General features: G+C 41.3%; 2 protein-coding genes, 1 long non-coding RNA gene and 1 other non-coding gene across 6 annotated transcripts; 2 read left to right on the top strand and 2 right to left on the bottom strand.

Annotated features, from left to right (window-relative positions):
* Positions 1 to 53,319: 53,319 nt before the first annotated feature.
* Positions 53,320 to 58,383, bottom strand: LOC129734705 (uncharacterized). Its single transcript, XR_008730214.1, has 3 exons — positions 57,584 to 58,383; positions 56,543 to 56,626; positions 53,320 to 54,084 (listed from the first exon to the last, which is right to left on the bottom strand). It is a non-coding gene; the product is annotated as an uncharacterized LOC129734705 (long non-coding RNA).
* A 9,077-nt stretch (positions 58,384 to 67,460) lies between these two features.
* SUB1 (SUB1 regulator of transcription) lies at positions 67,461 to 79,930 on the bottom strand. Its single transcript, XM_055698944.1, has 5 exons — positions 79,779 to 79,930; positions 77,768 to 77,840; positions 76,049 to 76,168; positions 70,229 to 70,337; positions 67,461 to 67,795 (listed from the first exon to the last, which is right to left on the bottom strand). The coding sequence occupies exons 2-5, from the start codon at positions 77,837 to 77,839 to the stop codon at positions 67,716 to 67,718; spliced, it is 381 nt and encodes a 126-aa protein (XP_055554919.1). The 5' UTR covers position 77,840; positions 79,779 to 79,930; the 3' UTR covers positions 67,461 to 67,715.
* Positions 79,931 to 87,409: 7,479 nt separating this feature from the next.
* Positions 87,410 to 134,156, top strand: ZFR (zinc finger RNA binding protein). 3 transcript variants are annotated; one of them, XM_055698894.1, is made up of 20 exons: positions 87,410 to 87,527; positions 87,812 to 87,896; positions 100,022 to 100,304; positions 101,949 to 102,093; positions 102,903 to 103,121; positions 104,379 to 104,626; positions 105,578 to 105,769; positions 110,421 to 110,709; positions 111,642 to 111,835; positions 116,363 to 116,482; positions 117,462 to 117,607; positions 117,976 to 118,138; positions 119,781 to 119,986; positions 120,221 to 120,371; positions 121,832 to 121,973; positions 126,915 to 127,012; positions 127,833 to 127,928; positions 130,766 to 130,877; positions 130,988 to 131,085; positions 131,814 to 134,156. In XM_055698894.1, the coding sequence occupies exons 1-20, from the start codon at positions 87,491 to 87,493 to the stop codon at positions 131,991 to 131,993; spliced, it is 3,204 nt and encodes a 1,067-aa protein (XP_055554869.1). In that variant the 5' UTR covers positions 87,410 to 87,490; the 3' UTR covers positions 131,994 to 134,156. The 3 variants fall into 3 exon arrangements, with proteins under 3 accessions (XP_055554869.1, XP_055554867.1, XP_055554870.1); XM_055698892.1 differs by having other exon boundaries at positions 110,421 to 110,721; XM_055698895.1 differs by lacking the exons at positions 126,915 to 127,012; positions 130,766 to 130,877; positions 130,988 to 131,085; positions 131,814 to 134,156 and having other exon boundaries at positions 110,421 to 110,721.
* LOC114015283 (small nucleolar RNA SNORA66) lies at positions 97,296 to 97,432 on the top strand. Its single transcript, XR_003559124.1, has one exon. It is a non-coding gene; the product is annotated as a small nucleolar RNA SNORA66 (small nucleolar RNA).
* Positions 134,157 to 144,179: the final 10,023 nt, after the last annotated feature.

The following is a 144,179-nucleotide window of genomic DNA, read 5'->3' as shown; positions in this document are numbered from 1 at the left end:
CAACTGTACTATTCATAATTTGGCAATAACTACCAGTCAGCAATATCAGAGTGTCTTCAACAATGACAGTAAATAGTAGTCAGTTGCTTACAGCCCAAAATTTAAATCAGGTATTTATTAATCAACTGAAGTAGACTAATCATAAAGTCAATTATCATTACTACTAACATGCTTAACTCCAAAGTAAATGTAATTATGAAATTTTGCCAAAGGGCTACACAACATTTCAAGTAAAATTCAATTCCGTTACAGCAAATGAAGATGCAACTTCATATTCAGATCTCTTAGACTAAAGAAAGAACTCAAATGCCTAATTATATATGATGGTAATGATATGGAGAAATAATGTGAAATGGGGATAATGGACATGGATTGTGATTGTATGTGTCTGCTTAAGGAATGTGGGTATGGTGACTAGTCATGGGTGCGGTGACAACCACAGTTTTGAGGAGACGCCTGCCCCTCTTCCTCTAACAAAGGGGAGACGCCTGCCCTTCTTCCTCTAACAAAGGGGCTATTTAAAAGAGAATAAGAAAAGATGAGAGACATTCAAATGCTATCTAGAGGGAGGGAGTGCTAAGTCTCCTTGCTGGAAAAGATTGGGTGGTCACAATCACCTGAAGAAGATCGGGTGGTCACAAGGACATGAATCACCTGAAGAAGATCGGATGGTCACAAGAACATGAATCACCTACAAACCTGCAAGACCACCACATTCCAGGAAACGGACTGATAAGCTAATTAACATACGAAGCGGGGTTTAGGTAACGAATATGTATAACGTTACATAACGTTATTCAATTAATAACGTTAATTGAATATTCATTTGTTCATTGTATAAATGTGAGATGGTTCGTCACTTCGGGTATGCACGCTTGTGGAGGAGCGATCCCCCGTGCATCTGCGCGCAATAAACATACCTACTTTATAACTTTCGAGTTATAGAGTCTAATTCCGCACGTCAGTAATTGCTTAAAATCTCTACATTACACCACATTAAACAACTAACAATAGCTTTTGAGGCTCCTTCAAGGAAGAATTTTTCTAGGGCTAACACTAGGATTAAAAATTATGTCATATAACAATAACTGCTCAAGGCTTCAGAATATTCCTGTTTACCAGTGTAGCTGAACATTTTTACATTATGAAAGTTAGATTGCAATAACTCCGTCCAAAGAGGTCATCACAATAACATTCGAAATGATGCAGATACAGTATTGCTTGCACTGGGTTTGCTGCACACACAAACTGGGGTTTTTTTGGACAAAGGTTGGAATTTTAATTTTTTCTGTATTCTGAAAAGCTTGGTGTTTTGCCTATCAAGGGCATGTATGTATTTCCATTGAAAGTCAGTGGATTCCTCATGGAATCTGAAGCAAAAAGTGTTGATTTCTCTGCTTTCTCTAGCACTGAGCCAGATGGGCGCACTCCATCCACAAACCAGCTCTCCGAGTGGTCTGTTGGGGGCTGGTCAGAAGAAGAGTAGTCTTCTCTCTTGGAGAAGGAAAGGCTCCTGGTCACTCTGATCTTCAGAAAAGCTGATTCTTTCCCAGAATTGCTGGCAATTTAAGGGACTGTTTGGACAAGCACATTTTTTAACTGTGCAGTTTGTTCCCTGCTCCACAGCCTGCCTGAGAAGAAACTTTGGGTTTCATTCATGTCTGATTGCTCAAGCCAAGCTCAAGTTTTGACTATGTCCCATTTCTGATATTCCAGCTTTTTTTGAAATTTGAAGGTTAACAAAATGGATCATGACAGAGAACCTGCTGATGAAGCTGCTGTCCAGAAGCAGACATCTTTTCCTTACATTCGAGTTCTTCACACATAGGATGACTGTATCCTTCTTGGTAAACAAGCCTCATGTTCATTTTCAAGTATAACTATAATTAGTATACCCTAAATAGTCATCTGAAAATTCTGCTTGAAAGGTCTAACAGCCTAGAAAATTCTGAGCATATGATGTAAATGAGTATGGTTTCTGACTTGCAGCATCTTCTCTCAAGAAAGACTATCTTGATACATTTTTTTGCATTACTAACTGAATAAGAACTCCCAAGGAGCAGAAATTTCACATAGAGAAAATAAACACATTTAATTCACATAGCTGTAAAAAATTCACATAGCTGTAAAAAAAAGTTAGCTATGCATTCATTTGGAGTTTCAAGCTTTCTTGCAATAAATAACTGTGATTTGCATTGGTTTAGAGAAACTGTTCACTCTGAAGAAAGTTTCTGTTTCTGAATGAGAAGAATCTCTCAGTGTGTGCATGGCTGATTAAAAAACTGATTATTTTTTTTAGGAAATATTCTATGTATATTAGCTTCTTTCAAGTTCTTAGGAAACATCACGAACAATAAACATGGCACCAGAGTTGCTGATTTCTAAGTAAGGAAAGATTCTCAAATACTAAGTTTCAGTATTTCAGCAATAACAATACATTCCTGATTGCAGCCTTCCCAAGAGAGCCATAAATATTTTTTGTCAGTATGCAGTTCTACCATTTGCAACATGATGTGACATTCATGGCAGTATCAAAAGTTCAAATCATAATATCCTGCCAGGAAGCTTTAAAGCAGCTGTCAGACTGCACTAAGGTATCTGTTTGGTATCAAATATAACATCAATAGTTTCTCTGTTGACTACTATCTACTAACCTGGTATTCTGGATGACACACTGGAAGATACAACATACAGAACATAATTGTAGCCATAGAAAAGAAAGAAACAAACACCAGTTTTTGTTGGTTGGTTGTTCAAGTTATTTTCTGGTTAAAGTAAGCAAGGACATGCCTGCATGCATCAATTGGTGGGGAGAGGACACAGCCACAACACTGAAGCCCAGCAAGGAGATCATAATATTGATTCCCAGTGTTCTGCATATGCCTGCACAACTGTGACTAGAAAGCAGCATGTAATCCTGGCAGAAATGCTTTGCAGGTTGAGTTCCACATTTAAAACAAAAATATTCTGAGAACATTTATGCATGTGATGCTACAGCAGTATTCATGAGTTGGCTTCTATACAAGGTATCAGGTTACCCTGTGAACACAGAACCCTCTTTTTCATATATAACCCCAAAATATTACAAGGCTGATATATTAACTAATTACCATCAGCTGTAAATCACTGTGTGATTTATGCCATAAAACTTACTGAGTCATAGGTACCACTCCTCCATTCAAATCAAATACCAGTTAGACCTGAACTTGAGTTTAAATGTTTGATTCCAGTTTTTTTTCAATTGTTCCCAGAGTTACTATTTTCTAAACACGGAATTTCAAAGAAATCAGTAAAGTATATTGTGGAAGGAGATCAGAAATGTATGACCAAGTTTGAAAGTGAGATGGAATAATTTTAATTAAAATCATGCTTTTCTATCATTGTTTCCCAGAGGACAAACTGAAAGGACATAAAATTAATCCTCTTTGCCAAAATTAAGCAATGAAACTTCCTAGGGAAATCTTCAGTGCAAGAATACCCAAGCAAAAAGCCGAGTGTATTTGCAGTTCTCTAACCATATAGGAAGCTGTTACATAAAGTTTTATGAGCCTTTTTTGAGACGTTACAATAAGTTTTTGTTAAGTATATTGGAGATAATCTGAACTGATGCTAGCATGCATTTTGTAGAAATACAGCAGATACTTTTCCCCTGTTTATACATAAAAATAATTCATTCTTCCTGTATAAATGAGACTGTGACCCTTTTCAGCACTGTGTATATTTTTTTCAGCATCTAATATGGGCAAATAGCCTCTTCATGGAAAGACTGACTTCCATGTTGTGAAGGAAAAGTATAGAAGCTCTTGAAACTCATAAAGTCGGATACTTGATCAAGTTTCTGCACTCTTGGTGGAACAAATAGGAGTTCCTGCAGCTCTTACCGCTCCCTCCTCCCAAGTCTGTTCTAAATTCCCACTAAATTCTGTCCTCGACAAGATGTGAAACAGCTTAAAATCCCCCCTCTCCGTTTGTGATCTCTCAGAAAGTTAGAAGTTCATGAGTTCATTTTTCCTCAATGTTATAAATATGCCAGAAGAAAAAAAAAAGAAAAGGGGGGGTGGGGGGTGGAGAAAGTGAATACAAAGCTTTCTGACACTTTCAGGCCAAAACCAAACAAACAAAAATGAAAACAAAGAGAGCACAGACATGTTCATTACTGAGATTGAGGCCTCTCAGCCTGCCAAACCACTGGCTATTTAAAGACCTTCTACACTTCATTTCTGTATTCTTCCCTGGTTGACCTTCCCCAGGCCATGGCTAGATAGGGAAAAAATAGTCAAGTGCAAGGAAAAGATCCTTTAATTATCTATTGCCCTCTGCAAATGGGGTCACCAAAGCAATGAATTTACTTCAGCATCCACCAGTAAAGTTTTCTGGTGACAAGTCAAGCCATAACCACACACCAGGCTCCCTCCTCCCTTCTTTGAGTTTCTAGCCCCAGCCACATCTCTCCCACAGGGACAGCAACCTCCAAGAGTGCTATCCCAGAAGAGTCAACCCTGAGTCACCCTCCAGCCTGCAGGTCCCTGGGCCAGGCTTGGCATTGGGTACAGGGAATAATAACAGACAAGGAGGCAAGTTCACACTGGCCATGCCTATGATAGACAATGATCTGGCAAAGTGAAGGAGCTGAAGATGAGGATCTAAATTTGTACATAAATAAATTTTAAAGGTAGCAATTTGACTCTTTCCCCTTTTCAAGAATTCAAGCACCTCATGCTGTTAAGTTTGAGGCCAGAAGTCTGCTATACCTGGATGATATCACAGATGGCTCAGAGTAATGCCTTTTGGGATCACTTTAAAGCAAAACAATTTCAATTTGCAGTTCACATTTGAATGTAGAAATAAATTCTGGTTTACAGATCAAACATCATGACCATTTTGTATTCTCAGCCCTAGCTTTGTCCCTACTGGGTTTACAGTTGGACCTAATGATCTTAAGGGTCTTTTCTAACCTAAATGACCCTATGATTCCATGATTCTGTTGGCACTGTAAACCCTCCAGGGCATCTTTACTTAGGACTAGCTCCAGTCTGGTTCCAGGGACAAAATGCCTACTTGTGCCTGCAGCTCACCTGAGGCTCTTGCAGCTTAGTACCACCTAAGAGGACCCCAGTCCATACACACTAAGACTGCTCCATGATGCAAACCGAAGCACAGTAAGTGGGGACAAACAGGAAATTTTCTTCAAAATCACTCTCCTGGTCCACACAACATGCCTAAAGATCAGGATCATCCTCTCCCAACAAGTACACCCACTGTCCTTCTGGGGCAGCTGTTCCTGGAGGGCTCTCTCACCTTCTAACCTCTCTCCTGATCCACACAAGTACCAGTAATATAGCAGGGGGAGACTGACTGGCCCCAAGGGACCTCACTAACGTTTTTCTGTTCCTCATGGAGTTTGATTCTCTCATCCCACTGGGAAATCAAACCCCAAGGTCTGATTATGCAGAAAAATATTCTCAATCTGTTTTTCTCTATGCACAAGGGAGAGGTGGGGATCTGCATGGGGTAGGCAATTGGTTTATGACGTATTGGTTAATCTCCTCCACTTAGTGTTGAGTATTTTCTACGTGAAGTAGGGAGGAAAGCAGCACTTCTCTTTGCTTCTGAAGCCAGCATCTTCCAGCAAGCAGCAGACACTTCCAGTACATCAGTTTGGAGGTTCTCTATACAAAAAATAAATTCATGGCAATGATTTACACCACTTTCACACTTCCTTCATTCATTTTAGTAATTTCATTAGATATCGGTGTCCCATACTCTTGGTCACCACTATCTGCAGGCAGAGTGGGATGAGAGCAAGACCCCGTGATGCCACAGCAGGTCCAGAGGGGAAGGAAGGGCCAAGGACTGCAGCGTTACAGAAATACACTTTTTATATACCACTGTGCCCAAACCACATCATCCTTTAAAAGAGAGTGACTTTCTAGGGGGAAGGATGGGGCAGGAACTGCAGCATTACACAATTATACTTTTTATATATCCACAGTGCCCAAACCACACCATCCATTTTAAAAGTGTGACTTTCTAGGAGGAAGGTAAACAAAGGTATGGTCTTTAAAGGAAGCTAATTTACTTCACAAACATTTTCAAGCCTTAAAAGAAGACTGCCCTATGGCCTTTGGGCAGCAGTCTGACTACTGCAAATCAGCAAAACAGCTAAAATGCATTTCACTGAAAGTAAACAAAACCACAAACCTAAGCATTCAAAATAAATTTTGAGAGCATAAAATAAACCTTTGCCAACAATCCAGTATCTATTTCAATGACAGTCTTGGGCTGCTATTATTATAAAGAGAAACGTTTCACAGTATATGGTGATATAATCCAAACACTGCAATAAGCTTTGCTTTAATTAGGAACTCTAAGCCTCTCCATCCTGAAGGGGGAAAAAAAAGGTCATATTACGCTTCAACAGAGAAGAGGAGCAGAGAAAGAGTTCCTGGCCCAGGGAATTTGCTCTTTTTTTACCATGGGGTGTGCAGACTATATGGATAACCATCCTTTCCTTCCGAAATACCTCAGTAACTTCAACGGAAATTCCAAGTAAAAAGATTTTCTTTCTCCAGGGACAATCCTGATTAACATTTCCTTATGCATGATCTTTGATGTTTCTGTGTGATTCCTAGAAACCTCCCAGCTATTACTCACCTCCAGGAGCAACACATCTGCCTTAACCATCAAGCTTGAAAACATCTAAACCCTGTTCCTGCAGTCACGCCTCTTTTCCCTGTTGTCCTATTCTTGCAACCACAGGTGCTGCACTGATGGACCCCAACAGACTAAGCCTCTGCAGATGGCATGACAGAGCTCCACAATGAAAAAGGGGGACAACTTTAATTCTCTTGAAGTGGGAAACATGAAATTCACTGTGACTCATACTGCTCCTTTGTCATCAAATCCAGCTGTTACAAACTGCTCTGGAGCAAATGACCAAAGTGTTGGCAAAAGCAGTCCCTGCACCCAGTTACAATTACCCATGGAGCTATACACAATATCCCTTCAAATTTCCATTTCTTTCCCAGCCTGTTCAGACCCACCATAAGCCTGAGAAACATGTTTACCCATTCCTCTTCACTCCCAAGGAAATCCAGGGTGGTGGGGATTACCTCCACACAAACCTTTGAGGTTCAAAATGAGGAAAGGTACAACAGCAAAGCACATTCCACCATACATTCCTGTTGGAGCTTAAAACAATTGCTTTGCAGTATTACTAAATGCCCTTATTGAATCTGCAAGAGTGGTAGAAATACAGAAAAAGCAACGAACGCTCCACTTCCCCTCTCCACTGCCCTTGGATCAGGCCAACATGTCTTCAGCAGGCCCATATAATTTCCTTGTGTTAGGTTCCTCAGAGATGGATTCAGTCTATCCGCTTTCCTTCATTGCCCCACAGCAAGGTTTTCTTGCCTGTTATACAAAATCCTGTGAAATACACATTCACATTTGCACAATATATGCAGGGGAAAAAAAGGCCCACAAGATGCCTCACTGCAAGGTTTCAGTGATGACTTTTCCATAACAACATGCTGGCCAGCCATTCTGCATCTTGTGGTTTCATTCACAGGTGCCCAGAGTAGGTCCAGATCTTCAAAATCTGTTCTGGTATTTTAGTCCACATGCCCAGCCATGCTTAAGGCTTCCCTCAAAGTTCCATCTTCTGTGGTGCTGGTCACTCCACCACCAGGAAACACACAGCTGCATAATGTACAGACCCTGGGACAAGCAAGGCAGCTTCTAGGCTTTTTTTCCTCCATGCTCTTACTTTTAGGTGTTTGATGAGGTATGAGGAGATAGAGGGAAAGGTGAGCATCTCATTGAAGGTGATGGATTACTGCTCGGGTGGGGGAAAGTTTAGTTTTGTTGAGTTTTTTCAACATGATCAGCACTGGTGGCAACTGAAGGAAGGACTGAGAGGCAAGATGTCATTTGAACAAACAGTAAAAGGCTTAGGTACAAAGAAGTGATAGCATTTCATGGAGCTGTCAGAATGGTACGGCAAAGCAGAACTGTGAGTTAAACATCTGTGGGTTCTTTCTCAGGCTGGTCACTATTGAAAGCAATAAACAAGGTTCGATCAATACCCAAAAATAACTTCACAGTGTTTTGTCACCACATTTTCAAACTGGAGGAATCTCTGCACTAGCCGATTAGACAAAGAGAGACCTTGCCTTTCTTCCAACCCGGTATAAAAAAATAAATCATAATTATGAGAGGCAAAGATTTTTAACTAATAACATCTACATGCAAGTTTATCCCTTTGCTTCTCTGAGGGACTTCACAGTGATTTTACGATGCTGCTAAAGAGAAACTTTGGCTTGTATTGGTTTGGAAACAGAAAATCTTTGCATGTCATAGTCATTAACTAGCCTAGTGAAGAACTACTTAATGTTAACCCTCACCTACATGGATTGGAAACAATTATCCCTTGATACTAAGAGCTTTTTCATTCAATACCAAAAAAAGGTTATTTTTCACACTGGACCACACTAAAAAAAAAAAAACCAAGACAAACATGTTTTCCAAACCAGTCTAAATGCAAAAATGAACATTTACCCTAAAAGCAATTTGTTTAAACTGATGCAACATCATTTCTCATAATATATTTGGATCTGTGTCAGCAATTGTTGGAGAAAAAGAGCAAGTTTTGTTACTCAGAGCACTTAAGGGCTGCTGTGGCAAGTTTGCACCATCCCGTTGCTGCACTTGGAGAGAGCATTGTGTCATTGGTATGAGGTGCAGTTGTGACTTTGGAAGGCTGAGCATGCAGAATTGGGCTTGGCTACAGTCCTTGCTGCCCCCACCACAGCACAGATGTACACCCTTTTCCCCTTGTAGTAAATGCTTGAGCTGCTGCCAGCAGCAGGGAGTTTCCCTCTTCAAGGGTAATCGTTCAGTGTCTCTCTGGTCTAGTTAAGAGAGTGAGCAAGGAGTCCAAGGTTTAAATATCTCCGTGTGAGAGATTAACACTACAAGAGCTTGGTTTGCAGAAATAGCAGTTTCAAACAGCAATTTTAAGTAACAAGTCAAGGTGCAGGATGAGGAAAGAGCTGCTACTCACGTCTTTCCAAAAAGTGCTTATTCATATCCTCAGGCAAAACTGCCCAGACCACATCTCTTGGGTATTTTAAAATGAACATTTTTTTCTCCACCAAATGATAGTGATAAAAGTTTCCTATGATTTAAATATGTAATAAAAACATGACACACATGATTTCTGGTAAGAAGTTGTGTTTTGCTTTCCAGCTCAAACCACAGGATCTCATTCGGAGCTAAGGACGCCACTGGGTGGCAGGTGTCACCGACCAGGGCTGGTAGGATAAGAGGCCTTGGGGTCACTCCTGGGGGGAGCACATGAGCACTCAGTGCTGGGGCTGCAACCATCAGCAGGGCTGTAGAAGCTCTACAGAATGGTCTGTTGAACCAAGGTTGTGAGTTTATTTCCAGCCAGGGTCAAGAAAGGACTTTAGCTTAGATTACAGGATTTCTTTAGCCTGTACAGGAGGGATTCTTGGCCTTCTGGGAAGAACGTTTGAGTTGGGGGACAGACCAGGAGGGAGGAGGCTGGGTTGTGGTAAACTGCAGAGATGTTGAGGGAGATGTTCCTGAGCCAGAAGGGAAATTAATTGTGTTAGAAGAGTGAGGGTGAAGGACAGAGCAAGCTGGTGAGGGGGAAGTGCTCACATGTGCAGCAAAAGGAAGGACAACCAGCACAAGGAAACGCTGCCCTCTCTTTGGATTTCACACCCTGACTTATGCAGCTCCCACCAAAAGTGAGGTAGCTACAGCAAATAAAACGTAATGAATACATCTCACTGCAGAGGTATTTCAGCTTCCCTAACTGAGATGAACTGCTTACTCTGGTTTTCCCTTTTAATTTGACATTGTTTCCCAGCTCACAACTGCTCATGAACTTGCAGAAACTTTGCCTGGAAACCGCAGGGAAAAGCAGAAGAGTCTTGGCAAGGAATGGCACAGTTACAAAGGATCTTCCCCAAGCTCCCTGCGCAGAGCTGTGCTCCTCCGAATGCACTGCCCGTGCTGCAGCGAGCGGAGCAGTGACCTTTCTTTGGCAGCCTGGAGCAGAAGAGCTTGTTGGGTTCGTTCACAGAGGGTTTGGGGGTGCAAGGGAGGAGGGTTATTTCAGTCTGTTGATCATTGCTGAGAAAATCTTTCAGTAAATGAGAGTCGTGGGCTGACCTTGGCTGGATGCCGGGTGTCCACCAAAGCCATTCTGTCAGTCCCCTCCTCAGCTGGACGGGGCAGAGAAAATGTACCAAAAGGCTCGTGGGCTGAAATAAGGACAGGGAGAGATTGCTCACCGATTACCACCATGAGCAAAACAGACCAGCTTGGAGAAATTAGTTTGATTTATTACCAGAGTAGGATAACGAGAAATGGAATCAAATTTTAAAACACTTTCCCCCACCCCTCCATTCTTCCAATGCTCATCTTCACTCCCCATTTCTCTACCTCCTCCCCCTGAGCAGCGCAGGGGGACAGGGACAGGTCAGTTCATCACACATTGTCCCCGCCGCTGCTGCCCCTCAGGGCCGGGGCTCCTCGCCCCCTGCCCGGCCCGGCCCGGCCGCCGCGGGGGCACCGGCCCTGCCCCAGCCCGGCCCGGCCCGGGCTCCTCTCCCCGCGGGGCCACGGGCCCTGCCCGGAGCTGCCCCGGCGCCGCTGCCCGCGGGTCACAGCCCCCTGCGGGCACCCCCTGCCCCGGGGGGGGCCCTGCCCGGGCTGCGGGGGGGGAGCTGCTCCCCCGGGGGCTCCGCGGGCTGGGGGCACGGCCCGCCCCGCCGGGGGCCGCCCCGCGGGCTGGGGGAGCCGCTGCTGCGGCGCCTGGAGCCCCCCGGCCTCCCCCTGGGGCCGCGGGGCTGCTGGGCTCGCTCGCACGTAAATACACGATCTGAAATACACGGTCCCTGCGGCTGCCACCGGCACCGACGGGCTCGGCCTTGCCCAGCACCGGGCCCAGCTCGGAGCCGGCTGGCACGGGCTGCACCGGGCACGGGGGCAGCTTCTGGAAGCTTCTCACAGAGGCCGCCCCTGTGCCCCCCGCCACCAAAACCTTGCCCTGCAAACACAACACAGTGAGAAATCATTATTTGTTTGCTATTGGACCAGATTGCATCCAGATTCTTCCTCTGTTGGAGTGCAGTTGTGCTTTATTCCACTTGTGTAACAATCCTGGCCGTATCAGAGGGGTGGGTTTGCATTTTGTATAACTGCCTGATAAGGGGTAGGACAGGACCCCTCAGCACTCCCCCATGCAGCGCATGTAGCTTGTACCACAGGGTTTTTCCAAAGGGGTGGGTTTGTGGGAAAGGGAAATGTTGCATTTTTCACAATACTTAATACACTGTGACTCAAAGACCATTGGCGTCTCATCTTGGCTTCATTCAGCCCGTAATTACTTTCTTGCCCCTTTCTCTAACAGTCATGGGTGGGCAACACCATTCACCACTTTGTACAAAGCAGATGGCTCTGAGATATGGCTCATACTCAGGCTATGGCTGGAATTTCTCAAGTTAGAATTGAACAAAAAAGGTCGCAAAAGCAAAGCTAAGGGTTGGAGGTTTGTGGGTCGGTTTGGGGTGGGGGTTCTTTGTTTGGGTTTGGGTTTTGGTGGGTTTTTTTCCTGGGATTTCTCCATGTGGGTCCTTTCTGCTGCTGTCGCACAGTTAAGAAAAACAATCATCCCCACAGTCCCTGAAGCTGCTGCAGTTGGCTCTTTAAGGCAGCTGCCAGGGCCCTGAGGGCACCAGTAAGCCTTCCTGACCCTAGACAACCTCCCACGGGACCTCCCAGACACCCACAGCGCCCTAAGAGAAGTCAGGGGGTGGAAACTAGGATGGCATCCATTTCCCCAGTGTCATCCTGTTTAGGAGGACCAAAAAGCAAGAGCTGCCCGCTGTGGGCTTGGCACCCAGGGGAACAGGGACATGATGCATGGGTAATGGAGCTAAGGATGGCCTGGAGGCACATCAGCCATAAGACACAACTGATAGGTAAAGTGCCTGGAGGGCACCTGTACACACACATTCTTATTTTCCAGGTTCTTCATGGCTCCTGCTAGTAGCTCCCTACAGAAAGTGTATGCAGGGGATGAGTGGGAACCAGGGGGAAAGTAACTGAAATAAACTACAGAAAAGATTTTAAGATAACGTAAAAGCACAGCAAACAGCACTTTTCTGATGATTACAAACCCAACACATAACAGAAATCCTGCCTTTGCTTCTCACTCCAGCAACTGATCTTACTGTTTTAGAGGCAGTTTGTTAAAATCTCATGTCACAGGAGGGCCATGATCTGGCCAGTAGCCTGACCCTGGGAAAGCTCCGTCTCAGGTCTGAAGATCATAGAGATTAAAATGATGCCCTGATGAAAAGCGGTGTTAGAATGCTCATCAGCAACACACTCCACAGTGTCATGAATGTGACTGTACCTACTTGCGGGGACCAGTGCAGGATTTAACCATGGCTGGAAGTGTCACCTGTTGAGTTTGTGAGCTGTTGCTGTTACTCTGTTATTGATGTAGTAACAGCTAAGCAGAGATGTAAAGCTGAAAAAAGAATAGGGAGCAGTTAACCTCCCTCAGACAGATGGACAAAACAAAATTTTCGTCCTTATAGCACCACAGGGGAAAAAAACCCACATTTTTTGCAATGTCATTGTCTCTTTTTAAATCTTTACAACTCTTTTAGAAAACACCTGTAGTCAGACCACTGAAATTACTCAGCAAAGACTGGAAACGGCAACCTGTCAGTGAGTTCTCAGGCTGTAACATCAGGTCACTTGGGATCTTAGACCTGCTGAATCTTCTGAGGAAAATTTATCTTCTTCATTTTTCAATCCAAAGCGACAGCCTTTAGCAAAAGCTGTGTATCTGGGGAAGCCAGGCTGGAAGCCTTTTCATGTGCTGCTGCTGGGAGCAAAGATGGAAGGGCGGTAGCTCAGCTGGTGGTGCCATCTAGCTGCTGCGTGGCCTTCGAGTGATGCTGGCTGTGGAAGTGGACCTGTCAGCGCGCCTGGACCTTCCTAAAACAACTTCTGGTTATTATTCCTTCCACTGGAGAACAGGTTTATTTTCACTCGAGGCATGAGATAAAAGCCTAGTGTTTCTGCACAAGTTGTGTTTTATTATACTTTCAATCCATTCTTGTTTTATTCATCCTGCTTCTCTCCTTCCTTCTGATTTTAATCAGTTCTGATTTTACTCAGATGCTGCTGCGACTGCCTCTAATTCTCTTTCCACAAGTACTGGAAATGTCCCCCCAGTCCCTTCTCACTAGCTGCATGCCATCAGCCAGTTTCCCCCTCGCTTTGACCTTCCTGGTAATAAATACAACTGCTCAAAACAGACAGGGGCTCATGTGTGGTAGTTTCCAGCACTGGAAGAAAAGTCAATGGCCAGGCCCATTTCTCAGGCAATCCAGGTAGCCCTGGGTTTCACTGACAGCACAGCTGTACCCATTGCCTTTGTTCCCTCTCAGATGTCCCAATAAACTGACAATAAGGAAGGCATTATCTACCCAATTTTTGGTATTTCTCTGCCACTGTTCAAAAAGAGTATGTGGAATAACTTAGGCAAAAAGAAAAATCTTCATGCAGATGAGGACTGTTACTCACGAAGTGTTCTAAACGGGGTTTCATTTTGAAAGTGTTCACCTCCCAGCAGACTCCATAAGCCACAGAAGACCTCCTGGACGCTCACATTGTCCAAGGATCCAGGCTCTAAAACCATCTAACACCTGTGCAAACAGAGCTAGTATTACATGGGCAGCGTGCCCTGCCATAACATCCACCAAGCTGGGCTTCATGCAAAGGACACATCTTTCCAAGGGGATCCAATGCAGTGTGTGCAGTGATGACAGTGTACCTACATGGTGAAAAAGTAGTATAAAGTGATCTCCGGTCTCACAACAGCAGCAGAAGATGCCCAAGTTTCTGCCACGGTTCATTTGTCCTGAGGTACTCTGAGCTTCCAGCCGTCTGGCCATGGGGACAGATACTGCATTCTGATTCATACCTGGCAGATGTGAAATATCTGTAACTCAGTTGGAGCTCATTAGCCACTTATGAGTCCTCTGCCTTTTCCAGGAATTGCTCTATGCCTGCAGAATACAGTCCGTGCATCTGCCATGATGTGTGAAATGCAGCCAAAAAGCCAGGGACTGGTCTTGGCACTCAGGAAAGGATCCACTGAGAGGGGACGGATGGGCTATCCCTGGAAAATCAGATGCTACACAGCACCCGCAGCCAGCTGCTCTAATTTTGTGTGGAGGTTGCCAGTGTCTATGCATTCATTCCTCCAGAACACAACAAGGGAGAGGTGGCAGCGGCGATGTGATAAAAGAAGGAAATAGATGGTTGAGTTAATGGTAGTGACAAACCGACTCAGGCTAGCTGGAAACCAGGACGATGCAGGATAAGCTGTTGCTAACACATTGGTGAGAAAACTGAAACCCACATTTATTTGAGGAGGATGAATGCATGCAAATGCAGACAAGGAGAACTCAGAGAGGAGCTCTCTAAACCGTGCTGACTGAAGCCCCTCTGTGCTAGGAAATGTCTTTACATTACTGAGTGCTCAGCTTAACCCATTTCTTCAGTATTGATCCTAGTAATTTCCTTGTGGCCAGAACACAACCCCCCGAAAGGCATTCAGCCCTGCCTTGAGCATGCACCACTGGTTTGTTTGCGGTATAGGTGACGAAGCAAGGTGTTGGGCTGCAACTAGGGGTAGGAGCAGTGGTTTGGCCTTTCACATTGCAGTAAAAGCTTGATCCCTTGCACTGTAAGACCCTATTTTCAGCCGCTTACAACATGGCTAAACTATAACCATTTGGAATGAAATTTTCCATGCCAGGTATCTGCCTCAGGCTGAAGTTTTTGGAAAATGTCCACAAACTCAGCCGTTTCCAATAATGAGGGTAAGGAAAAATTCATTGTTTTGTCCAAGTTAAAGAGCAATCGTGACCTTTTCTTTGAAAAGCTCTGGCACCCCTCTTCCTTGGAGCAGGAACTTCTTAGAGGGTTGCCTTTCATGACAGACATCCCTTTTGCCCTCCTGAAAATCCGCCCAAATTTGGCTACGTTATACACCTTTGGAATGCTGAATTAGCACATGTTCAGTGGATAACTGAGAGATTCCTTTCATTTTAGCAATTGAACCCCTGAAGTTTTCAGCCTCCCTGAGCAGGTTTCAACCTCAGGTCAAGCAGACTTCCCTTGCAGTTTCAGCTGCAGCCTTCCACAGACTACAACAGGGCCAGGGACTCAAAGGAGAGCCAGGAGTCCATCTCTTTTGTGCTCTCAGTGATATTGATTGGTGTGAGACAACATGGAGGAGAAAAATTCCTGGACTCAAACACAGAAAGGACAAGAGCCAGATGTGTGGGTGGTGTTGAGGGAGGGGAAGACTCAGGAATCCTCCTGAAAAGACAAGCAGAAGGATGGGATGGGGGGTGGCACATGGATGTGGAACAGCAGCATGGGGTAGAGGGCAGGGCAGTGGTGGGAGACAGAGGGATGTGGTGGCTGTGAAGAATGAGTGAAATGAAACAGGAGAGAGGAAGAGACCAGAGAATTCTTTTCTCACCTGAGAACTTGGCTCTCTGGAATAAGCTGCAGAGCCCAGGGTCAGTATTTTGCCTGCCACATCTAATGTGTGAAATGCACAACCTCAGCCCAGACACCAAAATGATATGTATCCTTTACATTAATCTTCACAGCTATTCAGTAAAAAGGGACTCATTTCCTTTGCCTCTGAATGATGCTGTAAAAATGAACTATATCTGAGAGCTTGGCTATAAAGACAGAGTGCCATGGGGAAAAGTACATTAGAAAATCGATAATTTCATTTAGGGCAGAGTTTGGGACATAATAAAAAGGTATTTTGCAGCAAAGAACAAAGTTGAAATTCCACAGCTAACTTTAATTCCAGCATTTCCTTAGCTGTTTGCTGTTAAGATGTCAAAGTCAGGTGTTATGCTTGTAATGTTATCTTTTTTAATAATTTTCTTGGCAATACTGGCATTGTCCATAGGCACTGACTGCAGAACATGAACAAGCATGGACAGCAATTCAAGTTGCAATCTGGAGTTGGGATTGGTTATTTAGACATGAAAAATCTGGGGCAGAATTTGTTCAGAAAAGTAAGCAAGAATAGTCTGTAACTTCAGCAAGGCTGGTTTGAACTGAAGAAAATAGCCGGAATATGGAAGACTAGATGATCCTGTTAAACTCTCTTTCTCTATATAGCATTTTCTTCAAACATTTTTTCAGGGATACTTAGAAAGGTATGTAAAAGAAGCATATCTATCATCATACCATTACATTTAAATTCACTTAATGAGAGTTTGCATTTGCACCAGAAAATGTCTAGGCTCCTGCAAATTAAAAAAACTTCAAAAAATCTAGCAGTTTTGGAAAAGAACTTCTGACCCATCAACACACATGTGCTGACACAAGGAGGTATTACAGACCTCAGCGTGTATTTGCCTGAACTTCTGGGCTGTACTTGCTAAACACTTATGGCTCTGCCATGAGCACCCACAGTTTCCTAAGGCAGGGAATGGGGATGCTAAGCACGACCCCACGCCTCAAACTTGTGGAGACTGGGCTAATGGCAAGAACTTGTTAATGTAAGAATGCGGATAGCACAGTTAATGTTTGATACTACAGAAACGATTTTATAACAAAGGAACACTTGGTGTTGCAGTGTTGTAGCAGTCACGTGAAGGGGACTTTCTCAGTGTTTGACTGTCCATGGGATGTTTGTGTGTCCTACCTCAGTGACTGGGCACAAAACTCCTACCTTGAAGAGTGACCTCCATCAAGCCCTGCTACCTCCTGCAGCCTCCCATGCAAGAAGAATACTCTCAGCCACTTGCTGCTTCTGAAAAAAGTCCTTCTATTTTTCTTCGGTTCTCCTGCAGTGGCTACCTACACTACTAGCCTCATTGATGGCCCAGATCCAGACCCACTCCCTCTGAAGGCCATTGCTTTCTGCCCTTACAAACTTCCCTTGAGGGAGTAAGCACCTCTGTGAAGCCACTGGGCACTGTTTGAAGAGTCTGGCTTGGCATCTTGAATCTCTTGCCAAGACCTATAGGCTGACTCAGAAGTTCCTGTGCAGCCATTCTGCACACTTTTGTCAATCAGGGTTTCTTTGAAAATGTCCAGCATCATTAGCATACATTAAAGACTGCTTTGCATATGCTAATAGTTCCCAGATGGTAAATGTTGCTCTCCATTGAGTGTGTCCAAAACAAGAGAAGAAGACTTTGAGCTCTGAAAGTTACTGAGCAGCTTGACATGCATCCCTTACCAGCCCTGACACCAGAGAGACTATCAGCATGTCAGCAAACTGGGTAAGCCAGAGGGAGAAAGGGCAATTTGTCAAAATACTGATTCAGAGATGCTCAGAAATACACAGACCTGCCCCCAGCCATACTGGCACAAGGTCAGAGCCAGCCTGGAAGGCTGTTGTGTTCTTACCGGGCTGAAGAAACAACACCTTTTTTCTTACATTTATTTTTGGGTTATTTTTGACTGCTTGGAAGGTGCTCAAATATTATGTGATGGGAACTACACAAGCACTGAGGCTGAATAGGGGACACATTTTTTCTTGTGGGAGACATGTCTCATATATGCAAGAGTGACAGTAATTACTAGGCAATTTTTACCTTAAACCATCACCACCAAAGCAGCCTTTGTAACTTATTTCCCAAGAGGTCTCTGGATGTGGGAGGCTTTCATGGTTACTTATTTGCATGCTGTTGGGAAAAGGACATTAATCATGCTGAATTTATCCTATCCATCAGCCTTTGGGCAACCATATGCGCTTCTCCTTAACCAGTGGACTAAATACAGAGGGGCAAAATTTTTTTTCTTACTGTCCTAATTCTTCCAGAGTCAGTAAAATTTTTCAAAGCATCAGAAGCTCAGAAGTGCAGGAAACTGCTCACACCACAGTCTGGAGTGTGGGTTCAGCTTGAGTGAATATTCAGATGCTTCTCCAAAGCTTATCTGGCCTAGCCAAAACCTCCTGAATTTACAAAATTGGGCTGGGCATTTTATGAGAACAGGATGTCTTACAAGATTTTTAGTATTTCCTCTGCTGACTAGAAAATACCATGAGATCAGCTTGGAAACCAGAATAATTTATTTTGATTAAAAATGGATCATAATGTTTCCAGATCCTGAAAAGATTCAGAATGAATTGGCTTGTAGAAATCAATTGAAAGTCGAGGAGAATGAGTGCTTTTATTTTGCTCTCCTTAATCCAGTCTGCTCTTCTCCAATGGCATCCAAAGCAACAGAACCCTTGGCAGCCATGTTTCCCCTTTCAAACCCAACCCTTCCCTTTGCACCAACATGGCCTTTGCTGCTGCAGCACCTTCTCTTGAAATAAGTTACTAACAACTTGGAAGTTCTAAGCCAGAAATTATTCTCAAAAAGGTCAGGCAGATCAAATGACTTGCACATCAGCTCAAAGCTCCTCCATCAAAAATGAGATGAAAACACTGGTGTGCCTGATCTTCATTCCAGTCCTGCACCCCAGGTTTCAAAGGCCACCCTTTGGTTTTAGGCTGAGGATGGAAAGTCAGATATCTTGAAGGGGTTTCCTACAGGGCTGATGGTCTGTCTCCTCTTTCGAACACGTATGTCAGGTCTTTAGCATTTGCACTGGTTAGGGTGGACTTTTTGCTGTGTTCACAACTGAGCTGGCTTTATTTCTGCAGCAGAAGTTGAAGAAATTGAAATGCCATTTCCCAGCAAAGCCTGGATGAAGCTTTGATGAGATATGTGGCTGGGCTGACACTGTTTTGCTGAAGAGTCGGAACAGCAGCTGTATCACACCACTCGTTACAGCTTCACCTGGCACACACCACCCAGTCTCCTGGGGAATATTTCAACAGCGAATGTTACTTGCAGTTCTTACAAACTTTCCCCAGAAGAGCCTGTTTTCCTGTTGTTGCCTGTAAGAAGGAACATAGGCACTCTGGTGATTGCAAACACATGAAATGTAGATGCCAGGTGTGGTGGAGATCAACCTTGCTGTGACCCACAGGATGGGGCCAGGAAATCTGCAGTGGATGTTCATACCTGCTTTGTCTTCCTATTTTCAGTTTGCTTTCATTATTTGTTTCTCCCCTGGTGAGTGGTTGACTTTGATGACTGAGTTGTCCTTTTAATGACCTAGGACACGGTCAGTACCTAACAGTCATCTGCTTTGTATGTAGACTGTCCCATTCCCCCACCAGTGCCAAGGGGGGTTAACAAAGGTGATCAGAATGGGGCTGCTTTTGTTCCCATATTGCCAGCTGGGTGTGATGCAAGGAAAAACATGGATGCATGTGCATACAGCCTTTTCTAGGAGGCAGTAGCAACAGCTTTAGAGCTTTGTTCACACTCCAAGGAAAGCTAATGTCAGCTTTGCAGAATAAAACCCAGTGGCTGTGACTACTTCAGAGAAAGGCGAGATCTGGCCAGGCCTGGACTGCACCCCCACATCACAGATGCAGAAGCAGCAGCACTGCCGTAATGAGAAGCAGCAGCCATTGACCCCACAGAACAAGTTAATGTGCAAATCCTGCTCCAAACTACAGCCTTTTATTTTAAAAATCTGCTCAATTTCAAAACTTGCAGAGATTAAAGAATTTGAGAGGGAAAATCTCCCAGTAGTAAACAGGTGGTGGTGTTCAGCCTGGAGAAGACAAGGCTCCGCGGAGACCTTATAGTGGCCTTCTGGTACCTAAAGGAGGCTTATAAGAAAGATGGGGACAACATTTTTAGTAGGGCCTGTAGTGATAGGGCAAAGGGTAATAGTTTTAAAGAAGGTAGATTTAGACTAGATATCAGGAAGAAATCCTTTACTGTGAGGGTGGTGAGACGGTGGAACAGGCTGCCCAGAGCAGCTGTGGATGCCCCATCCCTGGCAGTGGTCAAGGCCAGGCTGGATGGGGCTTTGAGCAGCCTGGGTTGGTGGAAGGTGTCCCTGCCCATGGCAGGGGTGTTGGAACTAGATGGTCTTTAAGGTCCCTTCCAACCCAAACCGTTCTGTGATTCTATGAAATAGATCAGAGAGTAAATTCACTGACCCCTTTAATGCACACAGGAGAGAAGAACTGTACAATAGCATGTAGGACATCTGCAATCCTTCTGTCAGTGGTTTCATCTATACTGCCTGGCTTCCTAACAGTGATGTGTTGAAGCCCAAGAACTGGTACAACACCAAGCCCTTAAGAAAACACTTTGGTGGGCAGTGGTGTTTGGCGTAGTGACTTAAGGTGAATAAGTTGCTGTGAGTTTAATTCCACTCCCACATATTTAAGTCTTCCTTTTCAGGACATTAGAGCTAGCTAGTGATACACATATACATACATCTATATTTGCATGACTATATAAATAAAATGGGGATTCTTCTGGCAATAAATGTCTGAAAACAACAAGGGAAGCTCCCTTTAGCCAATGAAAGAAACATGTCTCCCAGCGCAAATCCAAGACCAATGAGGCTAACTCATTTGTTGGATATATGAACTAGAACAATGGCATCATGCTGACCTAATTTAGACACTGCTGAGATCAGGAATGAGATGCTGTGCCACCTGCAACCCCAGAAAGATGATGGAAGCATCTAGCAAAATATCTGGAGAATGAGTCAGTGAAAATTAAAAAAAAGATCTTTCCTTTGATTTGGTAAAATTACCAAACCGATATATAGGCCCTATTAAACAGAAGGCTTGGGAAACTTCACTGCAGTCTAGCTGCCTCGCATTCAGATGGAAGTGTGCATTTGAGAGAGGGCTGTTCAAACTAGCGGAGATTCAGTGACTTAAAATAGGTATTAAATCAGCTTCAACTGCCAATGGAAATAAAGATTTAGTGATGAACGCAGCTATCCACCAAAGCAATCCTATTTGTGAAGTGGATTCTGTATTCCTGGAAAGGCAAATCAAAATTGACTTTTCTTTAAAAATATCCTCTAACTCAGGAACACCTAGTCAAACCCGTTATTAATACAGGGAACTTTAAACAGATTAAACTAAATTATCTCTAGAAGACCAGACTTTGTGGTCTTACAAATCTGCAACAAAAATGCAGCAACAGAGAAGTTGGTCTTGGATTCAAGTTGCTTAATTAGCCCCTGATACTTGAAGCTGAAGCAATATCTTTGAATCTCAGAGAGATTACACTGCCGCCTAGGTGTTAAGAAGCCATGTAGATGGATACTGAGGATTTATTCAAATTCCTGTCTGCTGTCACACCCTGGTATGGCTCAAGCTGTTAGAGAGATGCAACATTCCCTGTACATGATGATGTCAGGGCACAGCAAATAATTGCTGACCACAATAGAGCCTCGGGTCAGATACATCTAGGCACACTGGAGTCTCAGTAAAAGAGCTGCACTCTTTCCATTCTGAAAGTTGAGATACGAGTGCTTTAAATATGTATGTCTATCCTGCAATAGTTCCTTTCAAAGGCAAAGAACTGCCTCCTGCAAAAGAAATCCAGGCAGGGAAAAGGCAAAGCTTCACCAAGGAAAGACAACTCAAAAGGCAGAACTTTATAAGAGGGTATTTTCTAGTTTCCCACTCTGTCAGTCCCTGAAGACCTCTTCCCGCAAAGCACAAAGTCCCTCTGTCAGCTGGGACTGCACAGAACACCCCAGCAGTAAGTGGAGTTCAGAGGGCACAGGGCAGCTATCACAAGGCAGCTAGGATTTCTCCTTAACAAAACTACAGTGGAATAAAAAACCATAAAATACCCAGAAAAATACAGGGAAATCTCAAACAGAGGGCAAGGGAAGAAAAAATTTACCCCGTGGAAGGCTGTACCTGTGTCACCCTCCCTGCCAGATATCTGTCCTACGTCCTCCCCTCCTGCACACAACATGGTTCACGTTTCTGCTTCTCCTGGTCAGAAAACCTTGGCAACAAACTCATTGAACAGTTTAAGGATCCAGGTGAAGTTTTGGGAAATGGTGTTTTTTGTGCCCTCAAATGGTACACAAACCTCATGGGTTTTGTGGTAATGTTTAACTGGGACCTTTTCACTGTGAGCTGATTGTTAACATGGATTTCACACCACTGAAAGAATGTGCGAAGTCTACAAAGAAAGACTTTGTCTGCTTTGTTTAACAAATGACATTATTTCCCTTTTGCCTAGCAACCCATAACAGGGCCAGAGGATTTGTAACAGCGAACTAGAGTGAGCTAGCTGGACAGAACATTTCAAACTAGCAAACAGAACTCATGTTTTCACTGCACTTTAAGGCTTAGACAAGAACTTGTAAAATGATAAAAAAGAATGGCTTTCTTAATCCAATAACTGTAAAAGAACTTCATAAACTCAGATGCTTACCAATTCATTCAAACTGTAAGAAAATACAGCTTTCAACAACATATCAAAATATGTTTTTTGAAAGACTAATTGCTTTCTATATATTTCCATGCAGACAGTAAGACAGTCACTTTACCATGCCCTTAATTTCCACAGTGAGAACTGATATAATGATGTAATAATGTTACTGTAAACATTGAAATCCATAAATCTCACGCATTTTCTCACACTTCTTCATAGTCATCATAATTCTGTCTATGTCTCTGATATGCTGAAACCGAAAGAATATCTGCATTTTAAAACTTCCTTATTTTATGCCTTGAAGTTATTAGGCTTGCTTACAGCCAGGCCATATGAGTCAGGCGGTGTCATTCATGCAGAGGGTACAGTGGGATGAAAGCTGGCTGGATGAAAGAGGCTGGTAAAGGATCAAAACTGTCAGCTTGACCAGCGTCTGGCTTGACCAGATCTCATACATGCAGTAGAGGTGGGGAGAGGAAGGGGGGACATTGCTATAGTATATGCAGATTTGTTTGTCAACCCAGAATGACCTGACAAGACGGTAATGCACTGATGAGACAAGAAAGCATGTAAGGGAACAGCAAGAGCTGGATGCTTTGCAGGGGACAGCAAGCCAGAGCCAAGGGTGACAACAAGGCCACTAGGGAGGTTACAACAGCCCCATCCCCCAAGTCCATGAATGGCAGCCAGCAGCCCATGGATTGCCAGACAGGTCCATAGTGATGAGGCAGAGCTGAGGTCAAGCTCAGAAGGCAAGTCAGTGTGTTGGGGTGAGGATGAGCAAGGTGCAGGGCTGGGCATTGGCATTGCCACAGCACAGCTCATTAGGGTACCAAGGGTAAGGGCCTGAGCTTGAATGCGGCTGCCAGGCAAAGCAGAGGAGACCCCAGCCAGGCTTTTCATGGCTCCTTCATACTGACTTTTTTTCTCAGCAGTCTGATCCTAGGTTGCTCATTTGCGTCAGGTGAGAGCTGGCCATGAGCCCAGGCAGCCCAAGCCCCAGGAGATGGGAGACAAGGCTGTAGAGTCCCTTGTTGCACACTGGGCATGGATAACACATGACTTGATGCCTTTCCAGCTTCTTCCTGGGGCAGAAGGGGCAGAGGAGGATTTGTGATGTTCATACACATTTCTTCGGGTCACTACATTTAAAGACTTCAGAAGAACCTCCTGTCAGTAAGGTTTAAAACACCCAGGTGTACATGGCACTTGATGGCCTCACAGATGTCACTGCCAGCAGATGCTGCGACACGTGAAATGTAGCTCAGCTCAAGGCAAGACCAGGCAAGTACACAGAAGAGAAATCCATTGAGGGTTACTAAATACACAGAAAACACAACCAGCTGAAGAAACTCCCAAGCTGAAAACAGAGGTTAGGAGGCTGCTCCAGGGAATCATCCTATTTGCTTTTCCTGGCTTTGCTCTTCCCTGTCTATCACGTACAGCCGCTGCTAGAGACAGGATATTGAGCTGGAGAAGACCTTGGTCCAACTTGGGACAGCTGCTTTGATGAACTTCCTAATCACACAGAAGGATCAGTTTCATTCCTTATGGATTAGGAGTGATTCAGGCTCTCCACACATAGAGAGATGAACCTCAGCAAAAGGCTCAGCTGAGACTCATCTTCCTCCATTCATTATATAAAGGCCATTCCCTCAGAGTCCTAGTGCTATGTAGGATGAATCTGGGTCCTAATATTTCCAACCTTACTGCAAAAAAAAGACAATAAAAAAATTGTCGAAGTTCTTATCTCTTTGAGAATTACACATGGAAGTTTAAATACCTTCTTTTCTCAAATAAATGCAGAACTGGACACCTAATTTGAGTCTTCCTGTAAATTACATAGTATTGTAAAAAGCTCATCTGAGAAAACATCTAATGGTAATCTTGATAAGATCAATTCCTAGATATATAAATAAGTTATTATTTGTGCAGACAAATGTTCTGTTTTCTTGAACAACTCATCTGATTAGATAAGATTTTTTTTTGCAGAGTTTTTTGTATGCTGTAGACATACATTACATTATGTCCTATATATTACAGGTAAGTTCTAAACAGGCACAGCCTTGTGAATAACCACAGAATCCCTTTTATGTATTACTAAAAGTACTGCTTCTTTAATTGCTCTGCCTGAAAAGGCAGGTACTTCACTTACACCTGCCCAATTAAACAAATGTCATTGGGGAAAGGCAAAACAAAACCCCAAATAATTAAATATCTCTCTACAAATGGCCTAGCACAGCATATCCCAGCTGGAGCTGTCTGCACCCAGTCAGCCAGAAGGTACCAGAAGGTGTCTGCAAAGCAGCTAGGAAAACAACAGCACGAGCATGCACTCACAGCCACGCACAGGCAAAGGAACAAAATTAAGGGAAATACAAACAGTAAATGAACATTCAAAGCTTGGCCCAACTTTCATTTGATTGTAAGTGAAAGCCATTATTGCAACACAGCACAAGATGGCCTTGAATTTTGTAGCCCAAAATCTGGGATAGTTCTGTGGGCTTTTAAGTATTACATAAAATTTAAAACAAAAAATGTCAGGGTGTTCAAGTTCTCTTTTAAAAGCTGGGATTTAGAACTTAGGTTAAAGTCTAGGCAATTAGTGCAACCCCAGGTATTTGATCATTAAGCAACACATTCAATTTTTTTGTGATAGGTAATGATGCATCTATATACAGGGATGTGGAGTATGCACACACATGCAAGGCAGCAGTGAACATTTCTGTCCCCCACATCACACGGATTCTGTGATTTTTTTAACGGCAGTATTTGTTTTTCCTTATTTCCATTGTTTAATTGAAACAAAAACAACCTGCAGCCTCACTCACAAAAATCATAAATCTCCCAGTTCAGTAGTCTGTTCAGTCGAATTGTGTTCTAGCTCTTGGGCAGTATGAGAATTCAGGCAGTTCAGGAAGTGTTTATACAGATAAGATTTGCAGAGAGATGGGGGGGTGGGTGGGGAATGTATGATTCACGTGGGATTTTAGTTATTCTGGAGCTCAGGGGGACAATGAGCATGGCAGGGATTGCAACAAGGCCTGTGGTTGTGATAGCACCTTGCAACCTTGGTCCTCTTTTAAGGGCTTTCTCCTGCTTGAGATACCAGGGAGCCACAGTGAGTAACAGGCTGGGAAGTTTGGTCTGATGTGCATGTCCAAATTCTGGGTGGAGAGGCTCATGGCAGGGCTCTTCACCTGCAGGCACATCAACAGTGGCACTGTAGCAAGCATCAGATCAAGAATGATGAACAGGCAGCTTGAGGAGTTGTGAGCACCCTTCACATTGCCTGGAAAGCTTGTGATGGAAGAGTTAAAGAAATGCATAGCATGTTGTTGCGTGGCTTGCAAACAAAAGCCAAGGTAAAAAAAAAAAGCAATAACTTATCCCTCAGAAGTCATCAATTTCCCCTATTCTCACACCAAGTGCTGCAGAGTCAGGAATCTGTGTCTGCAGCCAGTACCAGGAAATCCTGACTTCTGGGGTCTAAAGCTCAAAGGGATCATTAACTGCAGCAGAATAGCACATAGGCAGGAGCACGACTGAGAATGAGACACGCAGGAACCTCGTGGACAGAAAGGACAATAAATGAAAAAGGGCATCAAGCTAATTCCTCTGCTGCTTTCACACTGGGAAAGTGAGCCATGGCTTCAGGGGGCAATGGGCAGAGAGAAATGTGAAATAACACGTCAGGGTGCCGAGAGCTTGAATTCTGGGGCATCGGTTTTATGTGGTTATATGCAGCAGAGAAAAGAGGGCTCTTTCTAAGCTGTTAAAATAATAACGGAAAACCTGAAATTAAAGGTTTTTAACTAATTAAAGGAATATTCCACCAAAGGTTTTAAATGAATTTGCTCTGGGAAGCTTTTTGAAGTTGCTGAATCCAATGTAAGAGCACAGGATTACAGTGATGGGCTGCCTTCCTACTTGCACACAATGAGCAAGTAATTCAATTAAATGCAAGTAACACAGGAAGTTTCCTTACCCAGCCAGGGGACACGTTGTGATCCTGAAAAGGAAGGTGCTGAAGGAGCACAAAAATTGCATAAATTCCTGATTTCATGGTCTCTGTAAAAGTTGTTAAGACCTAGGTAAACAAACTTATTTTCCCAGTAGTATGAATGCAGTGGGAAGTGAAAGGATTAGTTTGATTTAACTTGTGACAGAACACTTATAAACCATGCTAAGGCTTTAGGCCGTGCAGATGGGGTGTTTTTCAAAGCATAGCTCTTGTAGACATGTTGCCTTGGCTGTTCGAAACTGAAAATTTTTAAGGACATTTCAGGATATCTGGTTGAAATGCCTGCCTGGAGGTCTGCAGCTGTCACACAAGTAAGGCTGCCCAACGCCTTTCAAGAGCGAAGGCTGAAGTCATTGTTGGTTGAATTACATAGATTAACAGAGGGGATGTGGAGATGAAATAAGAGTACCAAAGGACAGCATAGTCACTAGAAAGTCCTGTCCTCTTGATCTGTGTAACGAAACAGCACAAATGTAAAAGGAACGTTTCTGCTATTCAGACTTAGCAAATCTCTACTCAGATACAAAAGGATGTAAAAGTCCATCCACGTCTTCAGACCAAGCAGCTATCAGACGCAGTCCAGAAGAGATAACTGCAGTACAGTAAGTCTGGAAGCAAAAATTCACAACAGGAAATCCATGTTTAAAATACAGGTGCTGTATCTGATTGACATGGGACATAGATTGAGTTATTATATAGACAAAATCCTGAACTCAATGTACAGATGCAGACAAGAGCTGTTTTTGAGCTGATACCAAACATACTAGACTTCTACATTTGAAGAGACAGGTTTTTAACTGATCAATTTGAAATACGCTTTTTGGGGTGAATCCATATTATTGCTTTCCCAGATCTGTCTTACTGTAGTTGGCTCCTTTATTTATACAGATAAAGTGAAACTGCTGGTCATCCAGGACACTCTCCCAAGGTCCAACATGAGCTCCCAGCTTGCTTCAGATCCACCTGTGTCTTTGAGGTGACAGCTTGCAGAGCTGTCCAGACACAGGCAGGCCCCCTTTGACATGGTGAGAAAAAAAGGGTGATAAAAAGCCAGGCTCTTAGTCAGACAGTTTATAGTAGATGCTCATCTTCTCTAGACTGTCTACAGAGGCAAGGGCAAATGCACAACATCTGTTTAGAATACATGCATATATGCATTCTGCATATGTCCCAGGAGCAAAGCAGAATGTTGGTGGTTGCACTCTACCACCAGATTTTCCGGGCTTTGCCTTGCCTTGTGGAGGAACAGATGCACTGGGAATTAGCAGGCATGATTCCCCTTCTGCTTCATGCTGCTCCTCTCTGCTACCTGTGTGCAATAGGATACCCAAACTCTGCCCTTGTCTTCCCCAATTTCTCCTCTTTCAGTTCAAGCTGGCATCTTCCTTCCAACCTCTCCTAGGTAGGTAGGTCCTGACAAAGGTAGGAGTCAGCTCCTTGCTCCTCAGCTGAATTGCAGATATGTTCAATGTATGAATCACCTAGAGTCATGTTTCCTCTGCTACTTTCTGTTTGAAAAGTCTCCAATTCAAAGCAATGAGCATTACAAGATGCTACCAGACACGCATTACCTACACTTGAGGTCCCACAATCTGTCACCTGCTGTGGCAGAGTCACTGAAGCCTTACTGCTTATTCTGACTACTTTCCTCTATGTCCAACTTAGAGCTGTTGGGATTTTTTTTGTTTGTTTGTTTTGCTCTGTTTGCAGAGCAGCCAGCATAGCTGTGCTTCCTTACCCTACCTGCAGAACAGGAAATCATCCTGTTTCTCACTGCAGAAGGGACAGAGGTCAGTGCTTGTCTAGTGCTTAGAGAGGCTGAAGAGGATCACCAGCAATGCCACAGCTCTTCCGTGGTGCTCTGAATAAACCCAGAGTCTGGCAGCTGAGCCCAGCAGAACAGCTCATGTCATTTGTGTGTTAAAGAGCCTTCAGCCTGATTATCCAGTCAGCAACGTGCAACTCCTACCGCATCGCCCAGCAAACAACTGTGTTTGTTGGCACGCTTGCCTGTTTATTTAGGTGTGTGACAGGCTTCCATTGTTATTTGGATCAAACCTGCCTCATTATGTTCATTCCAAGCACTGCTTGCGTGCTCTTTTGTAGACATCTCCTAGACATGCAAGGCACCAAGGGGATTAATAACATTTATCTAAATGTTTTCCCAGAGGTCGGTGCGAGAAAGAAATATTGGCATTGACCTCACGGACTTGGGATACAGATAAGAGACATTCAGAATGTGGAGGGACTTCAGATTTGATGCAGCTGAGGGAGAATATTATGCTTCACAGGATTTCAAGATGGTTTTCCTTTCTGGACACTCTGTGTTACTCCCTCTAATGCAAGACCTCAGGGGAGAACTGTCAGTTGCAGCTGACAAAGAAGGGTGGCTGAGCACTGCAGAAAAACAGCTTACTTGCAATGAGTCTCTTCAGAGTATCACCTTCCCATCATCTCTGATTTGTAGACTGTGCAGTTCTGCTTCTCTTTAACCTGTCATCTGCAACACCCTGGGTAATAATAGTGACACAGCTTTCTTACTTTAGGAATTCAGTGTTCAAAAGCCTGCAGCAGCTATAGTAGGAACAGCCACAACAGATCTTAATTATCTTGAACCAAAAAATGACATCTCTTAGTGCTCACTAGTAAGAACCTGTGTTGGCACTCTTAATAACATCAAGTCTTTAATAAAAAAGTAAACTAACCTTGGAGTCTAGAGCTGAAAAGGAGGAAGATGTATGTGCAAGACTTCAGCCAGGCTTCCAGCACCATCAGGACCTTCCACGAGCTGCTGTATTCCAGGACAAATCTTTTAAAAGGGCAGTTACATTTACTGGAGATTGGATCCTGACACATGGACACATTTCAGGCTAGTGGGGCCCTCAAACATCAGCCCTTTTATTGCCATTATTCCCAAATGGCGAAGGGAGCCAGGCTTCCTCACCCTGAGCCCTACAAAGCACAGTGCTCACAGAACTGAGATGCCTCTGACCGATCCCATGAAGCCTACCTTTGGGGAGCTCCTGAGGGCAAGGCCTGGGTTTTGCACAGCTGAGTAGCTGGCTCAAGAAGTGATCTGGTGATGGGGACATAGGAAGACTTGCTGGCTCCCTGCCTCTTGCAGCAGAGGACTGCTGCTGCGCAGCAGCCCTGTACCAGCATAGCTGCCTACCCGGTGGCCAAGCCATCACTCATGTAGAACCACTTGTGGCTTCAGAGCCATGGAACTGGCACAGTGTGTGCCACAGAGACCATTTCCAAGCAGTGACTCAGTTGCAGCCAAACTCCCTTTTCCTGACCTGCTTCCCCTTTTCCCACTGCCCCTTAAAGCCACATTTCCCTCCTGCATTGGAAGTACTGGAAAGAGATTTCTTCCCACTCCTGATGTCTGTCTTCTTCACTGCCTTTCACCATGCCATTGCGGTCCTTGACACCCTCTTGTGCATCCCATTCTCTCTCAAATACACCAGTGTTAAATCAGGCACAGCATTCAGTATATGTGCAGATAGAAATGCATAGCTTTGATATGTAGCCCTATGTTACAGTTCATAACATACCTGTACCCAACTGCAGTTTGTCTCCTTGACATCTCAGCAGCATCTGCCCAAGGTTGTTGTTCTTGGCTCCTTGTTCTGAATTTGTTCATTTTCCAGCTGGGAAGATATACCCTTGTCCTTTCCAACCTGGCAGGTCTTCAAGACTTAACTACCCACGTTCTTAAGCAACCTGATCTAATTAGATGTGTTTAAAGTGGAGGTTGGACTAGACGGCCTGCAGAGGTGCCTTCAAACCTAAATCATTCTATGACTGTGGTGCCTGAAACAAAGATCCAAGATGAATAGGATTATGTCAAGGTAGATGATCAAGGATGAGGTTAAAAATGCAGTAGAGGAGTGTGAGCCCTTCCCTGAGGCCAGGAAGCCCAGGAAGGCAAAACTGGGAGAATTGGGAGCTGGGTGGTCTAACCACCAGAGAGAGGCTTAGCAGGTTGTTTGGTGCCAAGAAGGGTGAGGGCAGTCTGGATGGACCTGGCGGCCCTGGTGGAGCCCCTCAGTACCTGGCTGGAAGTTGAAAAAGCAATCTTGAGCATTTGAAGAAATCACCTGAGCATGAATAGAGGCAGGACATGGGAAAAGGAATACAAAAAATTATCTTTAGTAAATGCACTTAACATCAGCAGGTTGGGTTATAAATATAACACTGCACTTATAAAGAGCTGGGACTTCTCTCCTTTTGCTGGATGGATGCAAAACAGTTCACTCCATAGAGAAGGAAGAAGATAATATACAATAAACAGCAGAGTCTACCCTCTCAACACAGGAGAAAATTAGACAGGCAGGGGTAAGGATTTAAATACAGATGACTTAAGTCTTTCACAATTAGAGCAGCACTGGCTAAAGGTAGTTGCTTACTTTCCTTACTGTCTAAATACATTCCCAGATCTTCTATCATCCACTATAATAGAGAAAGAAATATTACTTACATTATATGGTCAGGTAAGGTTCATGCTATTTTTGGAAGAAGACAGGGTGCAGAACCCATGAGTGACTTCATTAAGAAAATAAAGTTTTACAAAAGAATTTACCAACACATGAGCAACGACTGGAGGAGTGCAGAGTTACACTCCCAGGGCCAGTTGGACATGGGACATAGAGAGATTTTATGTGGAGGCTTTTTGTTTTGTTTCTAGCAAGAAGTAATTCCATGAGTGGAAATCATGTTATGACCCTTTGCATAAGCCTTTAAAGCCACTTGTTAGTGTTGGACACCAAATAGGATTTTGGCAAAGAAGTGACAAAGGAAGACACTTAACAGTCAGTAAAAAACACTGCAAGAACAGAATAAAACATATACACCTTGTGACAATTATTATCCAGAAATAGCTTATTTCATCTTTGAGGGATGGCATGCTAGTGAGGTCCTTCAGTCTGCTGTCAGTGGAGACAGGGGATGGAGATCCACATGACAGCAAAGACACAAGGGTTATTGATGTGTTAGAAACCACAGAAGCACATGAGAATGGTCATGTAGGAATTAGGCTTCTCCCCCCAAAAGGGTGGCAGGATAAACAGCCCAACTGGAGTGCATCTAAACCAACGCAAGCAGCATGGGCAACAAACAGCAGGAGCTGGAAGCCATTGTGCAGCAGGAAAACTACAAGATAGCTGTATCACGGAAACATGGTGGGATGACTTCCATAGCTGGAGTGCTGCAATGGATGGCTATAGACTGTTCAGAAGGGACAGGCAAGAAAGAAGAGGCAGTGGGGTAGCCCCATGCATTAGGGAGTGTTTTGATTGTCTAGAGCTTAGTCATGGTGATGACAGCATTGAGTGTTTGTGGCTAAAAATCAGGGGGAAGGCCAACAAGGTGGATACCATGGTGGGAGTCTATTATAGACCACCCAACCAGGATGACGAAGCAGACAAAATATTCTATAAGCAGCTGGGAGAAGTCTCACAGTCGCTAGCCTTTTTTCTCATGGGGAACTTCAACTTACCACGTGTGCTGGAAATACAATACTGCAGAGAGGAAAGAGTCCAGGAAGTTCCTGCAGTGTGTGGAAGAGAACTTCCTGACACAGATGGTGGCAGAGCCAGCTAGGGAAGGCGCTTTGCTGGACCTGCCTTTTGTGAACAGAGGACTTGTGGTGCTGTGGTGGCTGGAGGCTCTCTTGGACATAGCAATCATTACATGACCGTCTTGATTCTCAGAGAAGAAAGAAGTGGGGTCAACAGAACCGCTACCTCGGACTTCCAGAGGGCAGACTTTGGCCTGTTCAGGAGACTGGTTGACAGAGTCCCTTGGGAGGCAGTCTCAAAGGGCAAAGGAGTCGAGGAAGGCTGGATGGTCTTCAAGAAAGAAATCTTAAAGGCTCAGGCCATCCCCATGTGCCAAAGGATAAGCTGATGGGGAAGAAGACCAGTCTGGCTGAACAGAGAGCTTTGGCTGGAGCTCAGGAAAAAAAGGAGAGTTTACCACCTTTGGAAGAAAGGGCAAGCCATTCAGGAGGACAAGGATGCCGTGAGGCTCTGCAGGGAGAAAAGGAGAAGGGCCAAAGCCCAGCTATAAATTAATCTGGCTACTGCCATAAAGGACAATAAAAAATATTTCTGTAAATACATTAGCAACAAAAGGAGGGTTAAGGACAATCTCCATCCTTTATTGGATGCAAGGGGAAACAGAGTAACAAAAGAGGAGGAAAAGGCTGAGGAACTAAATGCCTTCTTTGCCTCAGTCTTCAGTAGCAAGACCAGTTGTCCTCCAGGTACCCAGCCCCCTGAGCTGGAAGATGGGGACAGGGAGCACAGTGAAGCCCCTGTAACCCGAGGGAAAATGCTCAGTGACATGTTACACCACTTAGACACACACGAGTCTACGCTGCCAGATGGGATGCCCCCAGGGGTGCTGAGGGAGCTGGTGGAAGTGCTCACCAAGCCGCTTGCGATCATTTAGCAACGGTCCTGGCTAACTGCTGAGGTCCACCTTGACTGGAAGTCGCAGATGTGATGCCCATTTACAACTAGGGACAGAAGGAAGATCTGGGCAACTACAGGCCCGTCATTCTGACCTCGGTGCCAGGGAAGGTTATGGAGCAGATCATCCTGAGGGCCATCACGCAGCATGTACAGGACAGACAGGGGATCAGGCCCAGCCAGCATGGGGTTATGAAAGGCAGGTCCGGATTGACCAACCTGATCTCCTTCTACAAGAAGATGACCTGCCTAGCGGATGAGTGAAAGGCTGTGGATGTTGTCTACCTTGACTTTTGCAAAGCCTTTGACACCATTTGCCACAGCATTCTCCTTGAGAAACTGGCTGCTCATGGCTTGGACAGACCTGCTTTACACTGGGTAAAAAGTTGGCTGGATGGCCAAGCCCAAAGAGAGTAGTAAACGGAGCTACATCCAGCTGGTGCCTGGTCACAGGTGGTGTTCCCCCGGGCTCAGTGTTGGGGCCAGTCCTGTTTCGTATCTTTGTCAACAGTGTGGACAAGGGGATCGAGTGCCAACTCACCAAGTTCACAGGTAACCCCCAGCTGGGGGGAGCGTTGATCTGCGGGAGGGCAGGAGGCTCTGCAGGGGCGTCTGGGCAGGCTGGAGCGATGGGCCCAGGCCAGTTGTGTGAGGGTCAACCAGGCTCAGTGCCGGGTCCTGCCCGTGGGTCACACCAGCCCCCGCAGCGCTGCGGGCTGGGGGCAGGGGGCTGGGAACTGCCTGGGGGGAAAGGGCCTGGGGGGGCTGGTCGGCAGCCGGCTGGGCATGAGCCCCCCGTGTGCCCAGGTGGCCAAGGAGGCCAGCAGCATCCTGGCTGGTGCCGGGAACGGCGTGGCCAGCAGGGCCAGGGCAGTGCTGTCCCCCTGCACTGGGCACTGGCGAGGCCGCCCCTCGACTCCTGTGTTCAGGTTGGGCCCCTCACTGCCAGGGGGACGCAGAGGGGCTGCAGCGTGTCCAGAGACGGGCAGGGGGCTGGTGCCGGGGCTGGGGCACAAGGCTGGTGGGGAGCGGCTGGGGGAACTGGGGGGGGTCAGCCTGGAGAGGAGGAGGCTCGGGGGCACCTTGTGGCTCCCTGCAGCTGCCTGACAGGAGGGTGTAGGCAGGGGGGGTCGGTCTCTTCTCCCAGGTGACAAGTGACAGGGCAAGAGGAGACGGCCTCAAGTTGCACCAGGGGAGGTTTAGATTGGGTATTAGGAAAAAATTATTCACCAAAAGGGTTGTCAAGCATTAGAACAGGCTGCTCATGGAAGTGGAGGTGATGTCACCATCAAGGAGGTATTGAAATACCTGGAGGCACCTATGGACATTGTTTAGTGGTGGACTCGGCAGTCCTGGGTCAACAGCTGGACTTGATGATCTTTCCCAACCAAAACAATTTAATGATTCTATGATTCTAAGCAACAGTCCCAAGCAGCAACCATCTGCACTGACAGCTATATTAATTCATTTGCTCTTAGATTGAGACATGGGCATCAGAATTTTAACTTTGTTTCAGGTTACTTTCCAAAATCAACTTTCACCAAACTCTTGCTGAAATGAGCAGACACAGAGCCAGGATTGCACATTCAGGGTTGCTCCTTTTGAAGTTAATGGGAGATCTGTCATTAGCTGAAATGGTATTTTTCACACACAGATGATGTCTGGTGAAACTTAGGAATGGTATTTGAAACTCAGTGACTCTTAAAGTGGTTGATTTATTATATCATTAATTTACATTGTTCATGCTTTTGAGATCTAGCTGTGACAGCTGACAAATCTGTTTTGCTTCCCCCTTTGCATCCACATTTAGATACCTACTTGTACAGGTTACTCTAGTGTAATCACCTTATATATTAACTCTGACAGTGTTATGCCTCAAATTCATTCCTGGACCTCTACTTTCCCAGAAAAGGCATACAATGGACTAGCTTCTTCAGTTATTTTCTTATATCAAGATGCATAAACTGGAAATGGGGGTCTGAAATCAGGTGCCTCTTTGCTGTAGGACATGGACTTGGTCATCATCAAAGCCAGCCTGGTTGAAGTCCAGCTGGCACACCTTCCTACAGGTCTCACCTATTACAGTACTTGATTATCTACACTCCATGGTTAGTCCTCCGGGTTGTACAGTCCTTGTACCTTGCCTGCTAACATGCCATTAGCCTTTCCAGGAGTTGTTTCAGGGAGCATAAAGCAAGAATATTTCTGCCCACCCCAAAGCCCTGGCACAAAGCATCCCAGCCCTTCCAAATCATTGCATGCTGCACACAGGGAACCAGGATAAGGCATAGTGTAGTAGCTTGTGGCCCAGTGTTTCCATTGCTTTCATAGGCTTAGAAGGAACTGAAGCTTCATTAAAAGCTCCTGACTGAGCTTCTTATTTCTTTGTTCCTTTCCTCCAGGGTTCACGCATTTCAATTCATTCTAGTCACAATGTATGAGGGACTGCGGTGAGAAGGGGCATGGAAGTGACGTGCATTCCTCCTACCCCAAAACTCCAGCCACCTCAAAACATACTGAATTCTTTACAATAGAAATTGCATTCATCATAACCCAGGAAAAATCCCTTTGCAGCTGCAATTTCCCCTCCTGGCAACGGTGTTAAAAGCCTCTTCTCCAGCTGCGGCTCTACTTCTTATGTTTCCCCTTCTCTGAACAATATTATAGGTCTATCTCCAGTCGTCTCTGGGGTAATCACCCTAGGCCCCTAGGCTGCTCAGGCAGGGTGGATGCACAATGCATGGTGAGAACAACTGGTTGGTTGTCCTGCTCCAGACTGCAGTGATCATGCACAGGTCTGAATGATGGGGATGTTCCTGCACAGCCCTAACCTGCTCATTGCTTTACTCAAGTTCCTTTCCCTCACTCTCAAATAAACAACCCATCTTGCTTTGAATTTTGCCCTTTGCCCCTATCTTTGCTCATTTTACACTTTTTAATTTTGGCCTTGGTCAGCAACTCCACTCTGCTTTTACCATCTTTCAACATCATTCAACCAAGTAAGGTCCCAATGACTCATTTTGAATCTTTTGTCTGTAAGTTTCACCTACTATTGTTACCTTGGTTTAAACCTAGGTTGGGTTGGTTATGTGCTTTTCCTCAGGTCCAGCAGTTTCTCTCATTGCTGCCTGGTGCGTTACCCTCCATGGATTCTCCACCCACAAAGATTTAGACAGATACATAGAAACATGATTTAGTGTTGGCAATAGTCCTGGTCTAAGCAGGAGGCTGGACTAGACCTTTGGGTTACAGGACCTCCGCAGATCATTCCCCACCACCGTTTCTATGATTCCTGCACAACGCAGCATCTGTAAGGATGCTTTCTGTCTGCCACTCTGCATTTGGGACCTCTGAACTATAACATCATATAGTCTTTGAACTATAGCTTTGTATAGCCCTTCTGCCATCTTTGGGTATTTGCTCATGCTGAGAACAAGACCTGCACGGGTACTAAAATAACTTAAGATTTAAATGATAGAAGAAGTTCTATAAAAACCGCTAGCTCCACCAGTCTAATCAATATGACACGCCTCTGGACTCAGCTGCTCCTTACACTGACAACCTGTCTACCAGGGAACAGACTTAACAATGCTCTTCCACCACTAGATCACGCAATTCAAAACTTCCAATGGTCTGTGTCCTTTCCTGCCATCACATAGTTGGGGTTTTTTTGTTGGTTCCAGGCTAGAGACTTGGTGGAATGCATTCTTGCAAAGCCTAATCTTAAAACCATTGAGATTTTTATGAAGTATTGGATCAGTCCTGCATCCTAATTCCAGAACTGGGCAGATGTCAGAAAGCAAAGAGTACTCTAAGAGAACATATTGGAATGTCATAAGGAGCAATAATGAGTAAAATTTGTTTTCATAGTGAAACATTTAATATGCATGACATAAACTGCACAATTACTTACATTCTTAAAATGAAATGGATAAATGTTTCCAGCAGACATCATCTTCTAACAATTCTTTCAAGTTGATGCCAAAGGAAGGAAAAAAAAAAAAAGCTAGTAAAATTTCTGTACAGAACATACCAATATTGTCTCCAAAGCTATCAGACATGTTTTCCATGAAAATTAAAGTCAGGTTAAAAGAGAGGCATCCAAAACATATTTTTTCTAAGGGTGGGGATAAGTAAGTGAATCACGTAAGACCACTGTTTTACGTAAGATATTACCTTTCCATTAGAGAAGGGCTGTGAACAAGAGCTTCCAAACCATATTTGTCTGTATTTGCAATTCCAATTTAGCTTAGGCTAGGTTCAGATCTGATCAGATGTCCCATAAGATGTGACCTCAAATGGCTGAATGCTTGCAGAGGAGTGTAAAAGCCAGAATGGTGTATCCTGTTAGTGTAGCTGGCAATGCAGAGATCTGCCCACATTTAGACAAGGTGCTTACCTCCCAGGTTTACAGACCAAATACAAAAAAGCTGACCATCTGCATTCCAGTTGTATTTATATTGCTGGTCCCATCCTTCTTGCATACATAGCACTTCAAGCAATCAATCCCAAACACTTTCTAGTATGTAATTTCTTTCCAGGTTCCTTTTCTGTCTCTTCAGCCACGACCTCTGCACATTTTTCCATGTAGCTTTAGAAAATTTGGTCCCATCTTTCTGCTTTAAAAGGCTTATTCTAACTTAACAGTGAAATAGTCTGCTGTTATTGCCCCACCCCTGCAACTGCCTGCTCCTCTGTCTAACTACACACAAAATTTTATCAGTTCTTGTTTGTCTGTAAAATGCCTGGCATGTGGCAGATGCTGACACAAATTAATAGTATTGTTTGGTTTGCAGGCTGGGATGATATCTAGGTTTTACAGTTAGCTATTGCCCACTATTACTGCACCTATTTCTGAGCAGCAACAGTGATTTCAGGCAGCACCTTGGCAATATCTCAAATGCCTGGACCAGAAGCCTTCAAAATGTGGGATGCGATTGTCAAAGTGGTAAGTGCAGGTAGGTCATGACTGAGCAGCAGTCAGAAGCCATGATTAAAACAGACCATCTAATGAGCCAGCTGCCATGGATACACACACAACTATGCAAAACCAGGCAGTGAGGTGCAATCTCACAACCTGGGAAGATCTTGGGAAGCTGGAGACTGCAGGGCTTGCTGCAGATTCAGCTCTTAAATTTGGGTATACAAAGTGTTCCCAGGTTCTTTGTTCTGCTCACTTTTCATAGTTTTTCAAGACTTCTGCTGGAAGCTGATGATGTTGTTGCTTACCTCAGCAGTTGCTTTTCCTCCCCTGACTGCTATATTACTTTGTGTATCTTTTCAGGGATGCTTCCTCTCCTTTTCTGTCTCTTCCACTTACATAGCCTTGATTTTCTCAGTCTTCCCATCCTCCTTTTGAGATATCCCCTTTTGAGATATTCCCATCTTCCATTTGAGACATCAGCCATGGTTGCTACCTATTGATCATAGCAGTAACAGGTTGCTTGCCTACACTTCCAACTGAACACAAGTAAATATCATGGAATTAAAACAACTCCATCCACTGGCCTTTTCCATATGGAAGACCTGGGCACTGAAATGGCTGCAGTTTCAGTTGCTTAGTTCTACATTTCTTCCCTTGACAGAGCACCTCTCATGGGTAGAGGCAGGTTTACTGCTTGCCATTGTGGTCAGGTGTAAGTGATCTGGACAGGCATAGCAAAATACCTGGTTCTGCCACACACAAATGAATACTGAAGTCATCTGCATGTGTCATACATGGGGCTTGTATCATACCTCAAATCCTATTTAGGAGCACTTAGTAAGTTCAGCATTGCTGAGGTCAATAACTAGAAGGACATGTTGCCCGTGATATGACATCATAGTAAAAGAGCATTATCTCATGCTATAAACAGTTGGGCCAGACAATCCACCAGCCTTATTAGTATAATTCTCAATGTGACTACCAACATGCCAAAAATGTTGGAGGAGTGAAGTGTCTGTAATTTTCCTTTAGCCTTCCTTACTGTAAAAATGCCACATAACATTACTGCAGTGTTTTCTGTTGCAGAAATTACTCATTATACAACTAAACTGCCATGTAAGTAACTGCCTGCGACAATGCTGAGCCACTCTGGTTTTTACTGCATGTCAACCAGTCTACCTACAAATGGTTACAGCTATAACATCTCCCTGACCTACACTGTTCATGAAGACCAGCGGTCTGCACTGCTGCAGTACACTGCTGAGTACTAACTGCTCACAGAAAGCCCAGCAAAATGTCTAGAATCAAATAGTAATTGACAGTCTCTCTGAACTCTGGATTACTACTTCATCATTAAAAGATTCTGAGATTATTTCACAAAAGACATACAAAAAAGCTAAGAACTTTGTTCTTCGGCACTTACGGTCAACCTCTGTGTCTTTTTTTGGATCCTTAACTCTTCTTCCCTGCATGTTTTCTCCTTTATGCAGTCGAAAATTCTTCAGACAGGGACTATCTTTTATTTCACATTAGAAATGTGCCTACTATGCCCTCAGCCCACCATCTAGCTTGAGGCCCCTAGACATAAAGAAATAAAAATGTTATTACTAAAAATAATAGAATAATGAGTTTTCCTTAGAAACCTCATTAATACTCTATGCCCCACTGTGTTCTGTTTTTGTCCCCTCCTTTTGACCGATGACTGGGCATATGAAAGAAGATGCTTGATTCAGGGTTACCCTGCAGAGACTGGTTTGCTATTCTAACCAAGTTCTGGGAATAATAGTGCATTTTTCATCTTGGAGAAACAAGATACAATAATAAAGAATATTAATCAAATATTATATCGTGTTCTTATCTTTGGTGAGACTGAAACCATTTTCCACACAAAAGGAAAATAAATAGTTAATAAAGAAAGCTTTTTTTGTAAAGGAACACAAGCTGAAAAACATCCTATAAAGTTACAAAGTAAAATGCAGTGTGTTTTTATAATGACCCATGAAATGTTTATAAATGTTGTTTATTTTCAGTACCATGGACCACTGAACATGCAATAGATGGCAATGCAGTATCTGATTCATTTTTATGGATATTTTTCTCACAAAACTTGGTTGCATATTCATCCAAGCATGCCACAAGCCAATTCTTCTATGTTTGTCATAGTAACTGCAGCCAAATGCCATCTCAGCTAAAGCAAAGTGTCCTATGAAGACTGGAATGTATCACTCAACTCAAAAAAATAACAGATTGTAATGCCAGTGTGTTCACTGTTTTTGAAAGGAAAAGCATCATGTTTTAAAGCATTCAATACATGCAGGAAGCATACTTCAGGATGCCTCTCCTGGTGTTTTTTGTTTCCTTTACTGCACTGCAGACAGCCCCATGTTGTTATTTCCCCTTTTTTCATATCCTAAGTGTAGTTTCCCTGCTCTAGATACATTCCAGCACAATGGAAAAAATATTTTGTCCTATGCTAGGTATAGTAATGTCCTCTGAAATGCCCTCTCTTGCTGGAGAAAATGAGCCTGTGCCTGCCGGCCAGCACGGAGACCCATCTTCCAGCAGTCACACGCAGGTGACAGAGTGCTGCTTGGTTCAAAGACCATTCATCCAGGAGGAAAACTGGTGTTATCAGTGGGAAGGTAGCCTGCAGAACAACACAGCAAGCACAGAGGAGCCCTCATCTCCCTCCACAGCCAGAGAGAAATCAGCAGGTCATAACATTATAACGCCCTGGTTATACAGCTCAGTCTTCTCGGCCAGGCCTCATTCGAGTACATGTCACTACATGCAAAAGTATATAAATACAAACATAAATCAGAAATTCTTGCTAGTATGACTCCGACTTCCAGTCAGGCTGAGCCCCAACACTGCCCAAATAACCAGATACTTTGGCTCTTATTTTTAAGGACATTTAAAAGCCCAACTCCAGCTCTAACGTGCTTTATCTTTTGATACACTAAGCAGTTCGTGCAGATTATTGAGCAACCTTAGACATTTCTAGACAGGCTAGTTTATTTATTATTTGATCTCCCAAACAACAAAAGCAGAACAATTCTCCAAGGTTTTACAGCACATTATAGTGAACATATAAAGCTAAGTTAAGATGTTAACTGCTACACAAAATTAAGGGCAATAGACCATCGTCTCCTAAATCTCAGCTTTGCCTTCTTGTATTTGTATACCAGCCCTTTGGCACAGGCTGCAGGGAAAGCTGTCTTGCTTTGCACAAGGCATTTCTGTCATACTTTGTTAATAAGGTCTTAACAGTTCACTAAATTCTGTGGAGTTCCCAAATTCCGTCCTTTTATTTGTTCTTTGCTGCATGACAGAGGTACACAGAGTGAAGGTATTCAGCAGCATGCTTAACTTCAGCCTGCTCTGCACCTGGATTGTCCTGGAGTGCCAGAGTTCAGCCTTGGCTAAACCCCTACTGGGATGGTGGGAGTGACCATTAACATGAAGTGGCAGAAAACTGAAGTGGAAATACCATTACAAAGTGAACAGTAATTATTAGTTGGACTGGTAAAAAGATTTATCAAAATATCTAAGGAGCTGTAGACCTTGCATTGGCCACAAAAATGAGTAGCAAGTGTTCTGCCATGAGATTGCTATCTAATTGTCTTTCAGGGGACATGGTGGCTTTCCCTGGGTGTATCCTCAAAGCTGACCTGAGTTACAGGGCACTCAAAGTCTGGCTCTGACCTCCTTCACACAAGTTCAAGTTGGCCATTGAGCTGCATGAGCTGTGCTGGTAGCCCTCCAGCATCACCACCCACAGGATCTTGAGAAATTAATGAAGGGCAAAGGCATCTTGCTCAGGTGATGATCAGTTGCACTGCAGCAAACAATTACACTGCAGCGGAACTGGGTGAGGCATTCACCACAGGTTGGTTTTCACTGCGGCTTTAACTACTTTAGCTGGCAAGTTATAGGACAGTGATACAACCTTCACAGGGTGGTGAGCACTGCATTAATCTAAAATTACAGGCAGCTGTAATTATAACCAGGTATACGTGAGTTGCACTAGTGCGATATCTCAGTTCCAGTAAAACTCACAGTCTCTGTTAACAGAGTTTGGACAGAACAAGGGAACCATCTGTAAGGCTCCCACCTTTGGTTGTAGCTAATCTTCCACCCACAACCCATGCAGTACTCCGAATTCAGGACTTAGCTCTCTCGGTTTTCCCCCTTCACATCAGTAATAAACACATTGTATATGGCATCTACTGCTATCTTGCTATTTGGCAGGAACTCTTGAAATAAAATAGAAAATAAAGACTCCAGCAGTACAGAACAATATACTTTTTGGCAGGTTCTTCGTAATCAGCAGGTCTGGGCCTGCAGACAGTGAGCTCTCCGTGGCCAGTGGACATCTCAAAGGGTTGGAGCACACACCTGGAGGAGCCCCAGCCTGCACACTGCATTAGAAGACAGATTAAATCAGTCATCACTTGGAAATAACAACAGTGGAGAAGTGGCTGAAGACACAGGTGCAGAGTGAGAGATGACACGAGCTTTCACTGCAATCATAAATCTGGGGGAGAAGCTGATGCCTCACCCCGCTCCTAAAAATTATTTTCCCTGATGTGACTGAAGCCAGGTTGCATCTCCGCTTTCCGAGAACCCTTCAGCTGCCTACAGACAGGGTATGTGGTTGGAACTGCCTGGTACACTAAAAGAGAGGGCAGGGGGAAGATTTGTGGAGCTGTAGATTTCCAGTTTCTTGCATTTTTAAATTCTCCTCTCAAATACCTTTCCTTCATCTCTGTTTCATCTGCACTCCCTCCTTCCTCCTCCTCACTGAAGGCAGGAGGCACTGAAGAAGGAACAGCAGAAGGAGATGGTGGGAGAGCTGTTGAACTGCCTGACCTTTCCTACAGGAAAGTGTCCCACCAAAAAGATGTTTCACCAACTTCTCTAGCTTCTTCTTTAAAATGAATTTAAGAGTTGGAGGACCCTTCTCCCCACACTATCATTCAGCAGGAAAGGGAATGGAAAGGAAAGCAAGCTGAACAGTGCACTGAACACTATCTCAACTGTGAAATTTATTTGCATGGTTTAGAGGTGTCGGGGCATTTCAAGGACACCAGTCCCTGCATCTCTGCACACTCTGGGATCACAGCCACCACCACAGAGCAGCCCTTCCCGGACAGAGCACAATGTCACTGCTGCATCAACGGCAGCTGGAGCTCAGCCTTGTTATTCCCCCTCTTATACTCACACCTGCATTGGTACAGGTTGTGTTCCTGCTGAATTTCAAGCACAGACATTCCCAAGTCTGTTAGTTAAGGCAGAAAAGATCCCAGCTTCCTTCAGAAACAAATTCATTGATCTTGATGAGCCCACAGGACCCTGTCAGGCATGGCACCACAGAAACAGCTATGGTGGAACAGGTATGTGATAGACACTGTAACTTAAAGGTGAATTAAAATGTTGCTGAGGACATCATAACAGTATAACAAAACCTCTGCCATGTGCCAGTACACCTGCAAGGGTGTCTGCAGACTTATGACAGTTGTTGGCAATGGTTTCACCGTGCCTCTGCAGCTGGCAGGCTGGTGGGCTACCACTAGCCAGGCTTGCCATGCACGCATTGCTAATCTGACCTAATAGATCTCCCTCTCTCCAGGCAGGTATGGTAGTCGATGCAGGAGTGAGTAGAGGAGGATGCTCTGAAGCACATCTTATCTTTTTGGTTCCTTGGTCATTGAGACTGAAGATCTGAGTAGAGCATCTAGGTTTTGGCCACAAACTTCAGGTCTCACACCAGTGCAGAGCTGAGATGTGACTAAGACACGCTCTTGCATGTCAGAGTTCAAAAGTGCATCAGTGTTCCCTGGGCTGGACATAACCCGAGAGTCTGATTTCCGAGAAAGAGAACCAGGAAAGACGCTGAAGCCTGGGCTCAGGAATAAAAGGAAGAAGTTTGGTAATTAAACTTGTCTGGGTTTTTTTGCATGGGAATGTAATGCAATTCCAGTGCATTAGCTCTAGTTCTGTCTACAGAGCAGCACTACAGACTGAGAGCCAAGCATATGCTCTCAGCAACAGTGATGTGAGTCTGAAGTAAGTTTAGCAACTACGTTGTTCTGACAACTCAGGTTACTTAGTATTTCAATTACAGTAACTGTGGTCTAATGATGATTCTCCTGTCTCCACAGTGTTGGCATGTATACGGGAACAATGTACATTTTGTTGCAGATTCATATATGTAGGTAGCTCATACGCTGAGCTTGAAAGTTAGAACAAGCAGAGTGTCAAGAGGTCAGAGAACTATAGTCTCTTAGAAATACCTATTACAGAGGTAGAATAAAACTGTGTTCAGAAGGCATTTTGGTAGAGTATGAAAGGCATTACAAAGAAAAAGAAGCTTTCAGGACCTTCTGTCCCTCATCAGCAAGGAGTTACTGTTACTTTCTAGCACTAGTATTCTCTAAGCAATGAGACATGTGCCACATAGCTAATTAACTCCCCATCACAAACAGGCACAATACAGCCATTATTTCAGAAAGCTTAAAATCTTGTCATATAAACATGAACCAAAGAAAGGTGTTTGCACGGATTTAGCTTCTGATTAGGTCCAAAATAAAAATCCATCTTGAGTCTTATCAGCTGGGAAAAAAGCTGACATAGTCTGGACACAGTTAAAAGTTCAGTGTAACCTTGGCTAAAGAAAGCTGAAAGCCGCTAGAGCAGTGTTTCAGACAGCCTTGCACCCTTACAGACACTTTTCCAAAGAGCCTATTACTGTGCCCAAAGTAGCACTGAAGTCCAGAGAAAATAAAATCATAACCCATGTGACACACCATCAGTCACTGACTCCTGAATATTCATGTAGCCCATAGAGATTACATTAAAAACTGCTGCAACTGAGAAAACAAGTCCTTGTTTCAAGACCGTTTGACCAGAATAGCTGATCAGACACTGGCTTTGGCCTTTCCCCCTGGAACTGTAGCAGATTTTTGGTTTCTTTGTTTATGTAAAACAATAGGCTGAAATAGGACCTGTTTTCAAAGTAAGTAACATAATGCTCTTTACCGGAATATGAACAAACAGCTCTGAGCACTGAGGAACTGTTGTAGCAATGCCGTGTTTGAGTCATTTAGGTGGTGAGGGATCAAGTACAAGTGGTGGGATTTAAGTCAGTATTCAATGCAGCAGTACTGTATGCTAAGTCTGCTGATTTATTTGAAGGAATAATATTGTGAGCATCAACACAAAATCAAGCAATTGGAGACTCATTCTTAAGTGAAGTGAAAAGCAGCTCTGATCCCAGCAATTTTTACTTTGGAAAAAATTAAGAAAAATAATTGCCTTTCTTTGCAGAGCAATAAGTAGAAGGATAAATCACTTTCACTGGGGTACAAACTCTAGACGTTTATAAAAAGCTGCCAAAGACTATTCCTGATTTCTGTTTGCAAGCAAAAAAGCAAAACTCATTATATGCAAGTCAGTCACTCTACCAAATGTAATAGCAAATGAGGGTTGTAATATCCAAACCAGGCTGGATGCTGGTCTCCCAGCAAGCACCAGAGGGATTTGGACAAAAACTTTGCTTAAGGTCCTGTGATAAGGAAGCCGATTACCATTCTAGCCTCTGAGAAATATCTCATTAACCTAGGACCATCCTTTCAAAACAGGGTAGATGGTGTTATGTGGCTAGTATTACACCAAAGTAATCTGCCTGAAAGAACAGTTGTTTTCTTTTTCATCCCCACTTGAGTCCACAAGCAAGTTCCCACACATCTAAGGTGTGCCGGAGGTCAGTTACCAACTGTGTGGAAGAGAGAACAAAAGAAAGCACACTATTATTTCCCTGGCTTTTCCTATTGCACAAGCAAAAATACATGATAAAAAGATTGTGAAATGTCCAGGTGCACATTTTTGCAGTGACAACAGAAATTCAGTCAGATATAAACAGCCAAAAGACTTTACTTTCCAGGTTACTGCGTTCCTTCAAAGGTTTTTATTCCTTTAGCTATTCAAAATATACTATGACAAAGTTCAGATTTTAACCCTCCTTCACGTTCCTTAAACCAGCTGAACTTCAGAATGTGGTATCATGATCAGATAAAGCCGAACTATGCCTACACCATTACCAAAAGGGGTGACATCACTCTCCACCCCATCTCCAGCTCCACATTCCTGCTCTTTCCTCCCCTGGGTTCAGCCTCCACAGTTATATAGACAGGCAGATACAGACCGACATAATCTTAATACTACCCATCTCACTCCCTACAATTAAAAATATATCAGCTGAAGCTGATCTTAACCCATCACCCTTTTCTTGTCTATATGCAGGATTTCCAGGTCACCTATGCAGCCTGGGAGCCTACTATTGATCCTGCAACTGCTCAGGGACCAGCACTCCCAAACAGGCAGAGGCAAGGTCAGAAAACACAGAAAAGGTGAAGAAAATGAGTGAGAATATGTGTCACACCAGATGCGGTGAGCTAAGAAAAGGAAAGAATGAGAGATCAAGATACAAATGAAAGATAGTGCAAGAGACAGCGAGAACAGGTGAGGGCAGGAACCCAGCGATAACAGGAAATCATTTGCCAGAAGCAAGGGACAGAGCGCCATGCACAGCATGTACAGAAATGCAGTTTGCTGAATGCACAAGAAACAGAAGTGAAGAAAAGCAGCCAGCAAAGCTCCTTAGAACAGAGGTAAGGAAGAGTCAGGGAAAGCTGGTTGCAGCAGATGTATTTTACCAGTCAAAAAAAGGAACAAGAACATGCTATACATTGCTCAGCTTGAGTAATGCACTTTATACCTATTAAATTCATTTATAGACAGAGAATTATACTCTGTCTGAGCTCCCTCAAAAGTATACATTGACAGACACTGAGCATATCTTAGTGCTTAAATTTTCGGTTGTGTCATGACAGGGAGATGCTACTGCTCCTGGGTATCTTACCAGTAAAGATTATGGCCTGACAAAGTCAGTAAGATTGAAGTCAACAGGATTTTCGCCTTTTAATACTCTTCAGTGTTTAAACCTTTGCATTTTAAGACTGGTGGTCAAGGTCAACTAACCAAAAAATGTAAGAATACAAATAAAATGGTGCTGGAAGAAGAGGTTTTACCTTTAGTTTTATTGATTTCAGGGAAGAAGAGAAAATGATTTGAATTATTAAGAGCTAATTAAAATACTACCATTTAGACTAAATTCTTCCTCTTTTTCCCATTAAATTCAAGTCCACCATTTAGGGAAACTAACTTTATAGCTAAGAAAGCAGTTCTTTTACCCAGCAGACTTAAGAGTCAAAGATGATGTACGTCCCGTGGGAAACAGAGGCAGCAGGACTGTTGTTAGAAGGGCCGAAAAGGTCAAAAAGAGATCTTAACTGTATCTGGGAAGAAAGATTTTTTTGTAAGTTTATTACCCCTTTGGGCAGCCTTGTCTGTACCCTGTCATGATTGTGCTATGTGATATTGTTATGAAAGGTCACATACTGTATGTTAAGTAACGCATAAATCTGGAAGAGGAGAATTGATTGTGTCGTTGTCATACTAGGTCTGCATTTCCTGAAGGAACATCAATTATTTTTAAAGATGTCACAAGGCCTCTTTATAACTTTTATTAATGCAATTACTTATTCCTGAATCAGAAATCATACAAAATACGTTATTTACTTCTAACCACAGAATTATTCTTTGCCTTACTTTCAGCTTGGATACGCTTACGGTTAGGTGTTAGTTTCTGATGCCAGGAAACTTCCAGCCTGGATCAGCCTGTTGAACTCTTATTCAACCTCTTGTCTCAAATACCAGCTGCTTCAAACACTGCTCTGATGGAGCAATACAGGACACCTTGCTCCAAGGAAAGCTGCCTTCCAGCCGCTATCCCTTATGCATTGGCCTGTGCCCTGCAGAATTATGACTCTGCTGTCATGCTTGGATACAAACACCACCAACCGACTGCGTATCCTTGTGATGGATCTCCCATTCTGAGCACACTTGGATTTTGCTCCACGAGGGGAAGCTGCCCTTTCTCTTCTTTTTCTTCTTACAACCTCTCCATTACACCTTACAAAAAAGCTTGCTGCCAGTTAACACTTACTGTAAACCACCAGGTCAGAGAGCATCCTTCTCCCGCAGATTTTTCAGTCAAATCAAAGTCATACTTACAAAGCCTGGAAGAGAGTTTTGACCCTCCCAACTTCACACAAGCAACCCTACAGCACTGGGTGCATTTGGGGTGAGGGGCAGGTGCACACTGGATACGCCCTGGGGTCTGTCCCCACCAGAGGTGCCCACATGACCTGTCACTCTCCCAAAAGTAGAGGGCTTTGGCCACTGCCCTGCAGCAGCTTTATTTCATCTCTACATCATGACCGCGTAATATTTCTGTGTCCACCACTTCAATGAAGCAAGAAATACGGGGACTTTTATGATACATGTGGAAACACAGCATAGATTAAGTTGTCCCAAGGGGCCATGGCAATTTCCCACCCATTACACCCCAAAAGGCATTCTTCCTTTCCTTTCCTCCACCAGAAAATATTTCTTTCTTCATTGTTTTCCTGGCTACATCAGTAAATTGCACTAACAGCAATGTAAATGTAGTCTGTAGGATTACAAGCTGCACCGCACCACAACAATCATAATGAGTTAGAGACAGAACTTTATACTTAAATCCTTGGTTTCTACTGTGGCACTCAAGGACCCAGCTTATTTAATTAGGTACCCTGCGTAATTAAAGAAAGGAAGCAATTGCTCTATACTCAACATTAAAAATGGACACAAAAGATCCACCTGGATCAGAATATTACACAGCTAATAAACTTACTGAGAAAACATCTAAGAAAAATAACACAAATCAGTGATTCAATTCCACAGAATTTGTGGATCAGCTCAGCACAGGAAGCAGGCTGAAATGAGTCAAAGACATGCTCGGACAAATGAAAAGAGATTTAATCTGAAACTTTAAGCTAACCCACAAAAAGAAAAATATGCATCTAAACATTATTCCACCTATGTGTTTAGGACAGATTTTTAAGCTTATTTGATAGTATTGGTTTAAGAATGAACTAAGACATTGCTCTCTAGCTACAGTAGGTTTATATGCAATCAGTCATATGTTGCTTAAGTTGCAGATCTTCCAAAAATAAGGAAAATATTATTAAAAGCTGAAAGAAAATATTTTAGAATTATATTTCAATAAACTAAGAAGAGATAACCAGTGCCAAATTAATCTCTGTTGGCATCACACGGACCACAAGAGAATTGTATTTGGAAAGTTTTGTATTGGCTTTGCCAGCCATGTATCTACATCTTACAAAACTAGAACCTAATGCAAGGAGCTACATTTCTGGTTCTGTCTACTGTCCTGCAAGTTCATCTGCTTTCACAGCTATTCAAAAGGGAACTTTGCACTTCAGTTCTGTCACTGCATAGGTTTGACCTGCCACTTGTCAGAAGAACAGCAATGGCGCTGGTGACAGGGCTGGGGCACAAGTCTTATGAGGAGCAGCTGAGGGCACTGGGGTGGTTTAGCCTGGAGAGGAGGAGGCTCAAGGGGGGACCTTATCACTCTGTGCAGCTGCCTGACAGGAGGGTGTAGCAAGGTGGGTGTTGGTCTCTTTTGCTAGGTAAAACCAGATAGGACAAGAGGAAATGGCTTCAAGTTGCACCAGGGAAGGTTTGGATTGGATATTGGGAAAAATTTCTTCTCCAAAAGGGTGATCAAGTGTTTGAACAGACTGCCCATGGAAGTTGTTGAGTCAGCATCCCTGAAGGTGTTCAAAAGATGCTTAGGGACATTGTTTAGTGGTGGACTTGGCAGCGTTAGATTTGTGGCTGAACTCCATCTTAACGGTCTTTCTCAACCTAAATGATTCTGTGACTCTTAGGCATGAGTACCTTGCCTCTCTCCTTTCTTAATGAGCGAAGATATGAGAGAAGATCTGTAACAGCCTTGATTCTGTTGTAAAACTGCCCTTGGGTCAGACCAAGGGTCCATTTAGACCAGTATTACATATCTAGCAGTGATAAAGGAGACACTGTTTAGGGCATGGCCTCATAAGTGCACTACTTTCTGCTGCCCGTTCGCCCATCCTTTCCCCAGCATCCAGAACCAAGGATGCTGGTGAGTACGTTCCTCCTTGTTTTTTCCAGATTCCCTTTATTTACTTGCCTTTGTCACATCCTTTTAAACCTGTCTCCACCACCCCCTGTGGCAGTAACTCCCAAAGTGCTTTTCTTGTCTTAAAACTCTCTCCAACTGGCTTCACTAGTTCTTGTATTGTAGGACTTAGAGAACAGCAATCCTCTGCCTCATTTATCCATCACCATATGGATTTCCTAAATTTAATCATAAACCTTCTCAGCCATCTCCTCACAGACTGGGGAGTCCCAGTCTTTGTTGGGGCATCACACAGGTGCAGCATCACCATGCATCCATCTAGATGTCCAACAGCATCTGCCTTTGAATTAATCTAGTAAACTCCTTGGTTTGTGGCAAAAAGAAATAGGCAGGAATTGCCATTCAGGATGAAACCCAGACAGAGAGTAGATAGGCACATGGTTTGAAAGGTAAACATTTAAGACCTCATTGAGTCTTTGAAATTTTTTTTCTAATAGCATACCAAAAAAAATTCATCGCTCCTAACTATGGACTTGCACCGAATGTACCAACATTGAAAGAATTTGTATGCTCTTAGGCACAGGCAAGATGGATTTTAGCTAAAGCAGGTTAGAGCATCTTCCATAAACTCTGGGAAAGCTGTAATCACAAAACAGCCAGTGGGAATGGCCATCCCCAGCAGATCCTTCAGGATGAGATTACCTGCCCAGAGCAGAGTTATGCTGTCAAAGACGATGATGCTCAGATAGTAGCCTTGCCCTGGGAGCAATCAAATTTTAATGAAGATTTCTCAGTCATCACCTTGTTGCATTAGGCCTTTGCAGCTGGGCCTAACAAGGCATTCAGAACATCCAGGCTCCACTAGGTAATGCAATCAGTGTAAAATGTAATGTATAAAGGTCCTCTAATTGAAATTACTGGTTAGAAATTGTCAGTGAGATTCAAATACATAGTATAGGTATTGCAAAGTAATGAAGTCCACAGCATTTCTGAAATAAGTCACAAATGTCCTGACAGGATCTGTGGCAAGGAATAATCTTGTTTAGCTAAATGACAAACCTTAACAGCATTCTCCTCATCACCCAGCTTTTCTAGCATAAAATATTATTTTGTAAAGCAAAAAAACCAGCTGATATTTTTTTTCCCCCTCCAGATTTCTGGCCAAAGTGTCTAAACCAATTGCACTCATATTTCAGAGAGCACCAGCCTCCCAGGCAGAACACTCACTCATCTGCCAGGTTCTAGCCTGAAAGACATTTGGGGGCCAGGGAAACAATACCAAATGCAAATTCCACTGGGGGTTATAACAGAAGCACTGACAGCACAACATAAGCGTAAATCTGTCTTCCTGGATGCTCCTCCAGAAGACCAGCTTGCTCTCTCAGTTTCTGGTTTGGGATCAGGGACTGCTGAGATGTGCTGTTTCCAGCTATTCCTTGTGTTGCACTCGGTGTAAACTCCTCGCCAGGACTCGGGGCCCCATTCCTGCAAGCCGATGCATGTGAGCCTGCACAAACTCCCATTATCTCCAAGAGGGCTTTGCGTGGGTGTAAGGGTTTGCCTGAACAGATTGGTTTGCAAAATCGAAGCCTAAGAGACTGCACTTAAGTGGATTTTCATCTCTGTCTCCTCTCCTCCCTACAGCTGGGACGTAGTTACCTCTCCCCCAAGACATCCCTCCTCTTCAGCTCAATCAGTCAAGGTTCATATCCCAAATTTCTCTGCACTGAAGCCCAGACTTTCATGCTCCCCATCTTTTTTACTCAGAAGGCAATATGCTTCATTCAGCAGTTTTTTCTTTTCCTCGTTACCAGCCACCTCTCTGCCCCCACTGGAAGCTCAGCCTGGTCCCCAGAAGCCCAGGTTAGGATCAGCCTCAGCTCACCACAACCCTCACTCACAAATGAAGGCAGGCCTGGGTCGCAGCTGACGTTTTCACTAACTAGAACAGAGCCATGATATCTGATTCTCCAGTCAATGATTTGAGTCTTTGGGGAGGTACATTCATGGTCAAATTCTACTCTAGAATAAACTTCTTACAGATTTGTCTCCAAACGTAAAAAAACTTGTTTGTACTCAGCTCTGTAAAATGCATTTCTAAAGAAAAAGTATTTACAGTATAGCCAGGAAAACTGTCCTTTTGAGCCTGGTATAATAGCCTTCACTTTGAAAAATTTATTTCCAGCCAAACTTGCGAAACTACTGACACTTTGACACTGAGGATCCTTGACTCTCCATGGTTTCTGAGCCTGGCTTTCATTCCCTTTGCTGCTGTGATGGCAAGAGTCAGGGTGGTTTGTTGTCCTGATTCATAAAACTGTTTCTGGAATCTAAACACTTAGTAGAAATCTGTATTTGTTAAGTCTTTTTTAAGGGTCTTGTCCGGCCCCAGCTCTGTGACCTACTTCTCTGTGACTCAGTGTTTCACAGAAAAGATGTGGTTAGAATGGACCTCTGGAGATCTTCTAGTCCAATCCCCCTCCTCAAAGGGGGCAAATAGAGTAGGTTAGCCAGAGTGATGCCCAGCTAGGATTTTTAATATTTCCAAGGATGAAGACTCCAAAAACTCTCTAGAGAACCTATTCCAGTGTTGGATAAAAAAATGTTCATATGTTTAAATAAAATTTCCACTACTTCAAGTTTGTGCTCATTGCCTCTTGTCCTTTCTCCAAGAGGAGTACAGCTCTGTCTTTTTTTAGTCCCCTTCATCAGGGATTATTAGGCATCAATAATCCTACCTCAAGCCTTCTCTCTTCCAGGCTGAGCAAACCCAGACCTCTCAGCCCCTCCTCACAGCATGGATGCTCCTGCCCCTTCATCATCTTTGTGGCCCTTCACTGGACTCACTTCAGTAAGTCCATCGTTCATACCGGGGGGCCCAGAACTGCATCCAGCACTCCAGCTGAGATTTACCAGCGCCAAGCAAAGGGGAAGAACCACTTCCCTTGACTATTTGCCATCACAAGTAAAGCCTCTTGTCATCAGGAGCAAAGCCACATTTGCCTGAGCAGATCAAACCCTCCCTCTGATCTCAGTGCCTCACTTGTTCTCACAGAGACCCTGAAAACTCAGGTGACCAGTCCTGCTGTACAGTTGGTTGCCAGCATATTTACGAGTCTGGGGCACTCAAGAAGTATTTACTAGTTAATCCCAGATGTTGCTTCAATCCAAAGAAACTACCTCGGCATAACAAATTCACCAGGTGTGCACAGCAAATCCAGAACTCCATGGAGGGGAAGGCAGGCACTTTCCACTCCATCCACTATTACTCGCATTCCTGAACCTGCGTTTTTTTGTTTCACAGACATTGCCCAATTGTGCTTTAGAATGAGGCTTAACTTTATCTGTTGGGGGGTTTTTGTTTGGTTTTTTGTGTTTTTTTATGGTGCATTTATCAGATTGGCAATTTTAGAAGATATTGATGATGCACTTCCTTATGTTTAGGAAACTGGCAAGACAGATACGATGTTGTCTGAGACCTCACACTGGACGTGAGGTCTCCCTTTATCTCCCTAAACTCTATGCAAGCTGGAAAGCAGGAAACACCCTACAGTTACAGGGTTTTAAATGTGAGGAGGACCTGCTTTATTTTTGCACCTTTCACTGTAACAAAATAGACATCTCTTTTCAGCTTAAAGTGGTGGTCAGTAAAGGTATTTGGCCAGTTACCCCCAGCAATTACCACTGCTGAAACTCCTGACTGCACAGAATATTTGCTTGACGAAGTGCATCTTTGACATAATCCTGAATAACTTAACAGACAGTGAAAGTCTGCTTCTCCATTCCCCTCTCATAGTAAAAAAAACTTTAGCAGTAGATTTATTAAAGAAACAAGCCTTCCCTCTTCTATCATAGGAAATACCCACCTGACTTCCCCATTGTGTTTTATAACCAACCTTTTCCCCGAGGCTTTCTGTAACCATACATGTGAGAGGTGCATCGACTTAAGTGGACTGTCGCAGGGCTTTTTCAACAAATCCAGACAGAACAACCCTTTTGCTCTTTTCCCCTGTCTTCAATCCTGCAAAACCCAAGAACCCCTAGAACTTCAGTAAACCAGTTATCACTAACAAAACAGATGTATGTTGAAGCCCTGCAAACGGTATTCACCCCGACAGACACCCCACCTGGGGCACCCCAGTTGCCTTCTGCCCACCTGCTCCCCCCAGCAGCCAGTTCACAGCACCTATCACAAAAAATTGAGTTGCTTAGTTATACTGTACCTTGGTTCTATATAATGTCTCCCTGCACCCCAGGGAATGGTACATGCATCGTAAGTCAGTGGCTGAGGCATTTTCAAATTGATGGGATTTAAAGCTCAGAGGAGGAGTGTGTCCAATCCTCCCAGCTTTTGAAAAATGCTGAAGGGGTTCTACCTGCAGACCCATAGGGGTAGGAATTAGATGTATCTTGTCATACATATTCGGATCTATTTCTCTTCATCTTTTCTCCTAAAAAACCTAAAAAACTAAAAAAAGGTATTGCAATTTACTACAGCTTAACAAAATTGACAGATTCTGAATTTCTCCATCATTTAATTGGTCAAGGTAGAACAAACTGTAATGCACACGTCGCCATTTTTCAGCACTAATTTCTTTTTCTTCTCCCTTCCCCACCCAAAACAACATAAATTATATGGAAAAATCTGTTGTGGGGGTTTTGGGGAGTTTTTTTCTTGTTGTTTTTTGGTTGTTGGTTTGTTGGATTTTTTTAATAATTAATTCTGGACTAAGACCAGGTTTCTAAGTGGAAGCAAATTTTTATGTCCAAGCTATAACCTCTGAAAAACAACTTATAATAAGAATGCTGACACATTTTTAAATGGAGTGACATGAATGGCGCCAATATAATGTAGTCAAAACATGTGGGAAATAAAGTATTTTGTTACAGAAGGATATAAAATTCCCAACTCAGAATAAAGTATATGCCTGGTATTTACTGGATTCTACCAAACATAACAATTTTGCAAAACATACATGGGCTTCAGGGAGTATAGGATTCAATCAGAATTCAAAACCTCTTCATCTTGAATGCATTTGAGACAAAGGGATGCACAAGACACAGGGGCTAACTTCTTTCCTTCCTCCAGAAACTCAAGAGGGATTCACCCCGAGTGAATAATGGTTACAGATGAAATAGGAGTTCAGCAGAAGATCTGCCTAGCAGAAGCATTCAAAAGCCCACATAAAATCCAAAACGTTATAAACTTATGAACTGTGTAGTAACTATGCAGCATAGGAACCATAACAATATACCAAAAAGGAAAAGAATGGGAGTTTATACATCCTTTGCAAGTCAGCAGAGGTAGTTTCAGTGCTGACATGAAGCAGAGCCTGAGATGAGCTATTATCATGTTATCTTTTATTAGTTGTTAAGCACTGTATTCAGATCTTCACCAGAGAGCCCTTGTCCTAACAGATTTACAGTTGCAGGCCCTCTGCCATTTGTTCCAGCCAACACTTAAGTCCTCTCAAACTCCTAATGTCAAGATGGATAAAAAGATCTGCCAACACAAATCCAATGACTGCAGGAAAAAAAAAAAAAAAAACACCATGAAGAAATACTACAAGGCTAGAAATACAGAAAGAGTTAACTGCACTTTTACAAATCACTTACTGTGGGAAATATAGAAAGAGCAAATGTTTAAGAGTGACATGAATGGGAAAAGATGGATTAGCGAAAAAAATGGATTTGTCCTCTCCTGAGGACAAGAAAACTGGCACAGACTGCAGAAAACACTTGCAGGACTCTACCCAGCATCTTTGATCAGGCAGAAGCAGGAAGAAATAGCCATGAAAAGCAAAAGGAGTAAGATGGGATGGAAATTGAGTCTTGTACGGGACAGGTAGATACTGTGTCACCTGGGCAAAGAAAGCAAATAGAAATTAGGAAAACCTAAGGACTCATGTTTGTTAAAAAAATGTTGCCCCTCTGCCCTTCTTCCCTCCTCCCCTCAGCTGCACAGTCTCACCCATGGTGCTGACACAGGCACGCATCTGATGAGAGAGGGATCATCGTCTCCGCTGAAGAAAACTACTTGCTTGCTCCCGCTGGGTTATTTTTCTGCCAAATTAGCCACTTGAAGAGCAATGGAGAGAGGAGTAGGGCTGTATCTTTTCTGCGTTAGTGAGCCACTACATTTGGTTTAGCCAGCTTGCCCTGCTAAATGCAAGCCCCAGTGTGCACACAAAAGCCCTTCAGCATTGCTGAGTGAAAAAGCATTTTTGCTGGCAGGGAGCTGCCTCCCTCATCTCTCTGATGGATCCATGCTTGAATGTAGGCACAACTGAACTTCAAAAGCCTTATTAAATCTCACTTTGGTTTTAGCTGTTTTACCAAGTATCAATGCTTTTTTCATGGGGTGCAAAACATGGGAAATTATTAGGAAAATTCATCCTGGTAGGTTGCTAGCAAGATGCGTTTCACTGAGCGTTGCACAAATACAAAAGCCTGTGGCCCCTCAGTACTAGTCACCAAGTCTCACGCTGCCAGAGATCAACTTCAGATCAGCACATTTTAAGCAGAAATGGCCAACCGGTCGCTCAGCTGTTAATATTTAAAATAATGCTGACATCTAGCGGCTTGTACACTCACACATGTCTGTGCAGGTCTTAAAGCTACTTGTGTCCAGCATCATTTCTTACCTTTTGGAGGCAAGAGGCTCCAGCTGCAAGTGTCATGTTCCTCGCAGCTGTGCACTATTCCAACAAAAAAAATGCATCCCAGTTCTGCAAAGATCATAAATTAAATCAAAAAATGATAGGCAAAAAAACCAAAAAGGACAGGAAGAAAATATTGTTCCCCTTTTGTAGATGGAAATTGCCATGGGATGAAAGAAATTAGAAGCCAGATGATTAAAAGATGATGGGGTCAAGACAGAAGCCAACTACAGCTGAAGAAAACTAAAGAAGAGTCCAGACTTCCCCAGAAATATCAGGTGCTTGAAAATTGTCAGATTTGGTGAGCTGGAGTGAGGCACATCAAACACTAACCCTACCCCACCTCACCCTCAGCGCACAGCTGCTGGCTGGCTCTGCCCTAGAGCACTGCTGCTCCTGGTCTAGGTTGAAGTGTCTTAAGTGACCCACATACAAAGAGAACACACCAAAAGGAGGAAGCCAAACCTTGAGAGACTCTAAAGATAGCCAAAGAGGAGCCTGACACCTGGCGAGGGCAAAGATTAACAGTGTCTTGTCCTGTCCATCTGTACAGTGAGCTTTTTGTTGAGAGACCTATAAGCTATGAATCAAATAAAGTAATACAAAGGTGAACTTTTTTATATTAAAGTTCTGCGAAGACACTTGAGTGGATCTCATTTTGGCCCTGGACAGCAGCTCTGCTCACTTTAACTGCCAGAAAACTGGAAAAATCTAAATAGATACCTCTCCAACAAATGAACATCACTGCCCATACACCCCTCCTACACTGCATTTGCCTTCTGATGTATTAAAAAGCAAGAACAGACCACTCACTTGTGCAGTGCATTTATATTTTCCAGTACAACTTAAATATCAGGCCCTTGAAGATGAGACTGGAAAGTTTTGTATACATTCACATGCTGACTAAACTGTAAGATGGCTCTCTCTCTTCAGAGTTATGGAAAGCTGGTCTGAAATTTTCTCAAAATGTTGGGTATTAGAAGAACCTTTGATGATAGAAGAACATAGGCTGATCCTACACCTTACCTGGTGCAGGAGTAAGGCAGATAATCCAGAGATGAGCAAGTCAGCCTTCCTCATGCTGGAAATTGAGTTGTCCCATTTTCTAGTCACAGGAGGCACATGTTCATCTGGAAACAAGTTATTGGACCAGAAATGCATTTCATACAGCTGCTCTTGCATTATTTTTTTCCACCAAGAAGAAAGAGTCCAAAGAGACTATTGCTAGCACTTTGCAACAGTACCTTGCCTCATTTCAAAACAGACTTTAGTGGAGGAAGGTTATTCTCCTTTTTTCAGGTGCTGGAGATAACAGGTAACAAAGCTGACTGCCAGGTCTCACAGGTGCCATCAATGCTGCTGGCAGTATCGCAGGAGGTATGCCCACGGGCACTGAGAACCTGATAGGGGTAGAAGATAGTTTAGAGAGAATTACAAAAGGTAGGACCGTAGCAAGATGGCTGATCATTTGAGGAAACTTGTATGTAGTAGAAAGATGAATTTACACTTCATGCCACAACCATATTCAGTCTATGCAGAAGAACAGGTATGAGTGGGGCCCACATCTTCAGAGGACAAGCCAAGAAGTCCACATGTAGTAATCCGTCTTCACAAATTTTGCAAATTTTCATATCTTTTACAGCAGTAAATGCTCAGTGTAGTCTGAAATAGCAAAGTCCTGAGGCAACAGAGGGACTATGTGGCTCATGTGAACTGTGCTATCATTGCTCTGCTTTCCTACAGGCTGAAACAAAATTCTTAGCAAGAGTAAACACATTATTCTAAATATCTTGAACAGTGAACATTGTCTTGTTTTAATGTATTGCTCAAAGTGGTCATACCAAGGCAAAAATATATCTGCAAAACACTGGCCAATTAAGCTATCAAATGGAATCTACACAGGCATGCCTTTTTTGAAGACAACTGTTCTCTAATATCCCTAGTCCCATCATTAACACAGTAACAGGGTGTTACTTAACACAATGTTTTAATTGCAACTCTCATTAATTTGAAAATGATGACTCAACTCCCTGTCCCACCAAAGTCAAAGTAAAGACTGAAGGTTCACGTATCACGAAGCGGAGGAAAGCACTCCAACAGATGTTTCATGTCCAAGTGCTGCAAGGCCGTGGCACTACTGGCAGCCAGCAGCACAGAGCACTCAAGCATGCTTTATCGACAACTGTTCGCCATCATAACCCAATACTCGCTCTGAGGTGACTTGACTCTTTTCATAAAAGGGAGGAGGTCGACCTCTGAAAGACCAGGACAGCATCTAGGAGGTTTAGAAAGGAGGGAAGGATTCTAAACCAATAATGCAGTGATATTACAGGCCACACACATGCAGACTCCCGGTTCTTCTACACAAATGAGCTTTCTACTCTACAACATCCAAGACATCCACATACATAGGCTGAGATGTAGTACCTGCTGCAGGTGATTTAAGAGAAGTCATTGTTATGAGGTTAACAAAAAGGTTTTGATTAATGACTAAATGATGATCAAATGATCATTAATTGATGACTGAATGGAAATTAAATTGTGAATAAGCAAAAATTGAATAATAAACAGTGATTTGACAATGATCTAAATTATTATTTAGATGGCAATCAAACACTCTGCTACTTACTACACTTGTAATAATTAAGCTATAGCTGGAGATATAGATATGTATGTCACCAGCATACAACATAGATTCAGGCTGAATGTAAGATGCCACTTACCTTGCTGTAGGTATCAGATACTGGGTGAAGAGTCTTTCAGTCTTGAGGACCAGCTCTGAGAGGTGTCCCGGCTCGAGTGGGAGCTCACTGCAGTGCCGCCCGCTGCTGTGCTGCAGAGCTCAATGGGCTGGTGGTGGAGGCTACAGGCATTTATATGTGAAGCGATAGACTGGTAGTCAAACCCCCCTTGGTGTTTCTGCAGCTGCAGCAGTTTTAGTTTTGTCTTGTCCCAGCTCAGGCTGGAGCCGTTATCTCCTGATAAGATGTACCCTAGACTCTTCGGTCCCTGAGATGATGCGGCCTCGTGTGGTTCCTATGGTTTGCACAGCAGGGCTGTAATCAACAAGGCCTGCTTGTTGGTGATGCTTGAACCGAAGCACGGCTCAGTGGGCATCCAACGCAGTACCATTTACATACTTAACACTACACACATACGCCGCATTAACCTATACTGAATTACTGCTTAAGAATTGTTGCCAGCACAGAACTTGCATTTAGCAGCCACTTACACAGATATTTGTCTGAGTATTTGTTAGAGAAAATGTAAGTTATTAAATAGTAATTATTGAGGTTTACCCAGAAGAAAAAAAAAATCTCACTTCTCTGAAATACTACTCACACTGTTGAAGATTTACCAACAGGTTGTCAAACTGTTTTATAAGAAGGTTTTCGATTCAGATCTTGTATACTTTCAACATGAAAAGCAGTGATGCGAGTTATTTTATTCCACTTCTTTACACCTCCCATACATGTTGCATTCAAAAGATCCATGACGAAAAAAGATCTGCTTGGCAACATTATTACCTTACCTTGCACCAGGACTCACATCCTAAATGCTGTACCCACTTACGATGCCTACAAACGTACACTAGCAAACAACTCAAGCAGAAACGTAGCCAGATGCAAAACAGAACTGAAAACTATCCAAACTATGTATCAATTGCAGAACTATTAAATTTCTTGACTATGCACTAATCTCAATCCTCCTGAACACAAACCCACACAAAACAATGTTTAATTAATAAAGCTAAATATCCATCCAAGGCTGACTTTGACAACAACCAAACACTCTAAAAAAAGTCAGTTGTGCCCTTCACTAATACGGCAGACTGCTAATACCAAGACTTTGAGGCAATTCTGACCTCAAGGAGATCCATCTCATTGCCCAGTGCACCCAGCAGCAGCCTCCCTGCCCAAGAACTCCCACACAGCAAGCGAGCAGGTCTCTTCCTTCAGGCGAGGATGCAACCTCCATCTGTGGAAGGCTCCAATGTTCTCACAAACCTTCACAGAAATTTACCTATTTAGTTAAGATAAATGCTTCAAAGTATTAAAAGCACAAATAAAAGCATAAAAGCACTTTAAAACTATGTATTAGTATAGAATCAATCAGCTTCAAAAATGTTGTGGTGCTAAATATCCTGTTTATCTAGGCAGGTCTCTGAAAAAAATAAATCATTGCTACAACTTTTTTCAGAAATATTGCATTAAAAAAACAGCACATCTGATGAACTTATGTTTGAACACAAATAGTTCCAAATTTAAGCTTAGCATTTTTTAACCATTTTGGGTTTAGTTTTTGCTTTCGAAATGAGGAAAACACCGTTTCTGGAACGTGTCCTGAAAAAGTTCAGAAAATAACTTGTTTCTTTAGTTGCACATTTCCCTCTCCTCACCTCTTCACAAGGCATATAACAAGCTTGCAATTTTATAGTCCTGACAGACACTTCTATCTCTTTTCAACAGTTGCTCAGACTACAGAACAGTCTCAACCAGGTAACAATCTGGGACTCTTAACAAAACCTAGTAAGAAAAGCATCCAAGCATGACCTTTGCAAGTTCACTTTCAAAAGCTGCAACTGGAGCATGTTAAAAATAAGATTTGCCAAACTCCTTAATGATCACGGGAAAAAACATTTCCATTTCCTGCAAAACAGTGCCGCAAAATTAAAATACCAATGTTATAGTTGAAATTGAAGTAGCTAAATTCCGAAATAAATTCACTAAGTATTTATTAAGGCAGGAAAGCAAAAACAGCGTGCTGGGCGGCCGGGGAATCACAGCTCCATCCAGGCTTGCGAATTCCAACAAGTAACACAGCCCTTTTATTCTCAGCTTCAAGGCCAGTTTTAAGCAGTTATGCTCTCAGTACCATAGCAAGCAGCTGTACATTACAAACTAAACTATTTTTACACTAAAATCTAGACAAAGTTGTCATAGTAACATGAGATTATGGTTTAACATTGGCCTTAAGAAGGTACATCTCGCAACCTCATGGTTAACTCTTTTCTCGCCAGACAGAACGTTCTCAAATCTGTCGCAGCAAGATCATTTCTTTTGTTAAAAGCCCATTTGATCAGCAAATCACCCTTAGTTACTTATTACACCAAGGCACGAACAAATTTATAGGACAAGTGGGCAAAATACCTAAATAACTTATTTACAGTAAGTTGTCCCCAAAACCCAAAATGTTTGTTCCCAAATAGATAAGCCACAAACAATTTCCACCAGTTACTGCGAACTGGTTTGGTAGATGAATGGCACGTTACTACATAGTAATGTAATAGATGCCGTGTGAAAATGAGAAAAAGATAGGGACTTTCCCCACACAGTCTCAGAGAAGTGACTCACAGTAAATCAGGGCAACTAGCTCTACTACTGAAACAAGACTACACAACATATGGTGACAAATCTCTTAAAAAAAAAAAGGGGGGGGGGGGATAAAGAAGTAGGGTATATGTAGGGACAAGCATTCTGCAAATTAATATTGTTGAAGCTTTCTTTGAACACACAGAAGGGCAGACAGTACATTGTAAATGCTACTCATGTCCTACGTGACACTTCAGGAACTTGTCAGGCTACCCAAGAAACTTTTTCTTTCTATGAACCAAACCCCTGCAATTACAAATACCCTTCCTTATGGCAAGCAGGTACCCAGATGATAACTCCATTCACTTTTACCCAAGGATCTGTTGCCCTGTGGTATTTTCCAAGCTGTTAATGATCACTTCAGGGGGAAAAGCATTTGTCCAGTACTTTTCACTACAGACAGTAATCCAAGCTAGTCTGAAGAAAATTACTTCATTTGGGAAGTATGCATGCTGGCAAAGAGTAATCCAGCTATTGTAAGTAAACTTTTTCACAATGCTAAAAAAAAACCCACCCCAAAATAAAGACATAAGACCATTAATTGGCCTGTGTTAGCAATAACAGCTCTACCTGCTAACTATCATTAGGATCCAATTGTTAAGCTATTCTTTGTTTTGTGGTAATACGAGTGTAGCCAGAGATGCTTGTGTTCCAGGAGATGGAAGGATGCTTCCAGTCAGAATACAAATAAAAGAGGAAATACAAAGGGAGCTGCAAATCTTGGTAAGGATGGCAAACAGAAAGCAGAGGAAACAGCAGAGCTCTGCAGAGCCATTTCATGTTGGGATAGCTAGCAAAAACCTTTAGAGATCACATAAACTCAACACCACAGACAAGACTCCAAAGTTTTATTGCTATGTACTACTAACTTTCTGTTTCAAGTAGTTAGTTGTTAGGATCATATCAATATCAAGTTTGTTCTCATCATACGATGTCATCCACCTCTCCCTCAGATATACTGTGTGATGATATTTCAGTAAATAGAACAACTTAGGTCTTTCTTTTCCTAAGAAGAATGGGCTTTATTTTCCAACAGTCTGAAAATTATTCTGACCCATTAGCCTATTAGCGAAAGCATGAAATAGTTTTTTGATTTTAATTTCTGCCCAAGTGAACTGGTAACTAACAATAGTCTACTAGGTGTGCTGGCCAAGGAGGCATAAATGTTTTTATTATTTAGCCTTATTAAATACACCTAGAGATTTCCAAGAACACTCTGTTCACCCCATCAACTCGTTTTACAGCAATTTCTATTCACCTTTAGGATTGACAGCCCACCCTCTTTCAAAGGGTAACTATGTTTTTAGAAAGTTGAGTGCTCAACCCAACCTCAGTCCTAACGTCATTCGCCATCCCATCAATGAGCATACGGATTCATTGAAAGTGAAGAGGAAGTACAATGAAAACCAAATTAAGCAGATGTTACAAAAAAAAAAAAAAAGTAGTATTTTTGTTAAATGAAGTGCAATACCAAGGGGAACAGCTGTCAGCAAGTTCTCAGCCTTCAAGTTATACATACCCCCATGACTAATGGCATGTCCCTCTGCTCACAAGACCACAAGATTTAAGCTTCCCTGATAAACAGTCACTAAGCCAAGGACCGTCTCTTCCCGTTCTTCAGCAGGTGTTTTTACACCTTTGCATAACAATACTGAGGGCAGGGAACACACAGGCTTGGTTCACAGCAGGAAAAACATTGTCTATCAGATTGCTCTACAATGCATAGCCACCGGAGCCACAGCCAAAGATGAATCCGATCAGTAAGTGGGTGGCACTAAATGAGAATCGGTAGGACACGATGACCCACCACCAACCCCAAACTCCACCTCTTCCTTTCAGCCACAGTCATCTCTCTTTCTGTGCCTATAAACTGATAATCAAAATTACTTGAAGAATTACCTGTTAGGTTCATAGCTACAATCAACCAGTTAATCCACTCCCTAAAAATCAGTTCACACCAAGCAAATACCCTTCTTAAAGAAGCCTACGCTGACCTAACTGACCAGTGATAATAAATAAATGGTGAGAAGCTTTTTTCTGTCTAATCTATGGTTACGTTTATTGTCAGATCAAAAAGAAACTCCGCTGAAAAAGAGAATCTGCCGTTTTCTTAACAGTTGCAACTTATCAGGCACTTCCCTTCCATTTGATGTTTGAAAGTGTGTTTATATCTGCTGCTTCCATTGTTTATATGACACCTGTTCTTCTGCCATAGTGAAAAACTTCCATCCCTCAAGGCTACACAATCAGGCTCCCACCCAAAAACATGGACCAAGAATAAGATGGCTAAGTTTTCAGATTTCCAAATGACAAGTTGCAACAACCAGCAGTTCCTATAACCATTTAAGAAAAAGCAAGTTTTAGTGCAGCTAAATTTCTATTAAAAATAACACTATGTCAACAGAAGTCTTCATTTATTTCCAAGTCTTCAGATTGTTATTACACGTATGCCATTTAAACTATTTTTTATTTGAACATTAAGGTAATTACAGTTGGAGGGCTCAAATTTCCAGTGGCCTCTGTAGTAGATACCACCAGAGCAAAACATGAAACATTCCACATTGTTAACAATATGACATTTGAGTTACCAGAATTACAATCACCAATTTTTTTGCTAACATAAGAAGTTTGATCACATAAGAAGTACGCAACTGGGGTGATTCCTTTAGCAGAAATATCAAACTGAGTACTGCATGTGTTTAATTTCAATATGAACATCTCCACATAAGAGCAACATCATACATGACAGTTGATTTATCACACATATGGTACTTTGGCTGCTCTAACTGTGACTTATTTTTCCTCCTAAGCTCCATAGTAGGTTTCATTTATGAAACATATTGCTAATGTGCCCTGCATAAACATCAAGAATTAAATGTATCTTTCTTCTGCCACTTCAACAGGGAAGGGAGCAGTGGTTTTATCTCATACAACATAGCCTTTTCATTCATGCACCATTTTTGTCCATTGACACTTCTACATGTACCCTAACTACCATTTTGTCTGCAAGAAAATAATCTTTATTCAAAAAAAAAACCCTGAATTTTCTTCTCAAATTAGAAAGACTACAGTCATAGACAATTACATATGACAAAATCACTACCACCTATTTATTTCAAAGTTACCACTGAATGTGTCAAATTTTTGTCAAGTAACAAGCACATCAGTCATCTGAGGTGTAATGAACTGGCTCACAATTCAGCTCATCCCATTCTGGAGTTCATGTGTTTAACTGACTAGTTTTAGTTACCTTTTTTATAGGACACTCATGCAGATGTTGAGATTGGGTCAGGTAAAATATACGATACTTTATTACACACAGAAATACGAGTGGCAGGTGGAAAGCCATTTTTAAAACACAGACCTAGTGAAATCAAACTGTCCCAAGTTTATCAAGTAAAATAGGATAAACAGCTCCAGTAATTATCACCACAAATTCAGCAAGGGAGTCATCTATATAGGAACTTGACTAGTTCTTGATTAACAAATATTAATTTCTTTGGACACCGCTACCATCAGTTTCAACGAGAACTAACCACTGTATTAAAACTTCTTCACTTACGCCCCCTATAAATGAATGAATTTAACCCTCCACCTTCCTGAATACAATTATATTGTCCTCTGATACACAATTGCCATCCAATGACCTACTACCACAGTAATCTAAGCGAGGACAATGTTTCCGCTAATACAGTCACGCACTTTAGCCACATGAAAGTTTTGAGGTAAAATGGGTGACATCTGGTTGCAAACTTTCAGATTTAAAAGAAAAAAATAATCATATGTACATACTGCAAATAAAGAACACCTAGAACCTGTCAATGGTGATCTGAAGCAATTTATTTCATTCACTCATCTGTGAAATTTTAGCAGATATTTCACATTTATACTATTTGGTCCAGATATCCATACATGTCTTTAAGAGTCACTCAAAATACAATGTTGTGCCCAGAAAAGCATCTGCTACCACAAAACATCTCTTCATCCTTTATTCACCCTCAGGCAGTGCTACACAAAAACAGATCTTAACTTTATTTGTGATACATCAACAGTGGGTAAGTCAGGAGATATCTGACATAATATTTAAAGTTTGATGCAGTCACTATTCCTCACCCTTCAATAACTGTTTGTATTGAATTACTATAAATTCTGCAACACAGAAACAGTGTATGGCACTTCCATGCTTGTCTGCAATATAAACAAAACAGGATTTACTGTTTGTTCAGTTTATCTATACAAAATTTAAAGACATTGTTTAACATCAAATGGCAGAATTACAGCCAAACCAATTAAGCTGTATATTCACTACATAGTCATGAAATGTCAATTCTCATGATTTTTTTCATCTTCTTCCTTCAATTAACTGAAATAAGTCAGAAAATTAACTTCTCCAGTTCTGCTCTTCACTGTAGTTACTATGTGTCAGCTAATGTGTCAGCTAACCTTGATCCTTTGCCATTAATTTCCACACTACTATGCCTCTTATGTCTCCGAGTTCTCCTCAAACATCGTATTCCCCCTTCTTCATTCCATTGTTTTGTGTCATCTACAAAGAAGCCCTTCAACTGGAGCAGCATCTAGTCTAATAGAGCTTCCACTGGACAGCTTTTCTTAACAGAATAGTACAACGGTTGACAAGTGAAGTTTGCTGGAGACATGATCCACTATGTACCAGTGCTCCACTGTAGGCACCAAGTACCTTCTGTACACAAGATAAAACAGCTGTGCACATGTAAGCCACACAAAACAGGCCAAGTTAAGTGATTTGGGCAGGCAGTGTGGACAGGCCAGAAGCACGACAGCCAGACACTTCAGCTGAAGCAATTTTAATCCTGTTTGACTGTTTAACCTGTGTTACAGCCTAATTGAAGCATCGTTTACGCAATACTCTCCAACAAACAAAAGCCCTACAAAGACACGTTAACTGTTCTTTTCTATAGAATAACTAGTTAGTATGTGTTCGAGAATGAATTTAATGCAAAGCTTGAAAAAGGTACCTAACTAATAACCACATCTGGAGCTTTTAAATACTTACTCTGAGGTATGTCTATTACTGTAAAAGTTTATGCATTGCATTCTAAAGTCTAGGGTCCAAGAAAAAAAGGCTAACTGTATTTTCTAAGTCAAGCAAGCTATAGAAAACTGGGAAGAAATAGCATGTGGTTTGTGTGCAAGTGTTATTATTTAGCATAACACTTCATGCAAGTAATGCAAAAAAAAAATCTATATACTCAGGACTGTTTACATCTGAATAAATAGGGTAAATTAGCAAATACAGTATTCAAAATTATCTACAAAAATGTGTTTTACCAAGTATTCACTGTTTGTATCAAGTCTTAAAGCAGAAAGCTGTCAGGGAAATACCAAAGAGTATGAAATAAAAGAAAAAATTAAATGCAGACATTCTCAGAAATCTCCTCAGAAAACAAATTCATTTTAACCGATAACTAAACTGAAACTAAACCAGAAGACTAAAGCTATTAAGTGGCCTTATCAGCAAACATCTTTGATCAAAAGGCCATAAACAAGTATGCTTTACATATTATTTGATTTGTTTATTTTACAACATGAGGTCAAAGCAACACATCTCCTTTTAGTAAAGTATACACAAATAGCCTCACTCAGAATACACTTTTAATGCACATAAAAAAAGTATTCATCTTACAAATCGTTTTGCAATCCAAATATACAATAGCTTGGAAAACAATATTTTAGAAAACTAAAGCCAATGTAAAAAGACTGCTTAGAACAATGAAAATGATAGAAGTTTCTGTATGGCTTTGTCTTTACAGTTTTCTTACTGCATCATCAATATCAGAAATCTGTTCCTTCAGCTGGTTCCACTGTTCTGGATTTAAAGAAATACCTGAAATGCATTAAAAACAAACACTTAAGACAAAAAGAAAATTTTGGCGCAGGATCTTACATAATTTTATTAAGACTGGTTTCATACACAAAGTCTATGTCAAAACTATCAATGCTTGAGATACTTCCACAACCATCTTTGTTACAAAGTGAAAGTACTTATTTGGAACACTTCAGTTTAACTTTTACGCTTTAGCTGATCTCTGGACAAGTTTAAATTACAAAGACAATTAGTATGGTGTAACAAATCCAATCACAAGTATTAAGCTAAACATGGAAAGTAAAATAGACCTCTGGCCTTGACAGAAGGCAGCTCAGAAGCCCTGGGTGAGAAGAAGAAAATATATTTGTATTCCTGTTGGCTTCTAAGCGCCACACCTCTGGACTGAACTTGTATGCACTTTTAAAGTACCATAATCCTGGGGTTTTTTTCCTCCCATTTTTTAAAGCACTATATATAACACATACTGTAAGCAGCATTTTGGAAACTATTCCACTCCCTCACACTCACAAACCAACACGGAAATTATTTTTTCACTTCAAGTTCACTGCAGTTTCTAGTGACATTCAATCAATAATCATTCAGTGCCCCACAACCTATGTCCTCAGTTCTAAATCTGCTTCCTCAGGCTTGAGTCCAGGCACATGTTTCCTTTGTGCCTTAGCCTCTTCATTCTTCCCCTACAACCTCTATGACAGGCCTATGCAAGTACAGACCCACAGGCCTACCTCTCATACTCTCTTCCCACCAGATGGTTCTCCCATTTACTGCCATTCTCCCCCATCACTGATCAGCTTTCCTTCATTGCTTTCTCCCTGTAGGTGAAGCCGGACTTGTAAACAAGTGAAACACTGAATTTCATTTTTGGGGCTCATCGCCCTTTTCTTCTTCTACCATCACTGTCTTACCAGGGCACCACAACATCTCTGAGCAGCAAGCAATCTGCATGGAGCTACTCTAAGCAGCTTTCCACCAGTCTTTCAAGGGCAAGATTTTATTTTAAACAATTAAGTCAGGTGTGGTAACCATTATTAGGGGACCAAATGTCAAGATGTCCCTGAACCACAAACCAGATTAAGTGCACCCAGTTCAGTCCTTCTCTTTGAAACAATCTGACACAATTTAAGCTGTTGGGGCTGGGCAGGAAGGGTCTGGGTTTTATTGGACTGCTTATACCATTTTTAGGACAGCTGGATAAGCAGCTCTTAAGTGCCTCAACAGAACATTAATCTCACATACTGTATCAGATTATTATTAATTTTATCCTAATAAAATTCAGACCCTCTTGCCACATTGGTAAACACTTCTACCTACATCATGTAATTTTTGTCACTTAGCCTACCCATCAAATCTCATTCTAGTTTGCCACTCAAACTTTTATGCCCCTTGTAGACTTCTACCTCAAAACACAGCAGGTTAAAGTCCTTCAAAGTCAGAGTAATTTTTTAGTTACATAGCAACAACAAATCCAAAATAAGTTTTCCTGTACAGTACCAGTACACCTGTTCATACAAACCTATTCTCAGTGGTTATTTAAAAAATGTTGAAAATGCTCCTCAAGCTTTCCAAGCATGCATTCACTGAATTCCCCCCAGACACACCAGAATAAGGTAACAAACTTTGTATAGATTGTACATTAAACATCTTCAATTTCCAGGTAGAATGTTTCATAGTTGCTTACTTCCTTGGCACAATATGAAAACCAATTAAAAGAAGACTTTTCTAACAGAAGCAACATGACTTCTAGAAGAGCGCTACTACTGCAGCTATCCTTGCATCCTCATCTTGCAGATGGTAAACTTCTGGAAATGGTTCCATGAAGGCATGCCACAAAAAGCAAGGATGGGAGTAGCAATTAAAAGTACAGTGGCTTATGCTGTGTTGTAAATTAGAAATACCAAAACTTGGAACATGAGGTATTTTCACCTCAACTAAAATACTGACATATTTTTCCAAAATTAGTCACATTAAATGTTTTAATGATTTTAAGCTAAATTTTGATAGCAATTCAATGACATAATTGTTCTAAAGAAATTAACATCTTATCACAAATAAGTACGTTAAATCTTTTCAGCTTTTTTTAAAAATCCAGCTGTAATAGAAGAAATAAATTGTGTTGATTAAGTTGGGGGCGGGGGACAGGGAGCTCGGCTATAACTGCCATACCCAATCTGCTTGTATTTGATGCCTCCATAAATCATGGAGGACCCATTTGGGAAAATAGACTCAGGCCAATGAACCCACTTTGCTTTTGTTTATAATCTACACATAAAACTAACCATTTGTTAAAATATAAACTATAGAAAAGTAGAAATACTACTTTAAAAATACCATGTAGCAAGAAAGTATACAAATTTGATACGCAAAATCCATTTTGATCCAGCAAACCGCAGACAATGTTTTAATACAAAGTAACATGAAGCAGAACAATACCTTTTCTGCCAGGCTTCATTTCACCTTCTTGATCCATCCAATATTCTCTAATATCAATTAAGACTTTCCCTTTAAAGTCACGGACACTGACATACCTCATTTTGCCAATCTGTCAAAACACATATAAGGGTCTTTTAGGTATTTTACATATTACAACATTCACTTTTCCCAGCAGTATCAGATTTGGACATGTGACATAGCACACTGCAGCTTATTTTAGACACCAGAGACACAACTAGTTCAAAAGCTTAATCCAGAGTAGTCAGTAGGCTGGTAAGCAATGACTTAAAACAGGTTGAGCATTCAATGCTCAACAGAAAAGTAGCTCTCCTAGAATAAAAGTACCTATATTCTTAACATGCTTATTTTTTACAAAAGCCACTGATTCGCTATTTTCCAAAAATATTTTGCCTCTATTATAACCATCTTTGTTCACAGCAGTTGTAAACAAACAGGGAAGAGGGAGCTCTACTCACAAATTTTAGTCCATTCCATATGTACAGAAAGCAAACTACACATTCACATGAGATAACCACAATTTCTAAAGGGGTTTTTGTTTCGTGTTTGTTTGGGTTTCTTCCTTCTTTTCTTAAACACAGTATACACAGATGGAAATGAAACTCAGCCACCAACTGTCCCGTGCCCATTCCCAAGTCCTTATGGTGCTTCACTGGAACTATGGTTAAAAGGTTATTTCAATGTACCAGGTATTCCAAAAAAACCATTCAAATGCTTTAAGTTTACCAGCATGTAGCATAGTATGAAATGACGTTGAAATTCCCTAATTTCTGCACTACAGTGGCTTAACTGAATTATGAGGGCACTTTTTTTTTTTTTTTTTTGGGGGGGGGGGGGGGGGGCGCGAGAAGGGGACCAGGGGGGTGCAGTCACACGTGACAGCTATGCCTTACACTGCATATAGGGTCTACATTTAGGCTACACATTTAGGCTCATTAAAGGTCTTTCCAAATTTAATAAAAAATTATTTGTTTACATAAATTCAAAGTATAATGTGAACTTGAGAATCAGAAATTAAATAATAAAACCACAGTAAAATACAATTCATGTGAGAAATTCTTAGAATACTACATGCACCTTCTGGATACACTTTATGAAGAAAGAATACATTCTGAAGTAAACCATTTTAAAATAGAATATTCCTTCCTGAAAAAACATTAACTTTAGTTCTCAATTTCCTTAATTTATGCATCTCACACTTCGATACAAATTTAACAAGGGCCCAAACACATCTTACTAGCACTAAGACTGACCAGAAAAGCTGAACAACTCTCCAATCAACTAAAATCATTAACAGAGGTTTAAGTCATAAGCTACTATTGCACAAAATAGATATAAACAAAAATGCTTTATGTTTGCTTAAAGCAATTTTTCTTCTTATGCAGATCATGATAAATTAACTCTAAAATTGATTTTAAAACAATTTGGACATCTTTAGATTCCCTAAGCCTGAAGCAGTTTCTCTACTTCAAAGTATCCTTTAAAATGAACAAGGCATTACAGTTTATAACATAGTATTTTTTGATTGACTTATTAAATAGTTTCACAGTACTACAAATATAACATCCAAAAATAAGTTATGATGTCATAGTAGCTTAGTTCTTTCAGACCAGACTTGGTACCATGCCCAACTCCATCAGCGCTGCTGACAAAGAATATCCTAAGTAGCCTGCACAAACAACGTTTCTTGGGTTTACCCTTTAACACTTCAGTGACTTTTAAGGTCACCATTAAGAACAGCTTCAAGCAGTAGCTTCTGCAACACCTTTATTTTTCCAGGGCTATCAAAGAATATTAGTGCATTGCCAAGTAATTCCAGATTTGCTTTAAGAAAAAAAACCTGATACAATATAGCAGATTACAGCTGCAAATATAGTAAAAGGGGTTAGGATTTGAATTTTAAGACAAGACTTTGTCTTAATTCAACTACAGTAAGACAAAGGGCAATAATGCAAAGCTCACATTTACTCAATCAGTTAAGTCTCACCTTAAATGGAAACAGCTCCATATGAAAATGCTAAAATTAAGTCTTACATGACTGTCTAGATTTCAGCTGAGTGTTCCCATCAAATTTGAACATTTAGTTGAACTGTATGCAAAAGCTGCTACTGCTAAAAGCTTTAACTAGGCTTCTGAAGAACAGTTTCAATTAACATCTAAGTTAAAAACTTCAACTAAAAACTTGATTTAACTATTTAAGTAAACCAATGTTTCTTGATGCACAGTTACCTGCAATTCTGGCACAGAGTCATTTCTATACAATTCTTTTTTCTTGCAGCAGCTGACAGTCCTAGAATAATTTCACTGATCTAAGCATCTCTGTATCTCTATAACCACAGCAGTGTCCAAGGGTTGTATTGATTTATAGCTGTGTAGTTACCGCAGTTCAATCTCCATAGACAAATTCATATGCTTTTTATTAAATATTACAGCTCCTTAGATTACACTATTCTATTGAATTACATAAATCAGAAGACATGAAGGGCATTATTTCCATGTTTCCGTTCCTTAGAATAAAATGCACTGTACTGTGTCTTGGTTCCTTTCACACTATGCAGCTGACTTCCTCTATGAGTTTCAGCAATCACTTCTTCACAGTTACTCCTATTTCCAGTTCAGCTTGTGTTGCGACGGAGGGAAGACACAGTCACTCAATATGAGTGATCAGTAGACTTTGTTTATTGTCCCTTACAGTCACCTTTTATGCCTTGTTATAATTAGCTCATACATATTACAAAAGTTAAGCTCATTATTGGTTAGTTGCCTAAATACCAAGCCCGCCCCTAGTTTCTCTTCTGTAGTTATCTGTTCCCACCTGCAACATTCTTTTCCCACCGCGATCTTCCTGTTATTGTGTAACAAGAACAGCCAAAGACAGTGTATTTTTGCTTTACTTCACATAAGCTGAGAGCGATGTGCATTTTTGTCCAGCCAGCTGGACTATGTCTATGTGACCCTTTTCAGCTAGCCAGTTATCCACAGGCTTGATTAAACTGTGTACAACTGTGGAAGTAGAAACAGCAAAAAAGCATCCTTTCTTAGCTGATAACTGCATATACAGCATTAGAAGGAGCACAATAAAGACTCCTGTCAACAGCAAGATCTGCAACGCAACAAATCCATTGTGAAATGCATCGGTGACCACCTAGGTTTCAGAATTAATGTGCTAAACCAATCACCTTTCTAGAGCATCATAAATTTATATATTTATCTACTTTTAGGAGCCTATGATAAAGACATTATACTGGGAAACCAAAGCACTTATTTCTCACAAGTCAAAAAAAGCAAACACAACCCCAACTTCATAATAACAAAAAGGACAAGCAGGACAACACAGAGAGGGGCAACTTTCGAAGTAACAATTTCAGTGAAATGCCTGATCACACAAAGTGGTTCTACTCTGGGTAGTCATTAATACTGCATCCTGAGAGCATGAACACACCTTACCCAAAGCAAGCGTAGGTAGATGACAGGATCTGTCAAATTAACCAAAGCACACGATATAGAGCTCATGTTGGCTTGAAGCCATGGACAGGAATCTAATGTATCAACACCAAACCCTTCCACATTAACATGAATACTGCTTGTCTTTAAGGCCCCTAGTAACACATGCCAAATGGGAGGAGGATAAATTTCCACACCCCAACTGCACCCAAGTCCTGTAACAAATTCCAAGGTATACTAGGCTACCTATAAAAACTAAAAAGGCCAAGACATGTAAATAAAAAAAAATACACTTGATCTCTGATACTGAATTAATTCCCTTGTACTTACACTTGTACTATTCTTCATAATCAGTTTCAAGAGTATCATTATACCAACACTAGTCTCAAACAAAAATAATGAAATGTACATCTCCACGGAAATGCTGAATCTTCTGAATACAGCCATCACAATGAGCTCTATATTAAGGAAAGCTGTATACTTTAAAGAATGCAGCCTGAGAACGTAGAACAACAAGTTGCAAAGTTCTGCATTATTTGCTGCCACTCCCACACACAGTATGGACACCACAGAACTTCTGATTATCCTGTGAATGCTTTACAGCCTGATTTCCATCTATTGAAGCCACACTGGGAAGTTATACTGCAAAGTCACTTGCACATCACAGATCATTTTACTGCAGCGGGAGAGCAGAAAGGAGAGTTTCAAGTATAAACACACAACCTGAAAAATCAACATGCAACTAGAGCTTCCAGCATGCTCTCCTGGGGAGGGGGTAGAGAGAGGGCAAGTATCCTCAGACCTACAGTGGTATTTCTACATTGAAACAGTTGCATCTTCCTTAACCCACACAAACTGATGTAGCATGAAAAAGCTCACAATGTTTCACACAACACAATAAGCCACCTAAAAGAAATACTGTTGTTAACTAAAAGGCAGGCAGAGACTAAGTAACACTGACATTTTAGGTCAAGGTGATACTCAAATATTTTTTCTGGTTTATATTCAACACTGGAAGAATCTTGTTCTTAGACTAGTGTAAGAGTCCTCCTCTATTGCCTATTTTAGTAACTTGTTATTATCTTAGGTCAAAAAGATTGAAAGAAACAGATCACACAAATAGTTCTGCTTTTATTTGAAAAGGTTTGGGGTTTTTTTGCATCAAGAGAGCAGTAAAAATTTTAACAGCTTTGTCCAAGGCTGGAATTTTTGAACTTATTATACATACAGCATAAAGCTTATACATAATTTTTTTGAGCTCTAACTGCAATTCACCTCTTAAGATACAGAAGACACTATCTCCTTTTTCCAACATGGTTCAAAGCATGCCCCAGCAGAACTAGAAGTTTAATTTTCCTTCAATGGGGAAGTACAGGCATTGCCTTCAACAGAAGCTCTCACTCCCAACTATACACAAAGAGGAAAGCGAGAACTGATACATTAAAAATAACTGCCCTGTATTACAATATCAGTTAAGCAGGTCATCTCTCTAGAAAAGTTGGTTGGGTTTTTTGCCATATTACTTCACACAACTACAGCCCCACACCATTTCTTTTCCCTTATTCAGTGTTGAGGCCATCTTATTAGCCACTTCTCCCATACCCTTTCAGTAACTTAAGAATCAGAGTCTCTAAGAATTTAATTTCCAGGCACATTTAATAAGCCTTGATCCACACCCCTAAAATACATAATTCTGAGCTACATATATTCTCGCACAGCTTTCAGCACACTGCTACCACCTGAGCTAACCCCAGAAGCTACAATACCTTGAATTCACAAATGCATCTTGTCACTGAAAAATGTACATTCATCCCATCTTAAAAACAAGGACAATGTCAAGAATTATAACCTTTCTCATTCTTCAGTGAGAAAAATCTGCAACATAAAACAAAGGAACAAGCAAAACCTATTCCAAGACGCTGTCTTACAATACAGGAGCCTAGCTGCCCTTGACCTAATTAAATACAAATGAAGAGTCCATATTTTGGTTTCCAAGAACCTTTTTTTCAAGAGCCCTGATTAAAAAACATTTCCATGGAGAGACAGTCCTGATCTAATATTTACAGTATACTCATGGTAAATACCTCATTTACCAACAAAATGACTACCCAGAGTTACCAAGGGCAAAGACATCAGCATTAAAACTACTGCTACAGCTCAGATTCTTTTACTCTGCTGAAACCTGACAATGCTTTTTCTGAGCATCTCATCTGCATGCTAGCATTGTAATTCCCTTTGTCCAAGGCTTCAGCAGACGAAGTGCTACGCTGCCAAGATATTCAGACCACCTCATAAAATTTATACTGAGTATGATGTAACATGTTACCTTAACCGGGCTCTAAGAGTTAACAGTTTTACCTGAAACATATTCTCATCTCTATTACTGCTTTGCTTAGAAGACGCTGCACCTTTTGAACTTTCACCAGTCTTTTGTTTCTTTACAGGCTTTTCGGGAGTCACTTGCTTTTTCCGCTTCGCCTTGGAGCAAAAATATAAAAAGAAGAGCATGAACCACAACTTGTTCTGTAAGTTACAGAGAAGTTTACGTTAGAGGTCACAAACTACTGCTATGCAATGCGTGTGATCACCTTCCTGCTGTGAAGCCAAGAATCCAATACTGTATATTTAGACTGAATAGAAAAAAAAAAGAAGTATCTTCAAATAAGCCTAATTCTGTTCCCAGTGAAGTTCACCATAATACTTTGGCTTCAAAGAGAATTACATTAGACCAGCATACATTTCAAAAATCCTATTCTTTCTGCACAGTAATACTTTTGGTTCAGTAGTTTTAATAAAAAAATTGGACTCTGATAGAAGTTTCACCTTCCTTTCTACTGAGTGCAAGAAAAAAATGCAGGACAGCTTACAACTCTTCTAAAAAAGAAAAAAAAATCAGATGAGCTAATGAAGGATCTAGAAATTACCTCCATCAGGGTAATCGGATCACCTGCAGATGCTACAAAATTATCATTCCTACTAATGGTTATATAGTGACCATGCCCAGCCTAGGGGAAGGAGGGGAGGAAAGTGTAATACAAAGATACCAAAATTAGTCTCACCTGCTACAGTTGTATTTGATAACCTCTTTTAAAGACAGACAGTTACAACACACATGGAAGGTTATAATAGAAAAAAACAGAACCCACGTTATTGCCCACTGAAGTACTGTTAGACTATGTCTATTCAGGAATACACTTCTCTATCAAAAAATCACCTGACCTTTTCTCTTCTTTCAAGATCTGACAGAATGCTTAATTTGCAAAGTGCAACCACATCATGTTTGAACCAATTCAGTAAAGACTGAGTCTCTACACATACTACATTAGAAGACCTGACATCTGTGTTACCACCTAGGATTTCTTAAAAAGATAAACTCACTCAGTTTTTTTCTGGGTTGTTTTTTTTTTTCATAAGAACTGATGTATCTATACAAACTTATAAATTAAGTAACTATTAAAAATAAAGAGAACACTCAATTTATACATTTAAAACAGTCAACATATGTTAAAATTAACCAACTCAAAGACATTCAGGTTGGCTCAACTTTTAAGTGAGAAACTAGCAGATGGTATTACAGTAAACGTTAAGAACCTGAAACAGAGAAAAAGAACATGAAACAAGATAAGCAAGCAGTACATGGAGAACAAGGCAAGTCAATGTTTTTCTTTTGGATAAGTAATCCAGATACCAAAAGGAGGGAGAAGGGGCTATCCCCAAAATTAGTCCAAATTCTTGCCACCAGAGCAGCTTACACAGAAGCCTCCTATCACTTGCCCACAAAGCCGCAAAGAATTCTAGGAAGCTTGTGGTTAGATACATCATATGGAAAACTCTGGAGAGAACAAAATGCAACTTAAGGCAGAAACATTTTATCCACCAAACCCTATCTCAGGTGGTGGTTTTTGTTGTTGTAGTTGTTGGGGAGTGTGGGGTGGGTGGGAGAACAGGTGTTTTGGGTTGTCTGATAAATTACATGGAATGACATGCAGGTTGTGACATAATGCTCACCTAATTCCCTAACCCCAGTCTGAAACGTAAGAGTTAATACAGTAGTAATAAACTGCATGTAAGGTTCACCTTTTTGTCAACTTCACTATCTGAATCACTTGCAGATGAGCTTGAAGACACAAGTTCCTTTGACTTAGGCATTCTAGGAAGAGAAAAATAATGTGAGAACACTATACAAGGAATACATCCCACTACAGCTGAAAAGCCATCTTCAAAACTGTTTGCAAAGTCTCTTCTTGTTCAGACTCCTCCCCTAAAGACCTTCCTGCCTTTTCATACAAGCTTTAATACATATTGTAGATAAGATCTCAATCACTCTTACCTCTTCTACCTCTTCCCCTTTTTGTCACGACTGCATTAAATGCAATGTTTTATTTTCTGCAGTTTACAAAGGGACAATTTTTCACCAGTTTCATGTAACCCTAGATATGGCAGAAACCATGATGTAAAAAATACAACACAATACTGTCCTCCAGTTGAATTCTTCATATTACAGTCACAAATATAAACTATTAAGGCCCTAGCATTACCTGTACTCCTACATGGGCATTTTGACCAGTTAGATTTGCAAGTAACACACTAAATAATCGTCACAGATGAAGCTGAAGTTCCCATCGATAACCCAAAAGTCTGCAAAACACCACAGTTACAGTGATATACGGTATTGCATTCAACACTTCCACTGCAGCTTCAACACATCAGTCACTAGAGCCTATTCATTTGCCAGACAAGTGGACATTCAGCTTTCTTTGAATGCAATGCTGCCAGGTGCGCTTCTACATCTCTCTGGTATGCAAATGTGGTTAGATAAGGCAGTTGCACATCTTGCCTGCCACTAGCAATTCTAACAAATAAACAGCTCATTTCTTCTTTTAGAATAAAAATAAGCATCCCAGAGAGAAAGTGTATAAAATAAACTACAGCTAGGAAAGGCTAAGAAAAGATTAAAGAAGCATATCTCGGGGGGGGAGGGGGGGGGGGTGGTGTAAGAATAGCAGTGGTCTTAAACTGGTAGTGAAAAAAAAAATATTTGCAAATGAAAAAACGGGAGCCCGAATAATGCTAGTGGATCAACGTGGTTCCAAAGTAGGATAAGTTCTGTCGTAATAGCTTGGAGCACAACGATGAAACGTGTAACACTAAAAATGAAACAGGGTGTGGGGAAGCACACAGAAGCCACGCTGCAGGATGGAGGCAGAGGACAGCCGGTATGGGACAACATAAAAATAAGCACAAAGACAACATGAAATCGTGGAGCCGAACAAGAAAAGACTGATGCGCGGGCATCAGCAGGGCATAACCTCAGGGTCCTCATCAGAATGAGGGAGTGACATGGAGGAAGGTGGAGGCGGAAACTGGAGCAAAAAGAAACGTGGGGTGGTAGGTGCCCCTCGGGAGGGGACTGGCAGGCAGAGGGCGAGGAGACACCAAAGCACCAGCGAGAGCGAGGGCGGAAGGAGACGGGCCAAGGGTGGACAAGAAAAAGATAAAGGAGAAAGACAGGCCAGCACGAGCTAGGAACACGAGGTAGGCGGATCCCAGCCGCCATTTTCCTCCCCTATTCCCCTTTTCCACAGCTCGTGTTACCCCCCCTGGGAAAGGAGCGAGGGCCCGCAGGCGGGAGCGCGATCAAGGACGCCCAGCGCCGGCCGGGGCAGGGTGGCACAGGCGGGCTGCAGGGCACCGCCGCCGGCGGCCACAAAAAGCAGTGCAGAAAAAAAAAAAAAGGGTCGGGGGTCGTCAGCGGGCAGGATCAGATCCCGGCGCAGGGGGGAACGGAGCCAGGCGGTCCTCCGCCGCCATTTTCTCCCTCACTCAAATCCTCTTTGCCCCCCCAACATGGCAGCTTCTCCTCGACAGCGGCTCCTCCTCCCGCCCCAGGCCCGCTCCACAGCGGGGCAACCCTCCCGCAGGCAACAGCGGGCACTCGAGGAAAAGGGGAAGCCTCGCCACACAGCTGCCCACAGTGCCTCCGCGCCGGCCGGGCAGCGCCAAGGCCCCAGCAGTCGGCGACAGGGGCGGGGGACGGAGAAAATGGCGGCGGCCCCTACGGGGCGCGAGGGGGGACCCCAACACTCACGTCCTACTCCGCGCGCCGCTCCTCACTACCACGAGAGAAACGGAAGTGATGTGCCGCGGAATCCCCGCCCCGCACCACGTGGGAGGGGCGGGGGGGACACACAGGACGGTGTTTAAAGGGGACGCGTCCGTTGCTGCCTCGTTCCCGCTTCTCCCGCCCCAGCGGGGGGCTGCGGGGCCGGTTCCTGCGCCCGCCGCCTCACACCAACCGAGCGGGCAGAAACGCGCCCTGGGAAGGGGAACCTGTGGGGCTGGTGGCAGGGCCTTGCCCGCCCGCCGCTCGGCCTGCAGCAGGCACCCCTCGGCGCTGCGGCCCCGCGGAGGGGAGGCGCCGCCGGGGCCGGGCCTTTGCCAGCCGCCTGGCCGCAGCTGAGGCCCTGCGGGAGAGGGGCGGGAGGAAAGCACTTAATGCTTAAAAAGAACCTTTTAAAAAAGAAAAAAACAAACCCAAACCAAAACAAACAAAAAACCCCACAAAAACAAATAAAAAAAAAAAAAACAACTCAAAGGCTGTTTTCCTTTGCACGCTGCGAGGGTTCCTCGATGTCGTTCAGAGCCGCCCGGGCAGCAGCCGTGCCCGAGGAAGCGCCGTCCGGCGGTGTCGCTGCGGCAGCTTTGCATATCGAAACCGCAGCCGCGGGGGGCACCGAGGCGCTGTTGAGGAAAGCGCTGGTTCCCCTTTCGCTCGTCGGGCGGCTCGGGCTGCGCCTGCCCCCCGCAGGGCTTTGGGGCGGGGGGCAGGTCAGCGTGAGGGCGCCCATCTTGCCGGTCACCCTGGGGGCTAACGCAGGTGTGGAGCGGCGTGGGCTGAAGGCTGAAACAACCTCGGTTCCTATTTTAAACACCTTTCTAAAAGCCATCTAAGAAAAAAACCCCAAACACAAAAAAACAACCAACAAACCCTTTGAAAATGGAATTCGACAATCTTGTCTATTTCTGTAACGGTTACCCCAGTACACACTGTACCCTCTGCACCGTGCTGGTGCCTTCCGTGCCCTTCCTCGAGACTTCGGAGAGGGGCTGTAGGCCTAGCTGATCTGAAAATGTATGCAACAGCTTCTGAGATAAACGAAAGTGCACCTCATTGGACGGGAGGTGGGGAAAGGGTCCTCTGCCCTCAACACTGTGAAAGAAGACTCTGGCAGCCTTTGCAAGCTGCCGTGGGCCAGGCATGTTGTCGGGCCATGAGCGGTTTCATGTTGTGTCTTCCTCTCTTGCCTATTTGAGCCTGTACTTCATTTCAGTTTATGATGAGATTAACATTGAAGTATCATCATAGTCAATACAACTTCACACAAAGCTACCATAGCCTGTTTCGTTTGTTTATCACTCTTTGCACCTATCGGTCATCTAGCTGTGCTGTAAGCATAGCAGGATGCTACTGCTCCAGAGCACCCATTATCACTTCAGTTTACGCCTTTTCTCATTGTTACTACCTCTAGACCTGTGCTTTTTCTACCATGACAACTCCAGCTTTTTGTAAAAAGCACAAGCAAACTATCAGAAATAGGTACTGGACTCAGTCCTGATCCTGGTTTTCCAGTAAAGGTGGAGTGGAGCGGTGGCTGATTAGCCTCTGTAGTTTCAAGAACACACACCTATGAATAAAGTGTTTACAAATCAAAATTCTTGGGCTTTTTTGAATTCCAAAGATCCACATGCCACAAGGAGAAACATCATGCCTCAGGAAGGGATAATCCGCAAAAGTCAGTATTAGCAGCTGGAAGTCCTAATCAGTGTTTCTGAAAAAATACTGACAGGAGGTGGGCAAAGAGATTTTTTAAGGGATCCATGAGGTAGTCCTTACAGCCCTCACCATGAAATGAGGTCAACTGGCTCTTAGTATGAACCAGTTTTTCACTTTTCAATACAGTAGCAGGAAACCAGGAAGTACCAGAAATTAGAAGTGCACTCTTTTAACTAATTATTGGAAATTGGCTGTTTTGTAATGTTATGTATCTTGCAAAATGGAAAGGAAGAATATACAGTTCTTAGTGCATGCCTGACCTTTGCAAAATTAAACCATAGTTGTTTATATAGAATCAAAGCGCAGTAAATCACATGCGTGCAAATATAGTGATTATTGCCACTGTGCAAATACCAGGCTTTTCAAGCCATATAATTGTGGAACATGAACAGATGATCATATAATACTTAATGCTTAACTACAACAACAACAACAAAAGAAAATACTTATTGCACACAAGTTAGTCTCCACATGTGGAGTATTAAGTTGGAAAAACGTAGCCTTTTTTTTCAAAGCTTTTACTAACTTTTCAAATTAGAATAGTAATGGCAGTTCAGGCCTCTGTAATCTGTCTGGTTTGCTTTCTTACAGGTCAACACCTGGTGCACAAAGGTACTTACTAAGGTTTTAGGAACATCACATTCAAAACAATTCTTTATGCATTTTTAATTAAGTCCTTCAGCCTTGAAATAAATCAAAATGACTAAAAGAAAGAGATTTTTCGTTGGATTTCTCCCACCTGCAGCATTTCCTCCAAAGCAAGCACCAAGTTTATTTTTTGAGCTGAATTCCAAAACAAGTCAGTGAAGGAAAGGGAGTATTTGTTACAACTGGAGATTCCGTGTTCAGTTTTTCAGTAATGCTAAGTTCCTTCAAGAATTATTCTGGTCATTGGGTATGGTGGCTGTTTGAGCTTTTTAGTAAATTGCCCTTACTGTATTTTATTCTACTTAAAAAGAAGAAAGAAGCTACCAAGAAAAAATGTTGGCTTTAGAGAAGTGGGAAAGGAGCCTTAATTTTTCCAAGGCAAATTTCTTCTGTTACCTTCTGAGTGAGTCATGTATCCCCCCAAGGGTTATAGTTCACTTTCTGAGCTCTTAAAATAGATTTTTGTAATGGGTTTTCTCCCTCATCAAACGCTTTCCTTCTGTAGTTGCGTTAAAAGGGTTTACATTCTTCTAGTTACTGCCTGATTGTCCCATTTCATATCACAGTCTTTGGCTGGGAAGAATGTTGAAGCATTAGCTTTTTCTTTAGAGAGAAATTTTAGCATGCAGATTTGAATGGGAATGCTGAAAAATACAAGCTCATGCTTCTGATCGCATAGCAACTAGTAACTGCAATGGTTGACTCTACAAATACTAAAGCTGGTAGAAAATAAATTTTGGGGCAAGGACAGAAAGGGACTGCTCTTTAAAGTTGCAGTATTCAGTATGTAGTAGTAGTTTAAAAGGTGGATGAAGAAATTGGCTGAGGAAGGGAAGGCTAGCCTATAATACAGACACTGATTTTATTAAAGTGTCAGGAAAGAAAGGCTAAGTGTTACCTCCACGCAGTATTTTTGCTTATATACTGCAACTGGTTCATTTGTCATGTGTGTATGATGTGTAATTTGAGTTTGCAATAACACTTGCATAATTTTGTATTATGCTTATGTTTGAGTGATAGGATTTTAATGTTGCAATTCTAAATACTGATAACTTCCATTTGTGCTTTAATAATTTTATTTATGTTATGAACACGTCTGATGTTATGGTCACTGTTCGATGTCTAAACCTTGTTATTAAAAGTAATATTTTTTTTGCTTTAATCACTTAAAACCTTGGTGAAAAACATAGGGTCTTTGTCTCCACTACTTAGAACATGTAATTTCACTTTAAAGTAAGAAGGTTGATGAACTAACTGATGAAGGTCTTGTCTCTGTAGCTATATGAAATAATTTCCAGGTGAGAATATAGCACTGGACTTCTTATACTGATAGTAAACCACTTCCTATCTAGGGCTTTTACAAAGACAGCAGTAAGCATTAGATGACCTTTTCATGAAATAAATGCACAGCTTCTGTTAACATGGTCTGTACTCTGCTGTGTCGGAAAGCTTTAACCTGCTGCTGCATCTTCTGTGCCCACTGCAGGTATTGCAAAAGCCAGCTGAGAGACTGATTTCCAATAAACTGGAAGGTAAGAAATCTTACCTCCATCTGGTACCACCACCAAAAAAAAAAAATTAGTGTTTGCAGAGAAGGTACAAAAGATCTAGAGTTTTCCCCACTGCATTTCAACTACGGTTTTGCGAACCTATGGTAGCAGCAGAGACATGTGTCTTAGGTGTTAAGGTAAAATAGTAGGATTGATGACACTGCATGTTATATAGTGCTTTCTTCTTCTCACTGTATTTTGGAGATCTTTCATATAGTTGAAATGAAGGTCAAAGATTTGTTTTTCCGAAGGCTAGCTTACCATTTTTGCTGCTGTGATATTTTCAGAGGCGCTGAACTTTTCACAAATAGAGTAGCTGTACTGTTTAATTCCAGATCAAAGTTTTGTTTTCCAGTATATGTTTTAATTCTGGAAATTCTTGGCTGTTCTTCTGTAATCTTAATAGGAACAGATATGAAGAAGTTTCTTTTTCCTATTAAAAAAAACCCACTTTTGAATGCTTCACTAAACCTTTTATGTCTTTCTCCCTCTGCCACATGATTTGCACTTTATCACTCCATTTATTTCTTCCAGTTAAGGTTACAGAAATCAGCAAAGTTCAGAATGCCCCAAAGGATCTAATCTGAATTTATTAGTGTTTCATTTTGAATCAGATCTGATATATATGTCTTACAGAGATGCAATCTTGTTTCATAACCCACTGAGGTTTTTTAAATATAGACTATGAATCTGATCCTGCGAGCTAGTAGTAACCTAAATACATGTTATGTAATGGTACGCAAAGTTACCAGGAAGCATCAGGTTCTTATGAGGAAGCTGCTGAGGGAAAAACTTTTATAATAACACTGGGTTTTTTTCCCTGACAGAATGGTAAACCTTATTGACGTTCATTTTTTGGGGTTTTTTTGTGTGTCACACTTAGTAAGTGTGACTCCTCATAAAGTATATTGTAATCTTTTTGAAGTGATATATGCACTGAAGATTCAATATGCAAAATTCACCCAGAAAAGTAATCTGAAACTTCTGCTGAAATTGCCGCTGAATTGGGCTGCAAAACGGGAACTTATGTTCAGGCATATGCAGGGCTGAAATCACAAGATATAGGGTGGTATCTTTGAATTAGAACTAATATAAATTACTTGGATAAAAGAAGTTATGAAGCCTAAGACAGAAATCTGTATTTTGAATAAGAAAGTTTTTGGTTTCCTCTGCTTGTGTAGCCAAAGAGTAAATATTCCAAGTTCACTTCATCAGTGAAAAAGGAATAGGCAACTGCAGGTCTACCTATTTGCAAAATACAGCTTTAGTGATACAGTTTTAAAAGGTGTATGAGTGTCTGTGTGTGTATAGAGATGTTTATGTTTTTAATTAAATGTGTATTGAATTCAGCCTAGAGAAGAGCAGGCTCTGGGGAGACCTTACAGTGCCTTCCAGTACCTAAAGGGGCCTACAAGAAAGCTGGAGAGGAACTTTTTACAAGGGCATGTAGTGATAGAACAAGAAATAATGCTTTTAAACTGAAAGGTAGGTAGACATAGATTATAGGAAGAAATTCTATACTGTGAGGGTGGTGAGGCACTGGAACAGGCTGCCCAGAGCAGCTATGGATGCCCCATCCCTGGCAGTGTTCAAGGCCAGGCTGGATGGGGCTTTGAGCAACCTGGTCTAGTAGGTGTCCCTGCCCATGGCAGTGGGGTTGGAACTAGATGATCTTTAAGGTCCCTTTCAACCCAAACCGTTCTGTGATTCTACAATTCTGTGAATACTGTATGTTTATCGGTATATTGGAAGGTTTGTGACTGAAAAAACTTGAAAGACAGTGGAACAAAGAAAACTTCCATTTCTGTCTTTTCCAAGCACCATGATCTAGTTGTCCAATTATGAACAATTTTTAACAAAATAATGGAGGGGACAGTAAAGATATTTGTGTATGCTGAATGCATTGAGGCTCTCAGGGCAGAGGTCATGCCCTGTAAGTTCTTCTACAGAAGATTTGTATAGAGCCCTCTCATGAAGTACTCTCATATACAACTTCAGGATTAGGGCTTCTGTTTGTTTAAGCAATAGCAATTGAATGTCTTCACCCAGTAGCTGCTTTCCTCACAAAAAAGCACTTTGAGTGGAAGTGCACCACAGAGGCTGGAAATTAATTCCTTTTCCCATGCCAGTTCCTTTTCCTGTTGTGCTTGATTAGGGTAAGAATGAGCAAGTGATACAGTACTGTTTAGTTCTTATGCAAAACTAATAATAATGACCAACAAACTACATTCAGTGAATTGGCAAGGATGTTTGGCATCTTAAGTACCTGTACTTCATATGCAGCTGCAATAATGTAAGCTTTAGATGAGAAAATACTTTCCTCTTCTCATTTGTTTTAGGAATGATAATATCTTTGTCAAAGTCTTAATGTCTAAGATGACTGCAGGTACTGTGGGATAAAGGAAACCCCTGCTTTTGCACGGCCTGTGGGAGATCCCAAGCAGGCACGTTTTGAGTAGGTATGGCATACAGAAAACAAATACTTGTAAAATTATCACTTTTTAATTAATCCAGAAGTGTTTATAAGTCTTGTTTAGTTTATAAAAAATGTGTATCCCAGAGCAAAGTACAGATATTAGATGCAAGTATTTAAGGATTTAAGTTTTGCAGTTTTCTGAGCTCTGAGAAGCATCTGCTGCTCAGGGAGAAGGACTGCCTATGAGTTGAACAGTCATAGGGAACAGATGAACTCAGTCACATTGAACTGTAAGTTACTGCACTGGCTGCAGTATGCTGCCCAGTGTTTTTTTGGAGCAATCTGATGGACGCCTGGTGTCTAGAAACTGCAGATGGATGTGCGCTCTATAGGTGAAGCTTTACCTCATGTGTGCAATAAGCACATATGAGCTACTGCATAATTGGTTTGTAGAAGTGATTCAGCTGTGGTGCCCTGGGGACAGGTCAGACAAGGAGTACATGGCTTTAGTTGGATGACAGCACTGTTGCTCTCCATGTGTGCAGTTGTGGTGGTGCAGCTGGGGGGCCCACATGAATCTAAACCTAGTTTCAAGTTTAGACAGGCCCTTAGGTCTTGCTGTGAACTCTGCATGCATGTACACTAATGGCAGCTGATGCGCTCCAGCACTGTGGTCTTGCAGGAGTGCTGTGTACCTGCTGTGTATGCCAGGCCTCACCTGAGGATGCGTTTGCATGGGAAAGCCGGTAAATGCTGTCAAGTGCAGTATGTGCGTGGCGACAGACACCACGTATGTGGCAGGGGTGGTGGAGAGCTGCTTCACTTGTTTCTTCTTCACTTCTATAACGGTGGTGCATTGTGCCTTTGTAGGCAAGAACGAGAAACCGACCCTGCCTTTACAGAATGAGCCCGCCGGTAGGGGCGCGATGCGGCTGCGGGCGCAGAGCGGGGTGCCATGGAAGGAGGAGGGGGATAAGGGGGGCGGTCCCCTCACAGCGACTCGCCGGGGCGCCTAGGCCTGAGGGGGGAAACTACCGCTCCCGAAAGCCTTTGCGCGCCCGCGCGCCGGAAGGCCCACCCCACCATGGCGGCCGCGGAGCCCAGTGCGCCCTTCAGTGGGCGGGGCTAGGGGCGTGGCCGGGCGCGGGACTACAATGCCCAGCGGCGTCTGGCGTATCCGGCGCCTGCGCACGGTGTTAGTCCGGCCGCACTCCGCCGTTGTCGTCGTACGTGGGTGGGTGGGGGGAAGGGAGAGAGCGCGGCGGCGGCGGTGAGGAGGTGGTGGAGGAGGAGGAGGGTGGGGGGGTGAGAGTTGAGAGTTCAGCCGCCGCTGTCGCTGCTAGCTCGGACTCATGATTCCCATATGCCCGGTAGTTTCGTTCACCTATGGTAAGTAACGGCGCCCAGTCTGTGTGTGTGTGTGCCCGTGCGCGGGGGGAGGGAGGGGATGCGGCCCGCGCGCGGGGCGGGGGAGCGGAGCGGGGCGTGCGCGGGTCCTGAGGTGCCGCCTCTGACCTGGCGCTCGGCGCTCTCTGTCTCTTGTCCGTCTGTCTGTCCCCTCGCCTCCCCCCTTCCCCCGCCTCCTCCTCCCCCCTCCTCCTGCCGGGCCTCCTGTCATGGCCCCGACCGCCGTCGCCGCCGCTGCCGCCGCCTCTCGGTTATCGTCGCCACAGTGCCCAGCCGGCTGGGAGAAGATGCCAAAATGGCCACCGGCAACTACTTTGGATTCACCCATAGCGGGGCTGCTGCCCAGTATAGGTAACGGCCGCGACCCCTCCCTGCCCTGCCCGGCCCCTCCCTCTGCCCGGGCCCGCAGCCCCCCTCTCCCCTCGTCGCCTCCGGTCCCGTGTCCCAGGCCGGAATCTGCCCACCCCCCGCCCTGTGCCGGGCGCCGCTCCTCCGGGATGGCTGTGCCTGGGACCCTCCTGCTTGTCTGCCCCGCCCGCCGGTGTGTTTCCTTATCCTCCTGGTGAGGGCTTCCCTGTATCACCAGTGGTGTGAGGGTGGGGAGGTGGAGCTGGGCACCACGGAGGAGGAGGAGAATCAGCGGCAGCATCAGGTCCCGAGGCCCTTAAATTAAAATGGCCACTTGTAGTCAACACCAGCAGCCAGTTACAGACTGCTGCCCTTGGGCCCTTCTCCTTCAGCTTCAAGGAAGATACGGCTTGCTTCCCAGGTCTTTGCCCCCATTTGTGTTGGTGTGGGAGGACAGAACCCTTTTTGACATAGGTTAGAACCCAGTCTATGGGAGACTGGATGGAAGAGGGAAGAGCTGAATTGCCAGAAGATGCAGGGAACTTAATTCCATTGGATGTCTCTAATATAATTGATGTTTCTGAGAAAGTAGAGAAGGTACTTTCAGGGCCAGGTACCCTTTTAAAAGATTTCCTACCTTGATATGTAAGACCAGGAGTAGGTCTTCTAGTGCTTGGAACCTGTAATTGTACATCTTGCATAGGCACACTGCTGTAAGTCTTTGTATCTTTGTAGTTTTTGTGTGTCCAAATTGTGTATCAGTGTTAAAAAGTAATTGGTAGCACCTATTATCTCACGCTTTCTGAAATTAGATTACTTAATTTGGCAGAAACCATATACAATCAGGAACATCTTCATGTTTTTGACTTGTATTGGAGTAGCACCTTAAAGTACACATTGGAATCTACTTTAAATGTTTTGTTAATCTGTAATAGGAACCTTCCTTGACACCTTGGTCATAGTTAATGGGAAAACCAGAAGAATAAAGGAAATACATGATGGGTTATTAACAAACAAATGCAGATCTATGCTACTGCTAACTGGCTATATAAATTGCCTACCTGACAATAATTTCAGGAATATACAGTTTTATGGAGGTCTTGGGATGACTCCTAATTTCTCTCCATTTTTTCCTGGAAATGGACATAAGGTACATTAAATTTAATTTACTCCAAGGTTTAATAGTTAAAGGAGAGGAAGGATTAAACTTAGTTCATCTTCGGATTCTTACAAGATTAGGTGCTTACAATATGTTTATGTTTTACTACTGAAATTTGGAAGTGAGTTATGGGGTATAAAGGAGATTCTAAAAAGGATTTTCTTTTAAGTAAGCAAATGATCTTTGAGAGAATAATAAACTGAGGTCCATCTTTCTACATTTTTTAAGTGGAGATAGTTTTTTTTAAATTATTACTATTTTTATTGTGGAGCTGAGGTGGTCTCTAGACTCTATGAACCTGAACGACTTGTTTGAAATTTCCTTTTTAATTGCAGTATGAAAACATATAATTGGAATAATGTTGGAGTTTTAAACTTGTGTTCATAGTTACTCCTAAATGTGTTCTTGATAAAATTGAAAACTGATCAGAAGAATCTTTTTTTAATTTGCTATCAGGAGTGCAAGATACTTCATTTGTTATCAGTAAAAGACTCTAATCCTGTAAAAGAAACACACCTCTGAAATTGAAGAGACACAGGAGTCATGTTAAAGCAGGCTTTTCATGAGAATGAACTTAATGTTTTGAGCAGGAAACACAGGAGTCACTTAAAATGTCTAAAAGGGAGTTTAGCTTTGAGAAGCAGAGTTGGCAGGTCCCTGGTAGCTTGTTGAGTGTGCTACAAAATACAGTCCACTCTAGTATATTTGAGAAAGAGATGGTGCTGGCAGGGAAAGATAGTGAAAGACTTAATATTGCAACTAGTCCTCTAAGATTGTTACTAGTATTTGAATGAACAGTTTATAGAATAATAAAATTATTGCATTCTTAGAAACCAGGATAACAGATAAACAAATGGATGTTTATCTGCACGCTTAAAACATAGGTGAGCCTCCTAAATCTGTCAGAAATTCTGGCTACAAGACTAATCTGTAGGTTTTAAAAAAGTGCTGGAAATAGCAAGTTGTTTTGGGAGGGCAAACCAGACACTTGCAGTTGAAGACCTTAGTTCTCTGATATATGCTGTTTAGAAATCCCGGTGCTGTAGTTTTTATAGCAAGTAACAGAAAGTAACACATTATTGGTGACGTTCGTGGGGGTGTTCTCTTGACAAAACGGCTGTAAAAAATTCTGCTGCATAAGGAGAACTTTAGGCTGCAACTTTTACAGGAATCTCAGTCAGTGCTTCCTAGGGATAACATATAGAACAACATCGTGTTGATCTGAGCACTTACTTCACCTAAGCACAAAGAATCTGTGTGATTCTTTTTAGGATACACACCTTTCTCAGAATATCTCAAAGTATTTAACTGTTAAATATTCAGCTGAAGACATGCAGAAACACCATCGAAACCACCATCCCGCTAAACTTTGCATCAGAAAAAAGGCAATAAATAAATAAAGTGATTGGAAGCATTTTTGTTCCTTACAGTGTTGTCACTGCATAAAATATCCTGCTGCCCACCTCATTCAAAATTCTTTGTGTGCACTACCCAGTAATAATGCCATGACTTAATGAGAGAAGCATTAGGCCATGCAAATACCAAATATAGGACATTTCTTTGACTATAGCAATACCTTACAGTTTGTGCCTTCTGCTAGTGGTGGTATTAAGAGCCTAGGGTTATAATCCTGCATGCATTGCAAACTTTGCCTGTTACTTCTTTAAGTAATTGTGTTAATCCTTCTATGTAGGAGCCTGGAATAAATGTGGAATTTGGTGATACTAGCCCTCTCTTTGTGTGTGCATGCTCCATAGGTCACCTGAACTGCTGTGTGTCTATTCAGTGTGAAGTGAACAGCCTCATATCGGCTTGTCTTTCATGTGTGAAGACCATTAGCATTCTTGATTCAGTGCTGGAGAGAGACATAGTTATGCCTTTACGCTAAAGTTGGCTGATTTAAATGTGGGGATGATGATGGAGAGAGATGGGCATTGCGAAATGTTTGGACAGAGAGTGTGCAAATGTGATAGTCTCATTTAATTAACCCTGTGTTAAGATTTTTGTTCCTGTTAAGAAGGTAAGGAGTCTTTTAACTGTCTGAGTTTCATCTTAGTGATGTTCATGTGTGCCCCTGCTCTTTTGAGACAGGCCACAGATGGGAGATTCTTGCGTTGTTAGAAGTGATTTGTTAACTTTGAAATGCCTTCAGGTAGTGTGAATATGACTAAGTCTGGTGAGCCTTCACGGGTAAAGGCAATTTTAGCGGTTTCAAGTCCAGAGCAGACCACAGCGCCTGTGAGTTTACATTAAGTTGCAGTCTTCTAGACAGGCATATCAAAGTGAACTCTTGCAGTTCCAGCAGGTTTGGAATTCAAGTACAGTGTGCAACGTTACAGGAGTTGGAGGCTATAATTGGGTAGTTGGAGGTAGTAACTGGGGAGGAAAGATGCCTCACTAATCAGAGGAGCCTTTGTAGTTTTTAGGAGGGAGGTCTGTCAGCTACTTGAAAACTGCAGCAGATTCATGTCTTTAGGAACCAAGCACCTGGCGGATTTTTTCTGTTAATGGTATAGTTATGTCCTTTGTAGATGCAACCTCAAAACGGATTGATGGTTGTGGGCTTAACTCTGGGGTATTGAATTGCATGTAAAATTTTGTGTGCCACTAAAATGCAACAATGGTAGATTCAAATGTAGTTGCATTATTGGTACTAGAAAAGCAAAGTAGTACCTTAAGACAGGAAATACAGTGTTTTAAGAACTGGATACAGTTTTCCATGCTAGTGAAGTTTCTTTACTTTTAACAAAAGCTTGCCAATTTTAGCATTTTTTCTGTTTACCACCTTCGTTAATGATCTAGATGATGGGGCAGTGTACCCTCAGCAGTTTTGCTCAAGACACAAAACTGAGAGGAGTGGCTGATACGCCAGAGGGTTGCACCGACATCCAGAGAAGAGAGATTTGGATGGGCTGGAGAATTGGGCAGACAGGAACCTCATGAAGTTGAGCAGGAGGAAGTGCAAAGTCCTGTACGCAGGGAGGAACAACCCCATGCACCAATGTGTGCAGGGCGACACCAGCTGGAAAGCAGCTTGGCAGAAAAAACCTGGTGGACACCCAAGCTGAACATGAGCCAGCAACGTGCCCTTGCAGCACAGAAGGTCACTGGCATCCTGGGCTGCATTAGGCAAAGTATTGCCAGCAGGTCAAGGGAGGAGAACCTTCCCCTCCCCCCACAACAGCTCTGGGGAGGCCACACCGAGTCCTGTGTCCAGTCCTGGGCTCCCCAGTACAGCAGAGACGTGGATGTACCGGAGAGTCCAGCAGCGGGCCACAGAGATGATGAAGGGACCGCAGCACCTCTCCTACGAGGAAAGGCTGAGAGAGCTGGGACTGTTTAGCCTAGAGAAGAGAAGGCTGCGTATACGTTATATGTGTGCGCATATATATATATATGCATACAATGTATATAAATACCTGAAGGAAGGGTGCCAAGAGGACAGAGCCAGGCTTTTTTTGGTGTTGTCCAGTGACAGCACCAGAGGCAGTGGGCACAAACCGAGACACGGGATGTTCCCTCTGAGCCTCAGGAAGCACTTTCTTACTGAGAGGGTGACTGAACCCTGGCACAGGCCACCCTGGGAAGTTGTGGAGTCTCCGTCCTTGGAGATCCTAAAAAACTCTCTGGACACTGTCCTGAGCAACTGGCTGCAGGTGGCCCTGCTTGAGTAGCGGGTTGAACCAGATCACCTCCAGAGGTCCATTCCAACCTCAGCCACTCTTCTGTGATTTTGACAGGGGAAAATGTTTGTAGTTGGTGATTTTTCAGGCAGATGTAAAATCCAAGCTCATTTCTTTTTTTGTCTTGTGTGTTATCATTGTGAATATGGCTGTTGACAAGACTTGAATAAATTCAGTGTTTTGGTAACGAAGAAAGCAGTATAGGTGATGAACTGTCATGTGTTCAGCTGAGTAAAGGGAGGTAGATACAGAGCATATATTGCAACACTTTAGAGTTATATTGTGATACACAGTGAGGAAAATGTTGCAGATTTTGGATTTAAATCAGATCATGAGACTAAAAGTGAAGATTAAGAAAGCAGTAAGGGTATATTGAAAATCTTTGAGGTGAGTTACTGATAGTGTGTGGTTAAGCTACCTAGTAGCAATGTGTTCTTTGTTTGTAATGGACGGATGCATGAATGTTCTTAGAAACAAGGAAGAGAAACTCTGAATTGCTACAAAGAACTATCTTTTATAGGCCTTACGTAGTTAAACCATAGAATATGTTACTAGGAGCTGCTGAAATTTAACAGAATTCAAGAGGGGATTGCATATTTGCATGCCTTCAGGCCTTTCTTTGGATTAGAGTGAATTGTTTTACAATGTTCTGTTCACAAAATTGTAATAAAGGAAATACTTCTCACTAAAGTTCTGAAAAGATGTATTCAACCTTCATTGAAATTTTATGCCCACAGTGAGTAGCAGGTTCTAGAAAAACAACTAAAGTCACTTCTGAAGTATAACTTACTGTAGTGCGATACTTCATTTCACTGTTTTCTGCTGTTTGTTTTCAAGTATGTTCAGGAGGAAAAAAGCTCACTTAATTGTTGGTTTAAAAATTATTATTACTTTGCTTTTACTTTGCCCAGGTACCATTAACACACTTGAAACTTCATCTGATGAGTTATTCAGGGATCTGAAAAAGAAGCAGATAGTAGTTCTTCTTTCAGTTTTTGTAGAGTTAGGACATACTTGTTTCAGTCTTCATATCTCTGAAAGAAAAAATGCAGAACTGTTTTTTCTGTTCTACTACTAATAGAATAATCTATGAAACTTTGAGAAATGTGGCAGTTAGGTCTTACCAGCTATGCTTTCCTTAATGCTTAAAATCTTCAAATGTTCTTAAAAATTAGAATTCAAGAAATAAGTCTTAATTGGGGGGCAGGGGGGCTGAGTTCAATATATTTGTAGTTTAGAAATTATTTTAAGTGTAGCTTAAATGCGGTGCTAAGCTAGCCTGAAAATTACTTCTTTAAATGAAAAAAAACCCCCATCAAATCAAAACCTGCAAGGAGTATATTTTACTGTATACTCCTTAGTTAGAATAATATAGAATAAATTAGAATAATATGGAATAAGTTAGAAAAATATAGAAATAAATAGAAGTTGTAATTTCTGATGAAGCTTGTAGCTTGGATAGAGGCAGAATTGGTTTTATTCCTGGTCATAATTCTGTATCAATATAACACTCTTCAGAAAACTGAAGCAAAAATATTTAAGATGTTATCCCTCTCTAGGAAGAGAGTTTCCAGTGTTCAGCACCTTAAGCAGAGCTGAAATAGCAGCAGCATTAATGTGTGTGTGCATATGTTGGCTGGTACTACAGAGGTACGCTGGAGATCAGAGTTTTTGTTTTTCTTCAGCTTACATGCACATGAGTTACAATTTGTGTTTTTTAAATAGAATCAGCATGGTGGAAAGCAAGGCTCATAAGGAACCTTTTATGTGCTTCTTCTAGATAAACCTTTTGTGCTATATATCTTCTATTTTCCCCTAAATGTAGCCCTGTGACAATAATTGCTACAGATGCCTTAAGTTTCTTAATGCATGACTTACTCCACAAATATCTTAATGTGGAAAGTAAAATATCTTGCAATCTTAAGTCAGCTGAAGTTATTACTTGGCAAAATAGTGTTGTATTTTCTTGATATTGTTAATGTACAAAAAAGTTTTCTACTTTCAATTCACTTTTTTTACCAATGAAGCCTCAACAGTTTTTTACTAGAAGAGGCCAGTGGCTGGAAATGAAAAAGGGCACGAGCCAAGTGTTCTACAGAGAATTCAGTATTTGTTTCTTAATTGCTCTTAGTTCTCTGTCATTTGGGGGGGATCTATTACAGGGAATCCAGACCTTCTGTCAGTGTTTCTATATAAAAGTAAGTAGCAGGTGAGGGTGTGCTGGTTTTGTCCAGAATAAAGTCAGTTTTCCTCACAGTAGCTGGTATGGGGCTGTGTTTTGGATGGGGATGTTTTAGTTATTGCTGAGCGCGGGATGTTGTAGTTATTGCTGAGCAGTGGTTACCGAGATTCAAGGTCTTTTCTGCCTCTCACAGCAACCTAGCAGCAAGCAGGCTGGAGGTGCACGAAGTTGGAAAGGGGCACAGCTAGGACGGTTGACCCCAACTGACCAAACGGATATTCCATACCATGTGACACAGGCCAAGTGTTTAACAAAAAATACTTTTTCTTGTGCACTGTAATACAATAATTGTGAATAAGGAATTAATTCTCCTAATTTTGAGGTTACTTCAGTAGGATAAGGAAGATGAAGGCAGGCTAGGTGTACACTGGAATGCAAAACTTCTGAATAGGAGCAAGCTTATTTGGGAGGAGGAAGCAAAGAGCATGGGGAAATAGCAATATGCACATAGCAGTTTAAAGCAAATGGAGAGAGACAAAACACATTAGGCAAGATGCTGGAAATGACCTTCTGTAGTTGACTGAAACGTACATCTACAGAACCTGGAGCAGAACAATTGAGTGCAACATGTAGACTGTAAACTAGCCCTGGGTAGGATAGTGAAAATGCAGCAAAATAGAAATCTGAGCTGGAAGATCATCATCGAAATATATGTGGCGTTCCTAGAAAACAGGAATTAGTCAGCTGGGTGGGGAAGCCCTGTTACTATTGTGATCACCTAAAGAAATGTGTGTGGTATGAATAAAATACATTCTTCTTGAATGAAAATTTCTGGTGGAAAAGGTAATGTGATAAGACAGTACAGCAGAGTACCATTTGAAGTTGGCAGGTCCTTCACCCGTAACTTCTTAAATCAAAGGGTGATGTTTATTTTGATAGTAAATCAAAACACTGTAAGAATTGTAATGTGAAGTTATATTGAATTGAATCGTCACAAACTGAGTTTGCCTTATGTAAATGTCTAGAGCTCACTTGCTTTTAAAACTGAAGCTTTTCTAATCTACAGAAAAAATCGAGAATGAGGGTGCTCAGACACTAGGACAGGTTGTCTACAGCAGGTTCACAATCTCCATTCTTAGAGATAATCAGAACCTGACTAGATGAAACCCTGAGAAACCTAATGTAATTTGAAATTAGCTGTGCTTTGAGCACTGGATTAGAACAGATGACCTCCAAATCTTTGTTTCAACCTAAAGTATTCTGTGATTTTTAAGCCTAACCTAGGTAACAAAGCCAGCTGGACCATGTATCTTCTCATATGAAGAGAGCTGGAATTCCTTGAACTGAAAGATGCTAATGAGGATATTAGAATTTATTTTGCAGAAGAGAAGAATTGATCTTCAAAGAAAACTGGCTAAATTACCAGGTCAATGAGCTTCCCTTGTCTGTTGTGTTGCAGTACCTGTTTGCGTGTCCTTAGCCAATAGAACATACAAAGTAATTTGGTTCAACTCTTTCCCACTGTGTTGGGGGATTAAGCTAAACCAAATTACTTTCTTTGTTGTGGTGAAGAACTCGCATGTGGTTTGTTACTGTAGCTTAGCTGACATACTCTGTTTCATTGTTGCTCTATAACTGGATCATGTGCCTAAATCTTTTGGAGTCTTATTTATTGGGACTAAGTTGAAATATATGATGTGGAACAGTATAGGAGATCATTAGTTAAGGTAGAGATTAGTAAGAGAATTGTAGAGAAGGAGCTGGTAGAGGTGGTTAGAATTAGAAGAGTGGTTATCAAATAGGAATAATTGCAGTGGAGCTCCCTGGATATTGGTTCTGAGTCTTACTTAATATTAGTATGGCATGTTGTGATGTTTGATGCAAGGAAATTATTGTCAATACAGAGGTAACTTTACAAGAAGCTGCTGTGAGGAAGCTACACTGGAAAGGAAGTGCTCTTTGGAGCAAAGCAGGTAGCACAGCTGAAACTTCATCTGAAATGATGTGTACAGTTCTTGCCATCTGTAGTGAAAAAGAATAGATAATACTGTGATAGGTGCACAGCTTAACTGCAAGACAGATCAATGGAATAGGTAGTGTGGCAAAGTAACCTAGGAGGAGGTAAGTTCACCTCAGCAAATGTGATGAGGTACTAACTACCAAACAAGGACAAAAACTTGTAAATTAAATTAAGAAGTTGGCACAAAAATATTTTCATGTACATTAATTACAAGAAAATGGATGGTCATCTTAATTTTAAAAGGTATTCAGTAAGACTGTGGGGAGAAAAAGAATGTCATGAACTTAAAGAATATGTTGCTGTAACTAACTTTTAAAAAGGAAGAAGCACTTAGTTATAGAATATTTTTCTTGCAGTCTTGCAAACTCGATCACTAGCTCTGCATGATGTTGCAGAAGCAAGGGGAACAGGTTTGCTAAAATAAACATGGTCATAGAACTGTATTAGCCTTAGAAATCTGATGATTTGGGCTGTTAATTCTATACCATGATAAGGAATTTCAGTTAAAAAATAGTGTAAAAGAAATTAAACTCTCTGTACCAGAATCTTGTTAATAGTCCTGCTGATAATGATCATAATCTCTTCACAATATTAAATACTGGAAACTGTCAGGTAGCTTTAATCATACATATTTTGAGAACAAAAAGGTTTCCTTTAATAAACTTGACTGGCACTGCTAGTTTGTAGTGTATTGTGAGCACTGTATTGTATTTTGTAGTAGTAACTTAAGCACAGTTTCATGAAACTTCGAAGAGCCAAATTAAGGCTTCCTGTACAGGTCCCTTTTCTTTCTCATAGGATCATAGAATGGTTTGGGTTGGAAGGGATCTTAAAGACCTTAAAGAAGGGACACCTTCTGCTAGACCAGGTTGCTCAAAGCCCCATCCAACCCAGCCTTGAACACATCTCTTCCATTTTTATTCCAACCCCTCCAATTTCCCTGTGTATAACTTAAATGGTTTCTGGCACTCAGCTGACTTGTTTTGTAAATTCTAGTGTTTCTGACATGTCTACCATGTTAGAAAATGAGCTGAGCACAAAAAACCCAACTTGTTTTCTGCTAGATTAATGACTTAATCAGTGCACTGAATAGCTTGACAACTAGCAGAACTAGCACCAAGGATGGGATAGGATGGCATAGCCAGGTTTTTTACATGAAAGGAGGAAAAAATGAGGGTGGGGATAGGGTGGAGCAAGGCTTTCCTTGTTGACAATATTGGACTGCTGTCTGTTTTCTCAATTTTATGTGTTTTTAGTAGATACATAAAATGGTAATTACCTCACAATTTTTGCATTTCTGTACTGTTAGTTATGTAGATAATGTGCCCTAATTTTATAGACCATCACTCACTTCTACTGTCATAAAATAATCTTCCTGAATTGTCTGATGGAGTCCAATTTCTCACCTTAAACTGACAAAACAGAGAATCTTCGTGTGTATGTCAAGTAGGAGGAATTTTTCCAAGCAATAGTGAGAGCTACACCAAAGAGTTTTAGTCTTTTCCTTCTACTGTTATGCTAAAAAATTGAAAATAGAACGAAACATAGTGGTGAGTACAACTCACAACTGAAATAAATTTGAATGTGCAAGTGGTCTTTTAAGGAATTAGGTGCCTACAGTGGGAATAAGGTGGAGTCCAGGTGTGGAAGTCCAATAATAATAAAATTACTGTTTCTGGTGTGAGAATTTTTTTTTTTAATTCAGCGACGTTAATGGGTTCTGCTGTAATTAAAATTACAAAATCAGTTTTTCTAAAAATAAATAAAAAATACTAAGCACAAGGGAGTTATGCTAATATCTTTTGCAAAAATAATATAGTACATGTAGTTAAAAAGGTGCTTTGTTTCTGGTAGTTATATCAGAGACAATATCTCAGACTTTAGGAGAAAATATTAGCATAACCATATGCAGTTCATTGTGCCAGTGAGTATGTTTGCTTCAAGTGAGATTTCATTTTTATTTGGTTTCTACTTTCTTCTGAAAAATAGGGGATACTACCTCCTTGATAGGCATAGAGTTGGTTTTGAATTATCTTTTAATAGTGCTATGGACATGTGAAACCCTATAGAGATTCTTAAGTACTATTGAACAACAGTGCGGAAAGTATACTGAAAAATTGAATCCCTGCTTCATTTAATTGTTCCAGATAGTGATATTTTGCCTTGTTCATTTTGATTAAAAATCAAAGTAACTATTCTAAGCTTCTAATCATAATGCACAGTTACACATCAATATAGAACGATAGTACTAGTGTCTGTTCAACTAATTAAGGTTTTGAAGCCATGGGTTTTTATTTCTGCTTGTTTTACTCATTCTTAGGAAACAGCCACATACTGATGTCCTACCTGCAAATTTTAGAGAGGCAGATTAGTCTCAGCATGTGCCTGGAAGATTGCCAGAGCTCTGGTAGCAGTCTTCTTGCTTGATCTCACTGTCCTTTTGATTGCTTCATGTTGTGAGGCAGTGGAGTTTTGTACATGCGAGTGGGGCCAGCTTTGTAATTCTAAACTTTTTTTTGGGAGAGGTTCAGCATTGGAGGTGTGTATTTAGTATCTGCCTTAAATGTAAGAATTCTGAGCTAATTTTCATGGAAGACTTTATATCTTATTGCTTTAATATGTTTTATTGAAAAACTTCATGCAAGTGCAGGTCAGTCGTGAGCTCTCGCAGAAAAGTAGTGTTTCTTAATATAACAGGGATGTTAGTTTTGTTGGAAGAACTACTAAACCATTTTAAAACTTGTCAGTCATGAAAAGATAAGTTTAAGGCTTTTGTATTATTTTGAATGAAAGACTTGTGTTCTTCTGCTTGAAAAAAACCCACACAAATCTGCCCCTTGCTAAGAAGGTCATCACCTGCATGATACGTGTTCCTCCACAGAAATGTCTAACATTATAACAGCCTTTTTAATGGGTGTGGAAGAGAGGTGTTAAGAGCCATTGAAGTGTATGCATAGGTAGATTGCTGTTCCAGGTCTCTTTATAGAACAGACAAGTATTAATCAGCTCTGGGATTTTGAAATGTGTAGGCATTAGCTTTGAATGTGGATTAATCTAATTACTTGCTGCCTTTTTCCAATGTAGCCAGCAGCCAGCTTCAGGTGTAGCGTACTCCCATCCAACTACAGTTGCCAGCTACACTGTCCACCAGGCACCCGTCGCTGCGCACACGGTTACTGCAGCGTATGCTCCAGCAGCAGCTACAGTTGCAGTAGCCAGGCCTGCTCCAGTAGCTGTTGCAGCTGCTGCAACAGCTGCTGCATATGGAGGCTATCCTACAGCGCACTCAGCTACAGACTATGGTTATACGCAGAGGCAGCAAGAAGCTCCACCACCACCACCTCCTGTCACTACACAGAATTACCAGGTGGGTTCCAAAATAATTACTTCTGTTGTATGATTTTTAAATGACCTGTTAAAATGAGGCAGCCTGTTTGGGTAAGAGAATGTGATGATATTTGCATTTTTTTCTTCTAGGAATTGCAGTTTGAGTACAACTCCAATAACTTAGTAGCAAAACCTCATAGAATGTGAAGTGACTGCAGTGTGATATGGCCCATGTAGAGGAATGTCAGCACTACTACTGCAGAAACTTAAGATTTCAGATGTTTACATAATAAGCAGTGAAGGGATGTTTACCTCCAAGTGATTTTGTGAAACTACTGCTGAAAAGAGCAGTAGTGTCTTGTCTCAGCTAGCTTGAATGTTTGAGTGGCATGTGGTAAACTGGGTCATGGAACTGATGTAGCTGAAAAAAACTGTCCCATTAAAAATTTTCGGTGGAGGTGGAAATAGTTCCCTTGTCAGATTCCTGGGTGCCGCAGGAGTTCTAGTGCCAAACACGGGGCTAGGAGATTGCCCTAGAAGAGGAACTACCCGTTTTATGGGTTTGGGTACCTTTTGTGAGATCATTGCCTAACCTCATGTGGCTACAGGTTTCTACAAAAGGGAATTGTTTGTTTTCATCTTTGATGTTGCAATAGTATGTGTTGTGTAACGGTTTTTTAACCTTCTAGTCCTAAGGTTATCAAGGCAACATCTAAATTCTAATTGGTATTCTAGTTTGTTTAAAAGGACTGTACTGTTGCTGCATGTTCTCAGTTCTTTTGTACAGAGGTTATGATTTGTTACATGTGGTAATTAATCATAACATAGGAGAATTTCTAGTAGCATGTGTACTCATAATTATGAGGTCAGTTAGTAGATGCATTCGGATAGAAAAGAGTACACTAAATAAGAATAGTTTCAGTTTACACAGGTTGGATGGAAAAGAGATTTTGTAATTTTATACATTAATCCATTTTAGCTATATGCTTTACTTCCCCTCAGTTGATCACCTCCTTATACTTTACCATAAATATGGTGAGGATGAGAGAATATATGTATATACATACATACAGTGGCTTCCTGGCCCTGCCATTCTAAGCTTAGTAGCAATCTCCTGAGTTATAAAGGTGTTGAATGGGCTACTTGCTTTGCCATTATAGACTAGATATAGTTCCCTAATGGACTAGTTGATACACCAAAAAGTAAAGAAGTCTTTAATTCATACTCTAAAAATTTAACCATAAAAGTATTGTTAATGATGGGATTTTTAAAGCCAATAGAGCGTCATGTTTGTAAACTTGTGAATTTATTATGGTGTTTTTTCACTTCATATTTTACAGAAGTGTAATTTGATACAGTCATCATGAAAAACTAGTGAAAGTAGTTGCTTTTCAGCAACAAAAATAATTTGTAGCGAAAGTGATTTAATAGCATGAGGTTAATTACTGTATCAAGTCTGAAAAAGACCATCAGAGTTGTTTTCAGGCCTGAAGTATCTATAAATGTAAATCTAATTTCTTTAATACATTTATTTGTATATATTGTATCTGTAAGTATGTGATTTAAACTGCTTTAGTTGACCAGAAGAAAATACATTGTTTCTTTGACTCTGCTAATGACTGCTATTACTCCAGATACATACTTAAAGGAGAAATTTGCTGGGTTTTCCTTTTTGAATTTTTAGGATTCCTATTCTTATGTTCGATCTACCGCCCCAGCTGTAGCTTATGACAGCAAGCAATACTATCAACAGCCAACAGCAACTGCAGCAGCTGTGGCTGCTGCTGCCCAGCCTCAACCTTCAGTAGCTGAATCATACTACCAGACAGGTAGGTGACACGATTCAAACTGCTGTCATTATACACAGTCAGTGTATACTTCAATACCTTAAAAATAAGTTTTTTGAATATTTCACATTATCCAGATTTTTTTTTTAGTTTTGTCATGTAATCTCTGTCAATATATAGAGAAATTCACTGCACCTAGAACTTGAACATTATTGTGACGCTGCTATAAGTAGCTGTCTCTGAGGTTTGGATTATTATTAAATACACTCAAAACATACTTCTAGTCAGCCTTCTTGATGATTTGTTTAGAAACCTTGCTGAAGGACGTTTAGATAGTCAATGGTGGGTTCAGATGATAACTTCATTAGACTTTTTTTAATTCTTTATTTACTTTATGTAGTTCTTTAATTATGATTGCTACAAAGCAAAAATCCTATTTACTTTTTTTACTTTAATTAGAACTAATAAGAAAGTTCAGGTGTACTTTGGTTTAGTGTACTCTAATAAAACCGTTGAATGAGAAGGTTGCTTAAAAACCTGGCAGCACAGTTTAAACAAATCTGAGGCTTACTAGTGTGAGCTGTGACATGATTAAACAGTTGTGTGATACATGGCACACAATGCATAATCATGACTGAAGAAAAAAACACACCAAAACCCCAAAAAGAACCCCAAACCCCACAAAACCAACCACAACACAAAAAACCAAAGCCAATCAAAAAACCAAAACAAAACCCACTTGTTATGCATTTATTCCCCAGCATATTGTTAAGGATCACTTAATATGGTTTGCATTTCAGTCAACTAAAACATGTCAATGATTGTATACTTCTATTTTCTGTCCTAATTAGCTCCAAAAGCAGGATATAGCCAAGGGGCAACTCAGTATACCCAAGCTCAGCAAACACGACAAGTGACAGCTATAAAACCTGCAACCCCAAGTCCAGCAACAACTACATTTTCTATATATCCGGTATCCTCTACTGTGCAGCCAGTGGCAGCTGCAGCTACTGTTGTTCCATCCTATACTCAAAGTGCAACATACAGTACAACAGCGGTTACTTACTCTGGTAAGAATTTTGCATATTATGCTGCTGGGATCTTTGCAGTTGCTACAGGAGAGGCTTTAAATACTCAGAATTTTAGCAGTTCTTTTTCAGTAATGTCATAGTCTATGGAGAATTATCAACCAATCAAATCGTAATGGCAAAATATTTTGCTGTACCTTTAAAAGAGGTTTGGTGTTTGTGTATGCCTATTTTGTTACATATGAGAATATATAAAGCATTGGCATTGCTGCATTGCACAGTGTTTTGTGACTTACTGTTAAGGTTTGGAAAGAAAAGATGGGGGATAGAAAAAAAATAAGCAAACACACAGACACAGATATTGCCCAGGGAAACTGGAAGGGAGCATGCTGCCATCAAACAGCAATTACAGAGACAGGGAGGAGCTGTTCAATATGAATCTTGTAAGTTTGAGCTGTCTTGACTCAACGTGGGAGGAGAATGGGTGCTGAAAAAAAGACTCTGCTTCAAATGTTAGAAATCTGAAAAGTAGTTAAAGACAGATGTTAACTTTATGGCCAGATGATAAATCGACTGGTGTATTATAGCTACCTTGAACTCTGTTTTGTTTTGTTTTCTGTTTAAAAGGGATTTTAAGACTTCTTTGAGACAGAGCCTGATCAGAGGATTTAAATAGTTGAACCAGTAGATTAGAAATTTTATGGGAAAACTGGCTTAGAGGCATGAAAGCCCAGTTTCCTTCATTTATTCAGCTTTGATATTAGAAATCAAGGACTGCATAGCCAAGTTTTAGCAGGAAAGCAGCTTCTCTGCCCTAAAACAAATTAAGTCATTGAAATAGAATGTAAGTGCACTAGCCATTCTGTCTTCATATTTTTTTCCCCTTCTCTACATAATGTCTGTCCTCCTTGACATTTGGAAACTTGAACAGTAAATCTGGTTCTAGAAGACCGCTTACTTCAAGCGGCCTTTGATAAATCTTTTGTTATACCATACTCAGTCTAACCAGATGTACCAGGAAATTTTACATACACTTTTGCGATGCTTTGATATATCTAACATAACTGTGTGTCTGCAAAGATGTCTAAAATCAAATACATTCCTGATACAATTGGTAGCTATATATGTGTACTATGAAACATCAAGAAAAATTCAGGTTGCCTAACAAGATCTCAATAATTCATGTATGTTCTGGCCTGCCCCCCAAATTCTATTATGCAACATGTTTTGCATTAGTATATTATGTAATTGATACATGATGTACAGTGTGGTAACATATATTTTATTTTGATTTTTGAGGTACCTCTTATTCTGGCTATGAAGCTGCGGTGTATTCAGCTGCATCGTCCTATTACCAGCAGCAGCAGCAGCAACAGAAACAAGCAGCAGCAGCTGCTGCTGCTGCTGCTGCAACAGCTGCTTGGACAGGGACCACCTTTACTAAAAAGGCACCATTCCAAAATAAGCAACTGAAACCAAAACAACCTCCCAAACCGCCCCAGATCCACTACTGTGATGTTTGTAAGATCAGCTGTGCTGGACCACAGGTACCTATAATATGTAATATCCTGTCATACACTTTAGTCATAATCTCTTCAACTAAAAATCTGACTGCTTTAACAGTATTTATTAATTAGTAAAGGCCTTATTCTGTACTTCTGTTAAAGGAATAATTAAATGAAAATGTGTGCTATTGTAGAAAGAGTTCCTATGAGAAGATATATCTTTTAGATTTTGAATGTGGCTTGCTTTTTTAACATAGCAAACTTCTTAAAAAATACTTTTTTTTCAGAACTATGGAATTACATACATTTTTGTGAACTGTAAGCCTGAAAGTTTATTCTTCATAGTATTCCAGCATCCCAGTTTAGTTTCACAGTGGGTACAAGTGTGTACAAAGTAGATAACCAATTCTTGCGAAGTGTTGACGTGTGTCTGGCTAAACAGTTCTTGCTATTTGGGTAAACTTGTTATTTCCCACCCTGTCTGCTCTCTGGATTGCTAGTGTTGGTATAGGAAGAAATACCAACTTCTGCATTTCACTTTCAGCACCGCTTTATTTATGCACCACCACCTTTTGAATTTTCTTTTTTAGTTCTCTCAATACACTTGATCATTGTGGTCTTGTAGTTTGAGGAAAATTCAAAATCAGGAATAACAGAATGCAATGCGGAAAACCGCAGTTTTCCAATCATATCAAGTTTTCAGTGGTACTATCTGTTGACCAGTGCTTGATGAAATGAGAATTAGAGGAGAAGAGCCCATATTGTATTACCTAAAAGTGGCATCCTGGTAATGGTGAAGAGAATTTCTTCACCTTAGAAGTAGCATGCTATTAATGGCTTTAGAGCATGTCATATGGAAGAAATGTTCAATGTAGGAAGTGTTTCTTATACAAAGCATGTGTGTTATACTATGTTCTGTATTACATATATTCACATGAATGATGAAGCAGGACCAAGACAGCTTTTTTGTGTGTGTATTGTTTATTTAAACAGACTTACAAAGAACACCTAGAAGGCCAGAAACACAAAAAGAAAGAAGCAGCATTAAAAGCTTCCCAGAACACCAGTAGCAGCAGCACTTCTGCTCGTGGAACTCAGAATCAGTTGCGCTGTGAACTTTGTGATGTGTCTTGTACAGGGGCAGATGCTTATGCTGCCCACATCCGTGGAGCCAAGCATCAGAAAGTAAGAGTTCTCTCTTGTTCTTATTTTACAAGTGATTTCTGTGTTTCTTCCATTGTTTTTTCTTATGTTAGAGAGGAGAAGATACAGATATGTAGAAACAACAGAATTTGAATTGTTTTGTTTACAGATGTTTAATTCTGCTTTTTGTTTCAAACTTGTCTTTAAGCTTACTGTTAGAATGGCCTTGCTGGGAGAAAGGGGGAAAAATACTGCCATGGCATCAATGAGAAGAGTGTGTTTTGGGGAAAGTATGTAAACTGTAGGAAGAAGATGTGGGATAAGATGGGGAAAAGAGTCCATGAGGACATGGTAGTAGTACGCTTGTACCTCCTAACTGTTTTCAGTGCTTTTCTTGGCATTAATCTTACTCATCTAGTGCTGTGAAGCTTTCAGTGCACTTTGAAACACTGTAAGCTGAGTCAGTGCCAAGGGGGACACATCACTCCTTGGTATGTCTTGTGAAGAAGACTGGCATATGAGAGCAAGGAATGATGTCCTGTAGTAGATTTATAATGAGTATGTTTGGGGGTTTTTTGGTTAGCATGTTTTCCTTAATGTTTGAGTGCTTTTAGGTGGGCATTCTGGAATAAAGACTGTAAGCTGCTCTGTGAATGTGACCTGTGTTTTAAATTTGGCCATGCAATAGTAAATGGAATGCCAGCGTAAAATGTGTGTTTAGATATTGCAGATTTTCCTCAACTCTGGAAATATTAGTGTCAGTAACAAATACAGTGTTAATATTCAGCTTTTATAGCTCTTTGCATCTCAGAACACTGTGCAAAGTTGCGGGGACGCAGCTTGATGCAAGCAAATGTCAATTTATTGTACAGAAGCACAAGTTTGTATACACTTTCAGAAGCTGCGCGTTTTAAACAGATTGGTTCTTGAAGCTAAGCCTTGCATACTAGGCAATCCCTGATTGGTGGTTAACTACCATCAATTAACAGCAAGGTGTTACCTTTCCTTGGCGCCATCCTTGGCGCCATCCTTGGCGCCATCCTTGGCACCATCCGTCTCCCACTCCCCTGTGCTCTGTAAAGGTGTCTCATCATGTTAATTGTTGTCTAGACAAGCTCGAGCACATTCCCCTCAGCTAACTGATTGCCATGCATGGTCCTAGTTTCCAGCCCGCTCCTGCATCTGCCCCTTCCTGTTGCACAAAAAGAACCTTTGAAACCGAACGAGTAAAAACAAGGTATAAGTAATAGAACAAATAAAAAAAGCAACTAAGACATATTATCAGTGTCAAAACCCACTGTCTCTGTTCCGTACAATTTTACAATTTCCCCTTTTTGTTTTTGAACGGCTAGTACCAGGCTTGCCATGTTCTGCAGGGCCCTTGCAAACATGACAGCAACCAAGGTAATAGCAAACAAACAATACTGCCAATTGAGTGAATGGATGCCAAAAAGGCTGAAATTTTCTCAGATTTTGATAACATGTTGCTGCAATGGGGTGCCTAAAATCCACGCAGCACATACCGTCAAAATCCTCACAGCCATGTCCTTGAACCAACAGCAAAAAGCAGTGGCAATTTTGACTCACATTCTTAACTGCCTACCAAACAAGGTGATTTAACTCTTTAATGCTTTCCCTGCTGTTACTCTGGATAAGAGAAGAACTGCTGCGACACGTTCCCATCATAGCCTCCTACTACATTAGCATCTACAGAAAGACAATTATCGACATTCAAAGTGTAAACAATATCAGCTTCTTTTGGATTAACATTATACATAGGTGGAAGGGCACACCAAACAAGAACTGGTTCAGTCAAAAAGTTTGAAACATCGCATGCCTTCTCTGAACATACCTCTGGGGTCATTCCCTTCATTCCCTCTCTTTTTTATGCAAAGAGAAACACTTTTACCATAACAGAAAAGCCCCTATTTACATCTCTGAGCCCCTGTATGCTGCACCAGGCTCAGGGCAGAAATCATTCATGTAGTTACATAACTATATATCTCTACAAGCATGCAGACACCTATTAAACACTAGCTAACAATGTTTATCTTTCCTAGTCTCCTTCACGATGCCTAGCTGTTCTCTCATTATGAATCCTCCCTTCCCGCACTGCTTTGCTTAACTCTTTAACAGCCTCGTATTGCACAGGCTGCCACTCTCAAGGTTGATTTGTCTGACAAAATACTGAACGTGCCATAGCAACTCCCAAAACCCATCACTTAAGTGCTTCCCACTTGCATTCCTGCCACCAATCCCTCAGACCCCCTTTCACCCTCCCCAAAAATACAATCAATGCATCAGGAGAGACAAGGGGGTGGGGGAAAGGTCTAGCTCCTTTTCCAGATCTATAGGACCTGGATCAAAAGGTTTATCAGTGTTAATGAAATCATTGTCCAAGTTGTCCTGTTCCCGTGCTTGGTCCTGTGTTGTGAGGGTCGCTGCAATCAGCGACAGAAGCTTTGGTGGCAGAGGAGATGTGGACAGAATCGCCATTGCTGACGGTGTCTTGAGAAGAGTCGTGCTGTTGGTGGAATTTACAGCTTCAAAGTCTTAGAGTTTCTTGGCTGCTCACCTGTCTCAATGCAGGTTGTCCGCCTGGTGCGGCCAGCCAGACGATCGTTCAGCCAAGCCGTCTCCTCCGGAACACAGCCCTCTTCCACGAGCTGTCTTTTTTCCGTCCTTATTCTTCCAAGGCTTCGGAACACCACCATAGGGGTCACCATTTGAGGAGACTGAGGCACGGACTCCCTGATCTGACTAGAAGACCCTTCATGAGTCCATATACGTCTCTTTCTGGGGATGAAGCCTGATTCCCCGTTACGGATTTCCCACAGCTCACCTCTCAACTCCGGAGGGATTTCAGGCCGGCTCCCACTCCCTTTCAGCAGATCATTCAAAGTTCTGTGGTATTCGCTGCATGTCGCTCAGATAGGCGATTCAAGAGCCCTTCACGTCAGATCCTTAAACGCATCACGTCGGGGTCACCAATTTGCGGCGAATGAAGAGACGGGACGCAGCTTGATGCAAGCAAATGTCAATTTATTGTACAGAAGCACGAGTTTATATACACTTTCAGAAGCTGCGCGTTTTAAACAGATTGGTTCTTGAAGCTAAGCCTTGCATACTAGGCAATCCCTGATTGGTGGTTAACTACCATCAATTAACAGCAAGGTGTTACCTTTCCTTGGATGGCGCCATCCGTCTCCCACTCCCCTGTGCTCTGTAAAGATGTCTCATCATGTTAATTGTTGTCTAGACAAGCTCGAGCACATTCCCCTCAGCTAACTGATCGCCACGCATGGTCCTAATTGCCAGCCCGCTCCTGCACAAAGTGGCATCAGTAACATTGTTCCTATTAAAATTAATAAATCTTGTAGCAAATTTAAAACATTTTTTCCACAAGAGCAAAAACTATAATTCAGATAGATTTGGCTAGTGTTCTTTCTTTCATTAATAAGTTGAGGCATCGCATTTTTAGATTGTGCCCTGTAACTCCATAGGTGTATGGAGTATAGTGGATATTATCTTTATATATTTGGATGTAGCTTTCTTTTCCTCATAGTTTCTAACCACTACTAATGTAAGTTGTAATCAGTGTAAAAATGAAATCTCCAAGAACTCTTTATTTCTGCGGTACACTGAAGAATCTTGTGCCCTCTACTGGGAAAAAAGTAATTCTGAAGAGTTGCTTGAACTTACAGTATTGTGTGACACTAATATGTGTGTATTCTGATGGGGAACATTCTGTAGGAACAAAAACCTGAAAAGTGTATGTATACAGTTGTGTGCATATCTTGATAGTGTACATGTGTTTGCATTAAAGGCATGTCTTGCAGATTTGTAGGTTTTTTACTACTATTTTTGAAACCTAGTCTTTAGTTTTGATTTTGCTTATTTTATTCTTACGGACTACCTGCACTACTTTTTCAGGTGTGATGGTCAGCTGTCACCAAAAAGTAATAGTATTCTATCTCCAGCTTGCTATGAAAGCTTATTAAGAAGCTTATTGCTTCTTAAGAATAAGCATGTACCTCTTTACTTTCTGTGCAATACTAAAGAGCTCTGAAATATACCTCTCACATCGTCCTTAACTGTCTCTGCAGATGTGCTTTTCTTTAACTAAAAACAAACAAACAAACAAAACAAAACACTTTTGCCTAAAGAATCTCTTCAGTTTGCTATTTAACCTGGCAATTCTTTCAGTATGAATACTCTTAAAATGTGATGATCAAAAGAGACAGTGTTGTTGAATCTGAATTAAATAACTTACAAGTATTATTTGGAACCAAAGTAGTTTGATATACTACAGTTTTGAGGGGAGAATAAAAAGCAACCATGCAACAAAACAGTCACGTTGAAACAGTTGGAGCAGAATGCATCCTGAGTTGTACTGGCTTATGAATTTGTTGGCTTTCTGTTCTCATCTACACTGTTTTTGGAGTAAATATCTGAATTTCTAGTGGAAATAAGCAATGTGAGATAATTATTAACTATTTCCTTGTTACAGATTACAAGAGTTTTTACGCGCCCATCAGGGGCTTTTTGCCAAGATCACTTTTCATAAAGAAGCAAGAGCTACCTTATTAGTTACATTGATTTTTTTAGTTATTGATGTTTGTGTTACATCATTTTCTATAGTTATCTCAAGGAGATCATATAACGAATTTTGAATTTCTCTGCATTCTTACAGGTAGTAAAGTTGCACACAAAACTTGGCAAACCCATTCCTTCAACTGAGCCAAATGTGGTTACCCAGGCTACTTCCTCAACAGCCACATCTGCTTCCAAACCAACTGCCTCTGCTTCAAATATAGCAACTAGCAGCAGTACTGTGAACTCCTCTGTTGCGTCCTCTGCAGTGAAAATTCTTACTCCCACGGCAAACACACCACTTAACACTGCATCCAACAACAAAACATCTTCAACCGCTGCTAATATACCTGTAAAGAAAATATCTACACCGAAAATAAACTTTGTTGGCAAGTACAGAAGTCAGTCTTTATTTTGAAACCTAACCTATTCTATATTTTTTTTAAACTTAGTGCAGCAAATACAAATTTATTTAGTTAACTTTATGCATGAGTAACTGTTGTGTTTAAGAGAATTACTGATATGTGAAAGTAAGAATATATACGGAAGTTTTGCTTCAAAATTTTTGGTGTTTTCTGCCCAGTTGTCTCCACCTGACCTTTCCTGGAGGCTTCTGCAGCCTTCATAAGAAGCCCACCTTGGTTTCTTATGTAGTAGGTGATGGAGTACTGCAGTTTATAGTCCAGTTGGTCGTAATTTCAGTTCACAGCTTGAGCTGTCAAGGCAACCTGCAGCAGGTTGGCAGTTGATAACTGGGCAACTGAAACATCCTTGTAACAGTGGAAATCTAGTAGTGGAAATGTTTGAAATGAGTATGACAGATGTTTAGAGATGGGAAGCAGCTGTTCCACAATAAGCTATCAGGCTCTTGAAGGAAAGATCTATGCAGTTGCAACATTGAGGATACACTACCTTTGCTAGTACAAACATTATAAGGTTTTGAATTACTTTTTTGGATCCAGTTAAAAATCTGATGACAAAAAAGAGATTATTAAAATGTGTTTGCTGAATTGTTCCTGTTCAGCCCTATCTCTTCTGAAAAAGCATGAAAATTACTTAGGAACATTGCAATGGTATAAAGGAAAGGGTTTTTTTTGCTAAAATAAAACATTGTGTTTAAATAACTTCAATGTTGTTAAACTTACTTTTAACAATATTTTAATTGTATTTAAAATATGGTTAAGTTTTAACTAATTTTAGAGGACTGAGAATGCTTTGGCCAGAACACAGGTATTTGCAAATAAAGTCTTCAGTTTGCACATCATATGTAATCACATTCTCATTTTATGAAAGTTAATGATTTAACTTTTTTGATTTGTAGGTGGCAATAAGCTTCAGACAACGGGAAGTAAACTGGAAGAAATGAAATCAGCTGAAAGTGTTAAAACAGCTCCTGCTACTACAGTGCAAGCACAGGAAGTGAAATCAGACACAGCAGCTGAACCAGTGACTCCCACAACTCTTGCTGCTTTGCAAAGTGATGTCCAGCCAGTGGGCCATGACTATGTGGAGGAGGTAATGATAAGAAAATGTGTATTATTTTTAAACTATTTTATTGGAAATTTGTTCAACATGAAACAATCACAGAAGAGTGGCTGAGGTTGGAAGGGACCTCTGGAGGTGATCTGGTTCAACCCGCTACTCAAGCAGGGCCACCTGCAGCCAGTTGCTCAGGACAGTGTCCAGAGAGTTTTTTAGGATCTCCAAGGACGGAGACTCCACAACTTCCCAGGGTAGCCTGTGCCAGGGTTCAGTCACCCTCTCAGTAAGAAAGTGCTTCCTGAGGCTCAGAGGGAACATCCCGTGTCTCGGTTTGTGCCCACTGCCTCTGGTGCTGTCACTGGACAACACCAAAAAAAGCCTGGCTCTGTCCTCTTGGCACCCTTCCTTCAGGTATTTATATACATTGTATGCATATATATATATATGCGCACACATATAACGTATACGCAGCCTTCTCTTCTCTAGGCTAAACAGTCCCAGCTCTCTCAGCCTTTCCTCGTAGGAGAGGTGCTGCGGTCCCTTCATCATCTCTGTGGCCCACTGCTGGACTCTCCGGTACATCCACGTCTCTGCTGTACTGGGGAGCCCAGGACTGGACACAGGACTCGGTGTGGCCTCCCCAGAGCTGTTGTGGGGGGAGGGGAAGGTTCTCCTCCCTTGACCTGCTGGCAATACTTTGCCTAATGCAGCCCAGGATGCCAGTGACCTTCTGTGCTGCAAGGGCACGTTGCTGGCTCATGTTCAGCTTGGGTGTCCACCAGGTTTTTTCTGCCAAGCTGCTTTCCAGCTGGTGTCGCCCTGCACACATTGGTGCATGGGGTTGTTCCTCCCTGCGTACAGGACTTTGCACTTCCTCCTGCTCAACTTCGTGAGGTTCCTGTCTGCCCAATTCTCCAGCCCATCCAAATCTCTCTTCTCTGGATGTCGGTGCAACCCTCTGGCGTATCAGCCACTCCTCTCAGTTTTGTGTCTTGAGCAAAACTGCTGAGGGTACACTGCCCCATCATCTAGATCATTAACGAAGGTGGTAAACAGAAAAAATGCTAAAATTGGCAAGCTTTTGTTAAAAGTAAAGAAACTTCACTAGCATGGAAAACTGTATCCAGTTCTTAAAACACTGTATTTCCTGTCTTAAGGTACTACTTTGCTTTTCTAGTACCAATAATGCAACTACATTTGAATCTACCATTGTTGCATTTTAGTGGCACACAAAATTTTACATGCAATTCAATACCCCAGAGTTAAGCCCACAACCATCAATCCGTTTTGAGGTTGCATCTACAAAGGACATAACTATACCATTAACAGAAAAAATCCGCCAGGTGCTTGGTTCCTAAAGACATGAATCTGCTGCAGTTTTCAAGTAGCTGACAGACCTCCCTCCTAAAAACTACAAAGGCTCCTCTGATTAGTGAGGCATCTTTCCTCCCCAGTTACTACCTCCAACTACCCAATTATAGCCTCCAACTCCTGTAACGTTGCACACTGTACTTGAATTCCAAACCTGCTGGAACTGCAAGAGTTCACTTTGATATGCCTGTCTAGAAGACTGCAACTTAATGTAAACTCACAGGCGCTGTGGTCTGCTCTGGACTTGAAACCGCTAAAATTGCCTTTACCCGTGAAGGCTCACCAGACTTAGTCATATTCACACTACCTGAAGGCATTTCAAAGTTAACAAATCACTTCTAACAACGCAAGAATCTCCCATCTGTGGCCTGTCTCAAAAGAGCAGGGGCACACATGAACATCACTAAGATGAAACTCAGACAGTTAAAAGACTCCTTACCTTCTTAACAGGAACAAAAATCTTAACACAGGGTTAATTAAATGAGACTATCACATTTGCACACTCTCTGTCCAAACATTTCGCAATGCCCATCTCTCTCCATCATCATCCCCACATTTAAATCAGCCAACTTTAGCGTAAAGGCATAACTATGTCTCTCTCCAGCACTGAATCAAGAATGCTAATGGTCTTCACACATGAAAGACAAGCCGATATGAGGCTGTTCACTTCACACTGAATAGACACACAGCAGTTCAGGTGACCTATGGAGCATGCACACACAAAGAGAGGGCTAGTATCACCAAATTCCACATTTATTCCAGGCTCCTACATAGAAGGATTAACACAATTACTTAAAGAAGTAACAGGCAAAGTTTGCAATGCATGCAGGATTATAACCCTAGGCTCTTAATACCACCACTAGCAGAAGGCACAAACTGTAAGGTATTGCTATAGTCAAAGAAATGTCCTATATTTGGTATTTGCATGGCCTAATGCTTCTCTCATTAAGTCATGGCATTATTACTGGGTAGTGCACACAAAGAATTTTGAATGAGGAGGGCAGCAGGATATTTTATGCAGTGACAACACTGTAAGGAACAAAAATGCTTCCAATCACTTTATTTACAGGTTTAAAAGGAACTTAGCTCTTTTGCTGCCTTTGATTACATATGAAACAAGTTTTCAAATGTGTTTTATGAAAACTAGTATTTCTGACCCAATAAGACAGACATGTACTCCCTTTCCTACCTAGTCAATCCAAGCAACTATACTGCTTACACTGTTAGAACAGCAAATAGGTTATCAGCTCATGAGTTTCCCAAGTCCAAGATCTAACACGTAGGCAGCTACCAATTTGGCCCTTCTAACTGCATCAAGTATCAGTATTCCATGTTAAGACTACAGTCCTTGGACAAATTTTAATCTACCCTTCATGTGAAGGATGAGAGAGTATTTAAATAATCTGCCATGGTCACACGAACTAGAATCACAGGAAGACACAGTGACTTCTGTGCCAGTAGTAGCTTCATCATCTCTCTCAGTGGAGAGCCACCACACTGTGGGAACAGTAACTTGCTGTTTGTGGATGCTGAAATTGTAAGGAACCAGCTGAATGTTTACAAGCCCATGGGGCCTGATGGGATTCATCCCAGAGTCCTGAAGGATCTAAAGGATGTTATGGCTGGACCCCCGTTGCACATCTTGGTCTTGCACAAAGGTCTTGGGAGGTCCCTGTTGACTGGAAGCTAGCCAGTGCTATTCCAATTTACAAATATGGTGTAAGGGAAGACACAGGAAACCACAGACCTTTAACCTCAGTTCCTGGGGAAATTACAGACAACAGCATACTGGGTACTTCCAAAAGTCATTTAAACAAAAATACAATCATCAGGCACAGTCAACACGGGTTCACAAAGGGCAACTCTGGTTTAACTGATTTGATATCCTTCTATGATAAGGTCACCTACCTAGTAGGTGAAGGGAAGTCAGCAGCTGTAGTTTTTCTGGATTTTAATAACTCTTTTGATACTGTCCCTCACAGCAGCCTTCTAAACAAGTTGCTCAACTGTGAGGAGAGCCTGAGGACTCTGGGTTTGTCTAGTTTGGAGAAAAGGAGGCTGAGGTTGACTTCACTGCTCTCTACAGCTTACTGAGGAAGGGACATGGAGAGGGAGGTGCTGATCCCTTGTCCGTGGGATCCAGTGACAGGATGCATGGGAATGGTTCAAAGCAGCACCAGGGTTGGTTCAAACTGGACATCAGGAAGCACTTCTTCACCGAGAGGGTGGTCAGACACTGCAACAGGCTTCCTAGCAAGGTGGTTGATGCCCCAAGCCTGTCAATGTTTCAGAGGCATTTGAACGAGATGACTGTTGCGGATTTCTTCCAACTGAATCTATTCTTTGAAGTTGATCAGAAATTATTTTATTGCCTTTTTTCTGATGCAAAGTTTAGCGGGATGGTGGTTGCGGTGGTGTTTCTGCATGTCTTCAGCTGAATATTTAACAGTTAAATACTTTGAGATATTCTGAGAAAGGTGTGTATCCTAAAAAGGATCACACAGATTCTTTGTGCTTAGGTGAAGTAAGTGCTCAGATCAACACGATGTTGTTCTATATGTTATCCCTAGGAAGCACTGACTGAGATTCCTGTAAAAGTTGCAGCCTAAAGTTCTCCTTATGCAGCAGAATTTTTTACAGCCGTTTTGTCAAGAGAACCCCACAAGCGTCACCAATAATGTGTTACTTTCTGTTACTTGCTATAAAAACTACAGCACCGGGATTTCTAAACAGCATATATCAGAGAACTTAGGTCTTCAACTGCAAGTGTCTGGTTTGCCCTCCCAAAACAACTTGCTATTTCCAGCACTTTTTTAAAACCTACAGATTAGTCTTGTAGCCAGAATTTCTGACAGATTTAGGAGGCTCACCTATGTTTTAAGTGTGCAGATAAACATCCATTTGTTTATCTGTTATCCTGGTTTCTAAGAATGCAATAATTTTATTATTCTATAAACTGTTCATTCAAATACTAGTAACAATCTTAGAGGACTAGTTGCAATATTAAGTCTTTCACAATTGAAAACTGAAGGCTCTTCTTTGCCTTCTTTCAGTTATTGTCTGAACTTTTTTAGCATGTTTTGAGACAGGTAGATGTTATCCAGTGTCACCAAATTAGACCAATTTTTACATTGGCTTTGTTTGGTATTTTTTTTAAAAAGCCAAATATGTTTTAAATTTATTTTCCAGGTAAGAAATGATGAAGGAAAGGTGATCCGCTTTCACTGTAAACTTTGTGAATGCAGTTTTAACGATCCTAATGCCAAGGAAATGCACTTAAAAGGGAGGCGACACAGACTTCAGTATAAGGTTAGTAGAAATGCTAATGCTTCTGTCTGAAAATCTACCAGATGTTAGCTGTCTGATTACACATGCTTACATTTAAAGACTAAAGTAGGTACTCTGAGTAGATAGCAAATATAAAAAGGTAGAGAAATAAATTTTTTAGGGAGTGTAGCTATTAAAGAAGTAATGCAGACTGTGAAACTATTTTGTTGGGTGTTTTTTTTGCTTTGGGCTTTTTAAAACATTTTGGACATTGCTTTCATGCAACCTTTGCAACATTAAAATACGGTACAACACATGCAAGCAGCAGTATGTTCTTTATGTTGTTTACAATAAACTTCAAATAGTTCAAATAGTGCTCTTGTTTTTGGCAGAATTAGCCATATAAACCCTTGGTGGAGACATTTGAGAAACAAGTGTTGCAGATTTTTTTAGTCATGAATGGAGAGACACCTGTACCGACATATGGCGTGCATTTCAATTATTATAAATTATATTGGAAGAATCTGTTGTGGTGACAGGAGATACAGTGGGCTTGCACAATCATGAAAGGGATGAAAGAAGAGAAAAAACTGCCAGAAAATTGTATTCAGTAATTCATGGTTATGTCCCTGTATGAAGGACCCTTTAGGAAGAGGGCATCAGGAGGCACACCGTAGTCAAGGTGAAATGTTTTTTCAGGCTATAGAGAGTCATTGCACTACAGAATTGACCAGGAAATCACTCAGTATTTCATGTAACATTTTAATCTGAAATTGCTTTGTTCTCATATAAGTGAAGAGGGAATTCATGCTATTTTGTAGTATGTTGTTGTTTTTTTCCTCCAAAATACTGGGCACAGATTTTTCTTCTTCAGCTACTCATTCAATGCAATCTAAAAGGGCATTTTACTCACTTTGATTTTTATCATAGCCCAGTAGTGTATGTTAAATATGTCAGAAGAACTCTATAATCTTGAGATGAGAAGAGGAAAAACATTTTATTCATTATTTTTCTGAACTAGAAAAAAGTAAACCCAGACCTACAAGTAGAAGTAAAACCCAGTATTCGAGCAAGAAAAATTCAGGAAGAGAAGATGAGGAAACAGATGCAGAAAGAAGAATACTGGAGAAGGCGAGAAGAGGAAGAACGCTGGAGGATGGAAATGAGGTAATGCATTCTGTTTTATCAATGAATGAGACAAAGCTGCAGTCCAGTTCTTTAAAACTTAACTCTGCTTCTGTAGTTACTTGTTTTGAGAACTCTGTACTGTCTTGTTTTAAATTAACTTGTCATTATCCCTCTGGGGTTTTTGTTTGTTACTGTTCAAGCCCTCTGAGGAATGTAGACTCTTCTGAATTATTTTGCTGAGTTAATTTCAGGCCCACTTTCAAAATAACCATTCATCTTGGTTACCCTCTGGATTTCACTAGTATTTGCTTATGACTGCTAGAAATGAGGACATACAAGAATTTCTTTAGAATGGTTGCAAGTATTAATTGCTATATAAAGAGAACACTTTGATTGATGCGCTTCAGGCGATATGAAGAGGACATGTACTGGAGGAGAATGGAGGAAGAGCAGCATCACTGGGATGACCGTCGCAGAATACCAGATGGAGGATATCCTCATGGTCCTCCTGGACCTTTAGGCCTGCTGGGAGTTAGACCAGGAATGCCTCCTCAGCCCCAAGGACCAGCTGTGAGTTTCTTAATTTGACAAAAAAAATATGAAATCATACTCATCTGGAGGTACAGTTAAGAACTACTAGTTATTCAGTGCTACTTCAGTTGTCTCTGGTGTTTCTTAATAAAGAATTTGGAAAAGTGAGGAAGAAATTATATGCTAATGAAACTGTGCAGGTAGACCTGTCTTCCAAAATAAGTCCACTGAAATGACAGAAGGATGCCTTAAAACCCAATATTGTTTCTTCTGATACACAAGTCACTTGAAACTTGTGTACTACTTTTAATTTTATTTAATTACATTATACACCATTATTTATCTAATTGTGGACAAATGTATGGATAAAAATTGGTTGGATCATTCACTTTCAGAGGATAGTGGTTAGTGGTGGGTCATACTCTACCTGGAAGTCTATAACAAGTGCAGTACCACATGGGTTTATCCTGGGATTTGTCTCATTAGCACCTTATCAATCATCTGAAAGCTGGAGTGAGTGCACACTCAAAAACATTTACAGCTAGCATGAAACTGAATCAGTTTGGGGTGGGGAGAATAGGTGATACCTTTGAGGGCAGGGCTGCCATCCAGAGGGACCTAGGCAGACTGGAGGAATGGACCAGCAGGTACTTCATGGAATTCTGCAAGGACAAATGAGTAATGCTGCACTTGGGAAGGAATAATCCCTTGCACTGATTCAGGCTGGGGAGTGACAGACTGGGTAGCAGCCCAGCTGAAAGTGATCTGGGAATCTTGGCAGATAGCAGACTCAGCAAGGTGCCCTGGCAGCAATGAAAGACAACAGCATCCTGTGTTTTATTAACAGGGGCATAATCAGTAGATGAAGGCAACTTTCATTAGACCCAAAGGCAGCTTTCATTAGACGTAAAATGCAATACTACATTCAGTTTTGGGCTTTCCAGTCCAAGAAAGATACTATAAACCATAGCAGGTTCAGTGTGGGGCTATCAGGATGATCAGGGATCTGGAACACGTGGACTGAGGAATCTGGACTTGTTCAGCCTGGAGAAGAACTCTTCAGTGTTAATAGCCTGTTAATACCTGTGCATTGTAAAGACAATGGAGCCAGGCTCTTTACAGCCTTAAGAGGCTGAGATAAGTCAGCTTAAACTGAGACAGAACAGGAACGGATTTTTTTCATACAGATGTTATGCAGACTCCATCTTTGGTGGTTTTCAAGAACCAGCTGGATGAAAGCCCTGAGCAACATGATGTAGTCTCATGGCTGACCATGGTTTGCACAGGAGGTTGGACTAGAGGACCTCCTGAGGTCTCTTGCTATTTGAATTGGTCTGTGATTCTATGAAAGCAATCATGGATACTTGATTTTGCAGCAGTATGCAAGTATTTCCTGGTTGATGGACAATAGATATTTATGTTGGGGAGATACGTTTGATCCTGGGATTTCATAGTTTGTTTAATTTTTATACATTTCATGTTTTTTTCAGACATGATTGATTGTGACTGTTCTAAGTTAAGGACATTTCCCATTTTGTTACACTTCATGTTTTGTTACATTTCAGCAATTTGAGGTTTGAATATTCTGGTTTTTAGCCACATGTTTGAGTTTTGGTCACTTACCATTTGTGAACTTGAAAGTGCACCCAGATTTCAAAAATATGCTTTTTCATCTGTTCAGCCTCTACGCCGCCCTGACTCCTCTGATGACCGCTATGTGATGACCAAACATGCTGCTATATATCCAACAGAGGAGGAACTTCAAGCAGTCCAGAAAATTGTTTCTATTACTGAGCGTGCTTTGAAGCTTGTTTCTGACAACATGACTGATCATGAAAAAAGCAAGAACAAAGAGGGAGATGACAAAAAGGATGGCAGTAAAGACAGGTATTTTTTTAAATTACTTTTCCAGAATTTCCTATTTTCTTTTTCTGAGATTTTTCCCCACGCTGTTATCAGTGCTTTCAGGGATTCTCTTCTCTTTGAATTTTGATATGGTATGTGTCACTATGGCCTCAAGGGTATGTGGAATATGCCTATTTTATTTTGCTTTTCTATCTTCAGTATTAGCTTTAAGGTTTTTACATTCCTTTAAATGCAACTTTTAACTGTAATTCACAGATCTTTGAAAGGAGTTTTACGGGTAGGTGTTTTGGCTAAAGGTTTGCTACTCCGTGGAGACCGAAACGTCAATCTTGTTTTGCTATGTGCTGAGAAGCCTTCAAAGACATTACTCAGTCGTATAGCTGAAAGTCTTCCCAAACAACTTGCAGTAAGTAAATTTAGACCTTTGGATTTGAATTTTTGTAAAAATTTGTAAAAATTATTGTAAAATACTGTAAAAATCTGTCCTCGAGTCAGATGTCTGCAGAGCTCACAGTGCCACATTTCATAGCCCAGGTTCAGTTTCTTCCCATTTTCAGAGTGTTTCTATCTGAATTCAGGGACTATGCTGCATGTTTTGCTTTCTGTATATTGCGTCCATACACATGTCTAGGTGTTTACGCTAGCAGGGTAGTATCAGTCATCGTTTAATCAAATTTATTTAATTGGGAAATAGAAATGAACAGAAGAAAGACTATTATCCAGTTACCAGGAGCACTAGAGGTAATTTGTGCAGTGTTACAGGAAGCTTGGTGCCTGAGGGACAAAGTTCTCCATTAATACGAGTCTGTCTGTACTTATATCTTGTTTCCAATTTATATGTGTGAATGCCTTGCAGTTCCATAGTTAGTTAACTAAAGTCTTGTGTGTGGGTTTTTTCTTTTAATTTGGCCCTTGAAAAAACCCAACAAAAACAAACCTCAAAGTACATGCAGTACCATTCAGCAGAATTAGTATAAACCACTTGCTGTATTTCCACAAGAAATGACAGTATAGAATAAAATCTCTATTCTGTGCTGAACAAAGCCTGTCTGCCTTCGTTACAGAATGCTTGTCATAGCATTAGTAGTTAAATACTGTCTGGTAAAATGTTCAGCAGAATCAGTGGCATGCTAGAAGCTTTAGCAGGATCACATTGATTAGAAAATCTTGAGTTTGCGCTTGTTTGAAGTAACAGAATAAAAGAAAATTTAAACACTGCATATCTTGGTTTGGCTTTGTGGAGAAGTCACTTATCCCTTCAGTTTCTGGAAGAAGGTGAGAGGTGCCTACAGTTTCCTTTTGGGGTGATTTAGAATTATTTTAAATCTAGTTGCAAGAAGCAGTTCAGAATAACCACCTTGTTAGTTATGTTTACGTTCTTTTTTTCCCCTGGTGTTTATCTTGCCCTTTGTTCTTAGCATGTTGTGACAGCCACATATATAGTGCACCTCGCAGTACCCATCCTGTAACTGCAACCTGAAGACCAACCACTACATCTTTGTGCTTTTCAAAGGCTGTTACAATGAGAAGCATATCCAGCTGACATTTTAAGTGGCACTGAGGCTTTGTCTCGGACACTGTCAATTCTTGTTATGCAACTTGTACATGAATTTCCTTTCTGGGTAGTTGTTTTTTTTTTTCTTCTGCATGCTTGGTGATTTGGAAGCAGTATGCAAGTCCATATATATATATATATGTATATATCTTAATTGTGTATACTGTGGTTTCTTTGCATACAGACGTATCTCCTTCATGTAATCATATTGTTTCTGTCTTTCTGTTAAAAAGACTATGTTGAAATCCATTTTCTTTCCCATACCTTTATTGGCCACATGCTAACAGAAATTTCTGTTTCTTGATATTTAGGTAATAAGTCCTGAGAAATATGATATCAAGTGTGCAGTCCCAGAAGCAGCAATAATTTTAAATTCATGTGTGGAGCCCAAAATGCAAGTTACTATCACACTGACATCTCCAGTTATTCGGGAAGAGAACATGAGGGATGGAGGTTGGGAAGCTGTTAAAGATGTTACTTCTTTCTCACCCCCCTTTTTTTTTTTATTGTTTATCTGTTCTGCTTAAGATGGCATTAAGGTCCTGGAAGGCAACATGCTGGCATATGTGTTTGATTGAAATAAGTCTTGGTAAAGAACAGTTGGTTAAAATAAATGTTTATATGATGCGTTTATTTAATTTTTAAAATTTCTAACTTCATGTCCAACCTCAGCTTTCTGGAAAAGGTACAAGCTTGATGATTTTTTCCCCTCTTCTAAAATTATGTGGAAAACTAAGTATTTTATAGCAAGTGGCTATAAACTGGCTTTCTAGAGCAGCCTTATCCTGAGAGAAGTATTTTATAGCTTTAGAAAAAATCAAATCCCAAACTGGATCAGTATTACCATCATTTACACATTCCAAATAGCAGTGTCACGTAAAATGCTCTTTTATAATACTTTTGATGGTAACAGTACTTCTAACTTTAAAAGACAATGCAATTTTTTTCCAGCTCTCTGAGGTTGCTTTTTGGTCTGGAGTGCTTTTTGAGTATATATTTAGGCTCTTGGTATTACAATCAGTCTTCTATCCAACTGGCAAACCCAGACTAGTACAATAAGAAATGGCTTTGTTGTTGAACTGAAGCAGAAGGTGGAGCTTGTAAATCAATTTACATTTCTGAAGTTCAGTTTCTCTGGTGCCAGCAGTGTTGCTTTAGGGTCTGTTCTGTAACACTTTCAAAGTTCCAAAAGCTTTTAAGCCAACAAGCATGATTAATGTCTGCAGTACATTGGTTCTTTTTGTTTACGGGTCAGATAAAATTAACTTTTGTTTCCTTTTAATCCTGTATTTTCATAGTTGAAACATAGGCAAACAGGGTTCTGGTGTTTGACAGTGAACCTACAAATAGGAAATCTGAGCCTAATTTAACACTTATTATATGCAGGTTGAAAAATTGTATGTGTGTATGTATACATGTGCTTGTGTATATACGTATTTATATAAGCCACGGAGGTTTTTTATTTCATCTCATCATTACATGTCCTCTAAAATACTTGAGGTTTTTATACTGCATTAGTAAATGTCCTGTAGCTGTGACTAGGGCATTGTAAGCAAGCTGTGTTAACAAAGTCGTCCTGCATAATCAGAAGGAAAAATTTCAAGATGCATTCTCTGGTTTGGATGACTTCTGAAGAGTTTTTAAGAGTGCCTTGTACATGACTTTTTGGCTGTGCATATTATTTCTAGCTATAAAGGCTTTGTACATGTACTGGCACACCCAACCGATTGTACTTGTTTTTTGACAATCTAAGTGTAACATGACTCTTGGTTTGTCTGTGCTGAATCCAACTACACATATTATTTAAGTTTATAAAGAATACTTTAAAAGATTTGGTTATTAAATTAGATTAACGATTAAATGAAGTTAACGTTAAACCCCATGTTTATTTCTTAATGTACTGTGCAAAATTTTGATACTGATTTCTGCCACAATACTCAATTTCAATGAAGTGGTTTCTGGCCTAATATTCTATGATGTGGACTGAAAATAAAATACATCTCAAATTACTACCATCAATCCCTTGATTTATGCCACCTAAAGGAAACAAATCTGTATTTTTGTCTGACCCACACTTGAGTTAAAATTTATCGTTGTGAGTTTATTCACTGCTGAATGCAGTACTGCCTCTAGGCAAGCAAAATCAAGTTAGATTTATCTTCAAGACACTGAGCAGTGTAATATGGATGTGCAGAAAAGTTCACTGTTGAAACTAGAGCAAATAGAGTACTGAATTGCAAATTATTGCAGCAAAGAAGGCCTTATTACGAAGACTGCTGTTTATTTGCTGCCGAGTAATAGTATATGTTTGTGGTTTTCCTTACTGCAGCTTCTCATGCTCTGTGTCTTACAATGGTTTAAAGTTTTCATTTTCTTTAGCCTGCTTGGGGAGCTAGTTCAGGTGATAAGGAAGGCTTTACCGGAAGAATGAGTTTGAGTAAAGATGAGACTGAGACTTGCACGTGGAGTAGAATCATGTTTGAAGTGTCATAACCCCATTACATGATAAAAGGCTAAAAAAATAAATACAGTGAAATAAAATTGTTAACCGCATAGCTACTGTTTCTTACAGTATTGTGCGTTTGACAGTTTACCAAATCTGACATATTCAAAGTGCTCTTAACCCCTGCTGTGGAATCTTTCCTTCAGCAAACAAAGTGTACATACTTATAAACGCATATATGTGTGCGCGTGTGTCTTTTTTTATCCTTAGCTAACAGCCCCGGTCCAAAGCCTTCTAGCAGAGGGACTTGATTCCTGTCAGGGGTTGCTGCCAGGACATCGGAAGGATTTTTGACCAAGGTTTTCTAAAGCTCAGTGTCACACCTGCCATGCTTTACGAAGGAGGGGGTTTGGATGCATAGTCCTAGCATCTACTGTTACTTTGTGTTTTGGTTTGGTTTTTTTTTCTTTTTGTCTTTGTCTTTCTCCTAGAATTAAGCAGTGTTCACACTAGTCTTGAAATAGTTGGCTGGGTAAAATGTATTTTACATAATAAAACATCAAAATTGATCTACCTGTTAACTTTTAATGAAGAAGTAGTGTGGACACAGCATGTCTAACTGAAGATTAACCCCTTATATTTAGGCTAGTAATAAGCTGCATAGGGTAAGAATTCATGCTTGCTTTTGTAAATTAATTCAGTTTTTTGTCTTAGCTTAACAGAGTGGTAGGTTAGGCATCTGGATTTAGTTAAATAGTCTTTAAGGGGTTAATCCTGAAATGTGAAACAGATGCAAAAATCCACAGATTAAGTATTACAAGAGTATCTTTGATAAGTTTTTTCAATGTATTATTCTCAGTGCAATAGGTGCCTTCGCAACTTCTTTCAGAGTTGACTTTCAGTCTCTTTAAGTTCCAAGGGTATGCATATACCTGTTAGTAGCACATTTTAGATCAACATTTCCAGCACTAAGATTCTCTTCTGTGCATTAAAACTAATTTTTTAGTAAAATTATTTTCCAAATCTTAAGTTTTCAGAGCTAGAAGTAATTGGAATTTCAAATTATGTAATGAATTATTGTGCTAAAAGTTTGCACAGTGTCACCTATTTGCATATTAGTTTTAGAAGAATGTAAACAATTGGCTGATTAGGCTACTGGGCCCAACAACCCATATTTTTATTTTTAATTTCTCGGTCTTACTTTGCCACTTTTTTCCTGCTGTGGGTTTTCTCTAAATGTATTCCTTGTCTCTTATATCCCAGCTGTACTCGTTTCATCAGTTATCTTACCTGGCACCTCTTGTGTAGGTTTGGGTCTGAAGATTTTTTCAGTTTGGTTTTGTTTTATGTGAAAGGAAACACCACTTTAAATGTCATTTGCTCTGTAAAAGCCTTGTTAGTGCACATTTTTGTCTTTCCACTTTAACATATAGCCATATGTTGGAATATCTGTGTGAGAAGATACCTGTGTTCTTCTCAGATTCGTTCTTATTTTGAAATCCCTCCCCCTTTTAGCCCTGTGCAGAGCAATGGGACTATCCTATAAAAAATGTTCGAATCTGAATGTAGTACTTCAGATTAAATTTAATTATTATATTGCAAAGTTGTACCACCATGTTCATTCATGGCTTTTGACGTCTTGGTATAGTAAATTATCCTGCTATTTATTTCACATTTTTATAAAATAGGTGGTTTCAGAGCTGTCTTTATGCAGCTTCTCTAAAAGCTTCTCATTTCAGGCATGTATTATGAGTCTTAATACACCTTTTTTTCTTAAAATTTTATTTTATTCTCTGATTTACCTAAATTTATATCTTGCTGGATTAAACTGTATTGTTCCATACAGCCAGCTTCTGTGAAATGAGTGCCATCGAGTGAGGGCTTTTTGCTTTGTCTTGTCTGGTATATCACCAGTTATGCTACCAATAAACTTTATCACTAGTCACAATAGCCATTTTCATAATTAGTAAAACAAAGACCTTTTAAAGCTGGTTACTGCCTTATATCTGTGCAATTTTTAGGTAACCTGAGGATACCGTTTCACATTGTTCAGTGGTTTCAGTTTCATTGATCCAAACACTTCCGAAAGGGACTGTGGTCTCTTCCGTTTCAGTAACAAAGCAATCAGCTTGGTAATTGAATCCTTCTCTGAACATTTAAATACACAAAAGCTGCTATATTTTCTTTATCTTTCAGACGTTCTCTTTAAACTGTTCCTTGCTTTTCTTTCTCCTGCTGAATCTCCAGCAAAGCAGTCCCTTTTCAGATCCTTCCTTGGCTCCTGAATGATACTGGAGCACATGCATTATGGGCCGAGGAATTTTATTTGTATGAGTAAGAGAGAGGGCACTAGAAAGTAGTAGAACTCTCTAGTACTGAAGAAGACTTCACATTCCTTTAGCCAGGTTTTTAAAGCAAAATAATTCCAAGTTTAAAGTATGGTAAAAATAACTTCATTACTAAACATCTAGTGCTTTTGTTATGCTTAGTTTTTCTTGTAAGAGTAGGTCCCAAATAATACATGACCATTAAAATTTACAAGAAACCTAAGTCTGAATATTTCTACTTGGTTAAAGTGGATTTTTGTGTTCCTTCTGTCTTGTGTTCTCTGTGCTGGTGCACTGTGTCCAACCATCCTTCCTTTAGTATTTAATTTTAGGGGATATGTGTTTTTTCTGGTGTTAGCTTAAATAAAGAAATACTACGCATTGCATAATCTGCAATGCATTTGAAAATAATCTCAGAGCTAAAGTATAATATGCTCTTGATCTTCATATTGGGTTGATGCCCTAATCCTAATTGAATGGCTTTTGTTGAACATTTACGTTTGTTGTTCAAGGGTTTAAATTTCAAATGGCATGTGTGACATTGAAGCTACTTTAAGGAAGTGTCTTGCTCACCTGGTCAAACACCCATTCCTCACTGCATTTTGCCAATTCAATCCATTTTAGATGTAACCTCGGGTATGGTGAAAGACCCACCGGACGTCTTGGACAGGCAAAAATGCCTTGACGCTCTGGCTGCTCTACGCCACGCTAAGTGGTTCCAGGTTCGGAACATCATTTTACTTTCTTCTTGTAGCCTTATGAGAGATTAGTTCAGTTGCAATATAAATGTTTAATTGTGTGAAAACACTCAGCGTTGTTCATGCTAATAATACTTAATATTTTTCGGGTCCCTAAATTTAAACGTAGAAGTTCGAGTATGGAGGAACTGCTTTATGCAGTTATTGCTCATTTGACATGATTTTTTTTTCTGGTCATTGAGAAGGCGACATTGAAAGCTTGACTCACTTGGGGTGATCATATGTTGTATATTTGTTATATATTCCATAAGGCTGCAGAGTAACTTTGCTTTAAATAATGGAATATGTGTTTAAAGCTTTGTGTTTAGATTTAAGACTTTATTTCATATTTCTTTAAGTGCATTAAGTGTAGGGAATGAAAGGTGAGAAGCAACTGTTTGGTTTAGTGACTTTGCAGTCTGGCAAAGGCACAATAAAGAAACCAAACAGATTCCCTTGACCTTTCAGTCTCTATACCTATTTCTTAAATCTTTACTTTATCCTTTTTATTTCTAATATAGAAAGACACTGTATTTACTGTTACAAGTGAATATAGGTCAAAGTGTACAGGGGATCAAGAAATGTTATTCTTGTATAACCTGTGCACTTTGACTTCTACCACCTTAAATTACTAACCCTGTATAAAATACTGCTGTAAATGGCAGCTCATGGAATAAAGTTGTAGAATGATTTGTTTCAATCTTGTATCCGAGCTTCCATTGAACAGTGGTGTTTTAGTCTTTCAACAAGTCCTATTTGCTGTAAGTGCTGGGATTAATTAATTTGATTTTGTATTGCTCTCAAGGCTAGAGCTAATGGTCTCCAGTCCTGTGTGATTATCATACGCATTCTTCGTGACCTCTGTCAGCGGGTTCCAACTTGGTCTGATTTTCCAAGCTGGGTGAGTAATGTTCTTTTGAATGAGTGCTTTTAATACACTTGATACTGCCAGTAAAGAATAGGGAGGTGTTACTACAGTTTTTAAATGTAGACTTTTTCAAGAAGTAATGTAAGAATTGAGGGCCGAGGTTTTTTGGTTTATTTTCCCAACAAATAATCCAGATTCCCTCTAAAAATTTAATTTTCTCAGGTTTTGTCATTTGGAGCTGGGTTTTCTTTTTTTTGCCCCAGAAGGAATTTTTTTGTTCTTTTGCATTCTTTGTCGATAGTATTCTTATTCTAGGTTTTAGCATTTTTTCCTTTACTTGGTATAAAATAATCTATTTTTTTTCTAACCACCTACTCTGAATTGCTTGGAGTTTACTGAAACTTACTTAAAAAAATTTCAGCTGTACTCATATAGTTCTGTGCTAACAGAAAGGCTGCTTGAAAGAGTAAATCACAGTAATTCCTGTGATTAATATGCCCCTTCTGCAATATCAGATACCACAGTACTTCAGTACAGCGTGGTATTGCATCACCGTTAGCATTGTAATCAGTGTCACTTAAACCTCTACGTTATCTGTGAAACGTATTGTAGTAAACTTAGCTTTGACTGTTTTGTTTCACAGACTAAATCCTGTTGCACTGTGCTGCTTCCTTTTCAGTTGTGGCAGGAAGAGCGCTAACATTGTCAAGACAGTTTGAACAGTTGGCATTATTTCAATGAAAAATGTTTTACAACTGTACTAAGTTTGCAGTCAATTTTTTTAAAATTACTTCTGATAGTATTTATTGCATCTGGAAAAAAATGTTGGGCAGCTATTTCTGCTTTTTAAATATTTAAATTAAGAAAAAGTACTACCAGTTACATTTCATGAAAGATAACAGTGTACAAATATAGCTTAAAAGATGCAAAGAGGTATATGAATGCCCTCTTAATATGACTGCCATGCTGAGCTGCCAAAGAATAAGCCATGGCATACCTTTAGAAAAGCCTCCTTAGAACTATTGCAACACACAGCAAACGTGTAGATAAGAGCAAAGAATATTGTTTATTTCTCACGTTACCTGTTCTAAGGCACATCCTGGAGGGAAGAGATGTGTGAGGCAGTGTGTCAGGCCTAGCTGTGTCTCAGTTCTCACCAAAAGTGATTCCTGATTTGCTCCCAGTACCTAATGCATTGTCAGTGACATGAATCAACATTGAAGTCTGTATAGTCAGCTGTTCTTTTGGCCCGTTGGCAAAGTCTTACTAATAAAAACAATGACAGAACAAAAATGGTGATTTTATATATATTTTCTGCTAGTCATAGGTGGAATTTCATAGATTGAAGAAATTGTATTTTTCTGGGTACAGAACTTCTAACCTGTGTGCTAGAAGCCTGTTACAAAACAGAGTTGCCAGAGCTTTTAAAAAAGAACCTAAGCAGTTTTAAAATAGAAGAAGTCTAAATGTGGGCATTAGTAGCACCCTCTTTATGTACCTAAAAATAAAAACTAAATTAGAGGAATTTTGTCAAGTTCCTACAAGTTAGAAGGAACTATTATTCAAAGTCAGCTTTTTTCAAACTTGAAATCCAGCCTTTCATGCACACACACACACTAGGGCATCATAATTCAAATTTTCCTAGGATTAAGTTGTAGGCTTTAGTGTATTGTATGAGGATCCAAAAGAACTAGACTTGAATAAATGCAAAAACACGATCTTCTGGGTTTTTTCCCTGCTGTATTTTGCTACATACTTGAAAACCAAATTACTTTTGCTAAATCCTGAGTGATCCAGTGGGAGTATGGAAATACCATGCTTAAGAATTGACATTTGTCAGTTAAGTGAAGCTAAAATAAAAAGGAACGGGCACCCTTGGTGCAGGATTGTAATCAACATTGCCTATAGTTACTTGCATGCATCAGAATAGGCATTTACTCCTAGAAAGTAAAATTAAAAGGCAACATTTGAATGACTGTAAACTCAGTGGGAAGGGGAAGGACCAAACACCAAACCCCCAGAAAAACCACCAAAACCCAACACACATGCACATTGTATGAGAATTAAAATTGACAAAGAGGAAACATCCATTTAATGCTGAAAAAAACCAAAGGAAAGCTGTTTACTTTTGCAAATAACTTTTATAGGTTTGTCTGGAAAAAACTGTCTAATAAAAGTAAGCTATGGAAATATTCACAGGAAATAAAGATCTAAAATAAAGCTAATAATTTTAAACCATTTTAACTAATATGACATATAAAATTTACTAAACCTGTTTATCATCAAGGGGTTTTTACACTTGGCTAACATATGAATTAGTGTTAGCGTACATCCAGGACAAAACTTGCTGTGAACTTCAGTTTTGCTAAACTGAAGAACTACTAACCACTTAAATGCTAAACAATCACTAAATTTTTGATGCTTTATGTTTCCATGCTGTGGAAAAAAATACATATTTCTACAGCATCCCATTAATTTCATTAGGTATACTGTGTGTGCTTTACTCATGTGACTGACAGGTTCAGGTGACCTACCACGTTTCATACTCTTTCAAACAATGTCAAACAAGTTGTCTATCTGCATGTAGGCTCCTACTGTATAAATTTCTACAAAACTGTTGAACAACTTGTAATGAGAAGTAGCATATCGGTATCATACTCAGTGTTAGTCTTGCACCAGCTTTCTTTTTATTAAACTTTATGAAATACCGGGGTTTTCTTTTTTTTTCCCATTTTATCTGAAAGCGTTTTATGATGATTAATGTTCTTCAGAATTCCAGATTCAAAAGTTCTGTATTGAACAACAGTAGGAGCTTTTTTCTGTTTTAATCTGTCTTCTAAATTGGCTGGATTTTCTTATTGTTGGTTTAGGCTATGGAGTTGCTTGTGGAAAAAGCCATTAGCAGCGCTACAGGGCCACAGAGTCCTGGGGATGCACTGAGAAGAGTTTTTGAGTGTATATCTTCTGGCATCATCCTTAAAGGCAAGTTGCATTTGATTGGTGTCTGTATACTTATGCTTAACTAATGTAAAATCTGTAATCTTGATTGAAATAAGGTGGAGATGTGCTACTAATTAACCTGACCATTGCAGGTGGTCCTGGCCTTCTGGACCCTTGTGAAAAAGATCCCTTTGATACACTTGCTGTAATGACAGACCAGCAACGAGAGGATATTACTTCGAGTGCACAGGTCAGGAAGCACGTGTGTGTAACTAAATTTGATTAATGGTTTTGGTGGTTTTTGGTTTGTGTTTGTTTTTTTTTTTAAATGGAGCTATATATATGGACATGAATTTTCCTTTCTTAGAATACAGTCCAATCTTAACAGTCTTAAGCTAGGCAATGAACACATCACAACAGAGGATGTATGACTGTTCATTTTTGCCCTAAAGTGAACATATTTTTCTGAAAAGTTTGAAGCACTCCCAACTATGTGTGTCTGTAAAGGTGCTCACTCTACAGACCATGTTACTAGATACAGAACTGCCTTGACATGTAATATTTTATGAATAAATCTTTGTGGGTGTAGTTTTCAATATTTATTATATCCACATACAGTACTGACCATTCACACTTGCATCTTAAGAGGTTACTGCCCCTGCCTCTTCATTTGATCCTATTGCTGAAGATAACTAACATGTAATGGGACGTGTGACAAGCCTTGGCTGCTTCAGTGCAAGTCCAGCAGCTAAAACACATGTGCATTATTTTTAAGCTAAGATGATGTACTTTGTATAGAAGCAGTAAATGTGACATACATGTTTTATTATGTTGATTTTGTTGGGGGAAGGAAGAGGGGATAGTGAGAGCTAAAGATATCATCATACACTGTTAATGTTCTTCATTAATTGCTTGACAAAGTACTGAAAATTGATGTTTGTTTCTAACAGAAATACCTTCTTTCTACCCTTTTTCTAGTTTGCACTGAGACTCCTTGCATTCCGTCAAATACACAAAGTTTTAGGAATGGATCCATTACCACAGATGAATCAACGCTTCAACATCCATAATAATCGTAAAAGGAGAAGGGACAGTGATGGGGTTGATGGTTTTGAAGCGGAGGGGAAAAAAGACAAAAAAGATTATGATAACTTCTAAAATGTTTGTCATCACTGCTATAATGGAAGGTGATAAAAACTCCATTTGTTGCCTTGCTTTTACTTCATTCATAATAATGTCTGTTTAAAACATCCAAAACCAACTTAGGAATTAGATATTGAAGAGAAAAACCTAGCTCTTCTGTGAGATTATGAATATTTTAATGGATGTACTGTACCAGACAAATTATGGATGGAAAGACTGCAAATGGAAACTCTGTTGTTGAAAGAAAAAGTTTCCCTCATTGCATTTTCTTTAAATGTGTTGCTACCTTCTAACTTTTTTTGTCTTTTATTAACAAGTATGTTGTCTTCTTGACTGTATTTAATGCAGCATTTGTGCTTCTGTTGCGAAGTGTATTGATTTTTTATTTAGAAGTTTTTTGTTTGCCTTTGACACTAGTTGTATAAGTTACTTTGTGTTAGGTAGTATAAACTGTTCCCCTCCCAATTAATACTTTACAGAACTTTTTTTTGTAAAGTGAGACTGCAGGATTATGTTTTTTTTCTAAATGTGAGGGAGTTACAGCATATAATTATCCTGCCATTTGAGTGCTCAGAATTAAATGTTTTTGCCAATCTTGTGGCATTTGTCCCCTTAGTGTGATATAACGGTGTAATTAAGACAAATTTGTGTTAATCTAATCAAGTTTGCTGTTAGTTGTGCATTAGCAGTATAAAAGCTAATATATACAGTATGGTCTTTCAACAGTTCTAAAGCAGCTGCATAATTGATCAAAGTTTTGCATGATGTTTTGGTTAATAGAAGGGCTTTTAAAACTATTATTTTAGGTTAAATGCGTAGGCCTTTGTATGATTGACTTGGTGACATAGCAAGGCCAAAAAATAACTTTCTGAATTTCTTTTCTCAACATAAAAACAAAAGTGGGAATTTCCCGTTTAGACAAAGTTAGTCATTTTCTTTTCAGTCAACTCTGTTGATGCGATATTAATGCCTCTCAGCCCTTAAAATAAATGTTTGTCATATCAGTGCCTGTGAGGTTATTCCTTATAGCTATTCCTGTATGAACTCTCTGTGATTTTCTTTTCAATAATTCAAACTTTAAAAGTGAAGTATTACTGAAAAAGTGAAGGTTATCAAAGAAAAAACCCAGAAAATTATTTGATGTGGCCATAGTGTATGCTTATGTCTCTTTCAAAAAGCTAAATATAGCAGTGGTGTAAGTAAAGTTACATCACACTGTTGTTGTATGCTTTAATACACAGGTGTGATGTGTTGTCACAGCACTACAGTGGAATACAGAAATAAAAACTAAAATTTATTAAATTACTAAAATTCATTATACACTGGAGACTGAAGTTTCAATCTGTTCTGTATGTATTATGCTTTGTTGCAAACCCATAAAACACAGATTAACATAGACTAACATTCCGGTACCTACTTTATCAATGGCTGTAGGAAAGTATCGCACATTACGAAGATCATTTGTTATTTATGGTACCATTCATTTAAAAATCCTTTTGTTCCATTTTGAGATCGAATTTATCTTTGACCTTTTTAATAAGTAACTCTTGGAGTCGGGGGGATGCTTCTCTTAGCAACACCTTTTGCTACCAGCATGGCCCTATGGAATAAAAATACAATGTTTTAGAAGAACAGAGGGAATCTAAAGAATCAATTCAGAAAATTTGATACAGTGTTCTTTAATCATCAGAGTGCAATTTCTAAAGGAGTGATTATTAGTGGTTAGCAAATAAAGGAAAAGTTTTCTCATTGTAGGAAAAATTTCTTACTTCAGAAATTTAGGAAGCAGAAATGTTTTGAAGTTATTTTAAAAAAAGATTACACTAGTTTCTGTTGTCCAGCCTTCACGCATACCTCCAAGTATATGCTTGTTCTTAGTCTTTTTTTAAGAGGGTATCTTGCTGCCACAGTGTCTAGTTAGTCATTACTATTTATTTTGAAAGCTACAGGTGCTATTCGTGTGGCTATTCAACTCCATACCAAAGTTTCTTTCATCGTAAAGCAAACTTGTCTGTTCAGGCACGTGACCCTAAAATTTAGGATTAAAAAGGTCAAAGATGTATTTGGATTTCCTGTATTTTTGTTATACTGGCTTTGAACTCCTAACCTGTTTCTGGATCTTTTGAAATACTGTACATTTAAAGTGATTCCACATTAAATATGAAGCTGTGACCATGATTTTTGTGCTGTGGTGAAGCGTGAATTTTCAGTTCATTTCTGGGTTTCTTGCTCATTTTAATGGGCTATTTTAGGTAATTTCTGACTCTTGTTAGCTGGAGAGGAATGGAAAAACAAGGTTTTAAGAAGCACATAGCTAGCTTTGACTTTAAATATTACACTGAGCACTTAGGAAGACAAAAATGAGACCAAGTAATCAATTTATGAACAAGTAATCATTTTAATATCCTGTGTCTTGGTAATGCTAGTAGTTTACTAATAAGTAGTGTTTGCCTTTTTTATTCAGCAAGTCTATGTTAAATATCAAAAGCCCAAACACCTTAGTCGTCATACATAAAAGAGAAGGGTACACAGCAAGAGTTTTCCCCTCAGTGCTCACCTTAGAGGAACAGTTGGTGAAAATGTGAGCTGTTCTGTTTTGAAGCTTTTTCAAACTTTACTTGTCTGCCTAGTTTATAAGTCTGTCGTCCTGTCTGTGAGCAGTGTGGTTTCACATGGGTTCCTGTACAGAGGCACTGCTGGAAATTAAAGTCTATTGGATGTAGTCCATCGATTTCGTGCCCTTTATGGAATTCTAGATAAATTGTTAGAGCTATTGAATGTGGTGGGTTCATTTGCTGCTTCTATTTTTAGACCTATTTCACTACTCAGAAGTGATTTAATATTACTTAAAGTTCTTTTACGTAGCAAATTTCTGAGAGTTGGAATTAACTTTAAATATTCCTACAACAATTTGCATGCAGGTTTAACATTCTTGTTGCTGGTTGAGTCTCTGCTGATCATTTGTACGTTAAGTATTGACACAACGCCAAATTAATTTCTTTATTAAGCAATTAAGACTTATTTGGGCTAGCCAAATGGATTTTAATATCATAGTATGAATAACAGAGGAGGGGGGAAGTAGTAGACACAATTTGCAATCTGTTTTTTTCCCCACTGATTATATTGTAGGTTTACAAAGTACAGTGATAGATTGAACACACACATCTATTTTCCTTCTGTTTGTTTTGGGTTTTTTTCTCTGACAGCTGTAAGCCAAAGAGCTTTCTAACCAAAAAGGCTAGCAAATTAAATTTGTACTGAGAGTTTCTTTTTTAAATCCTCTCAAGAGTTCTTTTTTTCCTTCATCATGGTGTTTCTCAGCCCTTTTAAAATGAAACAGAAACCTCATCTTTTGGGAATAAAAAAAACAACCAAGGAGTGTCATCTGCAGAGTTACCACCATGGTTTTGATTTATATCCAAATAAAAATCAGGCTTCATTCTGTAAATATCTCCTTAATTCTTATTTCTCCCATTTTGTTCAACTTTCTCATTTGGATTATGAAAATGTGCATATATATCTGTAGTACTGAAAGAAGTATTCAGGGTTTTTTTCTTCAACTGCTTTCTGGTGTTTTGCAGTTTCCATTTTAAGAAATGCTGCCCTAGTAATACTGGCCAAGTGAGAAGTTCCTGACAGAATCACCTAAAGGTCATTGTCTTTTGTGGGTACATGACTGGCAGTTGCTGTGGTTCTTTATCCCGCACAGTGCACGCATTCCCATTTAACATAGCCTTAACACACCTGCATTAGCAAGTGTCATCATTAGGTAATCTTCTTTAACGTGTCTGTTTTCTTAAACTATTTTGCAGAGCCATGGCCATTAATATTTATTCTGAAGCCAGTAATTCGTTTGTTGCAGAGTAGTCTGAAGCCTATCAGCTTTTGGAGGCTCAGTCTAGCTTTAATATTTTCACGTGTATTCTACATCAATCCTATTTCAGGTTGATATCCTAAATCCAAAGAAGCTTAGAATGGCACCAAGGAACTTCTGTGGATTTTTGAAGTTTCCTATATTCAAAAATCTTAAGATTGCAGAACGGAATAGCTGACCAAGAAAAAATAAAGTTTTTTCTGCAGTAAAAGGTTAACATTAAAAGGGGGAGACAAAAGCCTCTTGTTTCTGTGTGAGAATCACAAACCTTGCTCCTGAAGTAAGCTTTTTTTTTTTTTTTCCTTTTCTGCATGCTGCATTGTGTATTAGTTGTGTGCATATATGATTAGAAAGTCATGCCCTGAATGTGTAAGGCAGCCTTATCACAGACTTCTGGCAAACATTTAAATTTGCCAGTGATTTGCTGGTTATACAAGTTTAATGTTTCCTTACCAAGACAGTAAGCTGAGCTGCATTGCTAACGGTGCAAGTCAGGACAATACAGGAGGGGTGAAGGTGCTCTGATGCAGGGCTTCACTGACATGTGACGTGCTCCTGGGGTATGTGCTGCTCCATAGGGGGCAGGTTTCTCAGAGGTCCCGGCCCATAGCTGCCAGCCCCATATGGATACTCAGTATGCCTTAGGATGTCCAGGATAGCATTGTTTAGGTGATAACCATGTATTTGCATGCGTGAGAGGAAAGTGAAGGTACTTCTAAGAATCAGAGCCAGTGTGGTCCAGAGTGTTGCCAATACGTTCATGTGAAACTGCAGCTCTGAGTAGGTGGAATAATCCTGAAGGAAACATTGTGGTGTCGGAGCGTGCTTGTCACAGTAAAGTGCCTATAATTAAATGCCATCCCAGTTTCTCCCAGTAACTTCAGTAATCTTTTTTCAGTGTGTTTTGTAAGTGGAGAGGGAATGGAATAGAATATGATAGAATAGAATATTTCAGCTGGAAGGGACGCACAACGGTCACCTAGTCCAGCCGCCTGACACCGCTTCAGGGCTGACCAAGGGTTAAAGCTCGTTACTAAGGGCATTGGCCAAATGCCTCTGAAGCACTGACAGGCCTGGGGCATCGCCCACCGCCCCAGGAAGCCTGTTGCAGTGTCTGACCACCCTCTCGGTGAAGAAGTGCTTCCTGACGTCCAGTCTGAGCCTCCCCTGGCGCAGCTTTGAACCCTTCCCGCGTGTCCGTCAGCGGATCCCAGGCAAAGGGATCAGCACCTCCCTCCCCACGCCCCCTCCCCAGGAAGCTGCAGAGAGCAGCGAGGTCGCCCCTCAGCCCCCTTTGCTCCAAACCAGATGAGCCCAGAGCCTCAGCCGCCCCGCGCAGGCCATGCCTTCCCGCCCTCCCACCAGCGCTGTTGCCCTCCTCTGGGCGCCTTCGAGGACCTTCACACCCTTCTGAAATGGCGGGGCCCAGCACCGCGCACAGCACCCGGGGTGAGGCCGCACCGGCGCTGGATGCGGTGGGACGTCGCCCCTTCTGAGCGGCGGGGTGGGCTGCCTTTGGTGCCCCCGGGATGCGGTTTGTGCCTCGGCTGCCCGGGCACTGCTGGCTCACTGAGCCGGCTGCCCCCAGCACCCCGACCCCTTCCTGCAGGGCTGCTCTCCAGCCGCGCCTCTCACGGTTTGTGCCCCGTGTCACTCCATCCAGGAGCAGAATCCAGCATTTGGACTTGTTAAACTTCGTCCCCTTAATCACTGCCCAACGCTCCAATCTATCTAGATTCTCTGCAAAGCCTCCTGTCTCTCAAAAGAGTCACCCACGTGTCCTAGTTTGGATCATCAGCAAACTTGCTAATGGTGCATTTAACTCCTGCATCCAGGTCATTGATAAATATATTGATCAAAACAATGTGTACATGACTTTCCCCTTATTTCTCATATGCAGCAACCAGCTTTCTATGGCCTTAAGCATCAAGAACATCACCCAACACATTTTCATTCCTAAATGTATTGTTTCCAGTAATGCATCCTGTTTCATAGCACCACAGCATGGTCAGGGTTGGAGGGCACAGATCATCTAGCCCAACCCCCTGCTAAAGCAGGGTCTCCTAGCGCAGGTTGCACAGAGTCGCATCCAGGCAGGTTTTGAATGTCTCCAGAGCAGGAGATGCCACAACCTCTCTGGGCAGCCTGTTCCAGGGCTCTGTCACCCTCAAGGTGAAGAAGTTCTTCCCCAGATTCAGATGGAGCTTCCTGTGCTGCAGTTTGTGCCCAGTGCCCCTTGTCCTGTCGCGGGGCACCACTGAGAAGAGCCTGGCCCCGTCCTCTGGACATTTGTCCTTAAGATACTTGTAGACATTGGTAAGATCCCCTCTCAGCCTTCCCAGGCTAAAGAGGCCCAGCTCCCTCAGCCTTTCCTCACCAGGCAGATGCTCCAGTCCCCTGATGGTCTTTGCAGCCCCCACCGGACCCTCCCCAGCAGTTCCCAGTCCCCCCTGAACTGGGGAGCCCAGCACTGGGCACAGCACTGCAGGTGGGACTCACCAGGGCAGAGCAGAGGGGGAGGATCCCCCCTCGACCTGCTGGCCCCGCTCCTCCTCATGCCCCCCAGGGTCCCACTGGCCTGCTTGGCCACCGGGGCACACAGCTGGCCCACGGGCAACTGGCTGCCCACCGGGGCACACAGCTGGCCCGTGGGCAACTGGCTGCCCAGCAGCACTCCCAGGTCCTTCTCCGCAGAGCTGCCCCCCAGCAGGTCACCCCAGCCTGTGCTGGTGCCTGGGGCTGTCCCTCCCCAGGGGCAGGACCCTACACGTGCCCCTGTTGAACTTCATGAGGTTCCTCTGCCCGACTCTCCAGCCTGTCCAGGTCTCTCTGAACGGCAGCGCAGCCTCCTGGTGTGTCAGCCGCGCCTCTTCACTTCAAGTTCATTATAATTTTGGTGGTCTTTTACAGAACCAAGGGAGCATACATTTTAGCAGAAAAACATCTGTTCTTCCCTGCCTTTTTCCCTATCATGGTCAATCACTCAATAGTTGCATTTTTCCAGTAAGTATTCGTGTTTGAGAAGAGAGAAGAAAGGGGGGAAAACCCAAGAAAAATTATATCAAAAAGAACAGAACTGATTAAATGGGTCCAACTAAAGAAATAAAATCAGCAAGTCCATTAGAGAGCTACAAAGCTAAACTAAAAATGGAAGGAAAGTTAAATCAATTAGTAAAACACTCAACTACAAACTGCAAAAATTGTGGGGGAAAATGAAGGAAATGCTCTATGTTGTGCAGAGAGAAGACCTGGTCTAGTACATGATTTGCCACCCATGAAGCAACTGCAGTGCTCCATGAAAATATAGAAGAAAAAAAGAAGTGCCAGGTGACTGAGGAGATTGAGACTGAAATGGTTTAGGCCAGCTGAGCTGAGGTGTTAATAAATGCTGCATGAACTGTCACTACAAACGAGCTGGGAGGAAAGGTGAAAGGAAAGATTGAGACAAGGGACTGACCTTTCCTGCATCTATCCCACTACACAGACAAAACTGTACATCTGGTGGCCATGCCTTGCTCCTCCTGTACATGTGAGTGAAGAGGCGAGTGTTGAAGGGTGTGTGAGCACACTTCTCCAGACGCTTGTAAATCAGAATGAATGCTGCACAGCCAAAAAAAGAGTGCGATTTCAGCAGGCTCAGCTAGGCTGGTATTTGAAGCGTCTCTGGTGGGTTGGCAGCAGCAGAGAGCACTGTGTTGCCACCAGCAGCTTCCATTTGGAAAGGCAGAATTCATTTTCACCTTGCTGTGACAAGCACTAAGCTAAAACTGATGTTTCAGCTGCTCCAGCATTCCTCTCTATTGCCAAAGAATGCATTTTGAAAGAGTTTTAAAATAATAATAAAAAAGAGATGCAGCAAAGTTGCCATGGCAGCAAAAATCCAGCACAACATCTGTGCTAGTGCACAAGAAGAGAGCAGCAGTTAGAAACGCTATTAGGACTGTCTCATGAATAAATTAAAAGCAAATACTTTTGGGGGTAAAGAAATAAAACATTTCAGGGTGGGCACAGGAGAAGGGAGAAGAGAGATTCAGTTAGTCCAGAGGGACAAGGGGGCTGCAAAGAATTCATGAGCTATAGAAGTTCTCCAAGGTAAGGATTCCTGCTGAGGAAGGTGACCTGAGAAAGAGGTTATAGAGGAAGACTTGGTAAAATGTGTGTCAGAAGAGTATAACTGGCAAAATATTGAGAACAGAAGGAGAGGGACATTTCAGCTGCAATTCTTGTGTGAGGAGATAATGTGCATTTTTGCTTTCTTTCAGCCATTTCTTAAGGTTCTTGCAGCTGCTGCCGGGGTGTTTTCAGGGCAATAGATTCAGGATAAACGTTCCTCATACAGCAGTGGTAAATCATAAACCAGGATTCTAGACGCTTTAGCTGACATCCCCAGCATGTTCTCCAGCATATCTAAAGGCATAACGTGCCAATTAACAAGCTGTGTGACCAGTTCAGAGCTCCTGTTACAGGAGTAGCCAGGGCTGAAGTGTTTCCCAAGGAGCAGTGAAGCACAGTGAGAGAAAACAGACCTGAAAGCCAAGAGCTTTGAACAAAGTCCCCACCGGAAAGTTCCACCGACCCTCTGCTGGTTTGTACACTCTCCCTGAGGAACAGTCCCTCTACAAGTGTCACCCACACATCAGACAAGAACAGAAAGTTTAAAATAGCTTACTTCCTTGGGAACACCTTCTGGAGTTCTCGATGTGGAGGTGAGTGCTGCAGTCCCCGGGACAAACATTTCCAAATACCATCCAACAGTCAGGTGAGCCAAATTCCTATGCAGACATCAGGGTGAACACATTTTAATACTAGAAAGTTTGGTCAAGGAACTTTTCAAAGGCCTGGAGCTGAAAACCACAGAAATTCTGGAGAAAAATCTTCTACAGAATCAAAGACAGTTTCTAACAGGGAAGAATAAATGGGTTTATGAGATTTCTTTCACAAGATTTGCTGCCTCTGCAAAGTTTGCTTCTTCAAGGATGCATTTGTCTTAGCCAAATATAGGTTTACCTTGCCTAGACAAAGGCCTTTTCGGAGTCAGGGACAAAACTGGGAAGCTAGAGCCAGCCTCTAGATTCATATTTGTGTTTTACCATTAGTTTCTGAAAAAAAAAGCAGTGGGTTTGTTCCTGTTTCTTAAATTTTCTGGGCTGAATTTTTTAGCTGCAGCAGCTGTATGGTTGCTGAGGACAACAGCATGAACATTGAGCTGGATGGCTTCTCTCAGTACCCGACGTCCTTGATTAATGACTCACACATGTATTTTTCATTAGGAAATCAAAGCCAAGAGTATGTCAAGGGCCTGGTAGGCAAAGTAAAACAAGCACATTTTTTACTGCGGTCGTGCACTAGGTACAATTTTTACTGCTAACGGAAAGAACGGAACAGACAGGACAACGCCAGCAGAAGCTTCAAGTCTCTGTGTACTTCACAAAGAGAAGAGGCTACTGTCTAGGCTTAATACCAAGTGTTTCTCCCTATGGATACACTGGAACCTGCCTGTCTTGTATTCTGTGACTCAGATGCTGGATGGTTCTCACTAGCTGCTTTCCTCCCAGAGCAGGAGTCATCATGCCCAGTAGGAAAAGCCCTGCAAGGGACAGCTATTCAGCTAGATGGACCAGATTCCCAGCTCTTGATGGACAGCTGAGGTCTTTGCCAAGGACTTTTCATCCATGTTGTGTTTGGAGAAGTTACCTGGGCAGAATGAATTGGGGCCACTCAGTAACTCCATCAAGGACCCCTTGGTACCTTTTTCTGCCACCCACCTCAGGGACTGACATCCAAACTGGAGCTGAATGTTGCTCTTTTCTGGAGTTCATTCCAAGACAGAAGAGTCAGATCAAGCTCTTTGATATCAGGAGGACTGCATAACTCTACCATTCTTGTTTTCTAAGAGCTCATGATCCTTAGCACCTCCCTTTGCACTGTAGGTTGAGAAAAACTGAAGGTTCAAGGTGAGCCCTGATTTAACTTTGCCTCACATCCAGCTGTGGCATTGGCTTTCTCCTGATATGGATGGACTTTGGCTCACCCTTTGGGCACTGTTAAGGAGGAGAAGCCTTCAGTAATTTGGATTTACAGCCTTTTGGAGAATAAAAGGAAGTAATTTGGATTTACAGCCTTTTGGAGAATAAAAGGCAGAGGCTCACCACACAACAAAGAAGTCTCCGTGTGCCCATGAACAAGTAATTGCGTTTGCTTTCAAGAGAGCTAAAAAAAGGTGGGGAACTTCTCTAGCTCCTATGTTCTTGTTTCTGATACCCATGCTTCCTTGGGTAAATACTTACTCACTTCCTCTTCTCCCACTTGTAGCTAAGAAAAGGAGGTGGCTTTGCTATTAGATGCGAGGCGCTTTGTTCCTTCAATTTTCACAGCTCTCATAGCAATATTTTGTTTTCCATACTCAAAGTTTAAAACATCTAATCCCAGCTGCGTCTCTATGACTAAAGTAAACACTCTGGTCCAGGGTGTGTTCTCAGTGGTTAATGCCCCTGTCCTACCCTTCATTATGTGCTTGTTAATTTAGTCTTGCACTCTTTTGCATTTGTGTTTTGGCACTATATGCCCCAAGTGGCAGGTGAACCTTCCCGGAAAGTGGTGGGATGCCCCCATGGCCCCTCACTACAGCCGTTTACTATCTAAATTACCACTTGACCAGGGGCTTACATTTCACTTTGCTCCTTAGCTCTGGAAGGTCCTTGTAGAACAGAAACATTCAGTAATTAGGAGATGGACACAAAATTGCAATGGTCTGTATTGCTAGCGCTGAAGGAACTGCTGTTTGCCATCTGAGTCACGAATTAACCACATGGGACCTCCCAGACAGCTTTACTTAAGAAATAAAATGCTCCTCTTCAACCACCTCCAGGGGGGAACTGGGCACATCATGTCCCAGCGCTGAGGCATGGGACAGTGCAGGAGCCAGAGCCGGGGGTTCCAGCTCAGAAAAGCTAGTGTACAGCTGCTTTTGCTTTGCTGGGGGGATTCACACAGATCCTCCCCAAAGAAATCAGGTTCTCACAACTACGAACAGAAAACTCTGCTTAAAAATTCGAAGCACACGATACAGTCGGTAAAGAAAGAACACTCCAACAAAGATAAAAGATAAAGAATTCATGTAGGACAGCATCATACAGTCTCTGACCATAGACTTAACAAATAAGAACCAAAATAAATGGTTATATTCCACAGCTCTAAATTGCGGCGAATGAAGAGACGGGACACAGCTTGATGCAAGCAAATGTCAATTTATTGTACAGAAGCACGAGTTTATATACACTTTCAAAAGCTGCGCGTTTTAAACTAATTGGTTCTTGAAGCTAAGCCTTGCATACTAGGCAATCCCTGATTGGTGGTTAACTACCATCAATTAACAGCAAGGTGTTACCTTTCCTTGGATGGGCCATCCGTCTCCCACTCCCCTGTGCTCTGTAAAGATGTCTCATCATGTTAATTGTTGTCTAGACAAGCTCGAGCACATTCCCCTCAGCTAACTGATCGCCACGCATGGTCCAGCCCGCTCCTGCACTAAATGTTACCTTGGAGTTCACTATGAAGGTGCCAGACCTTGTAAAGGATGAAATCTGATCCAAGTTTGGAAGCTAACTCCCAAAGGACACCTGAAAGTACTGCACGTGAAAATGTCCCTGTGAACCCAGTGCTAAAAGCATCGCCTTAGAGCAGAACCCTTCTTTTAACTCCTCCTTTTCTTTCCAGAGTTGTGTTAATTTGCATAAAGCTAACATACATGACTTTTAGCAGGAAATTATCTTAACCAGTGTAAAGCAGAGGTAGCGCCTGGCTGTTTATAGGTAAACTGATTTGCTGATCTTTCCTCAAAGGACAGCACAGTACCTTTCTCACTTCCAGTTTTTGCTTTGTTAGTTTCCAGTAATCTGACTTCCAGCTTCATCTTAAGTCTTCTACATGTCTTGCATACTGGTTTCAGCTATTTCAATGTGATCTCATACTGTTTAATATACTAAGCTATAAACTAGGTTATTTAATTGAACAGTAGAAATAGGGGGTATCAGACCCAGCATGCATGGCTGATTGTTGTATACTCAGGGTAAATCCAATACTTTCAGGATACCTCCTATCTTCTGAGCATGCATGGCCATCTGTCATGCTCCGGGAAGTGTCAGAGTACATATACTGTAGAAAAACCCTGATTTCTACACCTCAGGGTAATTATTCTGGTAATGCCCAGAGAAGTATGAAATCCCCAAAATCTTCACATTCTACTCAGGGTAGCTTTTATGGATAGAAGTGGATTGAGAAACCTTGACTAATGGTAACTTTGTGGATACTCTTTCCTACTGCTACTT

Source organism: Falco cherrug, chromosome Z, assembly GCF_023634085.1.
Source record: "Falco cherrug isolate bFalChe1 chromosome Z, bFalChe1.pri, whole genome shotgun sequence".
Taxonomy (NCBI): domain Eukaryota; kingdom Metazoa; phylum Chordata; class Aves; order Falconiformes; family Falconidae; genus Falco; species Falco cherrug.
This window is presented reverse-complemented; position numbering and strand designations above follow the sequence as displayed.

Coding starts and splice junctions, on each gene's coding strand:
- SUB1 (XM_055698944.1), bottom strand. CDS start 77,839: ATGCCTAAGTCAAAGGAACTTGTGTCTTCAAGCTCATCTGCAAGTGAT. Junction 76,169..77,767: donor ATAGTGAAGTTGACAAAAAG/GTGAACCTTACA, acceptor TTTTGCTCCAAG/GCGAAGCGGAAAAAGCAAGT. Junction 70,338..76,048: donor GAGATGAGAATATGTTTCAG/GTAAAACTGTTA, acceptor GTGTTTTGACAG/ATTGGCAAAATGAGGTATGT.
- ZFR (XM_055698892.1), top strand. CDS start 87,491: ATGATTCCCATATGCCCGGTAGTTTCGTTCACCTATG. Junction 116,483..117,461: donor GACACAGACTTCAGTATAAG/GTTAGTAGAAAT, acceptor TTTCTGAACTAG/AAAAAAGTAAACCCAGACCT. Junction 131,086..131,813: donor ATATTACTTCGAGTGCACAG/GTCAGGAAGCAC, acceptor CCCTTTTTCTAG/TTTGCACTGAGACTCCTTGC.